General features: G+C 34.7%; 3 protein-coding genes and 1 long non-coding RNA gene across 17 annotated transcripts in view; 1 reads left to right on the forward strand and 3 right to left on the reverse strand.

Moving 5' to 3' along the window:
* Positions 1-782: 782 nt before the first annotated feature.
* LOC128156356 (uncharacterized) lies at positions 783-2,934 on the reverse strand. The gene is made up of 5 exons (XM_052818461.1): positions 2,845-2,934; positions 2,560-2,749; positions 2,124-2,215; positions 1,881-1,982; positions 783-1,385 (listed from the first exon to the last, which is right to left on the reverse strand). Exons 1-5 carry the CDS (start codon positions 2,909-2,911, stop codon positions 961-963), a joined length of 876 nt encoding a protein of 291 aa, XP_052674421.1. The 5' UTR covers positions 2,912-2,934; the 3' UTR covers positions 783-960.
* A 578-nt stretch (positions 2,935-3,512) lies between these two features.
* On the forward strand, positions 3,513-39,128 carry LOC128192282 (protein ITPRID2-like). Of its 2 annotated transcripts, XM_052864859.1 has the most exons (18): positions 3,513-5,576; positions 9,386-10,162; positions 11,608-11,790; positions 12,459-12,549; positions 13,046-13,113; positions 15,944-15,965; positions 20,132-20,236; positions 24,141-24,394; positions 29,380-30,377; positions 31,217-31,265; positions 32,102-32,199; positions 32,564-33,373; positions 34,227-34,295; positions 34,836-34,963; positions 35,333-35,480; positions 35,968-36,135; positions 37,335-37,409; positions 37,953-39,128. In XM_052864859.1, exons 1-18 carry the CDS (start codon positions 5,531-5,533, stop codon positions 38,052-38,054), a joined length of 4,191 nt encoding a protein of 1,396 aa, XP_052720819.1. In that variant the 5' UTR covers positions 3,513-5,530; the 3' UTR covers positions 38,055-39,128. The 2 variants fall into 2 exon arrangements, with proteins under 2 accessions (XP_052720819.1, XP_052720820.1); XM_052864860.1 differs by lacking the exons at positions 3,513-5,576; positions 9,386-10,162; positions 11,608-11,790; positions 12,459-12,549; positions 13,046-13,113 and adding an exon at positions 13,174-13,820.
* Positions 39,129-41,425: 2,297 nt separating this feature from the next.
* Positions 41,426-120,468, reverse strand: LOC128191479 (roundabout homolog 1-like). 12 transcript variants are annotated; one of them, XM_052863568.1, is made up of 27 exons: positions 120,207-120,468; positions 104,318-104,394; positions 94,420-94,643; positions 81,330-81,440; positions 61,360-61,683; positions 59,251-59,529; positions 58,795-59,061; positions 57,570-57,709; positions 55,179-55,338; positions 54,853-55,071; positions 54,543-54,635; positions 54,259-54,446; positions 53,932-54,103; positions 53,692-53,816; positions 53,348-53,499; positions 52,278-52,497; positions 51,788-51,953; positions 48,862-49,020; positions 48,375-48,473; positions 47,924-48,247; positions 46,272-47,106; positions 45,965-46,143; positions 44,678-44,872; positions 44,184-44,312; positions 43,976-44,050; positions 43,671-43,838; positions 41,426-43,471 (listed from the first exon to the last, which is right to left on the reverse strand). In XM_052863568.1, exons 4-27 carry the CDS (start codon positions 81,385-81,387, stop codon positions 43,452-43,454), a joined length of 4,746 nt encoding a protein of 1,581 aa, XP_052719528.1. In that variant the 5' UTR covers positions 81,388-81,440; positions 94,420-94,643; positions 104,318-104,394; positions 120,207-120,468; the 3' UTR covers positions 41,426-43,451. The 12 variants fall into 12 exon arrangements, with proteins under 12 accessions (XP_052719528.1, XP_052719527.1, XP_052719532.1 ...); XM_052863567.1 differs by lacking the exon at positions 104,318-104,394; XM_052863572.1 differs by lacking the exons at positions 104,318-104,394; positions 120,207-120,468 and adding an exon at positions 95,007-95,413 and having other exon boundaries at positions 46,055-46,143.
* A 22,101-nt stretch (positions 120,469-142,569) lies between these two features.
* LOC128191481 (uncharacterized) overlaps positions 142,570-144,179 on the reverse strand; it is a 4,533-nt gene continuing 2,923 nt past the window's right edge. For both annotated transcript variants that reach the window (XR_008244432.1, XR_008244433.1), the window contains exon 3: positions 142,570-142,692. This is a non-coding gene — a long non-coding RNA (uncharacterized LOC128191481). The remainder of the gene's footprint in view (positions 142,693-144,179) is intronic.

Genomic DNA, 144,179 nt, shown 5'->3' on the forward strand with positions numbered 1-144,179 from the left:
AAAATTTGTAGGCATGAGAGCGCTTACAAAAAAGTGTGACGGACGGACAGACGGACACACGGACGCACGGACGGACGCACGGCATTTCTATGTCCCCACACCGCGTTGCGGCGGGGGACAAAAAACAAACCATATCTGAAAATGATTAAATCGTCTATAAACTATGAAATTGAAAAAAAAGATACCCGGATGCCAATATAACATACTATATATATACATTTGTTTGACGTCCTGTGGAAATGGCCATAGATCACGCTGTCTCATAGCATGCAGCCATGCTTCCAAACAAAACTTGATTATTAGTAATTAAACAATATGCCGTGCTTGGTCGTGCTCTACATCTTGGACTTCAAAATACGAACTTCACTGTGGCACAATACATTCGAGAAAGGTTCTGATTGTGACAAAGTTGTCTTTCCTTATCTATGTATGCATTTTAAAACAAAAATGACCATATTATAGGATAGGGCAGACGGAAAGGTTTGGTTTAAATCAGTTTTTATCTCGTGTTTCCCATATAATGACACAAATATGAAAATAAAATGATTACTAGTACTTTAGAAACTATTTAATTTGTTGTGAACAAAAAAAAAATTTCATTATAAAAGGATGCGTGTAACCCAGCACCCCCCCCCCCCCCCAATTTTTGTAAAGATTACTGGCCCATATTTCCTTCTCCTCCAAAAAATGTATCAATTGCTTTATCAAGATGCTTTATTACCATTTCAAGGAATTCAACCCACTTTATAACCCACTATAGATCTTTTTAAAAAAAAAAAGAGATACCATCGAGGTATTTATAAAACTTGTACTATATTTTTTTCACGTGAAAATACATGTGTAGTTCATAATGATTGAAAACTATTGTGCAGTTAATTATTTCACCAATTAATCAAACACAACGTTATGCTGTTGTAATTTTCGTTTATTATACATGCCATCTACGTATTTTCACAATTATTAATACATCTTCTTAGTTACTTCTCGAGGGTTGGCTTCTTCAACGCAGATGACATTGACCCTATTTTTCATCAATCGCCTTCTTTCACACGATTTTTGTAATAAACGACACCCACGGCATAACCACGTCACAGAGACGACAGCAAACAAAAGTCCGGACAAGCCATATCCGATATAGAGCCCGGACCGATGTACCAAAATTCCGAAAGGATCGATCGTTGTCTTTTCATATTCTTGACCAGTGGTAAATGCCACTGGGTTGGACGTCGTTTGGTGCCGAGACCACCCGGATGAATTAGAGACAGTGGAGATTGATGGGGTTGCTGTGCTGGATTCACATTGAATAGGGGTTTCAAGGAGACGGGTGCATGCATTTTCAAACAAAGCCACCCCGCAGTCTGGAATGCATCCACAGGTTAAGTTTTCTAGAATGAAATTGATTTTAATAAATTAGATAATCATGTACTTTCAATGGCACTGCCTTCTGTTTTATTACAGGTGAAGAAATATGTTTTATATTGACGATTCCAATTTAAACAACAACAAAAAAAACCCACACATACGAGTCATGGCGATCATGGAGCTTGCAGCTCATTTTGGACAAATGAAGGCAATAAGATGCATATGTAGCAAATGTTTCCAAATGAGGAATATAGAATACATGCTAGTTCAACAAAATTTATAGTTTACATATAAGTTTCGACCATGCACGAAACATTTTAATAGTGTCGATTATCCTTTCCGAGACTTGTTATTTTTTAAAGTAAAGTCTTCAATGACAAGCTCCAGCTTCAAACTGTACATACCGCAATTTCGACCACGGTATATATATAAAGAAAGAAAAGATAATATCATGTATAGTAATTTTGTGTAAGACTGCATGCACGCAATAATGAAATTCAACCAAACGGAGAAAATACCTTTCACGTATAAGATATACAATTCGGCTTCAGTCCCATTACAAATTTCGCAAACCATGGGGTTGTAGGTTTCAGGGAACGAAACATCTCGGCTTCCATTAACTGAAATTGGAGTGATTTTCGTTTTCTTTTAAGGCCAATTCAACGATTCCTTGAACTAGTTCAGAGGGAAAAGTGTATCGCTCAAACGAATAATACATGTACTGCAGTTAAAATAAATAAATGCATGCATGTTAAGTTTACCTTGTGTTGCGTGAAGATAGATAAGAGATGCGTTGATAGTTTTGTGCAGCAGACAATGAAATGTTATATTGCCGTCGTCACTAATGGCTGTGCTGAAAGAGGAGCATAAAAACCCCAAGAAATATAAATGTTTTTAAAGTACATTCATCTATTTGAATAAAAAGCACTATATAAGCAAGAGTCCACCGCGTGGCAGAATTCTACGTATATGTATTTGATTATATATGCAACCGCTGATAAGGGTCCGATGAATATTTGAGTTCATCGGGGGTGGGTGGGTGGGTGGGTGTACGAGGCGTATTTTTGGTAATTTTACAATGTGAATTTTGAAGAAATGAATCGATCTGGATTCCCGACCCCCTCTATACTATTTATATATATAGTTATATAGTTATATAGTTATTTTTTATAGATCCGCACATGCATATAGTCATACCTCTTTAGCACGATGGAGCTATTGTCAACATAATGACATCTCCATGAGCTGAAACTATCAGGTTCTTCCCAAATGACAGTGGACACTCCAAAAGAAATGCTCTTGTTGAAACTTGCACTTGAATTGCCATTCAAAGTTGAAGTAATCGAGAACATTTTATTTTGCCAAGCATAAGGAATCGTGCATTCCTCTGAAATCAAAGATGGTATAATATTTAAGTGACCAAACAGATTCGCCCTGTTTAATAGAGAGTTCAATTCGAACGCCCCTCTACATTCTACATACCTGATTTACCTGGCAAAAGACATAAAAACACGCACAGAATTGTGTTAACGGCATGGTTTTCAGCCATTGTGAAGACATGACGTCATTTTGTTCTGAAAGCTGCGTCATAAATACGATTTTAGCGTAAACTTTAAAATTCCAAGAATTTGAGGTCCATGATGGCGCAGTCGGTTAAGTATTCGACGCCAGTTTAAGGGTTATCCAAAATTATGTGTTCAAATCCTAAGTGTGCCAAGATATTTTTTTAAATATAATGATGTGAAATATTTGATTTTATTCGGAAAAATTAAAATAAAGGGTCCAATATAAAAACATAATTTTTAATCTCATGTAACGTTTTCAGTAGTCAGTAAAGTACCGCACTATGACAATGTATACAAACATACACTTTTTAAAAGCAGTAGGTAATGGATAACACTTAATCATTGATTTGATTAATAATTCTGATTAAAAAAATCAATTATCATGATGAATCCATGTGTGTAATATGATATTTTCGCGGACTTGTTAATCAAAATTTCCCGCGATAGCGCTCTCTTGTGAAAAGAGGTAAAAAACAGTGAACAGGAAATTCAACAGGTGGTAAATCACGATCAAGGCACAACTTTGTAAACATCGGGTGGAGCACAAAATGTTGTGGTAAGTGGACATTTGTAACTTATGTGAACAGAAAAAGTTCTTCGTATATTTTAGCCATCGATCGAAGCAGTTTTCAAGACACGAAGGGAGTCCTATCAGAAAATTTTCGACTACCGACTTGCCTATGGTGTCACCACTGCACTCTATCAGTTTACCGTTTGATACTATGTTATATAAACTTATCTGTATTTTTTTGTTAGGAGTTTATAAGTCAGACGTGTTAAATTAACCGAATTTAATTAGTCTAAAACTAGGAACTTTTGTTTTATCTATGTTGGTTTGGGTTGTGTTTTCCTCGTTGCTCGCAACCAGCTGTTTGTAAACATTGGTCTATGTTTATTATAGCAAGAATGAATATCTCGTTATAGAAACTGATGTATGAGATTGATTTAAAACGCTCATAATCTGCTTTATTGTAATGTATGCATGGAATGTTTCATAATGTAAACTTCTCCAACAAAAGGAAATGGGATTGTTTGAAATACTTATAATAGAGTGTAAACTACATTAAACATACACAGTTGATGAAATTAAAAGGACTCGTAATTGATCTAAGGAATTCTCTTTCTGTACTTTTCGGCTTTATAAGAATTATGTAGAAAATGAAACAATTTCTTGTCATTCTATATTTAATAATGGAAAAAGTAGTCCTGATACCTATATTCAATTTTACATAATTTCAAAGAGGAGGCCAAGAGCATGTTTAATACGGTTTTTGGAGAGACTGTAGGCATTCTAGATATTTTCATTTGTCAACAATGGACAAAACTCTGAGATTTGTAGCTTATTTCCTTTATATTTCATAGAAAACAGCAGTTTTAAAACATGATTTTTTCATTGTGTTTACCAAAAAAACTTAAGCCTCAGTAAACCCTATCAAACAAAGCTGTTGTTGAATCATCATTGAAAGAATTAGCTTACATCTATAATTTCATAAACCTGTAGGCACCTTCTATATGTTAGATCTTTACCTTAAGAAGCAGTTTTCTTTTTATTCTTAATACATGCAATTAATAGCATCGCTATGAAAGGACTTGCTTTTTTAGTTACATGTATTTAAATGAGAAGAAAATGCTATCCTATGCAGGTATTTATGAAAATCCTGAAGACTGCAGACTCTCTGCTTCACAGTTGTCCAACTTTACACATAGTAAAGTTTGTACCGGTACTTGAGGTTACACATATTGACATGCAGTGATTTATTAATACAAGTAAAACAGAGGTTACAAACTTCAAATGAATAACAAGCTTAAAATGTAATGGTACATGTATATATTAAGATTGCTTGTTTCAAATAAGTCATACTTGGTATGTTTGGCAAGCCACTTGTCTATAATACATGTTCATTGTACATGCAATTTATCATGGTACATGTAATACCTTTAGAATATCATCTTTTTTTTTATATAAGTTTTTGTTAAAGTACTCTTAGAAACAGTTCTCATAGTTTACCTGTAAAATAATACCCTGTTCTTGTTTAATTTGTACGAAAATACTGATGGTCTTATTCATCTATACAAATCCTCTAATTTCCAAAGTTTCTCAGCGTGGGTTTTGAATGCAGTTGTCATGTTCAGTAGCTGTAATTTGCTATAAATGCTACGGTACTTCTGAGGAGTCAAATAACATTTGACACCCACCTTTGATTTTTCTGGTTTGTGCATATTAAAGAACACCTGCTATTGTTTGTAAGTCTCTTTATGTGTGGGCGCAAAATCTTGCAATTGGATATAGACTGTATTTTTCTATTGGATGACAAGATTTTGACCTTTTTCAATTATTTTCGTATAGGGAAGCGCTACTATCAGAATCTCATGAAAGTGACAGTTCTCATAGGGAGAAAATCAATTTTTTTCCCTGCCGAGACGCTATATAATGTGGAAATAATTTCGGTGTGTTTGAATTATTGGGGGACGAATTGCTTTTACTCTTTCGTTACCCCAACAAAAAGAATTAGTGTTGATGGTTCGTCTCCCTGATAAATCTTTTGAAGAGAATAAGCATTTCATTGCATCCGAATGATCTTCCTCTGCATGTTTTGAGATACATGGCTGCAAAAAATGGGGAATTCTTGATGGTCAACGAACTGACAGGTAAGACACTGTGTATGAATTGTCAGAGCTTTGATGATCAAGGTTAACGATTCTCATTTTTTTGACTGCATAGACAACGAATGAATTATAATGTATTGCTTCATAAATCTTGGGAGGTGGTGGGGGTGGGAGGTAGAAAAGGAAGAGACAGGGTGTATGTTGCTACATGTATGTATTAACATTTGGTTTTTGCAATTCAATGAATAAAGGTAAATTGTTTATTTTAAATCCTTTTTGAATGTTATACATGTAATTTATCAATTTTCAAAAAAGCTTTGAAAGCAAAAAAAACTCGTTCAAGTACCCAATGTTCCTCTGACTTAACCAGTATATCATTAATACTCATGCAACCCAAAAGGTATCGATCTGCATGTAAAAAACATGAAGAGTAGAAAATGTCCTGGTTGTTTACAATGATTCAATGCATGGTCATTGAGTCAATGTATTTTAATAGGATGTGTACAATAAGCATCTAGACTATCACTTGTTTTAAACTGTCTTATTTGTCAGATATTGTATATTTTGGAGGATGTAATTGTCATTGAGAGGAGGACTGTCTGGATGTCTCAGTTTGACACTTTGGTGGGAATTATTTTTCAATCTGATCAGACTCAGTTTATGTTTTATTCTACTACAGTTATTGCATAATCATGAGAAATTCTGTAAAAGTGATTTTTTAAAATAGAAAACATACTATAATTATTCCCCCTGCAAACTAAGTTTGCATTGACACCATGTCCATCTGTTTGTCTGATGGTGACCTTTTGTCCAAACAAATTCATAATAGCTAGTCCATGGGGTTTTCTGAAAATTTGTATAGTTACTCTTTATTCAAGATATATTTAAGATGTGCAGTGCACCTAATTTTTTCATAATGACCAAACAATTTTATCTCATTTTACAGGCATTTTTCAATTTCATAGACTTTAATTCATTTTTGCTGCAGATTTTTCAGTGATATGATGTCTTTCTATCTCTATAGAGTAATGTTTAAGTTGAGAAAGAGGTAAAGAAAAATCATCCATAGGATGGCCTTAACATTGGCCTTTTTATGCTTTCAGTCTGTTCATTCATCTTTCCATTAGTTCATCTGACTTTCACAGATATGGTCTATAACTTAAATAAGAAAAATAATCGTGATTGTTTCATACTTGGTACAAAAGTTGCCTGTGACCTGGAGATATATGTCATTAGCTTGATCTGAGGTCATTGACCAAGGGCAAGGTCACATCATGATCAGTATGGGGGTATTAGTCATTCTTGGATAATTTTAATTTGGCCAGCCACCCAATCCCAAAATCGATCTATTGAAAAATACTTCCAGTTACAATAATACTGCTCATATTGAATGCCTGGAAAATTCAGTCATGCTGTATTTATACCCTAGCTCTGATAAGATTTTCTTAAACTTAACATCTTTATTGTGTTTGTGTGATTATTCAAACAACATTCTTTACACCACATCCATGTTGAAGTAGCTTGGCTGTTCTTAATTGGGGACATTCCTCCGACATTCTACACAACATGGAGAAAGAAAGAAAAAGTGATATAAAAAATTCTCTGTGTAAGAGAAATAATTACCGGATAATTTTTGTAGCCAATCAAATAGCCAATATAAGGCATGTTACAAACTGAAACTGAATTATAAATATATAGCAGCGATAATCTGACAAATTGCTGATCAGAAAAATTAAATGCATAGTCCAGAAAATAGAATTTCAAAAAGCATACACTGGTATGTTGGGCTAGGCCATTCAGATTTTAGATGGCTCAATTATCATCAATGACTCTGATCACGTAGGCAGTTTTTTGGTGGGTATTTACGGAGCAATGTTTCACCTCAAGTGAAGCCTGACAGGTTCTTTCTCCAATACGGAACTTGTACGTGAGGTTGATGAATAACACCCCCTGCCTGCAAGATCTTGTTAGCTTTCTATCAAAGTTTGGTTTTCTATCTACATGTTGCCAAATCTACATGTATATCCAACTAGGTGTATTATTACTATACAGGTGAGATGATGGGTAGAGGCATGAAAATTGATGAAATTAAATCGGTAGGAGAGGTTGAAAGGCAGAAGAGAGAGAGAGAGAGAGAGAGAGAGAGAGAGAGAGAGAGAGAGAGAGAGATCATAGGAGATGGAGAAAGTGAGGTGAGAGAGCTGTCAGATAGAATGAGAGAAGGATGTCTCAGAGAGAGAGAGAGAGAGAGAGAGAGAGAGAGAGAGAGAGAGAGAGATTATAAATTTATATACAGTTGCAGGATGAATAATGAAATATTGTGATATGCACAGACTTTATACTTTAACCATATCACCTTTCCATAGTAAACATTCGTTTCAACCTAAAATAGTTGTTTGTTGATAATAGTTCAAGTGTGGGTCACTTACAGAGACTAAATTTGATTGATGTTGATATGCATGGGTATTGGGTATATATCAATATCAATCTGGACATAAAAAGTAAAATATTAATGCTTTATTTGTATAACTATGTACTTTAACATGTACTGATATTCCAAAGTTTGTTATTTTCACTGTAAAAAATGAGAAGTATTAGGCCTTCTGATGTAAATAATGATTTTTTAATGAGCTATATCTGATGTAATTTATTATTAAATTTTGACATGTTTAACGGTAAATGATATTGCGTTTGTTATGGATAGTAAAGTATGTACCAATACATGAGAATATTGTGTATCTGTATATAGTTGTAAGTTAATATGCAATTATTAAAGCTTACATATACATCCTATAGTCACTTTGATTTCAGTGTCCGTGTCAAGATCTAGGACTCCAAAGGACTGTTCAAAACTTAGTCGTAATTCTGACCAGGACTGTTTACTCTGCCATACAGGCGCGTACTGCTCCCATCACATTTGATAAATATATATGGCCTTAAATGTAAATATTTCACCTCACCGCCAGAGAGAGAGCTGTTAAGGACTAGCATTGGACCCAGACAATATTATTAATGACCCCCTCAGACTGGTCAAGTGTTGGGAAATATGGGTGAAACATTTGAATATTTATGAGTGATGCAGGTAGACATTGCAGGAAAGGCAAAGTTAGATGAAAATTGCCGCAAAGTGTCAATTTAAGGCCGGAGAAGAAAGCCTCAGGTGATAATAAGATGTTTAACCATGTGTACTGTAGAAAACTTTAAAAATCACCCTGGACTCCACAGGGTCAGAGTTTGTCATTGATCTGCTGTGGATGTTTTTTGCAGTTGGTTTTTATGAGAGGGGGCTCGTGCTAGACACAAGTCAGGTACACGTTGTCTCTGATTATCTATCTCTATTTATTGCATTGCTGTTTTGAATTTTAAGACCTTTATTTTTTCCGTGAAGAAGGTGTGAATTGAGCAATTTGCTGATTGTATGTAGAATTTACAGGTGTTTTCAAGTCTCTAGGTACCAGGTATCTTGATATATGTCAATCAACCCAGAGGTTTAACAGCGTGGTGTGCCAATATCCCCTTATCTGTAGTCTAATCCACAATCTTGACAAAAGCATGGCTTTCTTTTGGGTTGAACCAAAGCAGTATTTATATACAAAAAAATTTCACCAGCTCAGAAATATTCATTACAGAGTCTCCAGGCCTCTCTTTCTTATTTTTTTTTCACTCTCTCTCTCTATATTTAAATGTCTTGGCCTAACATAGCCCTATCTGTTGCACTTTCCATTAGGTGGTCGTGAATTGCATGAATGACGGTATTATGTGATTGCATGTTAGCAAGGTTTTTAGGTTTTAGGTCTGTTTTGCAATTTCATAGCATGTATTTTTTAAATGCTTTTTTTCTTCTTTTTCAGAAGAAAACCGAAAAGGATGGTGTAACGACCCAAGAGTATTGAATTTAGAATCTTTATCTACTTCTTCAGGAGAAGAAAATCTTTTAAAGGAAAGTGAACATAGAAAGTCTGTAAGTGATTCAGTAAAAAACAAAAACCCAAGTCACCACCAAAATGTGCCTTATCAAGGGACTCCATCAAAGAACCACCACGAGCATGTAGAATGGGATGACGGTAGTCTAGGGGAATGGCATAAACAACTTGATTGCCATGGAAACCAACAGTGCAAAAGTCAGTGTCACAGCAAACTAGTTTCGAAATGGTCGGAATATTTCCCACCGACTCCCAGTAGATGTATCAAAGTTGAGGAGAGGCAGAAGGAGTCAACGATTAGCCCGAATTGTCCCCAGAAGAACAGTTTCAGTCAGTCGGCAGGGCATCGCGATCACAACAACACTGTTGAATCAGGGACTGATCTCGCGGAACTTTGGGATGATAAGTATGATTTTGAATTGTTCAAAGAAAGCCCTAGGAAACTGATAGGTGATATTTCTGTCGAGCATGGTAACATTATAGAAGACAAGGTTCATGTGCTTTATTCAGGGGAGGAGATTGAAAAATCACATCAAAGTTCTTATGCGAGTTTTGCCAGAAATAAACACAGGAGTTTGAAGGACATCTTCTGCAGAGGGAAGCAGTTTTTAAAGTCGAAGGTTTCAAATTACAAGAACAAACTGTTGAACAAAGACATTATTTCTTCGGGAGCAGAATTAAGGGCTGCTGCTCAAGAAATATCTGGTAAGATCATCATACTTGTAAAAATTGGCAAAGTTTTTCCTCATCTCATTAATTTTTTCCCAAGTTATGAAATTTTTGAGGCAATATATCTTCTGTTCTTGCTAATAGGATGCTGGGAATTCAAGATGCTTCAATCTGTTTTTTGGTTATTTTTTGGTCCTGATGTGTTCTTATTGCTGTTACCTGATATCTTTTAACAACTCTCTATTTCAAATTCCTTCAGTGAAATTTCAATCATTGATTTTTTTTTCTTCAAGTATTTAGGTCGCAAATCATTATTTTTTCCCCCAGGAAATTGCTTGTTGTGCCAAATGATATCTCTCTTTAATATTATTCCATTTATCTGCAGATGTCTCTATCTTAGTTTAAACCAAAGATAAAAAATGATGTACATGTAATTATCTGTACATGTAGTAATATTTTCGTTGAATTAAAACATAGAATAATGAAGTTCCAGTATATTTGTTCTTTATGATGGTAAACAGATTTGAAGCAATTTTTATACCCCTGCTCTGAAGGGGGGGGGGGGGGTATACTGTTTTACCCTTGTGTCTGGTGTCAGTCTGTATCAAATTTCTGTCGCATTTTTCTCAGCAACTATTAATCACACATGCTTTAAATTTTAACACACTCTTTGATTAGGTATGCTAATAGTAGGATCCATTTTTGTACCAATCAGATGTCAACTTCCTGTTAAATGACGCCTTTGTTTATTTTAAGCCAAAATTTTTGAACAAATTTTCGTCAAAGATTTCTCAGCAGCTTTTAATCTCAGATGCTTAAAATTTTTACACACTCTTTGTTAAGGCATGTCATTAGGCATATGGTGGGATTCATTTTTGTAAAAATCGAATATCAACTTCCTGTTAAACGTCGACTTTGTTTATACTGTATAATCACATCAGAGAGGGGGTATCACTAGTGAGCAAATCCCGTTTTTCTTTTCAAGTAGAAGAAATGAAAAATTGTACAGATTGCTTTTAGCTGAATAAGAATTTATAATGCACTAATTAGATTTATTTATTTTTAATTAAAACAAACTGCGTAATATATTTCTGATTTGTTATGTTAAACTTATATGAACCATTGTAAGAGTACAAATATGCATGAAGGTTTTGTCACATATATATGAAGTAGCCTATGGTCACATGATAATTAATGTCTATTCTAATTTAAATTATTGATAAAAGGCTCGTAGTCATAGAATTGATTATAGAGATCAGGTGGCTGTAACTTTGATTTCCAAAGCCAATGATTAAATAGGTTATGTCAGTAAAATTACCCAATCATTTCAAACAATGAAAAATTTTGTTAGTTTATGTTCTCATTAAAGTGAAGATCTTGTGTGTGTGTTTAAAGATCAAGTGTGAACACTAATGGATGTTTTCCTCTCTCTCTCTCTTTCTCCTTTTTTTTCATTTCCTTTGCTGCTTCAATCAAACTAGAGACATCTACAGCTGCTGTTGTTGAAGACAGAAGAAGGTATCTGATGTCTGCGAAAGAAAATCAATGCAATGAAATTCACTGTGATAAACCCAGAATCAATGGATTCGCATCTACTGCTGAAGAAATCAATGGACATCCAGAGGACCAGGTGAAAGGTCATGAGGTCGTGGGGTCAAGTGCCAGTAAGTCACCGAAGTTTTGACTGCTTATTAGTAAGTTTTGTAATGAACTTAATTGGTAATTGTTTGAGATGTTAGACAAATAAGAATTTCTTTTTAACCAGTTGATTTCTATTCTATAACTTGACTCTTCTATATTGGGAAATATAAGACAGCACATGCATAGCTGTGGTTACACAAGATTGTTGATATGGTACATAGTTTCAAAATTACTACTGCATGCTATTAAGCTGGTATGGGACGTACACCTCCGTATTGTGATATACTTTTTATCAAAATAAAGAATAAAATGAAGTATGATTTAATTATTTTTTTCTTTCCCAAATTAAAATCTAACATCGTAGCACAATGGTTTTGATCGTTGACTACAAATCTGCAGATTTGAAACCTGCCACTGGGGCTTTTACAGTTTTTACCTTTTTGAAAATATTAAAATCACATTTGTAAAATTTGAAAAATTCTAAACCTGTGAATGTATTTTAATAATAATGTATTTTATCCACATTAATATCGACCAGTGTTTCATACCACCTTAAAAGATGAGAAAAATAAACTTACTTACAAGTCTGTTTTCTTTTGTGTCAGGAAATAAATTTCATGACAGTAATTAATAAAACTCCGATGAAATGTAGAAATATATTTATATTCATTTATTTGCTTTCTTTCCCTAGAAAGGAGATCTAGAGACTTGATCTGTGATGAGGAGGTCATCTCAAGCCAAATTAACCCTCAGGAAGAAAGAGAAGAAACACCCATAGCAAGGTAGAAATTCACAAATCTGTCGATTTATATAGATAATTACATGTTACAGAACAGAAATGTAATGGGTACTTAGATATCATTATACCATTCTATAAATAACTCTTACATGGAATATGTATGTGTAGCCTTGAGAAATTACACCAAGTTAAGACAATGGTAAAATTAAAGTTACCATAAAGTCTCGTGTATATGTATGTAATCTTTCCTAAAAATACCCTATATTAATGATTAAATGTGTCAATTATTGATACCCAACTAGAAGCACCCCTGAGGCCTCAAAGATTTTGATATCTTGCTTAAATTTGTTTTGACAGTTGTGAACTAATGTATATGACAATATAACAAAAAGTTTGGTGCTCTCGATTTTATATTCATGCGATTTAATTCAAAACAGTGGATTTATGGTAAGTATTTCATTTTAAATAAGGAATATACAGTAAAACAAAAAAAAATCATAATTGTGATTTTAACATTTCTTAATCAACTGTATTTATAGGCTGGAAGATGATGCTGCTGAAGAAGAGCAGGTGGAAGAGGAAGAAGAAATTCCTCTGGGATCTGAAGGTATGAGGTCATCATCATAAAAATAGTTCAAAAATCACAGAATCAAAAAAAAACCCCAAAACGTGGGTTGTACAGAAAAATACCATACATGGAAATCCCATACATGCAGCAAATGGTTACGTATGATTTTGCACTTCCTTGCTTTATTTCTTGTATTTATAGAAAAAGGAACAAGTTCTGGGTTCTGAAGTGTTTTGAATACTATGTTCAAGTCCTGCGGGTTGTATTGCGTATTTGTGTAGGGAAAATCCCTCTTTCTGCTATAGACATGTAGGCTCCTTTCCACAATAAATTTCTGTTTTAGGAAGAAATCCCCGTTTGTTTTAAGTTATGCCGTGATATAGAAGTTGTTTTGGGTTTAGCTGAGATACAAAAGTGTCATTATTTTCTTTGTAAGAGAAGTGGCTTCTTCCTTGTGAACTATATGCTTTCCATAGTCGAGAATAGCCAGCCACATTTTATTAAACTGGCAGATGTGTTACTATAAATGTGTGTCATATATAATTCGTCATTAATAATATAAGTGGCTGTTACTGGAAGGGAACAAATTCAGACCCACTTTCACTATCGTGCAAGTATGAACTTTTCCAACACTCGTCTGCACGAGAAATTTATCAGTGATTTGGATGTATATACCACCGTTCAGTTCTTGCTTTACAAGACGTTGGGAGACTTATATATCAGTTTAACCAGTGAGAACTCAAATGGTGAGAGCTTCTTTCATTTTGATATCAATTCAGGCCCATTTTTTTTTTTTGCTAGACATTTCCCAATGATTAGATAATCTGCATTTCAAACTTGATTTAATCTTTGATATACTACTTGACAAAGAAGAAAAGGAAGCTAAACTAATTATTTCTGAGACAAGGCTAGAGAATTGTGTACTTTATGTATTTCATTTCACTAAAGAAAGTACCAGTAACAATTTTTTTTAACAATTCTATTATCCTTGTTGCTCTTTTTTTTCATTTTACCATGGAGCATGTTTGATTAAATATCAGAAGTTATTTTTGGTCCATGAATTGCTTTTCCTAGAAACCAACAGGATATTCATTAAGGTTATCCTATCCATTTGTCCCACACAAGTTTCCTCATATACCGGTAAATAAAAATGGATATGAATAAGAATCTCATGAAGAAACCCTGCTCTTTGTAATTTTGTAAAAAAAAATTTTTAAGTGGGAATGCTTTTGAATTGAAAAAAATTAACAGTACATACTGGTAATCATGTTCTTTAGGATCAGAGTATGACACAAACCAAGAGAAATATTTATCAAGTCATACTGGTGCTTTAAGCCTTAGTTTAGGGTTAGAAAATGCATAATTAAGAAAACTTCCTCAATTTGACCTAAAAATGTCAATACTTTTTCCAGTCTTTAATTTTTGAAGAGACCTGGGCCCTCTACCAAAAATACATCTGGAAGGCATACTTGGTATACTGTTTGGATGAATAATGATACCTCTACCAGAATTTTGAAATTCAAGGTCCCAGGGTCATAGGGTTTGAGCTTAAGACAAGATATATTTATCATAAGTAAACATTAGTTATTTAAAGCTCTTCTCCTCTACAACCGAGTACTCGTGATCCACTTGCAGACAAACTTAGTACATGGTTAGGGTGCCTCTTCCAGAATCTGGTGAATTATGGACCCAGGATGAGGTTTTGGTGTAAGAGCTGGGCTACACTGCACACAGTTATGGCTTCGTAAGAATTAGATAAAGAGAAATGATTTCTTTCCGTATAAAGATTATTTCTATTTTTAATCATAATAAAGATTATTTCTATTGAAATCATGAACCTAATAGCTAGACTATGGCAACAATAGGAGTTTATCTTGTACTGATGACAGACAGGAATGCAAAAATTGTTAATGAAATGCAGGCTATCAGGTTAGCGATAGTGTCCACAGGCCTCCTGTTTTTCTGATTCATAATTTGGCCCCTCTCCCCACATTATAAAATGCCTATTACAATTGAATAAAACATGCTATGACATAATTTTATAGTCATATAAATGTACTTGGTAAACAAATGAAGTCTTGTTGCATTAAAGCATGCATGGCAATGCATAAGACCTGCAGCCATATACGTTGTACTGGTAAATTGTTTTTAAACTTAAAAACTTGACAATGGTGATTGATAACTGGATTTCAATTGATCCATCAATATAATGCCATTGTGTAACATTGATTGCTTCGTGAAGTGTGCAACATAATAATTTTTATTTTATTTGTGAGTTTTGGTATATCATTTAAAAGGATTTCTCTAATAGAAAACTTTAAAATCCATGAAATGTAGTACCAATTTTGGTTATATTTTTTGTTATTCTAGACATAATTTTAAGGATTTTGCTGTTAAATAACACTAAATTTCAAGAAAAACAAATAAAGTACCCACTAGATTTTGGTGTTGTAATCTGGTTTTAAGAAGATAAAACCTATTAAATTGACTCCCTGATTATTGCTGTGGACCTTTTGATTTTACGATGATAAATTTTCAATCACTGAGATTATAGTTAAACCTTGACAATTGTGTCTATTTTACTCTTAATTTATGCAGCCATACTGAAACCTTTTCAGTTTATTGCAGTTAGCCTTAGACACTCGCACAGTTCTTCACAATCAATCACATTTGTCTTAAATGTATACTTTTTGAGGACGATTCATGATTGTGATAAATATCTCAGTCTTCTATCTCTCTCACTTTAATAGATAGCTATGAAGGAATGCGTGGCTGAAAGTTTGATACGTTACGCATCCTTGTCTTTTAAGTGTGAGCGAGCATCAGCAGTTATTTGTTTCAGTCTAATTGTTGGGATTTTATTTTGCAGCTCTTTCCTTGAAAGCAGATAGGTAAGTTTTTGACTTTTTCTTTCTCTCTAAATTTTAGATTGCATGCATATGAATGATGAAGGAACATGTAGAATTGAATTAGACAATGCAGGTAGATACTGCGTATAGATGTGGTTGGATTTTTGTCGCAATACATTAATGCAATACGAAAGTCAGCTCTGTTATACATGCAGATAGAAGATTTTGTAATGAAATATTCATGCTACTCTCATGTACAGTAAGATCAACAATATATCCCAAGACTTATTTATAAATGGCAAGCGGAAGTTAATAAAGATAAAGCCATTATCAAAGAACCAGAAAGTCTCATGGCTTCAAAGTTTTTCAGGATGTAAACAATGTCAAGTCTGAGCTGTTTGATTGTACACTGTCATATGTCAACTTTATGGCTTATGACTCCTCAGATTTCAAAGTTTGAAGGGGTCTGGGAGGGATTTTACAGGTAATTAGTCATTGGATTGGATTAATAAATGTCAAAACTTTAACATCGCATGGCATTTCTTTGGTTTGGATTTGAGTTTTTTTTGCATTAATGCTGCAACAATATATTTTAACATTTCCTTGTGTGCAGACAATTTTTATCAAAAATTAAGATGAAAAGAAAGAATTCTAATGACAATAAGTTTTATTTAATGGGTGATGGTATAATTGGTTGTTGCAACAAGAAACAAAGTGTCTAGATCATTACTTACTCATGAATCACTTATCTGCAAAATGAATGGACAAGTTTGCATTTTTCGGACCAATATTACCCTACCTTTAATGTCTGGAGAGGACCACCATTCCCCCCACCCTTCATGGATTTAAATCACTTGAAAGAAGAAAATTTTGTGAAAAATGATTTTGATTATGTAACACAAGTTTGTTATGCAACACCTCTTAGATTTTTGGAATACCAGATGTGTTCACTCTAATGATTCCCCAGTTATTCTGACCAATTTCCTTTTCAAAATACACCTTAAGTTTAAGTTACAGATGAATATGCAAAATCATGCCACCAAATAAATATACTTTGAGTTCATTAGATGAAGGACAGACCCCTAAATGTTTTTGGGTCCATACTAGTGACCCTCTAGGTATTCTCTTCATCTGTCTTTCTGTCTGTTAGTCTGCCCCATTTGTTTTCCTGCATTTTTTCTTTGTTATTTCTAATATTAATTTAAAACTTTTTGGATAGCTTCATAGTAATGGATTACAGGTTATTATGCTCCAATGCCCTAAAATAGAGGAGGATATTTTTTTGGAGGGTTGGGTTGCCAAAAGGAGATATAAATTGCTTATGAAATTAATGCTGAAAAATATATTTTTTTCATTACACATTTAAAATGGAAAATGATATGAGTGCTTTCCTCAAGTCATATTATTCAGCCTCAAGTCTGAGTTTTGACCTCAAATTTATGCACTAGTAGCTATTCCATTAAAATATTGGTGATGGCAGCCTGGCCTGGTAATTTTTTTTTTTTACACTAAACCAAGTTTTACTAAAAATGCTGCAAAAGAGAGTAAACACATCTGGAACACATGGAAAATGAGAAGAGTCATGTGTCGATACAGTAGACTCATTGCAGAGCCCACAGGGCTTTCAATAACTGCTCTTTTAATCGTGTCATCAATTTGTTTGTCTGCAGATCAAAAATGGATTGATTATTTTAAGCGTTTTTTTTTTTTTAACAAAAGTGTTAATTTTTGTTGCATTTGGCTACTAATGTCGTTATCATGATTTTTAACATTACAATTCTTTGATACAATGATCGTTAAGGCACACATCCCCCATGGGGATCCTGTAATAGAAAAAAAAAATATTTAAAAGCTGTACAAATTGCAGTGATAGTGGAAATACTCTATGTCATCAGGGAAGAAAAAATCTTTTTATGTGTCTTAATTGTGATGTGATCCTTTCATCTACACAATGTAAATTTGTATGTAACCCGATCGTTAAAAAAAAAAATTCAAGTGATATCTGTAAATCATTTTATATTATTTATGAGGCTCAGCACTTGCTTTAGGAATCAGAGTTCAAACGAGTTCATCTTTCATTGATCGTGTTAACTGTATATATGCATACATATATAGAAGAGTGGACTGTTCGATAATCTGTGGTGATATTTAAAGAGGCGATTTTAGTCGATGATGACTTCCTGATAATAATTAACTTATTGTGCTCAGTAAAGTGGCAGTCATAGATGGTGTATTAAAAGTGTGAATAGAGATAATGTGTGTGTGGAGAGAGAGAGAGAGAGAGAGAGAGAGAGATTTATTTGTATTTTTTATATCAAGCAAAGTATTTTGGACAATACATTTTCAAAAACAATTTATTCATAAGCCACAGAAAGACAAACTTAAGGATTTTCTTTTAATGTTACCGCTGATAAAAATGAGTGATGATTAGATTGAAAATACATACGAACTACATTTTTACATATTTTTGCTGAAATTATATAGAGATGCATTAGTCTATGAAACGCAAATGAGTGAAACAAAATTACGTTGATAGAATTAAAAAATGCAACATCATTGCCATAATATTTTTATTGTAGATATTGGGAGCAACAGCTGTCATGAGACATAAGAATGCTTTCAATATAGTTAATGACCTAACTCACTTTCTAAATAAAGAAAATTCTTGGAATATTTAAAACATCAACAAACATATACTTTCTTAAATGGAATTAATTATTCTATTGAAAATACATGACATACCTGTAGCTGTTCTAAATCAAGCTTTTGGCAAAAATGCTCTTATGTTCAGGGTAGATGTGGGCAGGCCGGCCAATAAAGTAGGTGCGTAATTTTTAATATCAGGCGTCTATAAATTTAATGTTTATGGATGACACTATTAGTTGATAGTAGATCAGGAGAAATATTTTAAATGTTTATTAAGGCTAATAAATCACCTTTGACTTGAACCCACCCAGTAATATAATAGAGCTAAGTTTCTCACAGGAGGAAACGTTTTATGTTAAAGGCCTGCCGATTTTCGGACTTTTTCGTAGTGTACATTATACATGAATTTGTTTGATTTCTTAAATTCATCATGATGTAAGTATTGTAAGGTTGTTGTTGATTTCCTGAAGTCCAGACACATTTTTATGGAATTGAAAATTTTGACACATTTTTCTAAATATTTCTATTTAAGTATATGATGTTTTATTACTGGTATTATAAGCTTTTTTTTCCTTTGATTTACCGTGAAGAGCAGACAATATTATTATGTAAAATTTTAATATAAATTACTGTGGTTTCATCAATATTCGTTGAATACCAATTTTTGTGGATTTCGTTGTTTAGTTTATCCACAAAATCAAATGTTCATTGAAGTGCAATTTCTATTAACATTTAGTATTAATAGGGTCATTGGCCACAAATTTACCTATCATTGAAACTGTGATTGCTACTTCATCCACGAAAATTGATACCCTTGAATATTAATGAAACCACAGTAACAAGTACGAGCTATTTTAAAATTGTTTGATTACCAATACATGTATATGATAAAATTATAATTTATGATAATGTCAATGTGAATCTATCATTTTGTCAAATATGCTGACAAGGTGTTTGTATTATCCATTTAAAAAAAATTTGCTAATTGTCAAAGCTTTGCAGAATCTTGGTCTGGTTACCTGCAGAAACACTCGTTAAAGTTGCATAATTAAGACATACCTACCTGGTGTAAATGGTTTGTTAAGTTTTACCACAGTACATTAGCTGATTCATTTTTATGCTCACGGAGGGGCTGCCATTGGCCGCGGCTTAGGGCCACAGATTAATGGTGGCCGTCAGACCTAAAAAATAAAAAAAAAAATAAAAGATTGGAGAAAAAACATCTCCGCAGACCAAAATTAGAATAAGATTTCCTCCCTGGCTGAATTAATGCACCGTTGACATTGTCTTAAAATTTATGGCTATCAAAGCATGACAGTTTCATTCAGATTGGTAGAAGTTTTTTCTCCTGTTTTACCAAGTAAACAAGGGCCAGTGTGTACTACTAACGAGTTCACCAATTCGATAAACCAATGTTGTTTTGGGGTCTTTTTTCGTGGCAGTAGGTCCCAAAGCCAAAACTCATACTAGGAAACTATGTATAACATGCAATGGACTACTTCATGTATAGATGTCCTGAACGAGGCCTTATTTGGACAGTTTCTGCCGTTTGATTTTTACAGATCCACCCCTAGTAAACAGCCGGTGGACAAGCGGCTGGGATGGCTTCTAAGTGATTCGGCCAACACCAGCATTGGGTCGGACTTCTCACATAACAGTGATATCAGGTCAGTATTACAAGGTTTTGTTTTTAAGCATAATTGTAAAGAGACAAATTTTTGTTGTTTAATTGTTCCAGTTTTCTAAAATTCCAAATGAATTGTACCTTACTCGGAAGTGTTCTGATTGTGTGAAAGTGAAAGATGCAGGTGTTGTAAACTTTTATGTGTAGAGAATGTATCTTCAAATATGGTATGATCAGGATGAATTTTGTCAGCTAAAAACATGTTGCAAGCGGCCCTCAGTACATATTATGTTGCTTCAACAAGTCAATGTACCGAGATAAACTTTGTCTGGTGGGCATGCATCAGTCTCTGGTATGCACACTGATAGTGGTATTCTACTAGTGTCGTCAGAATTTTCAGACACCAGTTGGCCTGCTTTAAAATTCCTTTGCAATTATGTAATGCATTGATTAATTTTTTTTCTTCTTGATCTTTTTACAAGTGTTCTATTTGAAATGAAATTTGGAATGAGGACCACTGCAGATGAAAGACTTGTCACAGTTAGTGTAAGACGTCTGTTGAACTTTGAGGAGTGCTTAGAATTTGTCAGGCTTTTTTGAAATGGTCTAATTGCAAGTGAAGCATTGCAGGCTTCAAAACCCTTCTGACAATCTTAAGAGGCAGTATCAAATTTCAAAACAGGAAAAGTTTCAGACTAGTTGGCAAAACAACTGTTTTTATTGATATAAACACGTGAAGAGGAACGTGAAGTAGATTATGTTCAAAATCATGATAAAATGTTTACCATATACAATTCTTGCTCAGTTTGCATTTAACATAAAAGCAAGGATTTACTTATCGTAATCCTAATGATGTTTAAAAGTTGTTTTTTTTTTTTCAAAGTAAAGAGTTCAGTAAAACTGATATTATATGCATTTAATGAATACATGTTTCGGAAAAAGCAAGATATCTCAATCTGCTTGCAGATTTAAACCTACAGTCGTTTTTTCTGAATGTAGATGGAAAATAGGGCAATGATGTCTGCATGCCTGCAGAAATTAATCTTTGCTAATTACATATAGTTATATAAACTATCTCTTCCTGATTTGAAAAAAGGGGCATGTATGATTCATTGTTTATAGTATACATATATGAAAATTAAAGGATATGGTTTTATCGATAAATGAAAATCAAGCTCATTGAAGTTGTAAACTTAATCAAAGCCTTTGGTCACAAATGTTTTGGTCAAGTCAACATCAGTGAATAGTTCTTAGAAATTTATTAAAGTCATAATTTGAAAAAAAAACAACATTTAAATCATATTAGAATTTTGAAAACGTTGAACTATACACTTGCACTACACTTTTAATGCAATTTTCTAAAAGGAAAAAATATGCCATAGGCCTTACAAGGTCAGTTTTGATAACCATACTATGTATACTTGGAATTGCTATGATAAAATATGTTAGTGATCATTTAATATATCAGTTAAGTAATGTGAACTGAGGTACAATTTCCAAATGGATATAACTTAACCTTTAGAGATTATGATGAATTTTGATACTTTGGGCTGACATGATCAGAAAATTGATAGATAGATATTGGAGATATTCTTTCCTGATAACTGATAACCCTGTCATCAGTTGAAATGAGGTCTAATGATTCAACATGACTAGCTTCTTCACTGTATATAGATACCGCAGAGACTTGTGTGCTGTGAATTAAGTACGCAATCAGTCTTTGTCATTCTTGACTTGGGTCACATCAGAGATTTTCTTGTTCGTGCAGTTTTTCATGATATAATTGACACAAGAGTAGATCTTAGTAGATTTCAAATGAAATGAAAGGAAGAAAAAAGAGAATAGGGTATACAGGAATTTTTTCAAAGTGATTGGATGAAGGAAACACAGCTCAAAGGTAATCAAACAGTTTATGCACAGTGGGCTCTGATTCGTGTTAGTAGATTTGCTTTGCGTTTTCTGTGAGAAGAATTATACTGTCATTATACTGTCGGCTCTAAAGATCGTTGATTTTGAGAACCTTAACGACAGCCCGGCAGGATGCTAAGACGTGGCATCATAGATAAAAGCTCTGATCAATACAGAACCAGGCGGCGAAATTTTACTTTGATGGCCGAGGAAAATAGCTGTCTCTCTAATAGTTGTGTGTGATCCTGCTAGATTGAATTCATTGTGATTGTCGAAAGAAGTAGTGTACATAGAAGGCTCAAAGCTGCCTTAAAGGATGTAGGCATGCAATCTGCAATGTGACACTGGCTTCCAATTTGACAAATGGTGTATTGTCTTTTATGTTTCGTGTCCCTATTAATGCTGAAGATTACCAGTGGCTGACAATATTCCATTTATGTTAAGGTAATTGCTTGTCTTAGAAGATGGACTATAGTAATAAAGGAATATCAATACACATCTTTGGCATCAATTACTTTCAACACTATTTGTGTACAGTACAATTAGATTGGACATAGTTTGTATGAGTCTACCAATACTTTATAATGCTGAGGAGAATCGTTGTTGTTGTTTGTTAGACTGGTTGCTAAGAAACTGTGGCTGAAGTTTGAAGAGGCTTGTCCTTGAATTTTTTTTAGTTAAAGCCAGTTCTTTTCTAGTGTTCATTCATTTAGCTGTTAATTTGATAGAAGTGAATATTTTGTTGTAATGAGGGCAAAAAAATTAAGGCAAAAGGAAAAAATTGCACGATTAATTGTTTTAGATACGTACAGATAAGATTTTGTTAGGAGTGCAATGTTTGTTTAGGTGCATATACATGGTGCCCTGCCCCAGGATTATTATGCTTTGCAAAAGAAGATATCATGGCCAGTCATTGAAACCAAACTTGGTTTTGTTTATAATCAATTTGTCTATTTAAGTTTCTATTTGTTTCTTTAATTCAAAAGTTGAAGTATATAGTTTTCAATACGTCAAATTAAAAATATGTAATTTATGTCAATAATGCAAACATAAATGGTAAAAAAAAAACTCCCATAGAATTTAGATTGTTACCTGTATGTAAACTTGAAAATATATTGAAGGTTTCAATTCATGCATTTTCCTTTTCAGTTGGTGGGGGGGGGGGGGGGGGGGGGGGGAAGAGGAAGCTAGGCAGGATGTATATCTCACATATATGATTTAGATTTGACAATGACAAATTGTGTTGTTTGGGTCGACTAAAATATAGTTTATCTAGAAGAGAGTTTTGGTGGGTTTGAAGGTCACTGGGCTATCGCATGCTTACACTGCAAATTTGATAACAGGTGAACAGCAGAAAATTTCACCAATAGCTGCGCACGAATTTTTAAAACAAATTCAGGTATTACATTCTGTGGAAATCTCGCACGTGTTTATTTCATGAAATGCACGAAATAATAAGGAAGTAGGTATAAAGGCATGGATTATCGGATATCTGTCCGTGCTGCAGGAGGTGTAATTATTCTGTTGGTAAGTAAAGAAACTGGAACAATGGCAGGTGATTTGTCAGAGATACCTGTTCAATATGGCCGTTTGATGTGCCAATAAAGACGAATTTAATTCCAGTGTTAACTTCCGTCTTCGAAATTTAAATCTGACTGGTTCCTGGTAGATTGTTAGATTTACTTTGTCAATGCAACTGTTATTGGTTGTGCTTCTAGAACAATTCTGTAAAGACTAGGTAACAAAATATGCAGTGAAATATTTACGAGTTTTTCCAATCTACATGTATGTATATAGCGGTACATTGTATATATATTTGTATCTTTAAAACAATTTTTAATGCATTATCATGAATTGTTTGCTGGTACAACTTAGAAAAATTCAACAAGTGCATTTGTAAATGAAACACTTTTGAAAAAAACAACACCTTTTCAAATGTTTAAACTTTAAATTTTTGAAAGATTGTTTTCTCCTAAAATTTGGCACCTGTGCATGCTGATATAGACTGCAGTAACAGAATTTATTTTTTTTTTTCTCAGTCTGGATATGCTGCTATCTGAACGCACCAGAGATCCAGAGGAAATTCTTACAAACTTAGGATTTGTTGGATCTGAGGACACAGAAGCAGACGATCTTCAGCGGCTTCCTGAGAGATTCCTTGAGCAGCAGTCCAGTGCCAATGGAATCGATGTCAAAACAATTGACTTGAATCGCCTGCTCAGCTTGTCGGAGCACGAGGAAATGCTAGAGCGCATCAATACTTCCAAAATGAACGCTGAATTCGCTGGTCAGGGTAAGTTAATTCGCCATTCTTCACTGTCTTTCTTAGAGTTCTTGCCCAGACATTTCATAAACGTGGAGCGGCTCAAGCAGCTAGGTGTTCAAATTTCAAGTGAGGAAATAACTTGGATCGAACAAGAGTATGGGTTAGGGATTGCTAATAATCTCCCTTTACCGTCGCTCAGCAGACAACAGTCACTAGATTGTGTTGATATGAAAGTGGAACAAATTACAACAAAATGTGAGGTGTTTGTAAACATTCACATCAACGAGATGTCGGTTGAAAAATCTGGTTCCATTAAAAGCTTGTCTTCTTGTTCTACTGTTACTTCAAACTGCAGCAATATATTTAATGTTGAACTTGCTCCTAATGAAAGTCTTGTTTGAATCTATAAAATGTATATATTGATACTTTTGTTGTGACCTGTAAACTTGTGTTATCTTTCTGTAGTACCACTAGATTTCATTTTGATGAAAGTTTAACAGTGAAGAACGTTTATAAATCACCAAATTGGATGAATACCTATGGAAATATTGTAAACCAACTTTTGTGTGTGAGCAAATTTAGCAAGGTTTGCAAGAACGTCCTCTTTGTGGATATTTCTTGCTGCTTTCTAGTAACTATTTGTCTCTCGACATGTATTAAAATTATCTTCATTATCTCGTCCAATAGCAAAATGGCGATTAACCAAACAAATTGAGAATGAAAGTTGTGCGAATGAAACTTGGTTATAACAGTACATGTGTACTGATAAATTATGAAGTTCATACGCTGTGCTTATAAAAAAGATGAAGGAATTGTTCTTTTGTATTTCACAATCATGCCAAGTTTCAAGCCCTTGCAAACTTTGAAATTTTTTGGATGTAATAGCAAAACATGAATATTTTTAATTGCCAGAAAGTCTTTTGGAGTCAGAGTTGTGTAAATTTTTGGGTTGAAAGTTTATATTAAAAAATGAAATATATATTTACTGTAAAAGAGAGCAGCATTTTAAAAAAAATTGGCTAACTCTATAGGTCATGGAGTTGTTTACTCAGCTTGTAGCCTTGTACATCCATGATTCCACTTCAACTTTCATATGCAAATATTTACCAAAGTTGAGTTGGTCCAAAATATGTAAATCAGCATGCATTAATTTGATATTTTGTTGACAAAATACATACAGTTATGAATATTGAATGGAATGAAAGTTGACAGGAACTTAAATGGCATAAAATTCTGAAAGAACTTTACATGACATATTTTTTTTGCTTTGTTTATATATCTATATGAAAATGGCTCAATTTATAATAAAATGAATGAAGTTTTAAAATTGGCTTGAAAACTTGAAGTTCTATGTATAGTTGTATATATACAGGTATATTGAAAAATTTGATTTTAAAGTGAAAAAGTAATCAATTCTTTGCTAACATATCGAATGACAACAACAAAAACCAACAAATCTCAAAATTAGCTGATTATTTTTCACTCGCAAGTGAAATGCGACTTTGGAATTTGAAACAAGTAAAGAATTATTTTTCTTTTACCCGATATTATCTAGTTACAAGTTCACTTTCTGTCAGGTTCACCCACCCACACAAATATTTGCTTTATCTTTCCATCCACCTGTAATATATGTTTCAGTTAGTGCATACATATTTGATCATGCAATGTGTATGTATTCAAGCTTGGCCTAGTGTCTCATAAGTTTCAATGTTTCCACCCTCAAATCAAACTTAACCTGAGGGCTTCTGCATGTGTCGATGTCTGGTCCTGTCCTCCCACTCGCAAAATTCGCTTTTTGAAGTTTATTGTCAACGGCGTTCCCTTGAGGAGGCGAAAGAGAAAATCTGATTTTGTTTTAAAGAGTGGTCATTGCTCTCGGTGCCGCTAGAGTTATAGGTGGAGTCATTTTGTTCTACTGGTATCTCTCTAGAGTCCAGATTTATTGAACTCTTCAAAGTAAGTGCCTTCAAATTAATTAGAATTCTTCTCTTGTTTATTTGTGATTTTGAGAAAGGAATACACTGGTGATGAGCATATGTTTGATCTTTGTAAACATGGTATGAGAGGACGTTGATTTCAGGTAAATTATTAGGGTGGGGGGTATAAAGGGGGCAATGATTTAGAGCTTATATTTGGGTAATTTGATCAAAATTCTCCTTACGATCTTTGTAAGCTTATGAGATAGCAGGAATTTAAGGTAATTCATACGATCATCAGGATGAGGGCTCTATAGAATGTTATGTAATTTTTTGTACAATTTGATGTTATTTTGAAAAACATCCTGTTACATTAAGGAAGAGTTACTTCTCGATATTTAGATGTTTAATGATCAAATTCCAACTGCTAAGTGAGTTTTGAATATTTCAGTGATCTTTGGTGTTTTAAACTAATTAAGTAATATGAAATTAATTTAAAACGTAAATTTTTTTTTTTAATTGCTCATTTATTTCAGCAGAAATTGAAAATTATTTAAACACCTCCCCTCTCCCCAGTGAAATTTTAAAAAGTATTTTATGAGGGTGTTAGTAACATGTCACTGAGATTGCACAATGTTTGACTTTAGTAAAACATGCTGGCAGTGTTGTATGAACTGAATTGCACAGTCCGTTCTCGATTACATCTGGATTTTTTTATGGCTTTATTGTTCTATAATGGCTGACAATCATGTTTGGGGTTTTACCTTATTTGCATAAGTGCACTTTACTTGAAATACAAATTAGATCGAGAGACGTACATTACACTGTTGCCGTGTCGTAGCTAAATGGCAGAAAAATCGGAAGCGGCTAGTCTCAATGGAGTAGCGTGCGATTATAAAAATGTCGAAGTCATTTTAATGTGTCAACAAAATATTTTATTATTTCACGATTAATTTTTAATAATATCTGAGTAACTGACTGATAAGTGAGTTAACCATTGTTGTATTAAGTGATTCAATATGGACAGGGATCTTCATTTTTTAGCCCAGCTTCAAGGTAACAAGTTCTTTCATCATGTGTTTCTTATTTTGAAATGTTTTTTCATATTGGAAAGTGCATATCTTTTGAGTTTAATATAGTTGAACTTTTTGCTGATAAATTCCATAGGAGAAATTATTGCTGGAAAATAATGTGTTTTGATAATTGAATGATAAAAATTTTTGAATTAAGGGGCCGGGGGATTTCTGTTGTTGTTGTACGTTGTAGCTAGTTCAGCAAAATATATTCCTCATTAACGACTTCATGTTTTGTCAATCAGCATGCTTGTATATTATTTTTCTTCCCTTTTGATTTCAATATGAATATATCACACCTCTTTCTGAGCAGGTCATATAAGGCTAATTTAATCATCAATTTGCTGTGTTAATGAAAGTTTAATAAACAATATCTGCATACCTAATTATAATCGGCCATTATTGTGATAGTTAAGCAAAATTTATTCCTCTGATCGTTTGACAAATATGGGCTCCCTTCCTCGTATTAAAGGCATGTAGGTACAGAAATATGTCAAGTATTAAATAAGTCTCAACTCCCATGGCTCCAGGAAGTTAGAGTAATACAATACTTCATGTCTCGAGACATGTTTGGTTAACCAATTTTTTCTTGCATAAGCCTGAGTATATCAAGAAATAAGTGGCTAAATAATGATTTGTAAATAACTTTTTGATCTATTTGCTGGTAGGAAATGCTTTAATCAATGTATTATTTGAAATGTATTTTTATCATGGTGATCATCATACAAATATTGCCTGATTAAGAACCACTTTAATATACCTACTGTACCAGGTAAATGATGAGGTTTAATTTTATATAAACAATTACCAGGATATGATTTAATCATGAAGATAAATAATCATAAATCAGATTATTTTAGTTCATACAAAAATTCAGAAAGATTAGAAGAAATGAAATAAATTAAATATTGCAAATACATGTATAAAAGATTGAAGTAAGTATCTGAAAATGTGAAATTTTTTGGGGGGGTTGGGGGGTTGGGGGAGGGGTAGGAGGGGCGACAGTTTTCAATTTTAATGATTATTGATGAAACAATTGTTTCTCACATAGTGCAGTTTATTTTGCAATACCATAATGTCCCAAGTTTGTAAGGAAACAGTTTTTGTTTTTTATCAAGTTCTTTACAATAATGATGTCCATGCAAATCTTTTTATGAAGACACCTGCAGTCAAGTTGTAGACCAGGGGATAAAAACTGCACTCTCAGGAAGTGATAAGAGCCAGCTAGGTCATATGGAGAACTAGTTTGAAGGCCGTTGTTTAAACATTTTGCCTCCATTAACAGTGCATTCTTGTGTTTATATAGTGTTTCTCAACAACGTCACCACAGTTTTAAGTTTTAAGCTGAAATTTTCTGTGAACTTTTTAATTAATTAAACAAGCTGGGCTAATTAACAGAAATATTAAGCCATACACCACAAAACATGCAGCGTTTTAATATTTACGAAAATGTACTCTAGCTTCAGCCATTAATTGGTCCGTAAGGTAAAACTTTTTAAAAGAAAGGTGGAAATGTGGTAAATATAATTAATTGTTCTATAAATATCCCCATGTCCTTAGGAGACAGCTGAGATGGGACTATTAAGCCGACCTGATTAATTGTGCAGCGCCCCCCTCTATCTGCTAACAGGGAGAAAATGTAGCAGGTCATAAAATGGAAAAGTTCACTGCATGCAGGCGCGAATGTTTTTATAAGCTCTCTGTGTGCCACCAGTGTGCAGTTGTTAAATAATGGACGAAATTATGCTTATGAAATATGGTAATCCTGTATTAATTAATTAGTATTATGAAATATACATGTTTGCTGGATGTATATAGTTATTCAATAAATTTTTTGTTTTATTTTTTATATTTTTTTTTAATAGCTGTTGTAATTAATTTTGCATGTTTTAAAAAAAAAAACATCGTATATAATTGTTTCATTTATCTATTTATATTCCTAGTTTTTGTAGTGTATTTTGTTGAAATTAGTGTAGTTGTTTTTTGTTTCATTTAGAATTTTTGTCTGTTTTGTTCATTGTAGGTCACCCTCAACTAGGTAATGTGCTTGCTTCTGTTATGAATGGCATGAAATTTCTGAATGCAATTAACCAAAGTCAAAATCCGTCCCGAAATTCCAGTTTTGATTCGCGACAAAGTGATGATAGTGTGCTTCAGAATCCGAAAAATCGTGAATTCTTGGACAAACAAGGATTTTACAAACGTCATGACAAAAAGACGACGAAAAATGAAAACACAGCGTCGCCATCCCAAAGCAGAATCAACAGGTCACAGTCTCTGGATGCATCAGAGAGACGGAAAAAGTTTCATCAAATGCGGTCAAGGAATTTTTCTACGCAAATCCTGGAATCGGATGAGAGCAACTTATCAGAGGAGAAATCGCCATGCAGGGATAGTCGAGATAGTTCTTTGTTCCGCAGCGTCACAAGCATGGAATACTCAGACTCTTTCGAAAGCACGGAAGGCCGCGAGGATTCCATGGACAAGAGGCTCGAGATGGGAAGGTTGGCCGTTCAGAACAACGACGACTGGGATATGGTGCGACCAGCTGTAAGTCTGGGGGACATTTCAACGACCTTAAAGAGCCCTAAAAAGGATGAATTAATAGACAAGCAAGTGTCAAGGCAAGTGAGTGACGAAATTAAACCCACGCAAGTGATGAACAGTGAGTCAGTTCCAACCACCGGATTTAGATCTGCTGCTTATTCGGCTGGCCTGCAGAAACTGCAGGAAATGAGGAAAAGTCTGGTGCAGAAATCGATGGCATCGCATGACTTGGACGATGATTACGAAGTGACCTCACCTCCCCTTTCAAAACAGTCAAGTTTAGAAAGCACCCTCACAGCGAAGGAATTCCGAACGAAAACGTCCTCTTCATGTACCCTGAAGGCCGAGAGTTTAGATGCTCATGACGACCAGGTGGATTCAGTGTTTCCGGCAGAAGAAGGAGAGAAGTCTGCGCTGTCTAAAGCATTAGGGCCAAGAAGTCATGTATCATTTAGTGATCTGAAAATACCCGAGGTAAGCATGAAAAATATCACCAATTGCAATTCAAACTTAAAGATCAAACTTGTAAAGGTAAAAGTCACCAAAGGTCATTCATAATATAGATATTTATATTTATGCATGTTTATGAAATAGTTTAGGATTTGTTTTTAGGGAAATTTGTTTTCTGAAAAATGTTTAGCAAGGAACATTATCATAGGAAAAATTGGATGTAAAATTGAAAATCAGGTTCGAATCAATTCATGGTTACTCAGCATTCAATATGAAGATGTTGCATCTTATTCATTTTGTTGGTTAATGTATTAGACTATCAGTAGTTTATAATTCACTGCCTTCTTCAAAAAGTGTTTTATGTATGTAGACCTTATTTTCCCCTCCAATAAATCTGATGCTATCAGCAGCCATTACTCCTTTGGTCCCATCTTTTAGAGGACATGTCGACCTGCTGTTTTCGATCGTGTAGTCATAGTGTTTTTCTTCTAATTTGATCACAAGCAAAATCAGTGCATTAAGTTGTAAACTTCTCATTTGATCAGCCATTTGACCTAGTTGTAAAGACAAGGTTTTTGACCTGATATTGAAAGGGAACAAAAAAAAAGCTGACTATCAGCATTTTTGATGAGAAGTGCACATTTATTACAAACCCTCACATTAAAATGAGAGAAATCGTTCACTTTAATTTTGAAAGATTGACGAATGTGATACCTGAAATCTGAAAGATAAAAAGGATGAAACTTAAATGAATTATGTGTATATAGATAAAAATAATTTTTTTTTTTAGATGTAGTCACATGATAAAAAAAAAATGAATTACATTTTTTAACTAATAAGTTTTTCACCTGTTCTGTTTGTAGCTGATGTTGAATGCTGGTTCATTCCCGATCAGCGACAAAGAAACCTTAGGTAAGAAAACCAAGGTTGGCTGCGGCAGGTTGAAAACTTTATACAGTCAATGAATTATGCATTTGCTACAGGCTCTTGTTCTAAAATAAGCCTGATTTGCTTGGAAAAGCAATTTTGGAAGAAATCTAGGATAAATTTAGCCCCCCAAATCATAAATTAACTGTGTAACTGTGGGGGAGGGATGCTGATGGCCAATAGTTACTTGTACATGGTGCAGCTTGAAGGGCCTAAGGGGGCCAGATTTTTCTCATCAGAGAGATGAAAGCTAGAACATCCAGACTGCTTTTTTCAGCACTTTTATGTAAATGGTGATAAAAATGAGTATTTAAGGTTGAAGGTTTCATAAAAGTACAACTGTTTTTCCATTTGAGTATTAAAATGAATATTGTCTGAGGGAGGTTTCTATAAGTCTGGATGTAATTAGAATTGATAACCTTTTTAGTATTGTTAATTAATGTTAAAATAAGGAAACAAATAAAACATTACAAACATATATCCTTACCCACCTAATATTTTCAGAATACATACACTTGTAAATGAACATTGTCCAGTATATAGCCCTATAGGGACACTTAACAGGTGACCCTTAACCCCCCTTACAAAGGTAAATATGTGAACTCCAGTTCACAGCTCAGGTGAAATCCAAGATCAGCACGTGTACCTGAGTAATGAGGAAAAATTCATTTTCCATTTAGCAGCAATAAATCTGAAAGATTGAACCTACTTTTATGATAGAGGTGTGTTTACGGTAGATTGTCATTCTTAATATCTGCAAAGGGTCTGTGTAGTGTTGACTTCTAGGGTGAGATTTAATAAGTTGGACTATGTTGTAACAGGTGGCATGGGTCGAATGGAGAGTATCCAATCGGACAGCAGCGGCTTTGCTGAGGGGGACACAATCACCGACCACCAGGCGAGGGATGCTGAAGACAGGGTGGGTAGAGATTTAGCTTACCTGAGCAAGTCTATTCTTATACCCATTTAACAAACCCCTCATATATGTAATACACTGTATCAATCTCTGAGTAACAGTGTAGATATTCATCTTTTAAAATTGGACAAATTGTACAAGGGGAACACTTGCCACTTTGCTGTAAGTTTTGAAATTATTTCACATCTTTAACATTTATGATACATATAGGTTATAGCCCCACCCAAAGTGTCTTGCTAGTATTTCATGTTAACATAAAATGATTTAAAAAAAAAAATCTTTTCATCTGTTCAGATACTAAGCTTGTAGAATGTGTCGAACTGACATCATAGATAGTCTGTATAATATTGTATGACGACTTTTGTAGGTGTCCAGTTTGGGGAGTAGTGCAGAGAGTGACCAGACCTCCAGGAGTAACGTTACAGTCATAGACAGCCACAATCAACAATCTAGTCAACGGAAAACTTCCATCTCAAAGGATAAGACCAAAACCAAAGTGGAAAAAGTGGACATAGCTGTGGAAACGGAACCCATCCATCAATCAGTGGATTCTGGCATTGAGCCAATGGCTCCATCAATTACTTATCATCTGCATCAGAGAGAGGACACAGCGTTGTCTGCTGAGGAAGGAGGCAATGAAAAATCTGTTGTGTTGACGATTGAGCTACCGAAGGACTGGTTGAACAATCAAGGGAGTTCCACTTCAAGTGTTGTGTCGCATTTATATAAAAACATTGGAATCTCTAGTCAAGCAGTGTCGTCTGCTTCCCACACCGATGTTCGAACTGCAGGCTCCTCAAATTCTCAGATTCTGCCAGAGAAAATTCAGGCTGATCCCACCAGAGCGAAACCCATCCGATCCCACCTGAATCCCAAGTGGGCATCTACTCCCAGCATAGTGTCCCCCCATAAACAAACTAGCAGACATAGCGATTCCACAGGGCATAGGTATTCCAAGAGAAAACTTTATAACCGGGGCCCACTGAGGGAGAATGGTCATAACGGAAGCTTCAGTGAGCACTCAGTGGACAAAACGGACAGTGAAATGAGTAGTTCCTTTGATCATGAGAGTGAGTGTTCATTCGTTTCAAATACGGACAGTAATTCCAGTCTGAAAGATGAACATGTTGAATATGTCAAGCTGCTGAGGCTTGTAAACAAACCAATGTCTTTCAAGGTGAGAATTGTGAAATTGAATTTTATTATCCTCAATGCAACTGGTCAGCTACTTCTTTGTGTGAATTACCGTTAGTATGTTACAACACATTGGAAAAAAAACAATTCCTGCCCAGAGGGGATTCTCCACAAGTCTATTCAATGAAATGTATCACATTCTAAAAAAAAAAAAATAGAAAATTTAAAATTGTTTGTGAGTGAGAATACTTTGATAACCTTGCACATACCTTAGACAAGTACTGGTGTTACAAATCTAATCTATCATGTTCCATTGATAACCTATGACTTATAGATATATGATACTTGGAAGTAAGGGCATGCTGAAATGTGAGTTAACATGCACAATCATTTCCTCATCGTTGCAAACCACGACCGATATGTATGATCTTCTCCAATCTAATGCCCAGGGTGGGTGAGGGCTATGTGGACTCTGGGCAGTGGTTCGTGATGATGTCCTTTTCTTTGACCCATACTAAAATAAAAAATATGTATTTATAAAAGTAAATACCCTGGTATCTTACGAGTCTTGAGATTTTAAAGGAATAAAGGGAACGGGGGTGGAAGATAGAATGGGGAAAGAATATCAATTCATTAATGTGCACACACAAGGAAAATTCACTTTCTTTTAATGAGTTTCAGCTGTGACTTTAACTTAATGTTGATACATCAACTCTTGAACCTAACCAAAAACACACTTGATTTCTTTGTGTTCAAGATTTTAGACCACTGGCATTGCATTTAAATTTTCAGATAGCGGTACACTCTGTAGTTGTAAATTGATTCTACACTCAGTTATGTGAAATATTATTAAAACCTTTAATGTGTGCCTGACCTGTGTTCATCCTCTCTTCCAGGTCACAGGATACACTCCTAGCAAATACAGACCGAACCTTAAATCCTTACCTCATATGGACAGGCAACAGGTGAGAACGGGTAACAATGGACATCATCCATTGTCCTCAGGTGCACATCACCATAGTCTGTAGTGGTTCTACACAGAATCACTTTGTTTGGTTGTTATGATTAATTTTTATTGCATATCTATAAAGTATAGGTTTGTATAGATCTTTGAATTCATGGACACATATTGTAATCCCAAATTTCCTATTCTGAGACTCTGTCCTCTGATTCTAATGCACATTTTTGAATAAATGGGAGAGTGCACATCATATTGAAAAACTGAGTGCAGTTTCAGAATAGCTAGAATAATACAGATTCTGAATCCCAGATAGTATCCCCATTTAGAATTTGCTGACTCTGCAGTCAGCAATGAAACTGTGTTGTTTTAATTACAGTAAAATGTGCTATAAGTGTATTGTAGGAAATATGGAGCACAAAAAAAAATACAACTGTAATTGAATATAATAGCAATTCAAGAGTTTTAAATGGTTGTTACCTTCTCATGGAGTGAGGGCAATGTCTAATGTGTTTTTAAAACATGTATTTGAATTTTGGTATTTCAGTATTTAGAAGAAGAATCCAAGTTGCTGCAGTACGCTCTACAAAAGTACAAACGAGAACTTCAAGCCATGGAGACAACCTTCCAGGTCAACAGTGAGCTGGCCGACAAAGAGTTAACAGAGGAGGAGAGGTCAGTAGTAACCATGGTAATCATACACAAAAGACACACAAAAGACAGGGAATTCTGAGGTTATATTGTGGGGTTTGTTGTTGTTGAGAAAATTGATTTTAAATCAAGGACTTTTTGAAAATTTATGCTGTTATAGCAATAAAAAATGGGAATTTGCTTTACAAACTTCAGATAAAAGTTGAATCATCTATGAAATTTTTTTATGTATGTAAGACAATTACTGAACAACCTGTGGAATATTCTCACATCTTTTGCTTGACATTTCTGTTTAAAAAACTTTTCTTGTAATTGGGAGTTTCATTTGATAATGCATATTGGTTACCATTCTTTAATATCCTTCAATTATGCATGTATAAATCTATCGCACAGGGAGGAATTGGAGGAGTTTCAGTCCCTTTGGAAGGAGGTCCGGCGCGAGATAAACGAGATGGAACAGCTGATTGCCAATCGTCTCGGGGGACTGGTGATGGGCAACGACAACTTTAACCCCCTACTGGCCCTGGAAATCATCCACAAGGTAAACAAAGTCTCTAGTCACATTGTTTAATGGCCAGTTTATAATATGCTTATATATGTAACATGGGAGACAATTTTATCATCTCTTACCACCCCCCCCTTAAAAAAATTTATACATACATGACTAATTGTGGTTTCCTTGAGAAGTAGCTGGTACATTGATATACTTGTATGTGTTTATGGGTTTATTGGATGCATTTTGGCAATATGCTCTGTGAATAGAAACAGTGTAATAGCTATGGACAAGGAAGATGATAAATACAACATAGTTTTGAGCTACTTTAAAACAGCTGATCAAAACACATTATGTAATAATAATTTTGTACGGATCAGCAAATTTTTTAAATTGATTTTTGAAGTCCTTCTGAAACAACTCCTGCTGGAAAATTAAACTTTGCATAATTTTTTTTTTCAAATAAAAAATCCAGTTAAAAAGTTTATTTCATGGAGTAGGATTGACAAATCTGAGTTTTGTTTTGTTTCCATAGATGACAGAGTTGATCAAGGAACAGTTCTTCCAGCACCAGATGTCCCAGAACAAGGACGACGAGATCGCGGCCATGGAAACGACCTCTGGGCACTGGCCCTCCGAGGGGTCAATATCCGGGCTCCAGTCGCTGTATGGGGACGAGTCTATTCAGGAGAGCCTCTCAGACGTAAGTGTTTGTGGCCGGCTTTGTGCTTTTGATTCAGTACATGCACATTTCTGTATTCATGGAAGGAGATGTTTTTATTTTTGAGTGATTGAAAAACAATCATTCAAAGAATAATTGAACTTCTTTTTCAGTTAGATATTAAACATTTGTAATTTTTATTCAGCTAAATGATATTTTTAGGGAGAAATTTTTTTTTTTGTTCATGAAAGTTGTTTTTGATACATTGTATTTAAATTCACCAGGAGTAGATTTTATAAGATCTTTTAGATACTTTTCAATCACTGATCTGCAGAATGTCTTCAACAATGAAAATTATGAAAAAAAACATGGAAACTGTTAAAAATGTTTATATTTTTTCTGCATCTTCTCAGATTACAAAATATGATGGTAAATGATTTTGTTCTTTACAATTTATTCAGTAATGTAATATATGTATATGCATCGTAAAAGTAATTTAATCTTTTATATACATGTATATACCATGTATTTTCGATAGTGTTTAAAACGTATTAAGAATTACATAGAGGAAAACTTAGTCCTTCCAATATTTGTAGATAACATATTAATGGTGATCCCAATGAAATAACATGTTGATGAACAGGTACCACTTCACCAGTATAATATTTCATCTACAATTCCTTCAAATAAGTGTGTATTAATTAACATGAACAGATATATTTTTGTAATCATATTCATAAACCCAATTTAAAATCTATGCGTTCCCTCTTTGAAAAAAAATCAAACTGTAATCAGTTTATCAGTAATCAGTTTATCACATTAATTAATGTACATGTATAAGACTGTACAACTAATATCATTACCATGACTTTGTGAGTTTTGTCTGCTGCTCACTGTCTGTCATTTTGTAATTTACATAACATTACACTGTATATAGTGAAATACTATCAGGATATGTCTGTATATGTGCACTTTTAGACTATATATCGATGTTGGCTGCGTCATATACTTCTGGACAATTACACAATGTTTTTGCCTTTGTGATCATCATTAAAGATCTAAATTTTAATATATGTACATGTATTATCAACAAAACTAGCAGGCAAAGATTTTACAGCTGGGACTTGCTGATTAACTGGATATAGTTTAATTTAATTCTACACTGTGAGAATTATCTCTCTTATCAAAGGGAATTTCTGCTTTAATCGCCAGATCTTTGAGTGAGTTGTTCTTATTTGCAGCTGAAGGAGTCAATTTTACAAGAAGTACGACAAGAATTACAGGAGAGCACCCAGTGGCTCCAAAAGGAGATGAGGGTAAGTTACAGATTGTTATTACATTATTACAATGTACTGGTAAGTTACATACAATAGTAACATTATTACACTATACAGGTATGTTACAGACTGTTTTTACAATATTACAGTGTGCAAGTAAGTTACAGGCTATTGTTACAATATTACATTTTACAGGATAGTGATGACTTCTTGATAGTTACATTATGGGCTTTTAGTCACAATCTTGCATCCAATAGTTATGATGCTACATCATCATATACCTGTTTTTCATAGATTAATTAGTTCTAAACTTATCTTTTATTTTGTATGGGTATCATATGTACAATATTTAAAGCACCCATCACAGAAAATGAATCTTTAATTGATTTTTTTTGTCTGTGCTATTGTAACAGACAATCAAATAGATGACCTATTACTCAAACTTGCATATGATTGGAAATGGGTACTACATGTAATTGGGTACCATCTCTACACATGTAACTTTAAAATGTATTATGTATGAACTAAAATTCTTGAAATGTATGTTATTACCCAGTAATAAAAAACTTATACTTTTTTCAGAACAAAGAGAGAGAACTGAACAAACTAAGGATGGAGGTCATGTCCCAGAGCATAAAGAAAGGAAGCACCCGACAGAAGCATTACTATGAGACGGATGTCTAACCAAACTGAAAGTAAAAGTAGAAGTAAAAGTGACTGCCAAGGGATTGATGAAACAAACATTATCTACAGACACCTAATGTGACAGGAAGTCAATAACAATTAACAAATTGATCTGATTTATGAATATGAAATGAATGTATTGATAGAGAAGCAAAAATATTTACAATTTTTGAAGTAGTACAGAGAAATTGATGAATTAATGATGAAAAGATGGACAAGTGGTGCGTGTACAAGAAAGTTGCTGTTTGGTAGCCAGTATTCTGGTTACAATGTTCAAATGAAATATGTTGATTTTTAATTTTTTTTTTTACAAATAAAGGCATCAGGTACATGTATACTTAAATATTTTTAAACTACAATAATATCTTTATCTTTTTGAAAGTTAAAATGTGTTTTGCAATGATTGTTGAAATTATTTGATATGAAGCTTTCAGTTTGCTTTCTTTTCTCTTTCAGTACATGTACTATGAAAATTGATTTTGAACTTAATATATGTTTCATTTGACGTATAAAATATGTGATTGCTCTGATTGATAAAATGTAATGTGCATGTTGATAAAATATTTTTTACTGAAATGAAATATAGGATTTTATTGATTTTATTTTAGTATTTACTTAATATTGGACGATATCTTTTATAGCTACTGTAGAAAGTCTTTCCATTGTTGTGTGACTGTTGGCATTTTTACATTCCTGGGGTGTTTTTTTTATCTATAATATATTTATTTTCATGACAAATGTTAAATGTTCTCTATATTTTTATAACCAATGTTCAACCAGCAATATTGATAAGTCAATGTGCATTTCCATGTAAACAACTTTGTTCTTTGATGCTAATTTAAAATGCCATTTTATATACAGTGCATTTGAACCAATATTTTCTGTTCATATATAAAATTTCTTCCTTTTTTTTTAATTGGTCCCATGCATGTTCAGAATTACACATACTGTAGTGGTTTATTGAACCGTAAACAATGACACTCTAAAGATGCTGAAATGTGAAAGCCAAAATCTGAATATGTGCAATTATTTGTTGATCTACATTGTAGGAAGTCAATTTTTTTAATTTTGTACACAAAGAACTATATATGATAAGAGTTAAATTTGGCCCCCATAATTCACCATTTTTTAAAGTGTTTCGGTTACAATAAAATGTTATGTTATAATTTAGAAGAGTTCATATAAAATATATTTTTCACATATTTGTTTGATTTATTTGCACTGACTTGCAGTATATGACGTCAGAAGTGATGCTATTTCAAAAATTCAATCAAAATCAGTCGAAATTGATATTTTTCTCATCTTTTTACGAATGGGAAATATAGAGCGCATGCTTGAACCAGGACAAATTTTTTGTCACTTATTAGTCTTGGCTAGATACATCTCTGATTAAAATATTTTGTTGGTTCAGCATGCGTTCTATGTTTCCTGAAAGAAAAACTTCTTGAAAACAAGCTTTTTTATGCTAAAATGCAAAAATGGCGGGAAAAGGCTGTTTTTACAATGCCGTATTTCTAAATTGTGGGCACTTGAATCAAAATGAACATTAAGTTAAAGCATCACATATATATCTGTACAAAGAAAACAAAGAATTACAGTAAAATAATGATATTGCTTTTAGGGGGCCATTTTAGGCCCATACCATATATTGTCCTTTGTCAGTTTTAAATTTGATGATCAATCAAATGATTTTATGTGCCTTACATCATGAAAATTTTAATAATTTCCTTTTCTGGCATATGTATATTATATCTAATAACAAAATGGCCATGCACATGATTGTTCGGGTGGTAAAGGCGTTGTATTTAACTCTGGCAACAATTATTACCTTCAGGCCTTTTAATTATTTAATATATATATGCCTTGTTCATTAATTGTTCTCCTGATTTTCTTCCAGAACAGAGTGCCTCTTAAGATTTTACACTCATACAGACACTGTTCAAATAATATTGCTCAATGATATATATCTGTCTTTTTAATGGATTCAGTTGAATAGGTGATGACATTGCATTTTAAGGTCTTTTAAGAAGGCTCGATGGTTGCAGCCATTTTTTTTTACTGTTTTGATTTCTTTTAAAAGAAGAGCTCTGTAGGAAAATTTTTAAAAATAAAATAAATGTTTTTTCTTTACTTAATAATAGTTTATAGCTTAATTAACAAATCATATCTTTAGATTTTAGGTAGATGAACTGGTTAATTTCTTCACCATCCAGCCTCCTTGAAAACAAGTGAATTTTTTTTTTCACATTCTACATGCATGTGTTCTATACAATTTGTTATATATATAGACCAATATAAAATTGTTTCAAACATGTTGTTCTAGAACATGTTTTTGTTACTTGTTAATCAAGATGGTTTTTAATGATAATTTTCTTTTTTTAAAATGAAAATAATAAATTGTTGAGGTTTTTATACAGAAGATGTCGAGACAGTAGTGATTTACAGTCAATTTTTGTACAGGTTCCATTGTTTTGGTGCTATATACATAATGTAATTTCTTGTCAAGGGACTGGTTCATGATTATTAAAGTCTTTCTTTGAAGTATGGATGCATGTTGTATCAAAGCGAGAATATTAATTATAGGTCTTCCCTCTTCTGTTCAGTCAATTTTGTCTTCTCTATGATTTTATTTAGAATGTGTAGTTTATAATCTGACATGTATATTTCACATTTTCCATTTTATAAACTACTGCAGTTTTATGCTTTTGTTCATTGTGTTAAAGTTAATACTTATATTTGCTTAATACTGTCTTATCTAAATGATTATTTGTACGATTTCTCAACTATAAATTTAATTTTATGTGCAGGCAACCATTTATATGATTATGGGCAAGTTATTTCTAAAACCTATATATATGTTCATTGTTTTGTTGTTATACAATTGTGATTACTCTGTTCATTCCAAGATTGTTTTCAGTAGTTTATTAGTAGAAAAACGACACCTTATGAAATACACCATTTCATTTGAACTGTTTGTTAATTACATCAATAAAATATTTATGTAATAAACTGATCTTTTTTTTTCATTTTAAAGCCCTAATCAGAAATAAAATTATGCAAATGCACTTAAAATATTACAATATTTTTACAGTTTTTATAAAATATTGATGCAAGCCATTAAAGAGAAAAATTCACAAAGCTGTTGAACACTGAGAGAAATCCTCAAGTTTGACAAAATCTGATGACATCTTACATATAAATCACACTTATATGGTGAAACATGCTCTATTATCTACACTCTCAATTATTTTGATTTTGGGTCAGAAAAGTACTCAAAGTCTTCAGAGTGCATATATATATATATATGTATGCATTTCTTTACCCTTTACTCAGTCAAAGGGAAATAACTCAGACAATTGAACGGAACACCATTTCAGTATTTCATGATTTATTGCATGATGAAAACATTCATGATTGAAGGTATTTACATACTGATAGGATTTCACAAAATATCACATGACACTGCTTTCCTGTGCTTAATGTGTGTACATCCCCAACGGTGCAGCAAATATATTTGTAAATATATTAAACAAAATTGATAATTCAACAATGTGATCATAAGGATGCAGTTTAAATAACACATACTGGATATTTCAGAAAATGACAAGTTTTTTAATAATACAACTTTTGATAAAATGTTAATCTAATGTTAATTTAGCACACTGGAGTAGCCCCCAACCACCCCCTCCCCCACCCCATCCCACCATTCTTTCTTTCAATGTGTTAACTCAACAAGCGCTGTTATTGCACAGGCAAGGAAAGACAACTCTCACAAATTCTCTCTACAAAATAGCAATGACACAGACAACATATAAAACATTATGCTGATGCACACACATAGACTAGAATATCAAGATCAGGAAGGTATCTGGATTTCCTATCCAATCCCTGTATACTTTTACAGGATTTATAACTATTTACAGTCAAAACTTCTCCACAGTTACACCCGAAACAACTGACCAAGATATAACAAAATTTTATTGCAATCGGTTAACCAAAAACATTAATTAAATGAGGGTGTTTAAACTTCCTATATATGGAATATTCTGTGATTGATATACAGGTATAAGCATCTTAAGAAAATAAAGAAAATTCGGTTAAAGAAATAAACAAAAGAGAATATCACAAGAACAGAAAATTATGCATATAAAGGATGTGGGTTCTTCTCTCTCTCTCTCTCTCTCTCTCTCTCTCTCTCTCTCTCTCTCTCTCTCTCTCTCTCTCTCTCTCTCAAATATGCACACTTTCTTACAAAGCCTACATACTAATCACAGCTTTTAATTATAATTCTCTCAATCCCATTTCATTCACTCATCATAACATATAATATAAATACATGCATGTACATATTCTGGACAGTCAGTCGAGAGTGAATCATACAGATTTTCACATCCATCAGCATTTATCTGACTGCTACATGAATTAAATAATTAAAAGAAAACCAAAAACATGCAATGAAGTATCATTGGTTTTTAAGCAATAAAAATACAAAGCAATTTGTGTAAAATATCAATTCATGTACATAGCAGATATTTTTGGTTTACCATTGGTGGTTTTGTATGCAATACAGTATATATCTTGTACTATATATTGAATATTCTACATCAGTTTTGTTCATGTTTTAGCAATATGGAGGAAGATGCCTTTGGGTTTCAGTTTTTTTCTAGCAGATGAGAGATGTTCATCAAAGACAAGCACATCGTCCTTTGGAGGCAGACGTACGACACCTTTAGAAATATACAGCTCACTTGTCACATGACTTCAGTTACCAACAGCAACAGACATATGTCAGATAAAAGTTTGAACACATTGGCAATAATGGTGGAAGAAAACACACATATATATTATATACACATCTAAATATTGCCAGTTTATGATCATGGATTTCCTAAAGAACAGAACACCATCACAATGTTTTGGATATAAGTCTGCTTCAGCAGCAGTTCTGACGAAAAACATATTGCTTTTTCATACAAGCACCGAGTTGATTAAGATCTGTGCAGTCATCTTCAGTAAAAACATCCATTAATGTTCCATAGTCCAAATTATCCACAAAAACAGCACAGGATATTTGATTGTCATCCAATTTCTACACCAGACCACAAGTCATAAAAGCAATGTCTACTGGAATCTTTCCATAGTAGATAAAGTCAATCTACTAAGTCACTTCAGCATCACTATCTTTGCTCCTGATGTCCATTACGCCAGCCAGAAAGAAGTCACAAGGGTTGGCAAATAATGCACAATTAAGCTATGTTTCAGCAGATTATGGCACTAAAAGCACTCCTTTATGTAACAACAGCCAACACACGGGACTACAGAATGGATGAGCAGGCTTCTCTTTGGAATTATGGGTAAGTACAATGGCACAGGCAGAGATTTAAGGGCTGGCTATTCTCAAACTTTCAGTGTTCCTGCTACAAGGAAAAAAAAACGGCTTGTGTCATCACAAAAATTCAGAAGTTTGATTGTTATTGACAATTTCAGCACGCAATGTTCGAGCCTAGAATAGTTAGTACATAATAATTTAAAGTATAGAGAAAATAGGAGTGATAGACTTAAAAGAGTGCAGTTTCTTTAGTGTATAGAGGTGAGGACAGTGTAAGAGAAACTTACGCAGTCCCTCTTTAGAAGTGGGCTCTACGTTTATTCCACTATCTTGCCCCTCGTCTTTAGAATCCTCTGATTTTAAGACAGAGGGCGGAGGTTGGAATTTGGGTCGGCATGCTTTTTGTGGGACAGCATTTGGGAAATTAGGTTTGTTGTATGAGGGTACATGACTATCTATAAGTGAAGAGCATTTCTACATTAAAAAGTGTGCTGATTTTGCTGTTTTTTAAGAACCCAAAGAGACCTTCAGAGAGAGTTTTGCTGAATATGTTAATGTTCCTCGACCACTTTGAACTTCAAATCGTACTCACCGTGTTGAGAATATTTTGACTGGTTCTGTTGGATGGTCGATCCCGTGGGAGAATCTTTCCTATTGGGCCACTTTCCTGAAAAGAATTAACAAATTAAAGCACAATTAATTAAATGCAGATCAATTAACTAACAAGGCTTCTTCTTTTATCTGTCATCAACTGTTCTTATAAATGTTGCAATCTGTTATCAACATGGTGCTATATGTACCTTGGTCCATAAGTTGCTTCTTTCGTTGTGACTTTGGATATGGTTTGCGCACAACCTCGCTGAAGTTGCTGTCGGTGCTGTAAGGACTGGTGGGGCGAGCACGGTGGTGTCGCCGCTGTTTCCTCACCACTGTAAGCAACACAGCGAAATCATTATAAAGCCCATCAACAGAGCAACAACAAGCTAACAACAAAAAATTGCATTATATGATAAAACAATTAAATGCTTGGGTAATGTACTCTTTTACTTGCTGCTGTTCAAATAACAAAATAAATGGGCAAATGTTTATACTGCTGCACAACACTATGCTCAGATATCACTGCACTAATTAACTTGGTGTGTAATCTAATAAAATATTAACCACTTTTCTACTGGAGTCTTAATCTACAGAACCTGCAGCTATTTTCTAAATACCTAATGAGTGTACACATGCTCATAATGAATCAACATCAGTGACACCGCAAGTTTTACGTTTCTTGATTATTTTTTCACACCTTGCTTGTCGGCATTGGGATCGGAGACAGTTGATCCGACCACCGTTAGCCCAGACATCTCTGCTGCCTTGGCAACAGTGCTGGCAAAGTCGGCTTCGTTAAGGAATGCTTCATCACTGTCGCTATGAAAACTGGAATGCTCGCTACTGTCCTCCGTGTTGCACTGGTCAGTGTAACTAGGCCATGTCTCCACGCCTACAGGGGAAAAATGTGTCATGTTGTAACCCAACTTTCACTTTCAGTGTTAAAGCAACTTTCACGTCAGAAAAATCCAAAATCTCTTCACAATGCATCAAACACTGCAAAACTTTTTTTGACTTTAGAAGGCTAGCATTTTATTTAGGCATTTGAATAGTAGTTGTATTAGGAAGCATTAAGGCCTGAAAGCTGACTTGGAAATATATTTTCATGAGAGAAAGTAAGATGCCTAGAAAGATGCAGAAATACTAGAGAATCATGTACAGCAGTGGTTTTGATTACTATTTTTGCTAGGAGATTGATATTCAGAGTGAGGCAGCAGTAAAGAGTACCCATCTACCCAGCCAATCAAACTTCTCTACATATTGCATACATTGCCTTAAAATTCTATCAAGTTTTAAACTATGCATCAAAGTACTAAATGCATCTGATAATTCACTTGAACATGCACAATTTTCTCAATATCAGTGAAAGCAAGCAACAATTTTCATGTCTAACATGCTTGCTAATCAATTCAAAGCAGCGCAATAACATGTCTGGCTCTGTATGGGCAGAAATCAAAGCTTTCACAACGTCAGACTCTCAAAGCTGGCTACAGCTAAATCTACCATGTGTAAGACCGCTAGGAAATATGCCAAGCTAAGCATGCAGTATTCATGTGCTCATTGACTAGCAGGAACTCGAAAAATGTTCAATTCTTACTTCAATAGAAATTTTTACAGCAATAGAACTTATAATATAATAAGATCAAAAATCTTTAAAGGAAAGTTTCATCAAACAAATTACTGTTTCCTGTAGTGTTCCTGCCATTTCAAAAGCTAAGCATATATTCTAGCAAACATGATAATTTCTGCTCTAGCAATTAAAGAACTCTTTTTCACATACACACTTTTCTGCTTGCATCAGTCACCCTTGCCAATTTCAGCATTACAAACTAGCTTGCTTATACTATTAATGTTTTGAAAGTGAAATATGTATTTGAGAATACAATTCCGTTTATGGGGTTTCAAATCTGTTTTTATATCATGCTGTAGCAGCTGATGATGCAAGCAGAAAATAATCATCACTCCACAGAAATCTGCCCAATACCTGACATGTTACCGCCATCATCATGCTCTTCATTTTCTCCCTCCTTTTTCGGAGAGTTCTCATCCTCTGTCTCCAACTCAGTGGACTCACCAGCGTAATCTGGACCATTGTCGGAGACGGGTGAGTCTGCGTTTCTATGGTAACCATCCACTCCTATGTTCATTGGGTGAACATCCATCCTACAGAGAAATATTTTTTGTACTTTTATGAACAATATTTCACATACTGAGTAATAATTCTCTATATTGGATATGTGAATACATATGTATTAAAGAAACTTTTGTAATGATCTTGCGAGTCCACTTACTTGTTATTATGATAGACGGGGGAGCAGGGCTCATTCATGTCGGACTGACAGGTATGATCCCCACACGGTCCCCCATCCCCGCCATGCACATTACAGTGTCCAGGAAAATTGGGGGGCATGTTGTAGGCCCCAGGGGGTCCTTGCTCCGATTCATGTAAGAATTGATAGTCATTTTCACAATGGGGAGGAACGATCTTATAATTCTGGAGTTGGGGCATGGGACCGCCCTGTTCCTGATCACTGTGACATGTTCGACACTTAAACTCTGTGGGCGTGCCCCGGGTAGGGTTCATGCATGCGATTGTCCTCTGACCCCAGGTGTCATGTCCTCGAGGACAGTTATTCCATTCTGGTCCTCGCGGAGACTGAGTCCTTTGAACCACATTATACTGATTAGGTGGGTAGTGCACATTTTCAAAGTACTTTGGGGAACAACACCTTACACAGCCAGTATCAGAGTATGCTGGCATGTTCCACCCCGACACTGGGGTGGCATTGTGGGGGACAGGACAGGAACAGGAGGAAATCTTTGACATGGGGGACATGGGGCTCCGGGCCCCCATTTCGCGGTTCAGGCAGTTGATCTCGGCATACTGCTGAGATGTGGAGGAGTTTCCAGATGAATGTTGAGACATGTTCATTTCGCTGGGTGGGGGAGGGTGTTCGGGTGGGGGAGGAAGGAACTCGGCCCAATTGACCATGGCCTGTTTAGGCTGGGTAATTTGTTTCAGGGGCTTCTTTCCTTTCTTCAACAAAAAACCGTTTTCATCTGTGGTATGGCTTCCACTATCACTGGTTGGACTTTGCATGGCATCAGCATGATCCACTGGCACTCCTTAAAAACAAAAGTACAAAAAACTTTAACAGAACAGCATCACATAGAAAACACTTAAATTTTTCCCTCCAAAAATAAAAGATTTTCTCTATCCCAATAAGATCTGTCTAGATAATGGATGATTCTGATTGACACTGATATTTACAAGATTCAAACATCAAGTTTCATGTATCAGACCAATCAGGACAGCTGTTACATAATGGGTACGATTCTTTTCATCAAAGGAAACAGTCTTGGATATGTTGATAACATTTAACACCAGCTCTGACAGTGAGAAACACATTTTTGTGAAACAAAACACTGGGACCTGTAATTAATGGGACCAGACAGCACAAATCTATTTAGCTGCTCAACCTAATTACCAAAGCAAATCATCACTTCTGCTACACTTGGTGCATAGAAAGCCAATTTTTTGGCAGAATTGCATCACAGTGAAAATTCATTGTCAGTGATGCCTTTTCCTAAGGATCGGATATGAATTGGCCCCCCACATTTTTTTTGAGACAATAACACATTGATAAAAGCCAAAATCTGCATGAATGCCTAAGGTATTGTCAAAATTCTCTCTTCAAGATGTAGAAACAAATAGCTTTAAAAAAAACTCGCAATCTTTCTTTTCTTTTTTTCCCTTCAGAACCACTGCCAAAAGTTCTAAAAACTAGCAAGATTACAAAACAACAAAACATACTGATGAAATGTGCAGACAAACATTAAAACAAGCATGCAACTTTGTAACAATTAAGCCCACAGATAAAGATGGAGCTATTGTCAGAGTAAGTGTGTGGGGAATAAAATTTTCTTGGCTATTAATTCTCACCAGTGTTTGAGTGGCTTGTGTTGGAGTCGCCGCTACACTCATGTTTACAGCACCCCGAGTCCCCCGACCCGCTCTGCTGACTGTGCTGGGTGATGGGACGAAACATGTGGTCCTGGAGGGAGTGTCCCCCACCGCCCACCGCGTTACCGCTGGTGTTGATCAGAGTGGTGGTTGCGTAGGGAGCCACTGGGTCCTTCTTTTGGTAGAATGTCTTCATCTGGGGGACATTGTACACACTGGGGCCCTGACCATGTTGTTGTTGTTGCATCTCCATGTCCTTGGTCTCTAAAAGCTGGGCAAACTCGGGTGCCATCTGGGTCATACCTGGGTCAAATTGAAAATCACAAACATGAGTGGTGAAAATCAGAGAAAATTTCTCTCTCTGTCTTTCGCAAAGAAAAACTGTGTGGCAGAATTTCAGGAATATAAACAAATTTGACTTTTTGTTTACCTCCTGCGCGATTCTGCACATCTTTTTGGCTGTATCCATATTTAGCATAATAATTAAAGCTGTTTCGATTGCTGTCATCAGATTTTGAATAGTTGGGTACTAGAAATAAAACAAATTTCTTTTTATACAACATGCAAAGTTCCAAAATTAATGGGGAAGAATGGAGAGGAAATGAAAACTTCATTATTTTATATCTTAGTTAAGAGCTATGATCATATGTATTCCAATAAACATATTAAAACAGTATCAAAATTCATTGAAGTTTTGACAGAAAACAAAAACACACAATAAACTTTGTATATATTGCTCCAATGGCAGGTGAAAAACTTAATGCATGTACACTTTAAAAACAATACTCTGCTTCTGGATACATTTAAATTTGATAGTAATATGTTATGTGAAAAGATGTTAGATAAAGGTATATCAAAGTTATTAAATGGAAAAAATTAGGAAAAAACTTTATATCTTTCCTTTTGTGGAGACTTACCACTATACATTTCCTGCATCTTCTGCTTTTTCATGGCTTTCCTCTTCTTACAGAGCCACACCACAAAGATACAGAGCGCGAACCACAGGGTGACACCGATAATGCTGATCAGAAGTCCTATAAACCAGGGCTGCTTCATCAAGTTCTCTTTCTCTGGCCCTGTAAATAGTAAATGCCCTGTAAGTTTATTTTAGAAGAAATATCCCATTGTCATAAAAATCTGCCTTTGCTGGATCTTGTTTTTCTTGGGGAAGATCATGTCAATAAAATTATGAAATATATGTATTAGAAAAACGAGCTTGAGATTAGGACGAAAGGGGAAAGAAGCCTTTATAGACCCCCCCCACCCCCAACTCGGTATCATTTTTTAAAAGAACATATGTTGGAAGCTTTTGGACTATGGAGTGTGTCCCTCTTTGCATATTCTCAGGAATCAGAGGAAACACAGAGCTACAAGATTGGACATGTTTGACAAGTGTAGCTGACAGCACTGTGTGCTCTATTACTCACCAGCCAAATGAAATGTTAGTCATGAGCTTACATCTTGATACAATTAAGCTTGGTGAGGGAGAGAGAAAAATAAACAGATTAATTAGTAAATACAAAGACAGACCATTATCAGTCCCCCAAATCAACTATTGTTTCATTGCAGGGCCGAAAAGAAACAAGGCCTGCCTTTACTTTGATTAATGTCACACTTTCTTTCTAATTAGAGAGATCAAATCTCCAAAAAAGGAGAATTACCATAGCATATTTATCTTTCTGTAATCAAAATACTGGGATATTAGGAGAGATTCTGCTAATCAGCCAACAGATCCCCCCAAGACCCAGTGTTTGTCACAAGCACATGATGGGCTGGCTATGAGCAACTGAAGATACAATCGTTTCTGCTGAATTCAATGGCCCCCATGTGTCCCATGCAACTGCTCTTGCCTCTTGCAGATGACTTGCCCCTAACAAAGGACTAGTTAAATTTTCGTTTTTGAAAGCTCACCAAAGCAAATAAAATCTCCCACATTTGGACCAGTGATTGGAGTTGTTTGTGGTTATGAAACAAGGAGATGGCTCTTGGGCAGACGACCTCATTCTTTGCTTTAATGCAACGATAAATTGCTTATCAATGAATGTTCCATTCATTGGATGGGGGAAAAAAAAAATAAAATAAATTCATTTAAGTTGTTTGTGACAGATCGTATTGAAAATGTATTAGCTCTTTAGTTCAAGAAGGTGAAAATGCTATCATCCTTATCATCATATCTTTTGTCTTTCCACCATTTAACTAATAGCAAGCTAGGCCAATGAAAAAATACGCAATATATAAATTTTCATTAAAAAGCGAGATAGAGTAGCTCATGTAATCAATCCATTGTAGAGAAAAACTCATTAATTTGAGCAAAGCATCAGGGGAAATAAAATGCTTCATTTCATCTTCAACGACGGCAAAAAAACTTCAAAAGCCATTTCATGTGACAATATTTCAGTTAAATGTTCTAGCCGTTACAATTTAAGCTTTGATTGGATTTTATTTTTTATTCAAGGACTCAAGAAAAATGTAACTGATGTGTTCAGACCATTTTTCCCCTGCACATTGTTGAAAACCTCGCAACCATGTGGGAATTTACTTAACGATGCAATTTAGTGACAAAAATGCATTTTATTTCTACACATAACACTGATGAAAGGGTCTGAAAATAAATATTTCTCTTAAAAAAAAAAGTTACAGCTTAATCACAAATGAAATTACGGCCATGAAAAGCTAATTTCCGCGATTAAAAAATTGGGTTTAATACGGTCTAACTGCTTGAACTTGCAGGATTACGAGCTACTAAAACGCAATTTCACCAGTCCCCATGAGTCACTTGAGCCAAAAGCCCGAGTGTCTTTATTCTCGTAAAACATGGAGAAGTCCACAAGTGACACATAACCCCTTGTCCAATTATTGCAAAATACCCTCCAAAAGCGTGTTAAAATTTTCTGTCATTTGGAAAATTTAGAATTTTTTTTCCACCTCACCCTTCGGCTTGGCTCGTAAAAAATACTCTTTATATCCTACGATTCTTGAAAAGAAAGTGCTCTGCATTGGTGTCATGCTGAGAAGGTTCATGGATCATATGATGGTCTCCCTTAGGCCCCATGGATTAAGACTCAATTTGCAATAGTTATCTAATTCTAGCCATCAATCACATCCTCAAGCCATTTGGTGCTCATATTTCAAAAGAACAATGGTAATGCACTTGTCAGTCTCAATTGATGCCTCTGATGCCTTCCAATTCCTTTTTTGTCTTTCCTTCCATTTTTTTTTTTTTTGGCTGATCAGAGGAAATATGCAGCATGACATTAATAAAAGCAGTGCATTTAATTTTCTTTTGCAATTGGAAATATTCTCGAAGTGAGGCGCATTTTAATGAGTGATTGCATCACATCAGTAGTAGAAATTGTCATTTGAGACATTAGTTGAAGTGTTTTATGCAATCCATTACATTAAAAGAAGACGTCCCAAGTCTACTGCAGGCAACATTTGGCATAAAATAACTCTTTTGTGCGTTACTGGCCACATGCAAACTTGAGAAAAAATTGCCATCTCAGGTTTTTTTTCACGCAATTAATACTTTAAAAATTCTAATGACTTTTGACCTTTAGCAACATATAAAAGTTTAATTTGACTTCATAAAATTTTGACGGAAAAAAAAATGCAAATTGAGTTCTAAAGTATCGTACACTGCCTCAAAGAATATGCACTTTTAATAATATTGAATTCAAACATGCAAATATTTGAATTACACCATGAAATTCAATTCAATGGCCAAATTTAATATGTGTTAAAAGACCAGGACAAAAGCAGTTGCTTGAACATACTCCCTCCACCCCCCAACTTCCATTACCCTGAATGATAAAAATGGTGTCAACTTTATGGAGAGACATTTACCGATGACATATTCCTTGCTCCAGAATCCCAGCCCAGAATTGGTTCTGGCAGCTATCTTCACAGTGTATGTCTGATCCTCTTTCAGATTCTCCAGCATGTAGCTGGTGCGATTGGCAGGTAGACTTCTGCTGCAGTTGTGCTTGTTGTCATTACTCAAGCAGAATATCTAGACAGAAATAAATAGAAAACTTCTGATGAAAAGAATTTCCAAATCTTGTTTTTATAATTTTTTTATGAAGCGTTTTTTGGTTTTTTTTCATCTTTCCTATGAATGTCATTTCCTATGAATGTCATGTTGATTTTGTAAAACTCTTCCGTACGGATCCTAAAAATATACATAACTAACTGTATTCTTAGAATCTTATCTGCTCTTAAAACATGCTAGCAAAATTCTTTTCCACAAAAGTTCATTCCTTTCAATCATAGAATTTGAACTAACATATCTTTACATTGGTCGATAGAGTGCATACTTTACATGCAATGCATTTACCTCATAAGACTTGATTCCACTGCGTGCGGCGTCATCAGGTGGTAGCCACTGCACGGAGATGCTGGTGTCTGTGGTTTTGTGGATGACCACATGGGAGGGGGCACTGAGATGCTGGGAGGGGAATTTGACTTGTCTGGTTAATTCTGTGGGCTGGACTTTCATGGGCTGACTACACTGTGTTGGTATATCTTGGCTATATGCCTTGATACATATGCTGTACCTACAAACAAACAGAAAACGAAACATCATTAGGTGATTCTCTATACTGTTAAAAAATATGATCATTTAAACATTACTCCTCTGAGAGAGCTGACTCAAACCTTTTCAAATCAGATTTTTAATCACAGATATTTCTGCACATGGGCATTAAAGGTAAAGCCTTTCTTCCAAGAGAGATAACTCTTGACTTAAACACCCCCCCTCCCAAATATGAAAATACATGTAATAAATTCTCTGTAAAATTTCATTGATATCTCTTCACTTCAAATCAGACTTTCCTACAGTGATGTTTTTAAAAAAAAAATGATTAACCAAAAAAAGTTGAAAATTTCAAATTGATCCTGAAAAGAGTATCACCTTGTACTTTAAATAAATCATGTTCAGTATTATGTACCTACTTTGTAAAATATGCCATCAACAACAGGTATATAATGCCCCATAGAGTAAACTGGCTTTCCAATCATCATAAAAACCTTTTACTGGAATCACCTAGCAGTAATTTGAGAGCTTTAATTGATAAACTGTTATGTATATATAAAGTCAATAACTGCCCACTTACTTTATCCACAGTATATTCTACTTTTCTGTCTCCCCAGAGATTTTATCAATTAGCTATAGAAACCACTTACTCCTGCGTAATTTTTATTGTGATGACTATCGTTAACAGTTACCATATGTAATCCCCCCACCCAATTTATTTGTTTGTAATATTCATGAGATATAAACAGTTTATTACAACAACACTGCTTGTAATTAAGTCATTTTTTTTTTAACTTTAATTTATATATTGATCCGAGGTTGTGTTGTAAGATCATTTCATTGGATGAATAAATAAATGCATTGATCCCTACCATTGGTCACTCTTGAGATTCTGTATGGTGAAGGATAGGGCAGTGCGACTGACGGTCACTGAGTGCATGCGTCCTGTCTGACCCGTTTTGAGGTCCCAGATCTCTCTGTACTCGATCACAAATTTGTCAATAATTTCCATCATTTTGTGAACCTACAATTCATTGAAATATTTAGCTTACATTTCTTTCAATAAAAAGATTTAATTATCATTGTAAAATATCTTCTTCATTCTTTTTTTAAAATACTGGTACTTTGTAATATAAGGGTTACTTTTCTTCATCTATAAATTAAGTTAGATTCATGTATTCACAATAATCTACATTTTCCACACTGATGACCTTACCTTCCACCTGACCTCCACAGCGGCAGGCTGTGGCTCTACTGCGGTAAGTTCCACCACGATTCCCTGCAGACTCTGCTGAATCTGTTCCCTTGTCAGCTTGGTTTGATGAGAACTGTCTGTGTTAACTGCAAAATAAACATACATATAAAATTTAATTCTTTAAAAATTACCTACCAACAATGAATATTTTGTAGCAAATTGTTAAATTCTATTTATATGCTTTCCTCCTTGGATACTTACATCTAGTGTTTATGGGATCAGATAGTTCGCTGGGTACCCCGATCCCGTGGGAATTTCTGGCTCGCACCTGGAACACATAGGTGGTGTCTGGTTTCAGGTTGGTCACCGTGTAAGTTGTAGGCTGACCGGGGGTGTTGGTGGGAGGAACAGAGTCCGAGGCAACGACCCAGCCCTGAAAAAAGTCACAGTGGTCAAAGATTCAATAAAGGCTAGTTTATATAGAATTCATTCATAACCTAAAGCAACCTAAAAAGAGCAGTTGTTAAAGATCGAGATTCAGAACATTTTCATCATACTTCAAGAAACCTGCTTTTATTTTTATATTACCTCTGATGTTGCATGACTGAAATATTCTACAATGTAAGCAAAAACGGGCGAGTCTCCATGGTTGTTGTTTGGTTGCCATGACAACTTGATGGAATGGGTCAGGACCTCTACTACAGTGGGCTTAGAAGGAGGCCCAGGAAATGTCTTAACATCCTGTGTCCGGTGGAAAGTCACATTTTTGTTGGACTCTGAAATTTTTATTTTTTGAAATTGTTACTACAACCATGATTTACTGAATTCTTAAAAATGACATATTAAAGGTAAGTTTCGTTGTTTGGTCTTACTTATAAAAACCAGTAATGTCGCTGACTGTGATGTTTCTCCAGTTTCACTTGATGCCTTACAAGTGTAGTTCCCAGAGTCTGATTCATGAAGATCTGTAAATAAGCAATGACCAGCAATATAATACAACACCACTCATAACTTGCATAAAAAAGTCTCTTTTTCATCTTTCATGAACGGAATTAAAAACTTTTTCATAATATTCAAAATATGATAAGGCTTACTGAACATCATGAAACTTCATGGTTTTTTATTCATATAGTTTTATAATTCAATAATACTTATCAATTTTTCCTTTTTTGACAGATGTACCTGATATTTGCAGGGTTCCAGAGCTCAGAGAAATGATTCTAGAATTTTCCGTAATCGGTCGGTTGTCCTTCAGCCACCAAATCTGGGGTTTGGGATCTCCATATGCCTCACAATGGAGGAACCCTACCTCTCCCGTGGGCAGGTTCTGGCTCTGTGGGCCAATTCTGATAATTGGGGGTGGGCGAGTATCATTTACTGAAAACAGAAGGGGGTGAGTGTCTGAAAACAGAAGTTCATGAGAGAGATACATTTCAAAAGTTACATTACCAAATTAAATGTTTCCCTAACCCAAGACTATGCTACTGTTTTTAGGGAATGACCTTTACCTTTAACATCTAGCCTTGACAGAGCCTTGGCTGACCCCAGTCCGTTGATAGCCTCACACTCGTATTGACCAGCATCACCAAGCTGAACTCGCTCAATTCTCAACGTCCCATCCGAGCCCACAGAAAATCTCCCTGAGGCAGTGTTTTGAAATAACAGGGTCTTAAATAAAAAAAATATATATACTTAATATTATGAAAAACACAACAACCCATTAGGAACATGTAAATGATTCATTTTTCTCGATTTCTTAAACTGAAGATGGAGTCTAGTCACAATATTCTCAGAGGCATCATTAGTTTAATTATTGAATCATGGTTTTCGGATAATGAAAAGCCTATTAAACCTTTCATTAAATGCTAAAACATGCAATAAACAGGCAAATTGCATAAAAAATTAATTGCAAAATAGCTTAGGTGCGAGAATTCTCAATTTCAATCCCGCAGACTCAGTTTCATGGCTTCAAACGAGTAACAAAAGCCTAGGAAGAGTGAGTCACTAATATGGCCATCTCAGAAAAAAGGGAGAGAGAGAGCACAAAATCAATTTTGCAGGGAAGAGTCTTTATTCCGATATTGGAAGTGATCCCTTTCTGCCACAACGAGAAAACAACACTGTTGGTCTTGACCCCTAATCAGGCCCGGCCATTGCTTTTATTGCTGGGGCGAAGCTGACCTCAGAAAACAGTGGTCAACTTATCTAAACCTGCTGAACAGAGCTTGGAGTCAGAACGAGGTGCCATTAATCACATTTTACATGGTATTTCTGACCGATTCCTTTGAGAGCAATAACGGATTCTTCATTTTCCCTGACATTTTGCAAACAAGCATGTTTATTAAAAGGAGACGCATTGACTTAATCATTGTGCGATATGCATACAATAATCACACTTTAATTATACATGTATAATATGATTTGGTCCACAATGGAGAAAAAAGATCGTTAAGTAAAATCATCACAAAGGCGCATTATCTCCCGAAATTAAAACAGGTATTTGAGCTAGATATGCATTCATGAATGATTAAACAGAATTTTCGCTTGGAAATCAACTTATGCAATGCTTCTATTCACATCGTCTGCAAAATGGGCCCGATCAGCATTCAAACAACAATTAAACCTGACAAAGTTAATGACAAAATTATGAACTATGGGAGGTATACCATTCTTTTCATATGAAATATTAAATCTCCTTTTACAAACTGGGGGCTCGGATTGCCGGAGCTTATAGAATTGCTGCCTAATGGAATTGATTGCTTTGCAGTCTAAGAGGGCACGGATTCCAGTACACAGAACAATATCATAATCTCTTGTCTTCAGAAAGTGCCGGATTAGGAAGAAAAGCACGAATCTAATGCAATTTGTCAATCATGACACTGCACCTAATGATTTCTGGCTAGAAATATGAATTTTTTATTGCTCGGGTCAAAAAGACGGGACTAAACACAGGGGAGGCCATTAATGGTATGACTTCAACCAGAAATACACGGCCAAAAAAAAAAATCAGGACATGACTTTTGTCTGCCGAAAAAAGATAAAGAACTCTATTCATGTACAACATACGCAGTATGAACAAAATGCATCTAGAGAAAATATCTGTTCAAACCCGGGAGATTTCCCAACATCAATTTAGTAATATGGAGACCGCATTTTTAACAAATGTTCTCTATATTGCCGAGGACATTGTAAATGGTACGGTAATGATTGTAAGAGAATGCCGATCACGTTAACGGCAAAGCCACTTGATGCACGAGCCTGATTGAAGAAAATCCTCCATGATGTAGCTTTTGCATTGATCCGCTCAGTTGATGGAGGACTATTTGGAGTCTCTTGAGCCATTGACTGAAGGTTAAATCCCAAACTGTCAAGGCTCCGCAAATTAAACTACTGGTCTAGAATTGCAATTGTACTCAGAGAAAGAAATAGAAGAGAGGAGAAAAAAAATTTACTCTGAAATACTTGAGCTTGAATTACTTTGAATGCATATGAGAGCCTGCAACCTTGCTGAATCATATATCAATGTCAAGTTTGATAACAGCGGTCTTAAAATGGTTTTATTTTATTATTGGCATCCTTAATGTTGTTTTTCCATCTTCTCATAACCATCATTAAATTTATATATCTATTTATTGCATTAACATGAAGAATACCTCCCAAAGTTCTATGCCCTGAAAAGGTCTCCCTAAGCAAACAAATAACAAAGTCGTTATCATTTCAGACTTCATGATGTATTTAAAACCCCTTGGAATAAATGCAGATCGGATTCTTCAATAAAACAGCCAGACACAAGAATATGATATATGCATTCCCAGAGATCGAAGCACTTAACGATCATTGAATTATTTCACCTATAATTCAACTATCTTCCGCAGCCATATTTGAAAGGTTATAGTCACCTTTTCCCCTGAGGGCTTGCTGGAAGTTTTGCTCCAAATGATGGTGGGTTGTGGGATACCGATGACGGAGCAGTGCATGGTCACAGTACGACGAACTCCCACCACTTGGTCGTGAGGTTTGACGTTAAAAGCCGGCTTAACTGGAAAATTGAACATAGAACACATTTTATGCACTTGGAAAAAAAAGGTCTTCTCGTAAAACAACGAAATATCATAATCATGTATGGACATATGAATAATGCTTTTTATAAAATACGATTTACTGACGGAAATGAATTATAAAATAATAGATAATTTGCAGACGGAAATGTTAGACTGAGGAATCAATTCTTACATTACAACTAATATTAGACTGGAATGCAATTTAATCTGAATAAAAATAAATGTGAGACGATAATAAAACAAGTGATTTATGCATTTAAATAAGCCTTCTGATTACAAAGGCGTTTTGAGAATAGTTAGAATATGATATTTAAATGTAGACTTGAAATAAGATACAGCAGATTTCATATATATATACACGGAACACATAACAATTTTTTTCGTCTGTGAATGTCATTTAATCTGGGTTCAGAAAAATTTTCACAGGAAAAATATGTCTCGTGTCTGTTAAAAACTGATTAAAACTGATTTGAAAGCTAATAATGTCCAACACATATCATTTTCGAATTTCCACGGAGTTCCTTATCATTTTCTTCATTCATCATCAGCGTAACACAAGCTTCTATCAGTTTTCCCTTCATAACACGAATCCCTTTGATAATCTTTTACACCTACAGTAAAGTGCTGATGTTGTAATATTTTTTCACATGAGACAATCACTCAGAGTAGATAAAAACCTTCAAATTTGTGAAGACATATTACAACATCATAACACTCAATTTCTCATATCCACCACAGGATATCGCTAAAAATATAATAAAAAACTCCTTTCTTGTAGCAGTTGCTAAGCACACTGTGCACACATCATTTTTCATTTCATCCTTATTTACAAAGCATTTCCTAACACCCATTTCCTCATTGTATGACATATTTAATGAAACTTAAATATTTCAAATAACATGCCACAAACTTTGGTAATGGTATTAATTTACATATTTTCCCATATTTAATGTACCACTGCATATAAAAAAGATTGCAGCCAAGGGGAATAACTCTAATAAATAATTTATAATAAAAAGTTGTCCTTTTACTGTGCACCTTAAGTAAATGATTATTTACTTACATTGAACAGTTAGTCTGGCCACGGCCTCTGCTGTCCCCACAGAATTACGTGCCATGCAGATATATAACCCTGCATCCTCTGCCTCAACCTTTTCTATCCTCAGTGTATTGTCCTTCAGCACCCTGATTCTCCCATACTGCAGATTCACATTCTCTTTCCTCCACTCCACAGAAATGGGCGTGTCCCCTACCACCTCACACGGAAAATGGACTGCTTTTCCTTCCATGGTGATTTGGTCAATTGGGGCTTTACGGAAACTGGGTTTTTCTGGTAAAAAAAAAATATCAAAATAAGTATACCAATTTTTCATTTCAATCAACATGTTTTTATTTTTCATATAAATTTCATAAATTCCACTGCATAATCATGTGAACTCAATTAAACAGAGAATTTTGTAATACATGTAGCTTATAAATATTAAAAATTGAGTCTAGACATGGGAGTAGGGAAAAGTACCCAGAACTGTCAGTGTTGCAGGAGCACTCTCTCTTTCGCCTGCGGTGTTTGTGGCGACACATTTGTATTTGTCTGCATCGTTCAGCGTGACCTGAGAAATGATCAGGTCGCCATTGTCAGATATCTGAATTCGGTTGCTCTGCGTCAGAAACTTTCGGCCCTTCATCCACAGGACCTTGGGTGTTGGTTCGCCCCTAGGAGGCCTACAGCTGAACTTGGCCTTGCCGCCGATGGAAGCATTCGTGTTGGATGGAGAATGTAGGAAATCGTCTCTCAAAACTGGAAGAAAAGAATTGATGTGGGTCTTTTTGACATATACATGTATAATGATAACTGACAATGAAATAACTTCTCAGAAGTGGAAGAAACAATGCGGGTGTTTATGATATGTATACAATGGGTATGTGACGGTTGCAGAAGTTCATATGCCATGCCATTGTATTACTGTCTTTGACATAATTGTGTATCAAATTCAATTTGTTGTGTATGAGATCTATCATATTCATTTCTACTTGAAACCCTCTCCAACATGCTTTTTTTAAATCAGAAAATATTAACTATATCAGTATTGTGGAATTTCATGTAAAAAAATGATTTGAATTTGTAATATATATCTCCTATCTAAAAGGTTCAATTATCAAAGATTTCAGCTAAAAAATAAAATCTACCGAGATGCTGAGAACCTGTGTGAAACAATGAAAGGAAACAATCTCTATATGCATCCACAGCTGTTGTGTCAAGGGTAGATATTAAACTATTCGAGAGCAGCTGGGAAAATATTATCTACCGTAATCGTAAAAATTGTTCCACAACTCTGTGCAGTCATAAAACTGCATATCATCACTCTAGGGTAGAAACCCTGCACTGCACACAGCTTTTTAAATTCATTGAGCATTTCATTATCACCATCTTTTGTTAAAAGGCAACTACAAAACATTTTGACACGTCTTCAGAATTGCAGCCTTTTCCCATCAAATGCGTATAAAACTTCATACTCCAGTCTCAATTTCCATAACAAGCGGCAAAACTTAACAATTCTTCCCACCACCATAAAGGTATAATTTGGATAAATTGGACAATGGACCGATATCGTTATGCAACTCTGGGGTACACGAGACAACTTCAACGTTATCTATACCCTTATCTGTGTAAGTGACTGCCAGTTTCCTCCACGATCCCTTTCATCCACAGAGACCTACGCTTCACGAAATTTATTCGATTTTTTATAGAAAATACCATTTAATTGCTTATTTTAGTCACCATTGAAATTCCTTTAAGTGACAAGTGGTGGGATCAGCAATAAAACGATGGATAAAGACTGCAAAGTCTGGGTGAATGAGATATAATGTATCTATATCGTCAACATCAGAAACACTATTCCACGTCTCATTAGGCTGGTTTTTTCTTTTAAAACCTTGGTTCAATACACAAAAGCGAAAAAAATTATCAATTCCAAAATACACCTCCCCTGCGTTAACAAATAGAACAATGATAAAGTAATTTCTTTTTATTTCTTTTTCTGCATTTGTGGCCAGGAGATTAAAGTCTACACCATCTGTATGTATATCAGCATAAGAGAGACTTGGTCCTTTGAAGCCTTTACAAAAACAGTTTTTTATCACTGGAAAGCCGGTAGCCATGTATTTTTAACTGGATAAGTGGGTCATGAATCTCTATCATGCATTTAGAAAATGTCAATTTTAACAGCTAATTCACAAATTTGGTACGCATGAATTCTTAAGATTTTCGTTTTGAAGAAAAAAAAAATGGACAACTCCCTATGCAACTACAATGCAGATAATTTGCTACCATTAACGACTTTCGGAAAAACTTGAACCAGAGGAAGCTGTGTAAACGTAAATGAAAGGACTAAGATAGAAATGGCAGGAAGTCAGGGCACTTTTCTCTATGGCATTGGCCTCACCAGTCATTCCTTTTTCGACCCTTTTATATGCAAAAAAAAACCCTGGTTATAAAACAAGCACAGTTGCCTGCCACCAGATATAGAATATAGAAAACAGTTTTGATTTTTTTCTTCCCTTTTGTTATGATAAATCATTATATGAATTTTTATTTAGCTCCTTCAAATTTTCTCTTTCTCCAAATTACCTGCTATTTTTAATGTTGCATTTCTGGAGATGGCACTTCCTAGTATGTTGGTGGCATTGCAGTAGTAGACCCCAGCATCTGACTTGTCCTTCTGGTGAATCACCCTCAGGAAGAAAAGTTTCCCTCCCTCAATCAGCATCTTCTGGGAGTAAGGGTCCTCGTCCATGGTCTTCACCTTTCTTCCATTGTGGTACCATGTTATGGTGGGCTTGGGATTGCCATCTGCTTGGCAACTCAGGGTTGCAGGGTTGTCTCTAGCTAGATAACCATTTTGTGGGTGTTCCAGAATTTGCGGATAGGCATCTTGGTCAGTTGGTGAGGCACCTAAAAAGAGAAAATTCATTGATATTGTAGGCAACTGATCTTAGTATTTTCAATCTAAAAAGCTAAAAATAAAATTCTTTTTATTTTCTTCTACAATCTCTTACAATTCTTAATGATATCAAATGAAATATGTATCTGAAATGCTTCATTATAACTCTGATCCCGGCACAGACAAAAAAATATATGTGCTAGAGCAGAAATAATCTGTAGTATTTAGTACTGTATGAGTTAAATCAATATGAAAGCCTGGTGATATTGCTATACTTAAGCCCAGAGATTTATACAATTTGGCTTGGCACCTCCAGCAACTTTCACCCAGTGCACATCAAACTTTTGCATTAAGCCACATAATGAAGATCTAGACACAATCAGAATCAATTCTGTGCATTAGCAATCTTGTCAAAATGACTGGGATTAGAACCTTGTCAATATGGCACCTACCAGTCTCCTCACTAGTGATAAAATGCCTTAGAGGAGAGAGCAAAAATTTACATGCACTCAGCTTCAAATGAATGGCCATCATTTTTATCCCAGCTCCCCAAATTGATATGTCCACAAGCCAAGACCTAATCTTCCTCCGAAAACAAAATCTATGGAATCCATTTGTAAGGATTCTCGAAAACTGGAGGCAAGAGGGCATCCATATTTTGTAGCCGTGTAAAATTAGATGGTGGGGAAACAGTAATAGGAATATATGGTCTTTATTACAAGCCCTGTGGTCATTTTTCCTCAACCTTAAACTCGATTTCGCTACCTTCCATGACCACAGTGTACAACCCCATCCTGACCCACCATAACACAAGCTCGTCCATCTTGATAAAAATTCATTGACAAGGAGACAAATTCAGTTTGTAAGGGCCAGACAGAGGATCTAAAAGCTACCGCAATATTTACTATCTCTGACACAACTGTAACATCTGGTACAATTTGGGCCATCAAAAGGGAATAAAAATTTACGATCAATTAAAATCATAAACTCGTTACTGCAAAGATAGTGTGTCATTTCAGGGTGCTTATTACGGTGTTAATAAATTAACCCGTTGAAGAAATGGCCGGCTCTGTTTCATGTCTTATTCGGAGAAAGCTGACACATGGTGCTTCTTAACCAACTTGCAAATCTAGAATCAAATATTTTCTTCCTGATTTTTACTACTGGTGATTGCAATATGAAAATGTCAGTATGCTCTCTCATTGATATTGTATTACTTTGAGAGAGAGACATTTATTGTGAAATATTGGCAATAAACCGTAATGAGAGAGAGACGTCCCAAGATTTTCCTGTCCCCTTTGATGAGGGACTTTGCTCCTCCTTCATGTAAATATCCAAAAGCAAAATCCAATACTGTCATATGAAAATTTTGCCTTTTGCGACCTCTCTCTTACCCTTTTCTGATTAATTATTGATCGAATTCAAAGTCATCTGCATTACAAAGCCGTGACCGTTTGTGTAAAATGTGAATCACCTGTCAGCTCTGAGGACCAATCTAAAGCTGAAAACCTGCATGACATAACGGACAAGACCCATTAGGCTCTTAACACTGGGACCGAAATTCCTTTGAAAATAGCCGCTGCTAGCCCACTTGGGACCGCCACAACATCTGATGACCTCTTGTTCTGTCATTTGGTCACTTTGACTGTTCTAACAAGGGACACTCAAGGACCAATGCAAATCCCCCACACATCTTCACCAAACAAATCAATACCTATTGAAAATATTCCTATGATTTCCCCATCACTACATGTAGCTAACAGACCCATGATCAATAGAAACAAACTATTGATACAACATAGTCTTCTTCTTTTTTTTTCTTCGGAAAAACCACCGATTCACAATCAGATTGACTTTTTTTTTGTTTTTAAGTCTTACACCCTAAAAGGTTTCTCTAGAAGACAAGGAAAGATGGCCATCAGTTTGCGTACACATAACAGACCAGAAAATGTTTATTTATGGCATTGCTGAGTGGCAAAGATAAGAGAATCAGGGAGTTTGTTTTATGGATTCTGCTTCCGTACACACACATCAGATGGACCCCGAGATAGGGACCAGGACTTGCGAGAATGCTGTCTCACTTGGAAGAACAGAGACAGATGCAATAATGGCGGAAGCCTAATAAGATTCTCCTGACAATTTGCATATTCCTTTCAAATTATCCCCATTTCTTTGTGAGGGTCAATACAACCTTCTTTTGAAGACTGGGCTGGTGTCGTCTTTATCTTAATCATGTCTCCTTTGTCATCTGTCATTGCAAACATATTTTCTATTGCCCAGTACAATTGCAAATCAGCCCATTAACTGAAATTTAAAACTAATGGCACATTCAAAGCTACCATAACACTTAAATCGAAGATATTAAGAAAATATATTCCAACAACAGAAGAAAACCACCCACTGTTCAAATTGCTGATGACCACAGCAGAATATATAAGATTTGCTTGCAGACAGTTTGGCTGCTACGTAAAATTTATGCACATGCTCCATTGACACCGAGCCTTTTTTCTGCTGGAGCTTGACCAATGTTTATAATTATGCCTATGTACATGGATTGATTGTTTATGTTGGAGGTCTGCAGGTTATTTGGTCAGAGCAAACCTCTGTCCTGTATCAATATTTATTTTTATAGACCTGGCCTGGAAATTTATCACACTGTACCCTCGATATATTTTGATTGCTATCTGCTCCAGCGAATTTAGAGGTAATTCAAACTAAAGGGAAGGGGAAATGGTATAGTATTCTTAAAAGGATATTACAGATTTCCTCAATTTGTGGCTCAGTTGAGCAGCTAAACCAGGTACAATAGGGTATCACCATTCAAACAATGGGACGATTGCTATCAGCCAAAGGTTATCACCTTGGCACAGGCTTTATCTCCCATTACAGCGCAATTAGCCGGACAATACAGATACCCTTTCCACCTCCGATTTTTATGACATCTAAACAAGAATATTAAAAGAGCATAAACATCCCAATTATATACCGCAGGAAAACACTTGTGAAAGCAGAAGGCATCAGCCAAAAGCACTCACTCAGCCAGCTCTGGTATCCATCACCAAAAGGGTCACCTAGGTCTTGACTCACAAATTCCTAGCTTGTTGGCGGTCACCTTAGGTGATGAGGATCAGGCATAAACAAACAATTAGAAGCCATCCCATCAAGTTTTTAATGATATGCATGCAAAGAAAAGGTGGCCAACAGACAGGTTTTCTGACTCCCCTGTGGGTCATCCGCTCTGCCATGGGCTTTGGTCTCCAGCTGGGGTGAGGCGGCCTGTCTGCTGCCAGTATCCTACCAGGGGGCAGTGACAAAAGACCTCTCTTCGACAGATTATCTTGTCTCCTCTGGAGAGTGTATATTGGTTTACATCTAAATATTTATGAGATGGTTATCATTCCAGTAGTGGCTGGATATGAGAGATATGAATTGTTTGTAAATGCTGTTTAGTCAACACACCGCATGGAATATTCAACAAGGAGCCCTTGATGGGACTGCTGTGAAAATGGAACAGAAATCTAGGAAAGAAAAATAACACTCATCAACGCTGATACCTTAGTTGCTATGCTCTTTGTTCAGATCAAAAACCACATCTTTATCTCATAAACAAATAAAGAATTATGAGAAGGGATCTTTTGCCCGCTAATACCCAAAGTTCACCTCCTTTGGTTTTGGTTTGATACAGAAAAAATCAGAAATTGTATTGTGTAATAAATCAAAAAATTTTTGGGGGGTACCAATTCCCCTGGCAGCTAATTTGTGTAGTGGTCAGGTTTTTTTTCGGGCAGGATAGTTGACAGCCTGTCTGCGGTTATCATTGGACCCCCAGTCTGTAGTTCTACAGACCCTAATGAATCATATATCTGACAGGATGTCCTCCATTCCTTGGAGGTGTATTGTCCATATCAAATTTTGACAAATTCGAGTGTGAAGAAAATTATCTCTGGACATAGAATCCAATTAGTCCTGACAAGCTGTATGCTGAGCTGGCCCCCTATATCAATCACCAATGGGTCATTAGGCCCTGTTGGTTCCAATTAACCATGCAGTGTCCAATTTTTCATGCATGTAAATTATCATTCATGTCATCAGGCCAAGACACTAAAGATGCTAAAGAACCACTGTTTTAGCAGATTTTTCAATTAAATGTAAAAACTGGCCCAATATTAAACCAAGCTCTCCAAAAACTATAATTTCATATAACATACCAGTCACTTAACTTCTTAGAGGATTAAAATGGAAGATATTGTACGTGATATAATTCCGTGTCTTTTAGACCTCTCCCATTTTAATTGCAAAGATCTTTTTCCTTGAATTAAGCAGTAATCAAATTACAAATCCTTTTAACCACAAAACTTTTCACACATTAACATGTTGGCAAACTGATTTGCCCTTCTTTCTGTTTTTTTTTTTTTTTTTTGATTCAGATGCACGATGTTGAAGGAAATTGAACACAGGAGCCACCAAGGTTTGGCAACAATCTAGGCGTTATCTGACTAGAAATGTGGTAATTGCTCCCCAGAATGATATATTGAGTATTGATGGTTCTCAATACTGATGATGGAGTAGTGAGATTACAGGCCCAATATAGAGATGTAACAATCCACTGGGCTTCCAACCAAGATGTCTGATGCAAGAAGACAAGTATTAATGAGCCATCCTGGTGTGCCCTGCATCTCCAAGTCTCAACCTCTTCATGGGTAGAAATTGTTGTTTTTCAAAACAAACCATGATCGACTATAGACTCTATGCATTACTGTAAGCTTATATATATTTTAAAAAAAAGAGAGAAAGAGATAACAGCTATATTTACTTTACTCTATTTCAGCTGTAAATTGTCATACTGAGAAAAACTATTATTTAGGTTTTTTTCACTTTATGGCTTCATTTGTATGCTATGAAGCATTGCAGCGAAAAATTCTAGTGCCCCGATGAAACCATATAAAGCTATTGCCTTTCCTTCTAATATGGCCACAAGATTGACGAGAAGATTACTTGGGATTCCAATCAGTACATGCCAATACCCAGAAAACATTGTTGACCATATAAGTACAGAGTTTTGCCTCACAAGATAATTATCCTGTCATTTCATCACACATCTGTATTTGTTCAAGTCTTGTATTGGTCTTCTTAATCAGACTGTTGTGCCTAATAAAGGCAATTACAGCCAAGTATTATACCCACACGAAGAGGGGTGTTTGGGGCTCATGGCCACTACACCGAATGTAAAAGCTAATGTCCGGTAATGATGCAAAAATCTCAATCATTTTTCACTGCTGTGTCATCGTACCAAATTTTCTAGTTCAGGAGTCAATATAGCAACGCAGATATGGGGTAAACTCTTTGTACCTTTCCAATGCAACAGAAGGAATTTGGAGCAAATATGTGCTATCTTTATCTGACCTGGTGTGCAAGTCTTTATAATACTGTTTATACAATGGGCAAAAAAATCTTGTTCTGGATTATCAACAGTATTACGATCACCTAGTAGAGTGCAGCTTTTTTGTCAGCAAATACTTCTGTAGCAAAGGTGTGTTATTTCTGATGAAGCAAATCTCTTATTATTTTTTCCTCTTCAAAGGAAGACAGTTCAGTAGAAAGACAACATTGTTGTGAGGAGCGAAAACTATCTCTGGCATTTTCACAACTAGATCATTTGCGCTTGTGTTTCAAGAGAGGGAGAGGACTCGAAATTAAGCTAATTCAAAGATGCCATTATGTAACTGATAATGTCGGAAATCCATTTACGAGTAAATTAAATGATGGCTTTTTCACAGGTTCCATCTTTGTGAATAATAAGTCATAACTAGGAGAGAGGCAAAAGACAAATTAACAAAGCAACCAAACTCTTGAGGACTCATTTGCAATCACATTTTTTTTTCACCCAAAACAAAACGCTCTCACTCTGATGTACTTATGCCCCACAATAGTTGAACCACAATGTTTCATTCCCAGATGCTGAAGGAAAAAAAAAACAACAATTAAATGGCAAGAGCTATTAGCAAGCAATTTTTAAAGCTTTTAAATTGTTTCATGTTGAAGTTTTCATGCTAGAACAATTAAAGAATCACACCTCAGCATCAAATAATCTTCCTTTGATTAATTCTCCACATCTTTTTACACTTTCCAGTTAACAAATAACAAATTGGAACAGCATTTAAATAAGGAAGATCTTCCAAGCCGATTATTTATTCAATACGAGTTTTACAAGTGGCTTTTGGCTCTCTGTCTTGTTTTAAGCCACGTTCAACAGAGGCAAATTGCCCTGTTTCGAATTAAAATCAATCGGCTTGAAAACATCAAGCGATTCGCACGGATTAAAAGCAGACACAAGGGAAGGAGGTTGTAACTTTATGTTTTACTACGTATCACTTGAACAAAACAACACCTCGACTTTGGGGGCAAGCAACGCGCAGCAAGAGCATGTGAACAGTATAAATATCATAGGGAAAAAACATGAAAAATACAGAAGACATCAATTAATTCACCAAAATTTCAAATAAATTTGAAAGATAAAAAAAAGGGAGTTATAGAGAAGAACTGTTACCTTCTGGTAAGCAAGGAAAAATTCTGCTTGAACCAATGTGTGAGATTATTGAACCAATGTGTGAAAAATGGGCACTTAATTCCAACTTAATGGCAAAGGTGGGGTTTCTCCCATCTGTATAGAATATAGGATTGCATGGAATGAGCTAAAATTTCTAACCAAATCAATAGAGGTCTACTAGAGCAACTCTAATGCAAAACAAAATTATCGTGGCAATAGTTCAACTCAGTTGCAATTCATTTTTGCAACTCTTCTGATGAACTTCACAATAAAAATCTTTTTTATCATCATTCACACATTGGCGACACATTAGAATGCGCTTTTGAAAATGCATTGCACCTGCTTCCAGATCGGAACTGCATTAAAGAGCATTTGGCAAAATTCACCAATTTCTGCACAACATGCGGAAATGTTTGGAACAGTTCGAAAAACACTAAGCAAAACTCAAAGAAACAGATGTTTCAGTCAGAGAAACTTTTATTTTCTGTTCTCAGACATTTAGCACTTTTCCATGAATACCATCTGAAACGGTTTCAGATTTACAGCTTATGCACAAGATTTCACAAGTACAAAAAACTGTAAGGATATCAGAGGGGAAAAAATCCTCCTGATGATGCTATAAAAACATTAGAAAATGATTTTATCAATGGTCGGTGTCAATGGCTTCTTCAAATAATCTATCTTGATTCATTCTGTCAGAGGCTTTTGAAGGAAGCACAGAGAAGGCAGCACGTAGTACAAGAATAGAAACCTGGGTTTATACAGTATAGATACTGATAGGTTTGTGAACTTGCCAGCAGAAAGACAAGTGTCTCTCATCCCATGACTTAATTACATCAGAGAATAAAAAAAAAAACAACTGCAATATTTTAACTTCCATTGCCAAACAATTCTTCAAATATGGTTGACAAGCAGAAGATAGAATGCTCCATCAACAAATTGAGCACTGGGTTCTTTATGGCGGTCCTGGATGGCTTTCCATTTCCCCCACACCATACTGTCCTTGCAATAAAGTCTCTAGTTTTAATTCCTAGTTAATCAATGAAACATTTAGCTTGTCATGGCTGATGTGATCTACGATTTTGATGGTGCTGGAAAAAATTGGCCATTTTCAAACCCAAACTACCCTTCAATTTGTGCACTTTATGGTTCTTTTTTATGATATAACCCATATCGTTTATAATTAAACCAATTCTTGATATGACAAAAAGACCCATTAGCATTGGCAGTTTTTTCTCTTGATGGACATAATTAATCAAACCTTTCCTTCTATCTGTATGAGGATCATTTGAATAATGTATTAAACCTCTCAAATGTGTTTTTGTCGCGTTCAGTGTTGTTGTGAACTTAATGTTGATGAAACAGAACACTGTCTCCTCCAAATTTCAAATCTACTTTCAAATCTTTATTCTATAAACTTTGTTTTTTTCAATGTCTTTATGAATATTTCATGACTTTTTGACATTTAATGTTCGAATACTTCATCATATCAGATGACCAACAAATCCGAAATGAGGCTAAAAGTTTACCACAGTTTCACAAAGATAAAATTTCATTTTCATTTAGGTTTAAAAGCAATGTCATTCAAGTCAAAATGTTTAATAAAAACACACACTACTGTAACGATTTGTAACCTAGCCCTCCCTTTGGAATCAGACAGAATGAACTTCACACTGACCTGCTAAAACTCTCTAAGATTGACTATTTTCAGTTTAAAATATTTCAAATTTCTAAGTGCTTACAAATCTTTTTAAAAATATTTACAAAATCGGGCCGGCACATCAAATGAAACCTTTCTTTTCTAAGCACAAATCCCTTTTTCAGCAATCTTCAATGCACCGCACCCATAAGTACAATATACTGGTACACAAAACCTTCTGATCTATTGCTTCAGAAGTATTCCAAAAGGTCAGCCAGTTCAACTGGACAAAAGCAAATGGTCCATTCAAATGATCCTCTTATATAGCATTTGATCTACCATAGGGAACAACAGGATAATTTGTTTCCCTTACACCCTGACACATTCAGAGAGAAAATGGACTCATTGTGATCGGTCTACACCACGGCACCTCCCACAGCTAGCCTGTTGAGTTGCCTAATGGCCTGATCCAGAACACCAGCAATGTACCAATTGATTTTTAATTGAAACAAAATTGATGAAGATACTCCATGAACTAATGGCACCTTACTCTCATTACCATATGGATCATTTCCTAGCACTGTCTCATCTGTCTCTACAATTTTTGCAACAGTGCAAGAGCCTTCGGACTGAAGACTTTCTCTGTTCTAGATATAGTTCTGACAGATTCTTCTTCCTCAGAAAAATATGCAGAACGTGTAAAAGAAATATAATATATGATCTTTGCAGCTGTTAATATGCCCGGTAAAATCACCCCCCTTTAACATGTAGAGCCCCTTTGTTCTTGCAAGGAGTAAATTAGCTGCTGTTTGATCAGCCATTCTTGTACTTGTAGAGCTACAGAAGATGGTACTCCAAATCTTAGATCTCCCCGCAGAAAGAGAAGTGAAGCACAAGCAATTTGTGCACAAGATGACTTTGATTTTCAGCAAAACCCAATTATGATATTTTTCTTGTTGAAGAGTGAAGAGTCATTAAAGCAGATACTGTTTCAGTTTCCTTCCAGCACTGCACCCATCATTTTATATCGTACAGTGTTGTTGGCAGAACTGCACATGCTCTCACTGGAAAAACGCCGTCTGCTGACAAGGACAGCTGCAATGGAGGCCAAGAAGATGGAAGACAAGAAGCATTCTACAAAACCATTTATTTTGTCATTTCTCTGGCACTTTTCTGGAGGCTGCAAATTCTTTTCTTCACCTTTTTGAATGCAGATATTCTCTCTGGCAGAAAAGAAAGCTATCAAGTTCTGAAGAGGCCATTCTTGTTGCGCAGCATAAGCATGAAGCCTTTGAATTCTAGGAAAAATTGTTATGCAATAAACATTTGATGAGTTCTTTCTCCACGTCATGGTAGACCATATAAAAACTTCCCAAAGTGATTGAGAAATAATTCATTTATCTCATTTATATAAATCGGTTACTTACTGCATTAGGAACAGAGGCACACATTGCGCTACTAGTAGACTCTAACGATGATATATCTCCCTTTTTATTAAATTAAAAGTCAATTACACAATATCATATTACGATCAAGAAACCAAGCATGCAACATATCCCATCACGATGACCTTTGATGTAAGGCAGTGGTTTACTCAGAGGTGAAAAACATGAAAGCCATAGAAAATATGAAAAATACCTACCACATGCCCAATCCCTTCATTAAGGCAGCACTAACCAACATTTGCATGCTCAAACATCATTAAGTCCATGACAATTTCCTAATGATGGCTCATAACAAAATCTTTGTGCCATCATTGCTTGAGTAACTTTAATTTCTCTCTCCAACAAAATATGCTTCCTGTTTTCTTAGCAGAACTAATCCCTCCCTTTAAAAGTCTGTGAGGTGCAAAATCATATATCATCTACCATGATTACAATATAACCTTAATTACAACGCATTCTGAAGTTAGTAGAGTAACATTCCAGCAATATCTTTTTTTTTCTTACCCCATTTTTATAAGAATATTTCAATATCATATCATATCAGAACATTTCCCCCAACATATATGGACATAACTTTCCATATCTCCATCCTGTATTGGAGTTTTTGACAGATTTACACCAGCAATGACTTTTGTTGCAGTAGATTTATGAACAACATGATCACTTCATAAAGCAACATAGGGGGACAAAACCTTTACCCATCTCTGTTTCACATTTCTCTCTGAAACCAATTTCGATTTCATGCTCAGAAAAAAAACTCATGAATTTTGCATTACTTTAAGGCGGAGGGCAAAGCAAGCCACTGGGGAGAATTCTTTGGTTCATGGCTGCATACTCTGGGTGTCGTATGTCGTGGTTGGGAAACCGACCTACGCTTTGATCAGACACTTTATGGACACCTAATAACATGAAATTTAAGCACTGTAGCTGAAGTATTAAAACTCATTCACGGAGATTATGTCTTATTAAAGCAGAGCTTAAATCACCTTATACAAACATCCCCTCTTTTGCTCTCAATCTGCAAGAACATGGAGGCAGCCATAGTATTAAAATAAGAAAGCAAGGGGTGGGGGGGGGGGGGGTTTAACACAGTGTTCTAAAAATTACATCTGGGTGGCCTTACAAAAAAATAGACTAGACACTGTTAAGCCTGCAATACCTGAAAGACAATTACAGGTGTGCTTTGTGATTATCTCACTTAGTTTAACCGCCATTATATAAACCATCTGAGCATGTAGTAGTTACATTATAATCCCCGCTCAGTTACGGTTTTGTTTGCCTACACGATCATCTTAGAGGTGGTACTATGACGATCTTACTCCATGTTTGGTCTAAACTGTTTGTGTTTCTACCTTGAAATAAAGATATAGTACTGTATATCAAATAAAAAAAACACAATCCACTTTGTTCTCTGTGACATATACCTGCATGTTTGCACATCCATTAAGAAAACTGCACAGACTTTCGCCTGTGTGAAGGGAGACGAGATTTAAGAGGCTGACCCGTATTTAAATTATGTGGCATGCAAGATGAAAGACTCTTCAATAACAAATGCCCTCTTCATACTTCAAAAGCCCTGTGTGGCCAAAGCTGATAGAAATATGTCGCCTCTTCCATCATGAATCATGCTGATTGCATGATACACAAACCTCCATATCGGGGCAAAAGAAATAGAAAACTCGTGTATTCATTCTTTTCTTTTTTCTTTCATTTCAAGTGATGACATTATTTTTCCATGACAATGGAAAATATTTCTTGTTGAGAAATCAAAAGTATCTATATATCAAAAACATGAATGCTCTAATGTATCAGCTAGGTAAAATTCTTTTCCTCTTGAATGTCTTGCGTTTAAAGGAATTCATTCATCTATGAGCAGAATTATTTTCATTGCGATCCTTATCATATATCATCTTTTTTAATTTAAAAGGACAAGGTCTTAACTCTTGTTTCGCTATCCAGTCTAAAAAAAATGGCTATTTCCCTTTCTTTCTTTATTTTTACAACTGGATATTAGATTTATTATCACTTTCCATTTAACGGATAACAGTTGGAAACCATACAGGGGCTAGAATTCAAAATTGAACTGAATGGCCCATATTACATCATGATTACCATGCCCCTGTAATATAATACCTCCGCCTGTTTCATCTGGTCAGCGGGGCAAGTCTGCTTGACTACCCATAACAATAAAGATAGCCATCATTTATCACCTCTGTGGTCATCTAATGCAAGGTAATGATGGGTAAACGTCAGGTGTACAATCTAAAATTTGGTGGTTGGAGAGCGCTGGAAGACAATTTCACAGTGGAAATGTCTTAAAGCTTCCAATCTAAACTAATCCTTTAATGTCTCTATTATCAGAGTCAGACAGTTTAAAGAAAGCCCTACTTCAACCAACTGATATGTTTCAATCCTATCCTCTGTCTCCTTCTTTCAATATTTTATACTTTTTGGGCCTTTCCTTTTTCTCTTATATATGCAGTTGTAATAAACAACCCCCCTCCCCCCACACAAACTTAGCAATAAGTGTTGTGAGATAATATTCACATGAAAACATGAAACAAAAATCTCAAAACTATAACTAACAAACAACATATGAAATTCAATTTTTACTCAATTAATCATGCATTAGTAAACACACCTGCAATCTTTTACAATGGTATTCAAATCACTACCTCAAAAATAAAATTAATAGGAAAACAAAAGTTCCTATTTCAAATTTACCATAACCAAGCTGAACAGGAAAGGGTGGGACTGAAAGTCATTAAAACACAACAAGCATTTGTTTTAAATGCCGTAAAGTTCCTGTACATTTCATTTTAATTGATTTGTCTGCTGCAAGGCAAAAGATTTTTGATTCGAAAGCTAGCTCCTATATCGTATTGCCTAAACTCGATAATTTCCGTTTTCACCTGTACAAGATGTTAAGCATCTCTCGCACTCCCATTTGATCCTCATTTATCTGCCTGCAAGCTCTAACAGCTAGAATTTTTTTTCTACCTGTGAAATGTTGATGCATCCCAATTACAGCTTTTTATGTCTCGACTGGTGCCAGCGACATCACTTTTGCTGCTAGGCAAACAAGGGAATTAATGGAGTGTACTAATTATGATGCATTTTTTCTCTCTCTCCAGTGGAGGATTCTTTAGAGAGTATATTGAGCATATCTTTCTGTTCAATTTCCTCTTTTGTCCAGTAAAAAACTAGGGTAAAATAGCATCAAGCATTAGCAGAAATAATTATTCAATTGAATTTCTCTCGGCACTACAATCAAAGAATTCCAGAACTGAATGCAGCATTTGAGGTTGACAGATTTTTTTGATGACTGCACTTTTACAACAGACCAAAAAGCTACATCTAAGGCCCCAAAAATGCCTTCTTAAAGACCATAACAAGTTTATTTTCATATTTTCTCACCACAAAACTGCACATTAAACACGTACAATCCTATCAGTCTGGATCTAACATTTCCAATGAACAAAATGGGAAAAAAATCATTCTCAACTGAACAATGCTCAAAAACATAAACATGTTGCGATAATGGAGGCTTGCTGGAAACATGTAGGTCTTTAGGTATATTGAGAAGGAATTTCGGCACCAAAGATCAATCAAGTTGTTTGCTCTCATAATCTGTTGAGCACTGGGAGTAGAGAAAGTCGGAAATGTTCTGGTGACAAATGACTTCCCCCTGGTGAGATTTGGGGGGTTAGACCTTTGTGTCTGCTGTCTGTGAGGGGAAACCCTCACCACACCAGAGATTTGAGATAAATAAGGGTTTATAAAGAACTTTTTCTGCTCGGTACAAAATTGAGATCATATTTACTCTTAGAGTGTACATGTATTACGGAAAATATCTTAAAATTTCTTTCGTAGTGTGACATAAATTTAAACAAATACCAGTATTTTAAAATTATACATATTTTGACATCAGTGGCTTCTACAATGTACCGGTACAAGAGAAACTTCTGACTCCAAATAAATTACCTTCTGTTTTTTACTGCATGGAAATTACCTGATTTCAGAGGTCCGATACCCATAAACCTTATTGATTGCAGTTAAACAATTACTAAATCAAGAGCAGACAAAAGTCGCATAAAATCTGATTCTGTAACATCAAAGGAAAGCTTGGAGGGGCATTCTACAACCTTTATTTAACAATTCCTCATCAAGTAACACTAATATTTACAATAATCAGTATACTGTAGGCCTGATTTGTCTAAAAGAAAACCATCTGTTGCTCAATGGGAGTTTGCCCGCCACTGTCTTTGCTGACAAGGTTCACAAAAGGGGGGAAAGCAAAAATGGCTTTGGTCATTGTAACAGTTTGTAGGATATTTCAGTTTTAATTGTTCAAGCTGTGTCATGCCATTTATTTAAGTCTGTATTTGTGCAGTAGGAGCCAAATCTCTCGATTTTCTTTAATCTTCCTGTTGTTGTTTTCTGTCTTCAGTTCTAACACGACTTGGTAACCCCCTTTGGTGCAATGGTCATTCCAGACACATTAGTGGGTGTTAGTAATTAGCCATTATCACAAACTATCACACATTTAACCCAGAAATTCTTTCCCTCCTTTTGATCACCCTCCAGTTATAGGATATGCTCCTGCTGCTTTATAATTTGGTGCTATTAATTAAACAAAAAAATCCCCAAAGACCTTGTTTTTTTTATAATGCTGCCCCTAATAATTTAAGCTACTTGATGGCTTTAGAAACTGGATGCTATAGTACTCTTAACTGACAAGGGGACATTTCCACTATATCAATGAGATGGAGAAGCTCGAGACACAGCCAGTGTAGTATTTCTGACTGTTCTTCGGGGACTGCAATCCAAGACCTCTCATTCACAAGGATACTCTTGAAATCTGACATTTTTTCGCTCTATCTTTGATCAGATCTTGAAAGTCTTCTGCACTCTGACTGCACTAAACCATATAATTTCACAAAATCAGAAATCTCTTCTTCTTCATGATTCAACACAAGAAAAATTATTTTAGTTATTTGAGAGCCTCACAGCAAAAAAAAAAAAATTGTTTTGATCGAGTCTTTAATTGGGAACTTCAGTTTTCCTGACAAGGAGAAGTGCAGTGCATGATTCATAACTAAAATCAGAATTTGAACCAATCTATAGACTTCATGGGATGGTTTAAAGATTGACTGTATAGAATAGAGGAAATCCTCAAAGTAGGAGTTACAAAAAATTACATAGATCGACCTATCGCATTGACAAGACTTGTGTATTAGCCTTCATATTACACCTGCACCTTGTCATTTAAAAAAAAAAAACTGTCCCAAGATGAATGCTATCTTTTACTTCCATCAAAAAATCAAGATCACAAACAACTACATAGGCCGCGCTAAACCCTGACACGGAATTCAACAGCAGAAGTGATCATGCCAACAAATCGTCACAGTTCAAATACACGTTGGAGTGAACCAACTTGGAGAGATGGATATCAATTGCTCGCAAAGTCTTTATAAAAGAAGACACAAACGCTATATACCTGTGTACCATCCAAAACCAATTTTTAATTCAAAAACGTTGTGTACATTTTGATAAGCACACTCGAAATATTCTCGAGATCACAAAATCTTGTTCAATTTTTTCCAATCCGCAGACTTCCAGTTGAAAGGTGTTTGTATTTATCCACTAATCTCAACTTGGGGACTTTTTGTTGGTCTGAAGTGACTATAAACCTCCATTTTTGTTTGTTAATTGAAGAGTCACCTTCTTCGAATTCGTGTGAAAAACTTGTTCAAACATCTAGTAAATGTGACCCTTTGTCACAATTATTGGACCAATTCCTCTCAAAAACTTTTTATGTGGGGATTACTGGCATTTCAAACAAATATTTTCATATCTGGATATCCCAGAAACAAAACAATTTAACCGATGGTCCCCACATCTAATTGCAGGTAATCAAGGCCATTGGAGGGTCAATACGACACCCCTAGCTGAATTAAAATGTGAAACACCATAATCCATAAATCTTTTGTTGAACCCTCGACAAGGTGCTTCATATAACAACTTGTCGGCAGAGAATTCCACTCCACATTCTAGAATATAAAAGAATGATATCTGTCTCATAATCTGAACCTTTCATCAAGATAATCTGATGGTTGTAATGCACAATCCAGTTTATCGGAGCATAATCTCATTCTGGACTGTGCCTTGCCTCACTTTGACAAACAAGCAAAAGGTCTCAATTTCTATTACCTTAACGGCCCAGCAATTATTCATGGTTTTCTTTTCATTTCATGAAATCAAATGGCTGGTGTGATATAAAAATTTGTTTAACTTGTTTTTATAAATTTGGTACCTTACACAGCATATACTAGTACCCGTAAGTTAATTGCCGTTTTATTTATTTCAAAGAACTTCATAGAACCAGTATCTCGTTTTTTCACATAAATACTAGGCACATCATGAGAGAAGGTCTTTGAGAAACCAAAGAAAGCAAACAGATTGTTTACAAAGTTTCAAAGTGACAGAGGGTATTTCAGTCTTGATTTAAGACCCTTACGTGTGAAATTATTTTATTTTTGATGTACAAAAAGCAAATCCCCGGCTATCACTTTACCTACATATATTGGCCCTGATGACAGCCAGATTAAGTTTATGAGGAAGTCTAACAATTACGCGAGATTAATCTACCCAAATATTTTCCTGTAACCGATAGTCACTCTATACTGTCTCAAACATAACAAAAAAAGTTCCAGGCAAGAAAAATTCATGGCGAATAAACGTTCTAAACCAAAACAAAATGGCTCAGCCAAATCTCTTTGAATAAACAGGACACAGATCTTCACATTTCTTGTAACCCTGCCCTTCCTATCTGTCAAATACACCCTATCCCACGAAGAAAAGCTTTCTGGATTTAATTGAAATTATCTATTGTGCAAACACAAAATATATTATCAATCACTTTTAAAAAAAAAAAGATTTTTGAAAGAGAGCTAGTTTAGCTGGATGGGCCCTATTAAGGTACTGCGTGTCATTGTGTGTCTCTCAAGACCTGTGGGTACTAAATTATTGGATGTGAATAGTCGCAAATGCCAGATTGGGGAAAATTATGGTTTTTAATTGACATATCCCATTGCCGTAAAATGGGGACCACACCAGAAACATTTGGTTACGTATAATTTTCCAATTAAAAAAGGCATTCTCAGATATAAAAATTTATCGCAGCTATAGGAACTGGTTTTTTCTTTTGTAAAGAACATGGAAATTTTCTGCTTTTTTGATGGATTAGTCTTCTTGCACCTGTTCATAACAGCGTGAACATAAAAACAAGTCACCCATGTTTTTAAACAATGAAATACGATCTTTCCTTTATAAAATGAATCACTCATTCCTATAAATTGTTCCCCTGAAAAGGAATCCAAAATTTTGACTATTGTGTAATGAAAAATTAATTTGGGGCCATCTGGAACTCTAGCCTCCAACGTTGCCCTCTTACGGTGGGTCTCCTGATCTGGGCCTTTTGTAAATGTGACAGAAAATTTTATGGCTGTTCATTCGATGTATACTTATCGGCAATTAACTTCGAAACCTAGCTTCTGATTAGGAACGTCTAATTGCCAGTTATGATAACCCCTACATAGGAATCAATTTTCAACTTGAAAGGAATTCTCGGGGCTGTGAAAAAGCTTGCAACGTTATGTGTCACTGCAAACATTATACAAAAGCTAGGGTTAGGTCATGTTCGTAGTTTGCAGATATACAATTCTGAAAATGCATTCTAAATGGCTTTTGATGGCCAAGGAAGTGATCTACCATTGTTTTATGGGGGTTACCTCAATTACGAGGGCACATGTGCATGACACATTTATTACGCAAACATTTGAAGAAAAATTTCTTTACTCTTTCAAACTTAACATTTTTTATGAAAAAGTTTCCAGATATATATGATATCCAAATTGAATTAGAACAAAGCAAAGTGGGTCAAAATGAAATGCTTAGATAGATACTGCCTACTTTTTCCAGATTGAAAAAATTCCTCTTCTTTTTTCCCCTCTAACAGATACCAAACTTATCTGATGCAGCATCAGCATAAAAAACAACAAAATTGAGATTCTGCATGTAAGATTTAACGAATCTTAGTTAAAGAAATGCATCTTCCTGAAAAAAAAAACACCCAAAGGAAACCAGAGACTTTCCTTGACAACTAATGATAAAGTAAAGAATTTAAATTTTTTTTTCTTTGATAGTTAGTTCCTGTACTTTCTGATCCCTATGCACTGGAAGTAGATCTTTCAGTAACGTATCTTTCACAGAGAAAATAAAGTTATACCATGACAGCAAATCTTGGTAAAGAAATGTCCCATGAGAAATTAGTAGATAGTATATATATGGAATAGAAAGTTAGAAAATGCTCTCAGCGATATCTAACCATGTCAGCAAAACAAAATCTGCAATGATAAAAGCAAACCTGTCCAGAGAACTCAATTCTCTATCTTATTTTTGAAAGTCTTTACAAATCAGATCTTTGAAAAATAAGTGGACGTTAATTGCCCTACCAAAACCATCACAGGCAGACATTTAGCTGACATTTAAACAGCATTTAAAAGTTTAGCATGTTCGTAATTTCCCTTCATTAGTACTGTACTTTTCCCATGGTTTGATACAGCTTTCAACAGATTCCCATGCAATAACAGATATCTTCTTCTTCTTGCATGTGATTTCTTATCGCCTAATCTTGGACCCTTTAATTTCCACAGATCAACATGGTCATGTTTTAATGTGATAATACACCTGAATTGCTATCGCAAATTGAGAGTTTGAAAGTCCGATTAAACCATCTAAATTTATACTCAAGTGCAGTGTTCATTCTTTTTTTTCTTCACAAATTGTTCAATTAATTGCTTAGTATTAAAAATAATTCTAAGCCATTTTAAAGTCAATCCCATCTTGTCTTGATTTGCCGATAATAACAGGCGATTATCATCATTTATCTATGAATTCAGTTTTTCAAATTAAAAATAATTTTCTCATTCTAACAGAAACCACAAATATTGAAATGAGGACTTCTCCCCTGTGCGTTGAGGAAAACTAGATCCAGTATGAATGAACATTTAATTCTAGCGTTATCTGAGATTCAACCCCGACTTCCGCGAAGGATACTTCAAATCGCTTTTGAACTTCGGAATAACACTGCTTTTTCATTCTAACTATCTAGCAATAATTAAGTGACACAGATCTTTCACTGAAATCTCTTCTACACAGAATTGACTAACTTCGTACACTCATGAAGTAAAGAAAAAAAACACCCATCTACATTCCTTATCTTTTTGTTAAATCTTAGCACCATTTTGTTTCATTCGAATATTGGAAGTTTTAACCCCCCTTCCCCTCCTAAAAATAAAAATATATCAAAAATGAAAACAAACCACCAGTATCTTGTCAGTTTAACACCTCACACTATTCAAAATATCTCAAACAATGGATCGCTGGCTAAAGTTTCTAGTAATAACATTGTATCGGTTTCAATTGATAATGACGAGTCTTTGTTAACATTGTATAAAAAGGAAATTAGAGAGGTCTGAAATCTTCTTGCTCATCAATATAACCTGTCAACTCAACTGAAGCCTACCCTCAGCCATCCCAAAGTCCCCTGCGCCATGAACACATCATATTATATTTTAAACCAAAAGCAAAAAAGAAAAAAAATTATTCATGATCAATGCACACTTAATATCCCTTCAACATGGAAATGCGGGATTAGGACAAATTTCATCACCGTTACAAAGGAAATTGACATTCAAAGTCGATTTTGAAGAGCTCTTTGAAATCTTCTATGAACAGAAGAACAAAGCCACATGGTATTTAAGTCCAGTCAAATTTCAAAGTCTTCAGAGCCATATTGCACTTGATATTTTTCGTTCCCCCATTGCCGTCCGAGTTGAAAAAGTCTACTACCATTGCATAATGAATTCAATTTGATCAAAGAAGTACTCAGTAACTGCGATTGAAAAAAAGGGGAATGGTTATATATTTAGTGGGTTGGGACAGAGAGAGAATAAATCTTACCTTCACAAATGAACTGGACAGCAAGGAATAAGAACAGGAGAATGGTAAATTCCGCCATAGTCAGTGATCAGCTTCTGTCATATTGTCGCCAGTTTCGACTTTCTACACGACCTGATGATAAAAGAAAAGGAGAATATAAAGCATCTCTCAAATAAACAAAAAAAAAAAAAATAACCCCGATAATGCTATTCCGCCAATTACGTTTTTTTTCAAGGTTGATATGCAAATTAGGATGAAGAAAGCTTTATCATTGTAGGAGATACAGTTTCCTTCTCAATATACCTTTTGTTGGCGGGATTAAACATTCACGATTTGTATGCAAAAATTGAGAACGTTTTTCCTATCATGCCGCCCAGACAGAAAACAGTAATACCCGAGATATATAATATGCATACACCTGAATTACTAATCGATACAGAAATGATCTCGACTCTTTGAATATGAATGTAATCTTAATTGTTCCTCCATCCTTAATAGAATTTTAATGTTCTGTAAAATCTCAACTTACAGCATAAAATCACAAATAAAAAACACATCATCATTCAGTGAAAATTCATCAGGACCATAAAGTGAAAGCGACAACATTGTACACCTTATGTTAATTTAAAAAGCATTTATGCAATGGAGTGAAGTGGTCTTTTTATCTGATGGGAGCACGACCATATACCTCTTGGTAAAATGAACGAAATGAACTGGAAAACTTTCCGCAAAAGCTTGCAGATTATAACAAGTAAAGGAGATAGTATACAAGCTTTATCATAGGCGACCATCAGTGATTTTTGTCTTAAAGTTCAAAAGTGTGATGAAATTCTATTAAAATTTGTTTAGAACTGTCATAAAACTATGAATAACAGAGAAAAACATTCCCACTATGCATATTTTTCCTGCTCGGTGAATTACACATCGATTTGGCAAAGAGGTAAGGTAGACACCAAAGTGACGCCATGATACCATTTCCACTATATAAATAGAACATCTCCACGAAAGCAATATGTATACAGCTCGCACTTCTTGACACCTTATGGTTAACAATCTTTGCAAAAATGAATTACGCCATGTATATATACATCAGATGAAGATCTACATAGATAATATAAACCTACATAAAGTTTATCTTTCAAAACGCCATCTATTATTTCAATATAGGTGTCACGGAAACTGAAATTTCAAATTTACTTCAAAGCAAACACAGTGGATGCTGGAGTAATATTCTTGAAAAGGAAGCGAGACCATGTGTTTTGGGTGGTCGTAGAGTTGTTTTCCAAGATGAACATCTAAGAAAAGTGCTCTGCTATCAAGTGGGAAAATATTTTCTAACCCAAAAGATTTATTGTCATAGGTTTTACTGTTGTTGCAGTATCATTCTCCCACCTTCGAAAAAAGGTTCCAGTCGAACTGTGATAGGCATCAATGTCTGCTCCTTCGGTAAATGTATATTCCTAGGAAAACTGTCTTATTTGGCAGGTGCAGGATACAGATTTCATTGAAATATTCTCAAAACTGCATATAGCACAGCTGCACTGATTAATTTCAACTGTTTTCTTGTACATTTGAAAAATTAAGAATATTGTTATTTAAGCAATCACAGGTTGCAATAATTAAGGATGGGTGGAAAAGTTTGTAGACATAAGAACAATACCATTGAAAAACTAAACTTTTAATTATCTTTCAATCGGAATTGTGATATATAGGCTGTTGAATATATGCATGTTGAATGAATTTATATATAAACAAAACAGGGCTATATTTTAATGCTCCGAAAAAACACACTTCTATGAAAGTCACGCTCCACATCAATCGTTGGGTGGAGCCGTCACTTCATCGGAAACTAGCTCTCTCAAGATTTTTTTCCTCGTGGCTCCATTGAGGAAGACAAAGAGAAGGGCTGATCTTATGAAGGTCTACAGGGGGACAAGAGGGAGAGCAATGATGATTGAAGACCCTCAAGAATTACCATACAGCATAACATGCACATCCAGGCCTAACATTTTTCTATACACCTTTTCTATGAGCCTCTGCCGTTGTAATCAGGCAGTGTATATGACCACATTAATCTTGTCAGAAGTAATTATTGCCAACGAAGGAAAAAAAAATATCTTTGTTATCCTGTAGGTCAAATCAGTTTTCCTGATATAATACAGTTGATTCACGTAGGATCTTGGTCTAAATGATAGCAACAATTCTTTTCACCTAGCTCCTATTTTTATGGAGTGATTTAGAACTCAATATTTTCTCGAGCCCTGGTTAATAATTTTCTGTTCACGATATGCAATAATGATTATTTACCTAATATTTATCCTAGATATGACAAATTCATTCTGCAAGTGTCAAATTTTATTGGTTTCTGGGATGATCCACTGCTAATATTTAGATTTACATTATTGAACCAATGCCAATCAATGGGCTGACAAGTCTTTGCTACTGCAAACATCAGAATCAACAAACCTTGTGTCTTTTCCAGGACCTTAGGACAATACATGCCAAAGACTTTGACATCCGAGTTCCAATTCCGCATTCACAATTTTTAAGGAGAAAGACTATTCTAAATCAAAAGTCAGCTGGTGTACTGGTAACTGGTACTCTTTACACAATCAAGAGAGGGACTATAAAATAATTCCATCCATCATCCATCACTGCACATGATAAATCAATGAAGGCTTGTAGCATCTTTCCATTTGCCACATGACTTCAATGTCCATCTAGAGTAATAACTACCGTCCTAAAATCAGGTTAACAAATCCATATTCCTATCAGAATCAATCACCAGGCTCTTTACATCCAATAATTGCCAAGACCAAAAATTGAAGCTCATCACATCATTCAACAATCCAATCGAGTTTTAAATGTTATGGGATGATTTAAAAAAAAAACCAAAAAACGTAATGGCCCAATTTCAATTTCTTTTTTTTTTTTTTTACAAATTAGCTTGAAAAATAATTCAAATCACTTACATTTGTTCAACATTCCATGATAAATCACTTTCTAGTACAAAGGTGTCCCCTGACAAATATACTTCAGTCACACACTGAAATAAATTTTTTTCAAAATTCCAGCAATGGCTAGCTTGCTTGCTCCTTGCCAGTTGTACAACAAATTACAGGATTTAGACTCTCTCCAGCAAGAAAATGGTTTTTTTCTCCAATTAAATGACTAGTATAATGGTTTCATTTTGGAGGAAGTGATTTTATTTATCATGTGCGTGTCTGATATAGAGGCTTTGGTGATTAGCGACCTTAATGTTCTTCAGATAATTGCAGGCTATCCTAGCCAGAGGTATTCCGGGCTGAAAAATGACTTCATTTAATCCAATTGTAGTTGCAGGCTATATCATAGAACCTGTATACCAGAAGTTAAAGAAAAGGGAAACAAACAACAAAGTTATACTTTTCCTGAATGCTTGCAGATATACATAAGAATTGCTAAAAAACTTTTTTTTTCAACATCTTGCTTGTATTCATACAACCGTGAACATGTACTTGTAATTAAAGGATCAAAGCATGCTTGGTATTAGACAAATGCAAACTTAACCTGAATAGTCATTCATTCATTGATATATATCAATCTATTGTTATTGAAATTACAGGGTCATAGTTATTTTGGTAGAGTAAAATTCAACAACAACAAAAATCATTCAATTAGAAGAATAATGGTAATTGCAAATCTTAACACCATATCTGAGAAGTTATCCTAGCTTAACTTAGTGCTTGCATGCAGTAACTCATACTGATAACAGAACACAACACATTTCTGATAAAAATGAACTAGGACCTCAAATTACATACTGAGGAGACCCAACTTCTATTGTCATTTGGACAGAAAGAGATCATTGGACTGTGGAATATGGTCATAAACAGTTTTTCTTTCCCAGACAAAGCCAGTTAGCTGTAGTGTCAAATATGATAGACAGTGGAAACAAAGCATTGTAGGGAACATCTATTGTATCTGGCAGCTGTCTCAAGACTCGCTCTGTTGTTATCCCATTTCGAAGGTTGAGATCAGTGTATAAATCATAACTAATCAAGCTGACAACCCCAAGGACAGTGCGCTTCTCAAAGAGTCTCCAAAACCCAGAGGAGAACCCTCCTTTATACACATGCAGTCACAACAACATCCGCAAAGTTGCATGATGGCAAATTACCATCATCTTTGGGTCTTTTTTTTTTTTTTTTGCACATGCATTTCAGAATTCCAGTCCAATCAAATTTAAAGACAACTCATTTGTCAATTAGGTGGTAGACACCTATTTGTGTCACGCAAATTTTTGGTTAAAAGTTTTTATCAGGTTTGAAATCAGCTAGATGCTTACCAAACACGATCTGAACAATGCTCTGTGACAAAGCTGCATTTTAAATGGTATGCACAATCTCCATGCTTGGGTACTTCAATGTGAATGATGGTGTCTTAACACTAAATAGGTGCCAATCAGGAAAAGAAAATCATTCTTATCTGGTGTTCTATCATTTCACACTTTAAATCATTCCTATGACTAAAGCTCGAGGTTCCAGAGTTATATTTCATTTTTAATAATTTGTGTTGAAGCATTGTGTTGAAAATGCTCTTCCACTTATAATCCCTCGCTGACAAACATGGCCACTCGAATTTCAAAGCCCCCATCCTTCCTACATTAAATTTTTGGACAATGACTCTCTCTAACTCCCTGGTACAGTTCAATAACCCTTTGCAAACACTGTACCCTTCAAATACAGTAATGTCAACAAGGCAACAGAAGAATTTTACGTACATCTACATTACATGGGGCCATGGTGCCGTTTACTTCCTCATAAAATTTTATCTTGACTCTGATTTTATGTGTTGCAACCCCCACTAGAGATGTTTATGGTGGGGAGTCAAACTCATTCCAAAACTGACAGTAACTATATAAAGATCCATAAAAAGAGGGGAGTGAATGACCACATTTTCCGTGCTTGACATCCAAAATGTACTTACCTAATGGTTCAGTTCTGACAGTAATGACTCTGATTATCCCAAATTATTCCTCAAAACACAAGAGATACAACCAAACTCTCTACTTTCCAACATTTCCGCTCCGTGACCCAGATACTGTGAATACCTCTCTGGTGCCTCCACACCAATTCTTCTGCATCAAAATGTGATTGTGATTAACCCTTCTACAAGTCCAATACTTCTGACTCCCATGAGATCCCCCCTTCTCAACAATAGCTAGCACACAATGTATAGAATATGTCATCGACTGAGATAACCATGCATTTGCAGACTGTCTGCTGTATCCAGCTATCTGATACAAAAGGGAGCTTCTGTCAACTGGAATCTTGGCAAAGCTCTGCACCCATTTTCGACAAAAAACAAAACCTCTTTGGATGAAATAAAGGTGAGCCCCCTCTTCAGATAAATTATTCATGCTCTCTCAACAACACATTTCTCATCCTTCAGGTTTAGATTACAACTCGCCCCCCTCTCAAAATTCTCCCCCCCTCCCAATCCTTCTCTGTACACTAGCTGGGAAAAAGAAGAAAGCATGTGTTAAAACACTGATTACGGGTGTAAAAAACACCAGTTTGAATTCTCCATAATTAGCAAGCAGTTACCTGCACATTCTTTGGTACAGAAGATACTCGCAACTTCTGCTAATGGAGGCTTGTACAGGATTTCTGTTTACACACATGGCCAGTACGCTTCCTGGGCCAACTGTTGCTTTCCTTGCATTGAGCACCCGCAGAATAAAAGATTTTCTCCAATTCTCACAATAAAACACATAAATACATGACTTGAGAGGGATTGTTTGTAATTCTCGCTCTACAGTTTCGGTCCTTCTAAAGATTTTGGACTTGTTGCGTGAAAATGAATCGATGCACTGTATACATTGGAGAGCCCAAAGAAATCTTTGGTTAATTAGCACTCAAGAAGAATCAATACTACTTGTTTATCACAGATTGTTCGATCATCAGTATTATCACAGATTTGCACAAAAGCATGTAATTTGGATTTTTTTCTTCTGTCTGGTTGTGAGCTCCAGCTCTGCCCAGTTGGGCACCAAAGATAAGAACAGTATGTGGGATAACACAGAGAGACCTGGTCACCAGCATTTATCTCCTCTGGGTGTCTTACTTTTGCATAGTTTCACTGACCAATCTCTGCCAGCTAATGTGATGCTTTGATATAAGAAATTGGCCAAAAAAAACAAGATTACAGGCTAAATGTCACCTTTCATCTGAGCACCACAGGAAGGGAGGAAGAGGTTGCAAAATTGGATTACAAATTTTGGGCCATGAATATTTACACTCCTAACCTGCCTTTCATCTGCCATTCTTTATCAGCTGAATGACTGTTTCAAACTTTTGCCTGTCAGTTAATCAACATATAACACCGCTATACCATCATCCTAAGCAGTGTAGGCAGGCAGTTGCAATTGTTACATCCTTTACAGTTTTATTTTTATTAGGTACAACCCATTACTTGACAGGGGCAAGAGATTCTAGAACACCAGACTGAATTATGTCCATTCTTCCTCCCAGGGAAAGATTAAAAAAAAAGAATTACCTCAATTCCCCCCATAAAACTAATCAATAAAGAAGGAGACCCCTGAAAAGAACATTAACTTTGGAACCACCTTCCCTGGCAAATTTTTTTATTACATCTTGAATAAATTCAATTAAAACTTGCTTCTTTCTCACTTTCCTTAATGGGCAGACATGAAATAGACAGCTGTGATGTCACTCAAAAAGATACCATGATGCCGACCTTAGGAAGCTCCGCAGTTTTATTGTTACCGGGCGGAATAATTTCCCAGACATGCTTTATAAAATTAAAAGAAAAAGAGTTTCAAAGCCTGAATTCACAGAGAGAGTTGAATCAATTCAACTCAAAAAAGAATTAAAAACTTAGAGAATAAGTGTGATTTGATAAGATTCAGAAGTGATCAAGATAGCGAAATATTGTCAGGTTGATGGTTTGGTGTCGTGTACAAAAATGTTTGAATAAAATGTTGAACGATGACCAAAAACATCTATATTGACCATTGGTAAACACACGTACATGCGATTTAATTTTTTTTTTTCTTAAAAGAATAAATTTCAATTAGCTGTGGCCGATTTTTTAAAGCCCCAGACAGGGACAACACTTCGAGTGTCATACACTTCAAATTAAATTTGCCAGCAGGGGAGTCTCTAATATTGGAATTGACATGTATTTAAAAAGCCGATGAAATGGAAAACCTTTATCTTTCAAATATTTTCTGTATGTCTGAATTAATCTATTTAATACGATATGAAAAGATTTATGATACTAAAAGGGGCACTTGTGTAATGGAAAAGGGACTGATTGAAAAGTCCTTTACTGGATGTCTAATAGCCACTCGACATGGGAAATCCAAGAGGAAGAAAGAAGTTAAGAAATGTATACCAGGATTATGTAAATTAAAGATTTAGCAGCAAGGTGTGCATTATAATTAGTCGACCAAAAAATAATTCTCCCTTATGTGACATATTCCTTTATAAAAGTAAAAAATTTCTGTCCCAACAAATTAATACCGGTACTTCACAGCAAACAATTCCGAATGGTACCTCCTTCATTGTCCTTTCCACATTTTTTTTTGCTGTGCTGTTCATAATAATTTTAGTTGGTGACATTTCAAAAACCAATTAAACAACAGCCTACCACAATATCCGAAAGAACTTGCTCACTCTTCAATATTACTCATTCAAAATTGTGATGAAAAAAAAAATGTCAAGGCAAAAAAAATAAGCGTAAAAATTCGTTGCCATATTCCACACCTTTTTTTAAATTGGCTGTGCCTCAACCAGGTTTTTAAATATCTCGTCACTGAATAAACCCTGGACTCTTTAACCTGGTAATTTAGCTTAAACTGTTACTTTCCTAGAAGGCTTCACAACAGGATGCCACAGAGTATGTAAACAAGGTCATTGTTATTTCAAAGAGACATATCACAATGCAAAATCAACTTCTCAAATTCTTTGTTCAATCACTGCTTGTTGTCATTCCACAGGTTAGATAATGAAAGCAATTCTGTCTCTGTTTGATGTTTTTATTGAAGCCTTTTACTACTACTACCTGATTTTTAAAAAAAAAAACCCTGCTAGGATAGGTGGTTTAGGCTTCACTCAATGAGTAAGATACCTACGTACCCTAAATACTTAAACCCACAAAACACAATGAAAGCATTAAATTTCTCGCCGTCATTCTTACACAACGTATGTCTAGTAAAAGTTAGAATTTCAATTAAGAAAGCTAGGGTATTAATATAGTTACAATTCTTGGGGGGAAAAAAATAGTTAACACTTTTGGTGCACAGAAAAAAGATGGTCTTAGCTTATCAACTTCATTCTTAGCACACAGAAGAAGAAAAAACCCCAGTGAATTCAACACTCTTATCACATTGGGTTTCCTTGCACTTTTTTCTAATTCCCTCACCCAACATTCAGTGTGTGAAATGGTCTAATTGAAAATCGACAATGGCTGACCCCCATCAAGTTTCCTTGCACATCTCAGCACCCCTCACTGATCTCGCTTGGAGATCAGGTCTGCAAAACGACTTGATTCCTGTTCCGCTCTGTTCCAGTTCCAATGAGCTAAGTGCCGTGGTAGCCATATCACATGTCCACGATGGGCAATCAATAGGCTTTTACTATACTCTGATCTACCACAAGTCATGGATGAGGGAGGGGGGGGAGGGTTATCCATTCAAAAACCATGCATCCACAATGTATAAACAGGAAATCTGTGTGCTTACAACTGTTTTCATGAATGTTCCTACATCTTGGACATTACTTCATGCAGGCAAGAAAAACAAACACGAGTGAATCAAACCATGAGACCAGCAATAAGAAAATGGCACAGTGCAATACATTTAAAATAGGTGTCAGATGAACAAAACCATTTCCAATCCCCCCCCCATGTGATGGCTTTCTTCCTTCTCTTTCTTTTTCCAGGAAATTTTTCAATCCCATGGTCACTGTTTAGCATGTTGAACAATGTCCAGACAAAGAGGACTTGAACTTTCATTGAAACGATGAACAAAGCAATATTAATTCTTTCAAAGATTCAATCAAATGCAATATCTTAGTGGAAAATTGAATCAACTACAGGCATTTCCAATTGTCTTCCCCCGCCATTACGTTAACTAGGCAAATTTGGTGTGAATCACATTCAATCTAGCATTAATAATTCATGCAAATGTCCCCCAAAATACACTATTTAGGAAGATGAGACCCCAGCTGAATTTGTTTTTTTGTTCCTCAGTCTGCCTGCTTTATGAAAATTTACGGCCGCTTTGTAATTACAGGTCCTTATTTAATTAACAATAACAGTTCTTTAGAAGTGGGTAGAGGCGTTTTTTTCTTCCGCGCAGAATTTAACCAAGATGACACTTAACCCCATAATTTTTGCACTAATTGTCAATTTTTCAGTATGTCGATCAATACCAATGACGTTGCTTTACTGCTTTAGTTAATAATGACTTACTGCCAAGATCTGTTTCTCAGTATTCCAAATATTACAAAAGAGAGAGAGAGAGAGAGTCAGTCTAACCATAGAAATAATTTATCAATATAACGCTATAAAAGGAAATGACAATCAGAAACTGGTCCCTTTACCCTCACACGTTACATCAAAAACATTTCCCAAGTTAATAATAAATTAGATGTACATCATGAAAAATAACATCCAGCCTGCAATATGGTGACTGCTTGTTCCTGGGTCTGACATAAGGTCATCCATGTTAACCTGCCAAAAGGGAGAAGCATGTCATATCAAACTCATCCTTTTTTTCCTTTTCTTTTTTTCTCTCAACAAAAAACAGCTTATTGTCACTGTTCCCTATGTAACACAGCAATGTACAAAAACAACCATAAAAAAAAACTTTGCCTGATAGACTGCTTAATGCTAATGGCCATTAGACATGTTTTTTTGACCAGCCCCCCATGTTACATTGAGCACCAGGCACCAGGTTTTCATTCTGACCATAATTCATATATCATACAGCAGACTACAAGAATGGGTCTGGTTTAATTAAATAGGTGGAGGGCCTGAATCGCTACTGCATTGAGAGCCATTGTAAATGGTAAAAGAATAAATACTACCAGAAATTGAATGATCAATTGGAACCTAGGCAATGTTTTTCCCCTGATAAAATCCCTTGATTTACGATCAAGTGACCCCGGTGTAAACTTCTGACAAATTTTTAATATTAAGTTACCTTCAAGGCGAGTAAATTCCAACAAGTAAGCTCTTTCCAAACACACTTATTCTGAAAAATATCAGTATATTTTCATCCATATCCCAAAGCAAACGGCATCCTTATGTGGATGGAAAATGGTGAATTGCGCTCAATATTTCGGGCACATCAAAGAAGGACTCACATAAATCGTCCCAGCTTTGTTGCTAATAATCCTGACCCTTTAGCAGCCATCTGACCAAACATTTCTCCGTGCTCATACTTCCTGTGTCCGTTTGTCCTATGGATTATGAACATGGCCCATTGTGAAAAAAATGAGGGTAAAAATAGAAAAGTGTGCCAGCTTCATCATTGAAATTGTCCATTTTTTGTTACTCTCCGAGAGAGCTACTTGCCGTTTCTATTGATTTTGTGGTGCTAGCTGCTGAGTGGCCCTGCAGGGAGTTTTTTTTTCTCATGCAGATTTTATTTTTTAATGATTGAATTGGTTATGTCCCTTTCTCTGCAGGCTATTGTGACACCATTTTTTTTTCTTTCAAGGTCCGCTTTAAGAAAACTTCTCCAAGCCCTATCTACCAAGCCCTATCTATTTTTTCAATGTTCTTCCTTTAAAATTCTTATGTAATCCCATTTTGAAAATAAATATATCAACTGAATAGAAAAACCTCATATACTCCATCGAGACAATTAATAAACTTTACGATCCATACCGAGGGAAATACATAAACAGCAAAAAAGCACGCAATGTTGTCATTTACAAATTCTTATCAGGGAATTGGATGTGTTACATAGACTGCATATAGAAATATTTAATAATTTCGGAGTACAGGTATGCAAACATTGGTGTAAAAATTCCTTGAGCAACCTGTTCTGGCAGCACAAATACAGTTAAAGGTTGCGGCAGCACAAATACAGTTAAAGGTTGCATTTGCACTAAGAAATTGATTTTTCTTCACGAGCGAGAGGAAGAATCTCTGCATTTCTTTTGCTGCGGAAATCTGTGTGATTTACTGGAATGAGAGTATTACAGGGCTTCTGAGTATAAATAATTAAAGCATTAGCCTTATAATGTATATGTAATCTTTGCTATGAGTTCTTCATTATCCATACCTTGACAAAAGGATGCTTTGCTATAATTAAAAATTTAAAAAAGATGGCTGCAGACATGCTACTTAAGTACTTCTCTTATTTAAAGGTCTTTTCATCCTTGGGTAAAAACGGGAAAATAAAAAAAAGGAGAAGAGTTAAAGAGACTTTTAAGTTGGGTTCTGACTTTTAATTAGGAGCAACCCTTAAAAAACTCTCCTCTTCGTTTGGGAAGTCGTTCAGCTACTGAGTCTTGATCTTTAAATTGTATATGAGCAACAATTTAATTAAAAAATGCAAAGCTTTGGAAAAAGAATTTTTTTTTAACATGTCACACTCTTTAAGTACAAAACGATGAGAGACTCGTTTTCAATGCTAGATCCTCTTTAACAGCAGGCAGGCAATCAAATTGGATTGTCCTGATATAGATCTTCATCAGAAGTTTGACTGGTACATTTCAGTATATATAAATATGAAGAAGTGGTGCAAAATTTATCACAGTTTTACATCAAGTGCGAACGCTTGACAACATGGAGGCAATCTCTTCAATTTTTTTTCTTTTAATTCCTGGCAGTTTGTTTTGTTAGAAATTGTTCGCCAAGGCTGGGGATTTGTCAGAGAAAACTCACTGCACTGCATGCAGGAATAGATAAACAGAGAAACATCCACGATCTTAGCTGATAACCTCAATATACGGCTGACAATTCATCGACATAAAGTTTTATACATTTCACTGACCAAAACAGATTTTGATGCTTTGCCGAGAACATCCACACATCTTCCCAGTACAACTGAAGCACCTATAAAAAATGCTAATTTGTGAGGGCATGCTCTCTCTCTCTCTCTCTCTCTCTCTCTCTCTCTCTCTCTGAAAAGGATAAGTAATTCTGTTGATATATAATCTTTCATAAACCAGATTAATAAGTAAATTAAGAGATTTCTACGGTTTCATTTTCCCCTCCTAAACAAGAAAACCTCTCAATGAAGTAGAGTGAGGTCCTGTGGTTTTTATGAGATTATAGGACTTTCATACAAGCAGATGGGCACACATAGCGAACCCATGCAACTCAAGTAAGACGGGAACAAAATATCAGCAAATTTCTGGGTGAATCGGGAACAACAAACACATACCAGGCAACAAATTTCTTATCTTCCACAAGTCAGAAACATGAATAATACACGGAGTCTTACTGACCACAGAGACCTCTGATCACTGAATGCTGAGAAATGGAAGCACTTCCCTCCCAAAGATAAATATCGACCCACAGAAGGGGGCCCACAAAACTACAAGGCTGCATTGCAGTACTCCCCAAGCTTTTTGCATATGTGGTCAACTAGCCATGTAAACACGAGAGCCAAGATTAATGCTTTTACACCCAAAGTCCCCTAATTAGCCTTTAAAAATCTATCTGTTCTCCCATGATACCAAGTTGATTGACACCCCCATTTTTTTAGCTTCTGTATTGTTTGCAAAATTCTTTAAGATTTACGAAAAGTACAAAATGGGACACCATTGGTGGTCTGACTGTTAATGTAATATTCATATATAAGTAAGTAAAGTCTTAAAGGTCCAAGTTAAGGATCTCTAATTTTGTGTTCTGGAAGAACACAGATATTGACTATATAGGTCTGCAGAATTAAGTCCCTGCACTTCTCGTGTCAACACCTCATATCATGTTCTAATTACAGTTTAACATGTAAATGCATTTTGTTCCAAACCAGGGCTCAACAAACAAGAATATCTTTTATCCATGCTCTGAGGGAAATTTGTCGGCCTGGTTCAAATTACATGTACAGCTTTTCAAGAATATAATTTCCCTAACATTAACTTACCTCTTCCAAAATCAGATGGTGTAATATATCCCAGAATATATTCAGTAAAATCCCATTTAAAAAAAAATCACTTCTTCTAACTGGCGGTCTTAGTATGCATGCACACAAAATCACTTAAAGGTTTCTGCAGAAAAAAAAGATATTTTTTTTCTCTCTCTCCCCAGAAGGAAAAATCTGTCAGGACTTAGAAATGTGTGTCAAAGTCCCAAATCCGGTGTTTAGATCTGGAATAAAAAAGAAATAAATTTTCAGCAAAACTTGGCAGATAAGGTAAAAGCAATCTATAAACAAGCCCAAGATAAAATACTTAAATAAAAAAACACCCTTGCACAATCAGAGAAAAATACCATCTTTTTTTTGTAGGCAACAATAAAATTATTACCACCACCGCAGAAGTTATGGGGTAGTTTATTGAGGGGAAAAATCATTTGAATGCTATACAATTGTAACTCCTTTTGGCCTGCCTGCATGCACATAACAAAATAATTCTTTTGCAACATCTGAATCCCTCTTTTTCTTTCTTTTTCTTTTTTTTTTTTGGACATACACAAACTGGGAGGAGAAAACTCCGCAATAAAAGCACTCACATTTTTTATTTTAATAACCACCACTGTAAACTCTCGCTGAACCTTCTCTAGCTCCTTGTTCCCAATCAACAACTCTTTGTAATATTTCCAATCAAAATATGTCATAAAAGAAATTTTTTTCCACCTGATCAATCCCAAAGAAATAATCCTTTGCAGCACATGTTCACATCATATAATGGTCAGCAAATCAATGTCTAACCAAAGAGCAAAAAAAAAAAAGAAGTTTTTTTCTACTACCCTCTTCTTTTGCTTGCCAACTCTGGGCATAAATACCTATGTATATCCTTTGTAACAATATGTACACTTTACAATTGGGCACATGCTACCACACTACCAGGCGGAGATCCATGAATGACAAGAGGCAATGTGATAGTAAAGGGGCTGGGCCTAGTATGAGAGAGACACACGCTCTCAGCAGATAACTGACAGCTCATCGGCCAATCGGAACGCAGCACTGGGATAGAGGATTACGGACTGGAAATAGGGAATAATATTATGAATAATTAATTCCTTTATAACAATTCACTAAGAGTATTGCTATTGTTTAACAAATTTTAAAGTAATTTTATTGTATCAATGAAATATTTATCAATATATAAAATTGACTTTTCAACCAAATAAAAATCAGATAAAAATAAAGTTTCCACATTAAGTATGAAACATTAATTTTTAAAGAGTTGCTCTTTTTTATCAAGAAACAGAAAAAAGGTGTTTTATCTAGTCTGATTTAATCAAAATAAATTTTATGGTACATTAAATATATATGCTGATCTTGTTAGCAGAAGCTGTACCCTAAAGGCAAGACGGACATCGTCAAGTTTTATCCTGTGCTGTAGTACGCACAATAAAGATGTCCTGGAAAAGTCTAAATATTGACAGTGATGTAACAATATGGTAAACCGATACCTGCTCCAACACCAATGAAAATTTACAGTCTCAATCTAAGTAAACATTCTTTCTATGTGAGAGTTAGCCTGAGCCACATCCTACATTGTATCAGTCGAGATATGGACTGTGTAACTTGGGACAGGTTATCACAGTATACAAACAAATATGGACAGGCCAAGAATAACACCAAAACCACTGCTGGTCTAAAGACCCTAACTGCAATTTCTAGTTCTTGGTTTGTTGATAAATCAGGCTTGTAAAAGATTATAATCATCCATGATCTATGCCCCCCTCCCTCCTTCCGCCAATATCAGTGTGTAAGATTACCACACCATAGTTTGGTTAAATTCACACCTATACCCCTGTGTCAATGCGATAATCTGCGAAAACAATACAACAATTGGATTAATTATTCCACTCCATCTCATCAGGGCTTTGACAAGTTTGTACATGAATTGGAAACTAATGAATTAAAGCAAACACCTTGTTTGAACAGAAATAGTTTGTATTCTCAGTTATAGAAATTATATAAACTCCATTGATGCAGCAGTTTTGCAGATTGCATGGAGATAATATCACCTTCACTGATACTGCATCAATCTAGGGTTTTTTTTGCCTTCTTTTTTTTTTTTGTAGTGTACTTATAAAAAATAAAATAGGCCACACAATAATTTATTTTACATAAAAAAAAAGAGATGAAAGATTACGATTATGATGATGATATCGTTTTCAAGTTATCAATAGACCCATAAATTTTCATTTGCATCAGCAGCCTTTACCAGTTGTTAACACTGTTTACAAAATCAGGGATGCATAAAACATATGTCACATTGATAAACGGAGCTACTGTCCCTACCTGACGACCTATATAGATCAAAACTCTGCCTATTTCCTAGATAGGTGAGTATTCCCCACTTTCAGTGGGAAAAGTAACCTTAAATTTCCAAGCACCTGTTAATCAAACATTGGTTCTTCTCGCTCTCCTCATTGTATTACAATGTTAGGGTGTTAGAAATCTAACTAATGTTGATAGGAGGAAGAAGCTTATAGCACGGATTAATCCTTATGTAATTTACAAACAAGAACTAATCTAATCTTTTTTTGCTAGCTGCTACTTTGTGTTAGAAGATTAAGAGGGAAATGGCTTCTTTCCTGAGCAAAAGAAATTATTAGCTTCAGATAATCATCGAAAAAAGGAAAAAAGAAAAGGAGAATTAAAAGAGCTAGGAAATAAAGCATGTCTGGATGATATCCTATTTAACTTGAAGACAGAAGTGGAATAGGACATTGTTCCTAGAAAATTATTATGTAATTATATATGCACAGAGATTAAGAAAGAAAGGCTCAAGAGAATAAAAGGGAATAACTCAGTTTAATCAATGTAAAGGCTACAAGTAGAATGAAAGTGACTGATTTTTGACAGATATCTTAATCCATGTCATTAGTATTTGCTAGTCTCCCTTTCTCGCTCTCTCTCCAAGGGGCATAACTGCAGATCAATAAAAGCAGATACCTTTAGCCAAAACAATATTAATTCCAATTTCATTTCCGCCATCAAATAAAAAAGGGCTGTTTGTCTCACTTTGAAGTGGCGCATACCTGTGATTATTACATGATAAGTGTAATTATGATGAATTAATGCGAGGCTATCTTTTCTCTGCTCTGTCATTGCCTAGTAGCCTATGGCTAGCCAAGATGGACCATGTTGGCAAATCTTCCAATCTTGTTGTCAGCATGTGTCAGACAATAAAAATCCAATGGAGAAAGCTCTTCTTTTTTATCTCCCTGCCAGGTGGAAGATGCATGAATGAAGTTCAAAGAGTCAATTTTAGACAAGCACTTTTCAATGAATGGAAACATTAATTTGGCTCCCCTGAATATTGACCATTTGATCTTTTTTTAGCCATTGTTTATGGGTTTTGCAGCGAAAAATTTAGTCTGAGAAAGTGACTAGCAATCAATTCTGGAATTTAATGGTGACAGAGATGTGTTGGACTTGGGAGGGAAGGGTATAGGGTGGTTGGGGGAAAAACGGGTATTCATCTTTATCTACCGGTACATGGCTCTCAGTACAGAGGTGCTGAGTTGCAAGAATTCTTTAAATAAATTCCAAATCTGCAGCACCAGATATCACTATTTGGCTTAATACTGCCAACCCGTCAAATAATAAAGAAATTTGGGTTAGATATTGAACATTAACCATATTGCCAAGATAGGATATATAAAAGATATTAATGGCAAAGAAACTAAATAACCGCCAAATGGAATTCTTGAAGGAACATAAAAGTCAATATGCAATCCAAGACAAATTTATATTGATGTAAAAATCAACTTCCATTGATATATTTCTTTTTTATTTTTGAACTATAGGAACATGCTTCCAGAATTTTTTTCCTTTTTTTGAAAAATGAGTACATGTGGCATCCCTAGAAGTTAAAGCTGATAATAATGATCAGATCTTTACTTGAGGGTCCAAAGCTGGCAAAGAAAAATGAACTAGAGAAGGCCTGAAGCCAGTTCTATGCAATGAAAAATTAGACTAATGGTTGTTAAAAATCAGATACCCATTCAAGTGTCAAATCTACTAATGTTTCCACTTAGTTAATAACAGTACACATTATGCAGTATGATTTATATTGAAATTTATGGATTTTTAAAAAAAGGGATATGTAATTTTGTTAACATTACAATTTTTAAGACATGTTTTAACTGAAATTCCCTTGACATTTACACAACAGGATATGTCATCCTTTATGGCATATACAGTTTTTTAGATTAATGTAAATATTGATTTATTTGTTACTTATATAATCTTAATCTGAAAATTATTTCTGATTGTATAATTTTAATCCGAATAACATTTACATTTACGAGACTCTCAACACCTTTTTAAAACTATTATGGGCTGTCACACCTGTAGAACGATTTGAGGGGGAGGGTGGGGAGGGGGGTTGAGGGGGTATGAAGTTTAACATTATATTAAGCATATTATTGTTAAGAATATTTTTAGAAATTTTATTAATTCAAATTACTTTGAAGTCTTTTAATCTATCTTTTAAAAAGACTAATAAACATTTGAGTGACTATTTTTGCTTTTCAAGGTCAAAAATAATTAAAATTTGATTGTTAATTCACATTAACATTTTTGAAAATTGAATGGTTCATATATCTAATTTAAAATATTAAAGCAATGTTCACAAGAGAAAGTAAAATTTTATAATACACACTGAGAGAGAGAGAGAGAGAGAGAGAGAGAGAATCCTATAAGAATTCATTTAACAAATTCATTTGATTTCTACAATGATAAAAACATAGATACATGTATATCAGCAAGGAAGGAAAAATGTCAAACTGAGGCATTTCCTTTTTAAATATAAATACATGTACATAATTTGGCATGAAAAACAAACAAACTTTCATATCATTCCAGTGACAAGCATTAAATTAACAGTTTCTACTTTCTCGCCTTTTTCATGACACACACACATTACATAATATACATGCATACATAGTGATTATACTCACAAAGCCTTAAGAATCTCTTGGCACCCTGTAAAGCATCAGTGGGAGGTAGCAGCATGCTCAGAGAGATGTGATGCTGTTACTAACTGGGGAGCATTCGCGCTTACATAATGACCTGGCATGTCATCAAATCAAACTCGGGAGTAACACCTCCAGTATAAATAAATCTGCAGCCATTATCACTGATGACTGACTTTCCTTACCCCTTCACTGTGTTCACCACATGTAGCTGTTGTTTTGGAAAGTAGGCATATTAGAGATAGCTGACTAAATTGTAACAGAACTCTCAAACACCCCCCCCCCCCAACTGAAAAAAAAATAACATGAAAGAAGATGGAACCTCAGAAACTGTTAAAGATGTTTCTAAACCTAATTAAAATATAATTAATCAGTTTTTAAAAGATTTAAATGGTATCCAAAAAATAAACATTGGATTCTTTTCACTGTGTTCTTTTTCTTGAAAAGCACCCCCCTTTTCTTCTCTGTACATCTCTCTCATTTGGTATACAGTTTATGAAGAGAGCTTATAATACATCAATTTTATATACAATTTACTTTATTGATCTGAGAGTCTAGCCAGTATCTACAAATTATATCAACAATTATTGAGAGGTCTCCATGATATTATTTGGCATAAATCACCTTTTACCATTTCCTTCATGTAATTACTTCTGCTAAGAAGGTTTCCTAACTTTTCATATTTTCTGCCAAAACAATTAGACATGGAGAACTATTTGTAAACTTCTTACACTCTAAACATACTTCAAATGCCCATTTTCCCTAATCTATCATCATATTATACTCATGGTCAACTTTTACAAGTTTCACGTTTTCCATCATGCAATCGCAATGAAATTAGGTGTCTATTATCAGTAAGAAATCAAAAATCATGTTCATAATTGAGAGTGAAAAATAATAGCTATGAACACATGTATAGTTTACATGTATGTATATAAGCACATCATGGTGGGTCTTCACAGATTGCTAAGGTTACTTGGGTATAATCCGAGTTTTCCCTACAGATACACACTTTTCCTAAAATATCAACAGCTGCCTAGAGATGTTTTCAATAGGGATAAGCCCGAGTTAGCCGTGACTGTTTCTTATTGAACGACTACAACCTGTGATAAATACAACCTTACCTTGAAATCCCTACCTCACATGATTTCAATTTTTTTTTTTTTAAAGATTCCAAATCCTTAAAAAGATTTCAAATGAATTTTATGGGGGATATTAAACAATGTATTTCTGCCAGAAGATCAATACAAGCTGAAAAAATGAAGATATCAAATTAAAACCATGAAGTTTGATATTCATGGTTCATAGATTTTTCTTGGTTTTTTTTTTTTATCACTGAGAAAAATTGAAGACAATTAAATCAATAAAACAATGATTATATCACTACAGTCAATTTAACACTAACAAAATATGCTCGGTGCCAGTGAAACTAACAAAATTTCAAATTTCCATCCCCCTCCCTCGAACATGCAAGCTAAAAAAAAAAGCAACCTTGTTGCAAATATTTTGAAACAATGAACACGCTGACTGATTAACAGATTATTTATGTTGGGCAGACATACAAATATTTACATGAAACACCGAAGATTAACTTCTTTTTAGCTCTTCTATCTAAAAAAAAAGAAGAAGAAAATTTTACTTTTTTTTGCAGCTGAGTAGGACAGCTAGCTATAGCTCTTTAAAGCAATAGCTCATCAGAATTCTTGGGAGACACAAGCATCTCAGCTTCACCCCTCATCCGGCTGGAGGGGGATGACACAAGTCTCCCAGATGTCTGGCAGGAATACCACAAATGTCAAGCCAGTCTGTAATCATGCACCTTTGACTTGCACAGGTCAGGTCAAGGTTCAAGGACAACTAGATGCTGCTGATGCTATTTATTTTAACTCCCTCCCCCTCCCCCCTCTTTCCCTTCTTTCTCACCACACACACTTTTCAATTTTTTTTTTAATCCTCGAATAACATTGTCAGATCAAAGAGCATTTGATTAACAATAAAACCAACTGTGTTAGACACAGCTGGCATTGTTAGTTTGTGTATGTATATGTTAATCTGGATTTGTTATTCATGAAAAATGCTGCAGGGTTACTATAGCTATAAAAAAGCATAAAGTACATTGTAAAATGCAAGCATCTACCGGTAGAAATTTTACAAAAAATTCAAAAAAACAAATCACAAAATTATTTTTTTTAACCAGGAGAGCTATAAGCTTCCAAGTCAAAGCAATATCTCTAGAAATATATATATATACCCACCAAGTAGATTTTTTTCAATAAACAGAAAATAAATGGCATAAAAACTTATGGAAACCCAAAGGTAAAATAAAAACTTGCATAAATCAAAGTAAACATGACATTATGATTGAGTTTAATGCTAAAAAGATAAGCTTGTCATGGAATTAAACTATAATCCATTTAACATAAGTGTGTTTAGAAATGATGGATCTGTCTAGTTTTTACAAAAATCTCTACCACTTAAAAAAGAAAACAGCTATGATTAACATGCATCTTTGGCAACATTTCATTTCTCAGATCACTTCCAATCCCTGATGTCATTTTTCAAAATGAAATTTACACCACTTCCGCTGGAGTTGCCTTTAATTAATTAATTAGCTAATCTTACTGAACAGTATAAAACATAGATTTCCTGTCTAATATGTTCGGAGAGAAAAGAAAAACCAACCCACTAAACCTTAACCTGATATATAAAGATACTATCAATCATAAATATGGATGCTGAGTGTATACAGCCCAATATGTCTCCCTAGTGCCATAAATATTGCCAGTTAGCAGATTCCCATCCCAGATTAAAGCCATAAATCTCCAATTGAAATTCATAAACAAAATGGAGGTAGCACGTGTGTGTGTGTGTGCGGAGAGGAGAGGATTGCTTTTGCAGGAGATACTCTCAGTATTGAATTGATAAGTACACCGGTGGTGATTTATAGACAAATCTACCACAAAACCTAATCAGACTCCCCAATCAGTTGTCATCTGGATTGCTCCATATCACTTTTTGATGTAATTTTGAGTCCATCCTAGTGCAACCTCTCAAGTTTATACTGGAGCATGTAATCATTGGAAATATCAGTACAGCTTCTTTCAGAGAAAAATTAAAGACAAAAAGTTTTGACTATTAAAAAACAGTCTTCAGTCTTTTTTAACACATACCAAACATAACAGTTTCATTTTTATAAGAATTATTGCCAACTTCTGCTTTGGTTGTAGCTTGCTTAAATTCTAATATGATTAATTTATTTTTTGCATATACATTGTAACTTCATGTACTGATTTTCAAAGTCATAGAATTCCATCCCTTTTTTGGCAACTCTCTGAGCAAGCAAACCACAACATTTTATACTATGGTATATCATAATACTTTTAAGGGAGTTCATGGAGTTACACTGATATATATTTGAATTCAAATCTCTATGAATAGTAAAACAGTATGTATGAATAGTGTTTACTCAAGGAAGTCTTATGTATACTGGTACTCTTTGTGGCAAAATAAATTCATTCTCCTTACAAAACCAAAAAGTAAAGAAAATTGGAATCCAGGTTAACAACTCCAATGTTTTGGAAAAACTGTGAGAGGTTCTTCCTATTGCCTCCCTGGTCAAAAACCTACATAGTATAAAAGGTCAACGTGCATGGGTCACACACACTGTTGGTATTAGACAATGAATGATGACTCCAAAAGCAAATTCCCATAACATTAACATATGTGGAAAATGAAAGTATTTCATCAATAACACTGTAATTGACCTTCTCCAGTCTGGCTGGCATGGTTTTGCTGCCGCAGACATTCAGGGGTCAACTGTGGCATTTTGGTACAGATCCTGGTCAACTAATAAACCATGCCATTCAGGCGGCTGCCTCTTGTATTCATCCTGCCGTAATGAATCTTGACTCAGCTTAAACTTGCACGACAGCTGACTGTCTGCTACTAGGGGTGAACAAGAAAATGTGTATTGAACATGACTGTAAAGACCTATTGCTACTGCATGCTTGGAAGTAAGAGCCATAACGATCTGGTCCATGACACTAAATTCCCAGAAATTAGATTAAGGATCATCTTGTAGTAAGCATTAACCTTATATAACCAACCCACCATACTGTGGCTCAATACCCAAGGCTGTATTGGAGTCTGAAAACTTTAGAATGAAGTTCACTCCTATTATAAGTACATGTATAATAAACCAGATATAAATATCTTTATTATATAAATACGAAGTGATAAGGGGGAGTTATGGGATTGGCTTATGATACGTCTATATCCCTTAGGTAATGACACCTTACTCATAAACTTTTAAAAGATTTCTTTGAAACACGAGCAGAACTGTTTTGATATCTGCTGATAGTTATCTTGTTTATTGTATCGCAAATAATCGGAAGCATCTGTCACCGGAGTACATAGCTATTTATCGTGATGCATAAAACATACTCACTGCCTCATCGAGACCTCATTTTCCTCTTACATAAACTTTAATTTTGTACCCCATAACCACTTTTAAAAAAATGTGAACCCTGAATGAACTTCTTGTTCCTGACTCAATATTGCAAAAAGTGACTCAATATCGTAAAACGGTGAATTAATTAAAAAGAGCGAGAGTTACGACAGTTTGATAATATCCTCTACTTGTTGTTCTCAACGCCGGCATCACTCCGTGCCATGAATTTCTCCATTCAGTCCCCCTCGTTAACAATTATTAACAGGTAACAGTAAATAGGCTTCAAAAAGAAAAGCCTGGTCATTTGAAAAAAAGCCGAGATCATAAAAATCACCCACCTGAAAAAAAAAAAATCTTCAATGCAGAAGTGGCATTGTGCTCAGATGCTTTTATTAAACGCAATAATCAAACTATTGACCATGGATCGTATTACCTCAAAAGTGACGAACAAATTCATAACTTCAATGTCCACATCCTGTCTCGCACTTTTTTCTCCAGCGCCCATTCAGGCTACAATAGGGTAAAAACCGATTAAGTAAACTATTAGTCCTTAAGCTACCTGCGATAATGGGGGAAGTCGACTTTAATTTACAACTTAAAATGAAATCATTTTTCATTCATGTGTTAATATTCCATTAAGGGGATACTTGGATGAACTTGAATTCTGGAGAGGTTAAATGAATTTTACCCATGCAATATGCCAGCTATGTGGTACAACATGTAGGACTAAAATGGAAAATGGGCAGGGACCTCGACATACCATACAATAACATCCACATAAACTATTTCTGATGATGTAGGTCATAGAAATGAATAGATTGAAGAATAAATATTTTCAAACTTGCAGATTAAGGCAAAACTATATCTGTAAAAGCTACTATAAAGCTACTTTAAACCTACACTGCAACATCTTAATCAACTAATTTGTAAGAAAGATGACTTTTAAATAAATATATGAGAGCAATTTATATGTACATGTATAACAATTAATTAACAAAAACATATAGAGGAACTCAAGTTTTACCTGAGGATTCTTGCATGCATAATAATGCAAAAGATATAGAAACCACCAAAGGTATGGTAATACAATTTTTTTTTTTTAATAAAGTTAGCAATTTGGAAATTATAAGTGTAAGTATTCATTCAAGCAGCTGTAACACTTAGTCTTAGATGTTACATACCATATCAAAAAGTTTTCATATTTACAAAAAGAAATGAGAATATTTTACTAATACAATATTGTAATGACCCATATGTTCTTACTATAAAGACAATTTTCAGAGATTCTAGTTTAATGGCAAATGCCTTGAAAATAATATTAATTGAACAGAGACATGATTTGACTTTTTCACCTATGCAACAAAGAATGAAAAAAAAAACTCAACAACTGTAATGTAATATGGTGGGCATTTACCTTTTTTTCTTCTGGCATTCACATATACCTAGAGGTTTGGCATATACAATGTTAATAGAAGACTTGCTACATGTCATGTGTATCAGGATACAATACAATTCTTAGAGTAACTAATTCAGAATTCATTAGACCGTACAAATAATTAACCGATAAAGAAATACCAAGTACCCATAGTTACTACTTATTCCTCAGTATTTTTCAGCTCATTGAATTTGGCTGCTTTCTATTATCTGTAATGTAATGTGTTCATTTTACCACCTAAATTCGCCTGATGCTTCCAAAAGCAAACAAATTCATAATGCAGTCCCTCATTAATTATAACTACTGTACCAGCTTCAATGAAAATGCATTTGTGCACAACCCAGATGGAGTAATTTCACAATATTAACTTGACTGTCACCATGCAACCATTTGTACATTTCCCTGAATTCTCCAGAGACCCTAGCGATACATGTCAATTTTTTTTCTCTCTCAAAATGTCAAAAAACCACATAAGTAAAAATGTCAATTCCACCAATATAATTGAGGACAAACATGCAAGGATAGAAAAATGAGCCTTCCTTTGGCAAGACTCTTTATAGTTTTTACACCTGAACCATGCAGTGACCAAACAATTAAAGCATTTCATTCCACTTTAAATGGCTTGAGGGGTTGTTTTTTCTAATTATTTCAGGACTATTAGGGGTTTTGTGAAACGCAGTTCTCAAATTTACAAGTCTCTGTTTCCTGCTCAACTTTAAGCAGATGTGAAAGAGATTTACAGTGATAATGAGATTATCGAGATATTACAAGATAATTATGAAGAAAAATATTTACAATAGGTATCATATCCCAATGTTTAAGATCTGAAATGGTTATAAGAAGCAGCAAATGAAGAACAGCAGATTTCATTTGAATCCCTCCATGTTACCTAAATTTGTCATAAAAAATATCGTAAAAATATTTATCATTTGCCACCTTTCACTCCAAATCTCTTAGCTTTTTTGCTGCAAAAAAGGTATAAGAATGTCATGTTTGATCTAAATATAAAGTTTTCCTAAAAATCTTACCTAAACTCACTCACAAGCAGTAAATAGCCACAGGTGCAACTCAAAAAGCCATTTAGCCAAAAAGTTTACTTAGTGCACTTGGAAGAAATTGGAAAATGTTACATACAGCATATAGGAACGAACAGTTTCCGTCATCCATGCATGCATCAATACAGGGAAAGCCTTCAGCAGTTTCCCATGACCCTGTGTCAGATGTTACCACCCTTGTACAAAATTCGCGCTTGCACAAAAGAGCCCGAAATAGGCCAAAAATTTACCATAAAAAGCTGCAACACTGCTTACAAATTCAGCCATAAACACAACAGCTTTCCAAAGTAACAGTTCAATCAGAAAATCTATTTAATCAGGCTAATAGAAATTTCTCGCCTCATCAAAGTTGTAAGCTGGGTCAGAGTTTTTAAGTGCGGAGGGTGGACAAGGGCAATGGTCAGTTTGAAATGGAGTTGTATTATTTTCTTCCCTCTTTAGTGTAACACTTGACGAGTTTTATCGTTTTCATTGTTGGTCCTTTATAAAGGACCTCCTTTCACTGAAAAGGGAAAATCAGCTGTTTTGTAAAACTAGATTGCTGCATTAACCCAGACCTTAGCTCATGGTATCATCTACATATTAGGTTTGTTTTGCGATTCACTATATATTGGTGCACATTGAATTCTTCAGATCTTTTATTAAAATACCTGAAGACTTCATACACAAAATGTTGGTGAGAAAACCTGCACCTTTTATAACTGAAAAAACCCACTAGAGATTTTTAATGCTGTAGTATCATATATGTCATCTTTAATACATTCCTTTATCAAAGGTTTTGCTGTTTAAAAACATGACCAACAAACCTTGTGTACAATATTAACCATTGTAAGATAACCCTGAAAAACCTCCCAAAACTTGGGAGATCTTCCCAGAAGTTTTTAAGACTTGGATAATAAGCAGTATAGATAATGAGATAAGAGATGACACACAGTGATGTGAAGTTTATATTCTACAACAATGTATATACTGTTAGTGTTTTGCACAAACTTTACACTGTACCAACACAATTTTCTCACACACTTTCCCAACAGTCATCCCTATGGTCTTTGTCTCCATCTTCCTTCCCTCCTTTCCTTCCATTCCGACTTAAAACCCCTTAAGCCCCACTCTGTTTGGGACATAAATGTTAATTGTTAAAATATCAAAAGAATTTTCGTTTGCATCAGCCTAGACTCCAAATAGCATCTTAGAAATTTGGGAAACTAGCGTTCACGGGACATAACACAAAGACGAGAAGCTTGGCTTGGCAGACACGCCGTCACCTATGCACTGCGCAAAACAGTACTCTGTACCCATCATACCCATTCCTCTGAAATAGTTGCCGATTTACTTTTCGTGTCCCATGCATTTCATCAATTATTCATCAATTACACGATACCATTTTGTCACCACTTGTAATATTGGGAATTTTTGTGGGTTTTTATTTTTGCACTTTCGGATTATCTACAATAATGAATGCACTTAAAAAGGCCAAGCTTATACAAAAAACAACAGGGGAAACGTTGATCTCATCATTTCAGAGACTGTAAGCCCTCGTGTTTTCTGCCATGCTACCGAACAATCTGATATTACATACCTAGAACCATATGGCAAATGTGTAACTCTGTTAAAAAACTATAGAGTGGTTTCATTCGCTTTGTCAAACACAATATCGGTTAATACTGGCCCCAAGGGTTAATGCTTTTATCTTGCAAAAGAACTATTTGAATAATTGAAAAAACCTCAAATTTTCGATAAAAATGTCAAAAGTTCGTATCACCATCTAGGCAGGGGGGTATTGCAATGGCTTTTAGACATTGGCTTTTCCTCCCTCTTTTTTGATGCCTGTACATCAATACTACAATGTCTAAGATCTCAACCCTTAAAAAATGCATCTTGTCCTGCATTTTTTTAATTTACAGCTCAGCTATGAATAATACACATAAAATGTTTAGAACAAAAGAATTTATTGGTCCAATTATAGCCTGGTTTTGTTGAAAAAATGTTTGAGATGACTGATATGACTTTTCCTTGGATATATATATCTGTAAAATCTATATCCTATGACCTTATTAATAAACTCCTATTACAAATTAAAGCAAATCGTTAGGCTTTGAATTCAATATAGGATGAGACCAACTTTGCTGTTTACTCATTTCAAGCTGCTGACTGCATGTTAATTATCTAATGCAGTGCTGATACCACCATTTTCTCTCACTGCAAATGATAATCAAGAATTTGCGGTTGAGACGTTAAACGACAACAATCAATCAAACAAGAAATACTTGTGTCAGACCAAAGATAACTCCTGTTTGTCTCTCAGGAAAAAACAAGTCTGTCTCCAACATCATTACAAGGGATCTATTTGCCAACTTTGTCCATATAAGGAATTCATTAGTCTTCAATGGCTTTCTTGCATGCTGAAAATAAAAGAGCGGCAACGTCTACTATTCGTTCTTAATGATATATGCAGCAGGTGTCCTCGGGATATTTTTTTTTCTGCTCGATTTGTTTAAAATTTCATCACAATTCTGCCATAATTAGGAGCTTTAATTAGAGATTTCTTGCTCTCTTATTTCACTTTGCTTCGATGGTAATTTTCTTTATCTCGTCATACAATCAATAGAATGTACAGACATGGGGCTAGCTTTGAAACAGGAAGTTTCAACTTTCTTTAACTGCCACACACCGGATTTTTTTTCCATCTCTCATGATTAAATAAATCATAGCTTTAATTATCAAATGTTATTTCACGAAAATCACTTTTTCTAATCAATAGCCACAAACTTTCTTCTCCAATTTCTTTGAATTAAAATACTCAGAATTCCTTCTTCACATGCCAAGGCCCTATATTTCATCTGATAATGGCTGCACATCATTAATATCCTACTAAAAAATCTCTAATTTCTTCTATTAATAACAACAGATAAAGCATACATGCAACCACTTGAGATATATTTACATAAAATTCAAAAATAAATTTATACTGCTTTTTATTGTATTCATTTTTATTCAAACTGATTTTTTTTTTTTGGTCATATCCAAAATCAAATTTAAATCAAGAATCTACATAAAAAGTAAAGAGCATAAAATATATACGTCAATTATGTGGTTTCTCTGAACAAATACTGACATAATAGTTTGACTGCCTATACACAACACTTAGCTGCCAATACAAGTATTCGATATACATGTAAATATCCCTTCCAACTCAAGTTCCTTCCTTTTTCAAAAGAACAAAACTGGTTTGTAAATGCTCATCATTAAGAGATATTTCTTCATTTGAATGAATTAAGGAGCAATCATTGAAAATTCAAGCCTCACCTGACCATTAATGCTCAATTGAGCATGAACACGAAATGTGATGGATACCGATCGCAAATCTGATTTATTTTCTAGTATTGTACCTCTATGTCCTTTGAAAACAGCCATCAAAACAAGATGTCTTCATTCATGTTTATTCACTGGACAAAGACAACGGTTGAAGCTTTAATAATCGAAATTGTCAACTTAAATTTTTTTTTTTATAGATATGATTTTTTTTGACATTTTCTGCACACAACCAATAAAGGTGGTGGCATTGTCTATTAATACTTACATGTTTTGAATGTCAATTTGAATTTGTTTAATGACAATTATTAATACACACCCCACGGGAGGGGAATGTGTTTTAATATCCCCCATCCATGACAAAAAGTGATCACTCTTGCCAAACTCCATAATGTTAGAAACAGGTACTTAATGAGGCATAGGTCTTTTTACAAGGCTCTGTACCAGATGCTTGGAGGTTTACCGAGTGCAAAAATTGAAAATGGCATGTCATATTTCATGTAAGCGGCACATTTTTAAATTATCAGGAGAGAATATCAGCTTCCCCTCTCCTCTTTTATAACATTGGCGGAGCCCTTAATTTCACCAATAGTTGATATGTCACTCAAAATTATATCACAGAAAATATGATTGGATCACCTTGTGAGTGAAAAAACTTTATCTATCAACTTGATTTCTATAAAGAAAAAAAAATCTGACGTTTCTACAATCGAATTTCAATTTTTTTTTCTGTCTTGAAAGCTTGTCCTAGCTAACAACAATTTAACATGATTTTTACAATACACATTTTCTTATTGGGTCATTTTTATCATGTCTGCCAATCACAACAGTGTGGGAAAATACCCCTCTAAATCACCTTGTTAAAAACTCGGTGTTTGCAGGATTTTGACAGATTGTTTCACAAGACAGCTTGACAGTCAAGAAAGAACATATAAAAACCATGTTAAACAATTTGTTCTTTGGGGTATAATTTTACAGCAATTATTCTAAACATGTTTCAACCTTTGAGAGTTTCTTGTACTGCACAGCGTTAAATCTGTGATGGACAGATGTTTTTTGTAAAGTGATCTTCAATTGGGCAAGCTCATTGGCTTTTTTTTTGACAGGATCTTCTATGAAAAAAGGCCAGATGATATTTTCTGGACTTAATAAAAAGCAAGATTTAAGTTCAATGCATTACTCATGTACCTCAGATCTAGCAACCATTTGATAAACAATTTATGTACCGTTAATATGGTGGAACTGGGGAGAGGGAGAAATCTGTATACAACTTTTTCATTGATTGCTGTTGAGAGAGAGATTCAGTTACAGGGTTTCTTTTTTTCTCAAAAACACTTCAACATTAATTTAACAGTCACTACCAAGAAAACTTGTGGTTAATGACCATTAAACACTATAAAGCTAATTAACCACTAGTATCAAATTTGTACACAGTCTCAAACTGAATTGTGTGCATTAGAAAAAACAAAGCACTTTAAATCAATAGGTATGTAATGCCTGAAATTTATGGTTTCAAATTTCTGAGAAACATTAAACCATACAGTATTTACAATTAAAATTCCTGCTGTTTTAATAAATATCTCAAATTGCTCTTTTAACCTCTTCCTACTTTAGTATAATTCGCATGGACTAAAAAAATATGTTTCAGATATTTTTTTTTTAGCAATAATCAAAGTTGAGAAATTTTTAACTGCATGTGTCCATTTTTATGACACCTTTCATGGATTTACAAGATTCATGCTATAGATCGGAGATAGCAATAAAAAAGAAGAGTAAACACTCTTATAATGCAAAACTTCAAACTCTTAAAAAAAATGATGAAAGAACATTGATTTTTTTTACTGCATCTTCAAAAGATTTGACACCAGTAACAATTTCAGGTTGACCTACACTTGTAATCATTGTGACAGCATTTTACCTTTACTGCCATCAACTGAATTGACAAAATAAAAACCCAGAGATTGATTTGAAATTGATCGAAGCTAGGTGCCCTTGATCCTGAATTTTTCGACCCCAATAATCCATTATTGGCGTAAAGATGAGGAGGAATATAAAACTGTCTTGATATTTTCTTTCTTATACCCAAACCGCCTACAGGACAATAAAATGGAACATTAACAAGAAGGTCTTAACGAGAAAGATTCAAGAGGCCAATGGTAACTGTCCTCATTTCCTGATTTTTATAGGCCCCGTTACATAATATCAATCACTGCCAGTTTTGTGGGTGAATTGAATTTGGGTGGAGAAAATTTTCTGCTGATATTGGAGGACAAATTGTTCTGTTGATCAAATACACAACCTTTTACTGTGTAATTGAGGAACCAGGGACTCTACTGAAATAATTAGCCCATACAAATGTAGTAATATACTGGCATATGTAATCCTAACAATATCATGCCTAATAAACTCTTCAAATCATTAGAAGCTATTTTTCTGTTGCAATCTTAGGATACAAATTTGTGTAGGTGAATAAGAGAAATAGTATACATATATAACCAGTTATTGTTAACTGCATGTTTATGGGGGTTTTTTTTGCTCTATATTTCTTTGCACTTCACAATTGCATACAGTTCTACGATTGAATTAAGGAATAAGGAATCATTATTTGAGTATTATGAGGTGATAATTTTGGTCGGGGCGTGATCAAATCCAATAAAGCCCAAAGGGCTTATAATTTTAAGCCATCGTATGATTAAATATTCAAATATAAATAAGCAAACCCCGCTAGCGCCTCAATTTGGCATCATTTGTAGTTATGGGTTATATAGATAGTGTTATTACAGGCAAAGACACTGAAAAATGCAAATATTAGCTAGTATATTATATATTAAAAAATCAATTAAAACATAGTTCACATACAAAATCAGACAAAACCAATATTCCTACAATTGTACCATACTTTTAATGACTGCTTTTAGTGTGTAATGAAATTATGAGCTAGCTTGTAAGTTATTCATCAGGAGTTATCACATTTGACCGAACTGTACTAATTTTTGCTTCTGCTCCAGGTAAATCTATTACAGACTGATGAACTCAAAAGAAGTGTGAAATTTCTCCATCAACCAATCTATTGGAAGTTAATCAGGCTTTTCTTCTCCCCCTTCTTGGTGAGAAATAAAATCCACATGAAGCAATAGGGGTGTGGCCTGGTGGTTTCCGAGTACACTCATCCAAGAGCTTATAGTGTCATGTGAATAAGGGCTAGCTATCACCCTGCAAGGTAACCATAATACTCTTTGCTTTCACAGATGTGAGAACCGGCTATTTTCTTTCTCCGTAACCCAAACACACTCCAGTGGTGGCAGCTATGTTTTCCTGTGTTTTTTTTCCTGCCGGCAGGACAGAGGGTTTAAAATAGATAAAATTTTCACAACTAGATGTTGTCTTAGTTTGGCTTGAGTGACATAATCTTTACTTCAAGCAATGTAAACAACAGTTCCTACAATCTATCAATTTCTAAATCTTTCTGCACCTCTCAACTCCTTGAACAGTTTTTGTTAAGTTTTTTAATTTTGTTTGTTTTCTTTATTGTATAAAAAGATATTGGAATGACCTTAAGGTTAGCCACCAAGCATTGCTCATTCAAACAAAAAATATTCAAAATCAAAACAATTTTTCACCATACAAATTTTTCTAAATAAACAGTTTATCTTTTTCAGAGAGAGAGAGAGAGAGAGAGAGAGAGAGAGAGAGAGAGAGAGAGAGAGAGAGAGAGAAAGAGAGAGAGAGATTTACATATTTTACAAGAGGTGGCAGGACTTGCATGGCAATGAAAAAGGCAACAACAAATGTGTAACAAAAGACAATAATCATTTTAATATTATTGCTGACAAAAATGAAACGTGACAACATAAAAGGAAAAAATAAGGAAAGAAAAAGTCTCTGTTTCTATATGTCATCTATTAAGACCCGACCCATCCAGACAAAAAAAAAACCGACAGATTATATTGCTGCCAAATTTGACAACAATTGGTCATAATATCTGTCACAGGCATCACAAGCCAATAACACCAAGGTACTTAGCTGCCTATAAAACCATCAAAATGTTTACATCTCAGCCAGTGGTCATCCGAGACTTTGGGACAACTTTCATGGACCCCCAAAGACTCCAGAATTGCTTTTCCAATACCAGCACAATGAAGCCTAAGAAAACCCTTAAATGGACACGTGAAATGAAATGGCTCATGAATATTAAAAGTGGGCAAATGGGATTACGAACAGCATGATGATATTGGTGAAAGATCACCTCTAAATCTTGGGATATACTGTCATTAAAATGTCACAAGCAGAGGCTATGAACTCTCATTTTTAAGTGCTTAAAAATCTGAAGATTATTTTTTTTATGTACATAAAAATTTGATATGCCATTCTTAATATAGGACAAAACCGTAACTGGAAAATTGTGTTTGCGTAGTTATGAAAAGAGGATAAAATTGAAAATTTTGCTTTTCTAAGATCCAACTGATGAAAAATCTGGAAAGTATCTTCAAATTCCATATTGCAGCTTTAGATTGAAAATTCTTATCTTGAAGATATTTATAATAAACAAAAAAACTTTATTCAAAGATATTTAAAAAGAGCAAATTAAACACAAATAATATCTATAGTGAAAATCTAAGCATCCACGTACTAATTGACAAAATATTGATCAGAGTTAAAATCGTTAAAGATCACAAATCTTCTTTTCACCTGTAGCATTGGACGGACGTTCACTTGATCGGAAGAGAAGTCGCTTACGCAAAGTGAAGTGTCTGATTTTAATCTTCTATCTTATAAAGGACATACCATCCCCTATCAAAGACCTTCTTCAAACATCCCAAATCCAGTCAATAAGAGCTTATAAATCAGATGTATGCCCCATTAATCAATAAGATAAACAGTTCAATCATCTTCAGAATCGAGAATTAATTTCAAGCAGTATCATCTTTCAGTTTTCTTTAAAGACAATTTTGTCGATCTTCAATGGAAATGCCATTTACTCCCGTCGGGCAGAAGGGGATATTTTCTTCCCCCCGTTTACAGGTACGATACACTACCTGAAGGTGCCCCTAAAATCTTGTTTTTAGCCCTGACATTGACGGGAGCGAAAAAGTTCAACGGCTGCAGGAGGTCTGAACGGAACAGGGGATCGTTTGACCAAGAACAAACACCTTGGTTATAATGCTAAAACACCCTCAAAGTCAGTCTTTGTAAACCTGTTTACCCTCATAATGGATTAGAATTATGAGTCAATCGTGTTCCGCTACAGTCTTTGTGTGTTAAATTTAACCCCCGCACACGATTCATAGATTATCTCCCTTTAATAAAAAGTCATGCCCATAATTTATGGCCACGGTAAATTGAACATTTTCTCACTGCAGGGAAATCAAATTCAAAGAGGAGGAATAAAGTTTTCCATTTTACCTAAAGAGATTTGCTAGGACCCTCTGTCAACTTTTCAAAAACTTTTCATTATTTATATGAAATTTTATATCTTCCATAAAAGGCGCCTCTCTCCACTTCGAATTAAGTTGGATGAAGATGGTAAACAATATACATATCCCAAAAGATTTATGTAAGAAAGCCGATTTTTGGTAGATTAATATTTACGATAAGGTTTTATGGTCATTAGTTTCAATTTGCTGGTTGAACCGGTGCGCAGCTATCCTTTCATGGCGGCCATTGGTAATTCACACTACTCAGCAGGAGTCTGGGCTCTTCCATTATAACTCGGCTGGAGAAGAGACATTAATATTTGTCAAATAATATTACATCTGAATGGATTTATGAATCTTGTCCTCTTAATATGTATGAATAGAATTTAAAAAAAAAAATAAATATCTTCCAAAAAATTTGATTCATTCATAAAACCTTTTAATTACAATATATTAACAAAATGGGCATAATGAAAGATGATGGAATTTTCTTCAGGTCTGCGTATATAGATCAGGAGCCAGTTCAATTTTTACATGATTCATTTTGTTCATTGAAAATTCTTTTAAATGATTCAGAAGTGTGTGCTTTGCCAACAGAAAACCCTAAAAATTTCTTCCCTACATAATGTACCAGTAGTAAGCCAAAAATTTCAGAAACATAGGTTAATCTTTTTCCTAATTTAGGTTAATGAAAGCTTCTTCATTATGGCAGAATACTCCTCACAGTCATCCGAGCAAATATTAATATAACAAAAGAATCTCAGTGACAACCCTTTGGTCCCGCTTTGATCCACCCCTCCTTTCTTAACACCACACCAAATCACGCTGTAAGACGGCATGACAGATCAGTCCCATCTCTGTCAACCCAGACTGTTTATTGCTCACAAACTGCCTCAGATCGCAAAACAACAAACAAATATTATTTACTACCATACGGAACAATTAAGCATTGCAAGTGCATGCAGAGTCATTTTTTCGACATTTTTCTACCTTTACCTACAAAATACCTTCATTCTTGAGGAACGACTATTTTTAATTTTTTTCTCATAAGAACCCTTTGTTTTTCGCTGTAGCAAATGCTATAACATTTTTTCTCTCCAAAGTGTGAAGTATTGACATCATCAAAGAAAATAAAACACACCAGAAGAATACTCCTTATTGTTCCATCTTGACATCAAACGGCAACCACATTAAGGACAGCTGAGGATGCTAGGTTTGTCTGCTGTGTCAGTTCTGGGTAATCGTCTGTTCAAGTTACCTCTTCAGATTCCCGGAGGTGTGAGAAACAGCAAAAAATGAACCCCAAAAAACCAAAGTACCGCACAGGTGGAATCAATATCCCTTACAATTTATCACCTCCATTATTTGGGGTGTGCATATTTCACAAATTGTTTTTTTGGGACATCAAGCACAATTTGCAGTTTTTGTCAACATAAAAGTAACATTTCCTTTCAGACATTTTATTCAAAGTGGTTAAACTTTCAAATCAAATTTTATAAAACTTCAACAACTATAGTTTATAAAATTTATGTATTCTTCACCTCCTATCAAACCCCGAGTTACCACTCACAATTGTACACTTAAAATTGTACATCGCTTTCTCCAAATAATTAAAAACACAAGAAAAAGAAAGAACAAACTGGTTTAAAAAAAAGACTAAATTTGAATATGTCTGTGAATTTTGCATTGAAGTTTCAGTCATTCCAAGTGATCACATGGATCCATTGCAATGCATTGATGTGTGCATCAGATTCAATCAACTCATTGACTATTCATGAATCACAGGATGACCACTGCAATTGTTTAATAGGGTTTCTAATTTCAATGGTGTGCTTGGATATAACTTCTTCTCATTAATCACAACTATTCACTAAAACTTAAGACACCCCAAAAACAATGGGTCCACATAACCGTGAACACAATTTTTCTTTTCTTATAAAATTTCTAAAGACAAACTCCACCGCCTTTAATTAATGAATCCCAAAACCTCCTTCAGAAGTTCATCAACCAAAAGAGAAATCTAAAAGAGGAAGAAAAACTTTCTAATGAAGCTACTTGACCAGAACATTAACATTTATACAGCCTATTATCGGGAGAAAATTAAGCCGATTTTTGTTAATGAACTGTCAAAATGACTCTTCAAGTGACGGAGACGGGGTCCAAGAGTTTCCTGTCCCAACATGCACCCTGGAAAATGACCACTGGTCACCCGGTGGGTCCTAGGGGTCAGGATACTGACCATCTGCACACCAATCTTAGACACCTAAATCAACAAAAATCTGTCCAGATTCTCGGCAAATCTGTATTCCATTGTCCAGTAACTGCAGATTATTGGTGCATAAAGTTACTGCAACACGTCATTGTCTTTGTATTCAGACACCCTGTTCTCCCGAATAAACAATTCCTTGGACACAAATTAAGCCCCAAAAATTTTCTATGTCCACTTCCTTTTTTCTTGATATCAAAGTTCAACATTGGGGTAAAATAACTGAAAACACAATCAACAAAGACTGTATCACTTTTTATCTTAGACTGATAAACCCTGTAGACCCATTGATAAAGAACTTAATTGATTAAGAACTGTCGTTTACTGTGTGGTCTAAGCATGGAGACAGTGTGCCAGGCACACTCCCCAATAATCAAGTCCATTATTTCTCAATAATTTTATAAACATTGGATCTTATTTTTTTTTGGCCTTTTTATTATCCTGATCGACAACTAAATAATTAAATCTTGTTACAAAAAAAAATTGAATAAAGAGGTTCCCATCAAGGCCAAAAATCCTTTTTTATTTTCAGGTGCCAGATGCATGCACAATTTGATTCCCTCTAAATACTGGTAAAAACCCATCCCCCCCCTTTTTTTTTTTTTAAATTTAGAGCAGCTTCCGAACTAGCAAAAAAAAATTTCAATTGAAAACAGGAAACCTTGCCAGCGTTTGTTATGCTGGAACTACTTTCTGATGCGAGTTTAATTCAAAACATGTTAAAAAGGTGACATTGTAAATGTGGCAATCGAGGAGGGTACACACTTAGAGTGATGAAACATGCCAGAGGGCCAGTGCACCAAGAGAGGAAATCTACTTAATTCTCAAATTATAATGTAAAACAGCGGCAGACATTGTGTTGCCCATCATTTGAAAAACAATTTAATCAAATAATATACTATTGCATCTGGGTGTTATAATGGAGACAGCCAAGTAAAACATGTTTTCTGTTTCGCATTTTCGCTTCTTGCATGACTTGAAATTCAACATTTGATTTAGCACTTTACCCATTTTTTGAAGATATATTTTTTTTGCGTAATCTTCATCCCCCTTCATCAGTACGTACATTAGCTAGTCTTTTAAAAACATCGTATTGCTACATTATCGTTTGGGTGGACATGCCACATTAGAGAGCTGATGAATGTCACCATCAATTTTGATTATTATCCCCGAGTATAAACAGTAACCAATTTACATTGTATTCATACAATCATGAACTCTCATACATAATGACCGCCAGAGCCTGATTACTTACAGATACCTTTGTATTCAAATATTATAACACATCCTTAAAATAATGCAAAACAGCCCTGTAGTTTACCTACACTGCAAACGATATTAATCAGAGGTTTTTATTTCATTTTAGCAAAGGTCTATAGGCTTGGTGAGTATCCCTCATCCCTGAGGTATAATTATAACAAATTCATTTAATTAAATCTGTGTCATTGATAACATCCAATCTATCACATCCTAATGAATTTCTTGAAATTTAAGAAGAAATTTAAAATTAGGTAAGTTTTAATTTCGTCCCAAAGTTAAAACTAAATCTTATCAAAAAATCTGCTTAAAGAGCTTAGTTATACCCTTTTCACACTCACAGAACTTACATAAGACTATATATATATATATATAAAACTCTTCTATTCAAATCTTTGATTTCCTTGGCAATTTGACACTTATCTAAATAACTGGCTTTTTATGAAAATGCACCGGATCAAGGGCCCATAACTGTTCGATACTGAAATCCTCACCCAGTTCCTATTATCACTGCAGCTGTCTCGCAATGACAAAATTATGATGAAACACAAAGATTTCCTGCCGCGAAGGGCTTTAAAAACACTGGCTTATCTCCCCTTCATCTTCCCTAAAAGACCCCGAAATTTACGGTAATAAAATCTATGTGCCATAATCACCAAAGAAAGGAAGATGCTTAAGATTTCTCTAAATGAAAAAAAAAAAACAAGTGGCTCCTGTTACATCATTTACATACCTTATCAGAAATGCCATCATACTAAAACAGAAGGGGAAACGTGTCGTAATCATCCGCTACGCGATACCCTCTAAAAACAAGATGCACAATATATTCGACGAAACCCAATTCCCATTCACTTTGGTTTTTATCACTCTGTTTATGACAATATAAATCCAATAAATTTAATTCAATACTGTAATTTAATGAAAATATCAATTGGAAACAGGGCCCTGGGTTAATGTAGACTTTTATCACTTTTGCATCTGAAGACCTCCGAAAAAATTTAATAAAAATCTACATATAACTCGTTATTTGAGAACGGCTGGAGGGATTATTACTTGCATGCAGTGACAGACTGAATAAAAGTTGTAAGGTGTGGGTCAGAAAGTATCGCAGTTCATTGGAATATATGCATTCCTGCAGTCAAATAAATCATGTTGAAAAATAAATTGGAAAATTATCCTTTATCTACCATGTTATGTGAAAAATTAAACATTTCATTTTACTGTTTTTACAAACACTGCAGTGGAGTATATTGATTTATTCTGATACATGAGCATGCATTAGTGTATATGATGAATTCTAAGTTAATAAAAAAAAAAAAAATTACGCCTATAGGTTGATCCATGTAAAATGTTTTTTTTTAAATAATTCTTTCTCTAATTCAATTTCAAAATCGATAACATGTTAATTCTTTACTCATGGATTATATGTATCCATCCCAATTATGCCTCATACACTGCTGCATGCTCAGCTTGAACCAATCACACCTATCTTAATCAAGTATATCATCAAATGCATCCAACTGGTTCAATTAATCAAACATTTCTTGATATTTCACGATCAGCCATTTCTGTTTGAGCCTTACCTTATCTCCAGTTATCTCCCCTTGATTTTCTATCTCGCCTGCATACAGGTAGGTATTGGCCCCTTACATTCTTTCGAGGCAGTCTTGATTATCTCCGACAAGATAAAATGGAACCAATTTTGGTTTTTTTGGTTGCTTTTCTTCTGTTTATTCTCTTAATCACGTTCACGATTAGCAGTACAAGTTCACACCTCAACCATCAAAGAAAGGGGAGAATCTTCACTCCACTTCATCAAAACAATTTGCATCCTTCCTCAGATACCTACAAAGATAAACATTTACATGAATAAGACAATATATATTCTGTATTTATAATTCAAGTCTAACCAATTCAAAGAGCTAAAGAGTATACACACTTCCTGTATATTAACTAATATTAACAGATTTGCTGGCACTTTATTCACTTCTACTCTTTTCTATTTCTCTTCCACATATGAATAGAAAATTAATTTGTACTATCTATCAGCTTAGTAGCTTTTATATAAATGAATCAAAACCTGGTGTTTCAGCATAAATTAACTCATATATTACACTTTGTGCTTTTTCTTTTCCAAGGCTTTTTGATGAAGGAAATGAAAAAGAGAGTGCAGGGGTGGTGCTAAAAAAGACCTATTTTTGAAGCTAAGAAAGATTTAAAAAAAAAAAAAAAAGGGATTGAGGGTCTTCGGGCACATATTTATAAACACAATCAAACTTAACCCACTTTGATCTAGTGCAGAAAAATTAGCTTTACTAACAATGTAATCACGTCCCCTTGCACCACAGGTGTTAGAACTTGTCCGTGAAGACAGACGGAACAAGTATTTGCCGAATCCCATTCCCTGCACTAGCTATTCCCCCAATCACTCTCGTTATTTGTTTTCAATCAATTTACCTATCTTGTTCATTAATCAAACTGTTGAGAGAAACTATCAGATACCCAGTCTGTTTGACGGAAATTTTTCGAGTGGTCTCTTCACAATTAGCGATCCTATCGCTGTTATTTACATATTGGGCAATCAGAATTTCAAAAATGTACTTTTCTGAGGTTTCCTAATCTTCCACTTGGACCAACTTCTGTAATCTCTTCACAATATCAAGGTGACTTGTTTTTCTTCATTTTTTTCTAACCTTTAGCAAATTAAATGCAAGTTTGAATTACGATTGATAATGCAATCAAGTCCCTAAGCAGACACTGGGGCTAGCTCATTATCAGATTTAATACATGTACTAATAAAAATAATTTTAATTCTGAATTTTTGTCAACAATAATATTGAATATTTTAATTTTTTACTAATGATCAGCAGGGGAAAATAAAAAAAAAGTCTTTCAAAATTAATTAAATATAATTTAATCTAAAATTTTAAACTATCGTATTATATTCCTGTATAATATATCCTTAGTTTTTCTTTGAATGTATTAAAGCAGACCTGATTACAATCTTATAAATCATGAATTATAGAAAACCTCAGAAATCTGTTGTTGAAGCCAGCATGTACTTTGTTGTATATATAGATTTCCACTTTGCTGAATTTGTTAATTAAGTGATCTGACAACTTGAGGTTTTCCACACTTCCTCACAGAGAAACTGTCAAGACCCCTGTTCCCAGTCTTGCATGTTTACACTAAATTTAGAAACACTTCCCATTGCTACGTAGTCTACCAACATTCTTGGCCGAAATTTTTGCATCCATTTGGATGGAAAAAAAAGTTTATAGTGGAAATTAAAACAAGACTAATACATTATAATTGTAAATAGTCTTTTGGTTCTATTTTGCTGTGAACTTCTTCAAATTTGTCAACAAAACAGTCTTTCAATCAAAATAGCTAGGACAAAAAACCTGTACATTAATGCATGTCCCACAATGCAGAAGATATTAGTTTGTACATGCAAAAACAGATAAAAGTATGCACAAAATTTCAAAACTCTCTTTATCATTTTAAAACAATCTCTCTGTTATCAAACAAATTTTCTGCTTCAAAGACCAAAAAAGTTACAATTTGCTAAAAAAAAAAATTTGAAACATAAAAAACAGTATAGCTGCTGGGTCTAATCAAGTAAAATTCTTTAACTAAATAAGTTACAAAACATAAAACCAACATAAAATCAAACAAAACAGTCATCCTCATTGATACAACAAGGTTCGATACATGAAGGTGTGCAAAGCTTTTAATCAGACCCCCTCACCCATCATGTTTTCTCTATAAATGCTCCAATGCTGTTTGATCTTCATTGCAAACAACACCATATTAGAAATAGGAGGTGCAAACATTAGCTGTCTGGCATGCGAACAATTTCTTTTATTTTCTGCCATTTCTTAATTCAAGTCATACAAGAATTAATTCATGACATACTATATTCATCAGGCCTAACATATTTTGCTTCAAAAAATGATCTCCCAGGCAATAAAAAATCTGGGTGGTTTATGATTTTTGTTGAAACAAGAGCAAAATTATTTGAACCATATTTCATAAAGAAATGCACTAATTGGTGCATCAGCAGATTTTTACACTTTTGCACATTAGAGGCACATATTTTAATCTTAAATCGATTTGCCATGTTTAAGCTTACAAGTCAAATTTTTAACTTCTTAACTCTATCATTCCAAACCTCCCTGCATGCCTCCAGATGAAATGAAGAATTAAGTTGCATTGTCAATGTAAAAAGGAAATAAGGCAATCAATGGTTAAAAATGATTAGGCAGCCTATAAAAATAGTTTTGGCTGGCATTATTGATTACTGATGATTACTGTTTTGCATCCTTTCCAGAATCTATTATGCTTCTATTGCTGATGTCATGTGCATTAAACTGAGAGACTAGACTGTATGGATATGAGTCAGTATCTGAGATATAGGAGATATTTACAGGAGATATCTTCTTTTTAATTAACACTAGTCTTGCATTTTGGACAACAGTTAGGACCATCGTACGGAGGCTATCCAGCCAGTAGCTAAATTTCAGAACATTAATTGATACCTTCTTAAAGGTGTTGTCTGTTATTTAAACATATATAAATTTCTTGATTCCACTGTTTTACATCAAAACACTTGAATATAAAATCAAGAAAGCCTAATTTTTATTAAAAAAACTTTCAATTAGTCAAAAAAATAAAAGAGAGATTTTAAAATCCCAGAAATCTGCTTCTCGCAATTTCATGTGGATTCTAATTCCTCGTTTAATTAGGAATCTACAGTATAAACAAATAGTTTCTCGAACTTTCAAGAGGGATCAAGATACCTTGTAATTTTTTTTACATATAATATAAAAATATTCTGCTTTTTTGTTTAATTATTCCATACCAGACAGTTTGGACAAAGAGGTATACTGCAGCAGTCTGAGCAGTTAGTACTGGATTAATGACCTGGATAAGTTGTTCAACAACAAACCAACGACAAGTTACAGCCTATATCATACAATTCTTGGCCGTATCTCAATAGTGATGATATATGTCATCAGAGGCATCATCAATTAGCTACATTATCAATGAATACCTTAATGAAATAAATGAATTGTGAGGCATACCAATATATAATTGTGTCTGTGTGGATCTAATCACAACTGCACTGCAAATACACCAAAGATGCTGTTGGAGCTTCAGTTTCTCTTGTATGAAAAAGACTATCCATAGAATGTCCCCCAGACCAAATTAAGTATTTGTGATGCGAATTGGTGTCTGCAATGGAGTTTAATAACTTCTCTCATTGAATTTACGCCATTACTGATTTTTCAATAAGAGAGCATCAATCTCTTACCACGCCCGAGGGACTAAACAAAATATAAGATTATCAGGGCCCATGATAAGGACACAACAAGGGACAATGGGAAATTCCGTCGTCTTTGTTCAAACATCTTTGAACATCAAGATGAAGCAGTTCATTCAATTAAATCCATGTAAAAAAAATGAAGAAAAAACTCACAAAAAACCCACATTATAAACAACATTGGCTAATTGAGTCGGACGTCACTGCAGAGGGTGATGGGAAAATCAAGAGAAATATTTCAGTACGTGATAATTATATTTTCTTACTTTTGTAGTGAAGAAAACTAGCTAATTCAAAAATATGGAGAAGCTAATTAAGTGGGGTTGAACTTGCTTTGCTCTCCCAAAAAGATTCTGCAAAGGGACAAAACAGCACCGAAAAATTCCATGGGAAAAAAGGATGGCAATGGGCAGAGCAAGTAAATGAAGGAAACATCAGAATTATAAAGTAATTAATCTATTTGTGTAAATGAATGTATTCAAGTACTTCTTTTTTTATCTTCATAGTCCCTTTTTCTCTAAAATCTCTCGCTCTCTTTTTCCTAGAACCAACAATTGGTTATCAAATCAGAGAAGAAAATTTGCACAAATTAATCATTTAAAAGTGCATTAATATAATTTCCAGCAATATGCCCTATCCTGAGCTAGGAGTTGACATAGACAAGAACCAATAGTTAACCAAAACACCTTACAAACCAAGTATACAAAGATGACAACTTGTGAATGAAAGGAGATGGCAATTTGTGAACACTGCCATAAATCTGTAGCCTATAGGGTGATTACAGCCATTACCTGTGTCACATGGAGACCAAACATGGCCGTTTGTCAGGTCATGATGGATTGCCTTACAGCAGTGCACCGAGACAATACACAGCCAACAAAACACGTGTTGACAACAAGTAGAAACAACAACTTGAAGACCAAAAAAAAAAATATTGACAACAAAAACACAAGAAATATCTTGTCTATTTTTGAGATTTTGATTGATACAAGGCATGAGAGCTGTGCTTGTTTTCAGTTTTATGGCTTTTCTCCCCTCATCTTTTGCTTTAGATGATTAATCATTCCCCAAAATAATCGAACATGTTGCTAATATTTTCTTTTGGAAACTAAAAATCAGCAGATAACAGAAAATTCCTATCTTGTTTTAATCAATCAAAAAACCTTGTATTTAATTTACCAGTTATTACTTCAAGTAGGTGTAATAAGCTGTGAGGGTGATTTTTTTATCACCAGCATGCGCATGTTAATAAGAAATCTGCATGCAGATGATACACCACTCAAACATGAATTACATGTATACATTCTTCCATTAAATTCCCTTAATTAAGGTCTTCCGTTTCCAACGGAAGACCTTATTGTTTTCGTACTGTTTCTTATTATTATTTTTTTCCACAAATTTTGTGCACGCGATTTCTCAGAAACTATTCAGCCGATTTGGACCATTTTTTCACAGATGATTGCCAGAGGTCATAATTCTAGACGATTTTTAAATTTTGAAATCGTCACTTCCGGTACCGAGTTACGGCGGATTTTCTATCTTTTTACGACCTATTTTGTGCAGAGCTGATCTCAGAAACTATTAAAGATATGAATACGAAATTTTCAGGATAGGTAGTCTATAGTTTGAAGTTGTGCACTATTATATTGTTTTACGCCAGTGGCGCCATTTCATGGAGCTCGCCTAGGCACAAAAATTGGGTACGAATTTTCATTCAAAATTGTCATACGTTTTGATCTGTATCTTTTTATCAGTTGACATTTTGTTAAATAATATATAACAAAAGTGGTAGATAATCAAAAGTTCTTTCCAATAAAATCAAGAAAAAGGGGCTGGCCCCTTTAATTAGGGACCAAGAGACTCGTAAAGTCTATTACGAATAACTTAAAAACGATAAATATTTTGTTATGCATTATAGAATCAAAATTGTTGAACACTACATTATCGGTTTGAAAAAAAATCATCGTCAGGCCCATGTTTGACGTAATTAGAGATTTTTATCCAATATTTTAATTAATTTTTTTTTTGGTGGGGCGGGGGGGGGTGTTAAATATGAAATTGTATCAATATTTCATGGTATCATTTAAAATAACAAAAAAAAAATCGGACGGAAGACCTACTCGTTACTCGTAACGAGGTCGTATCTAGTTAATCGACTTATACCAAATACAAAAGACAGCAATTTGAGGTCCTATGTATTTTGATTGCTACATCTTCTTTACCAAAGGTATATGCCTTTACCTTAGTGTAAAGTAAATACATAATCTTTCAATTAAGAGATGTACAAGCCAGCCGAGTTTATTATTGGACAAACTTATTACATTCGTGCAGACATTCTCATCTAGCAAATGTCGTTTTCCTGTAAGTTTTTCTCCCAACATGGGTTTAGCCTAATGGCCGACTCAATTTCATTTACTGTTTACAAACATCACATTTTCGCAATGAACTAATTTCTCCATTCCTCCTATTAATGATTATCCATCATTTGAAAGACCTATTTCACCCAACTTGCTTGCATCTAATGGAATTTTCATTATGTTGGAATTCCTGTTTATGCTTTTAAAAGCTTCCAGCGTCAGCAATTGCAGTTTTACAGTTGACAGGCTTGCTGCTGTGTGCTTTCACAACACGGCAATCGTAATTCACTTTCCTATCATTATGAAGAAAACAAAAAAGTCTACATAAAAAAAAACCCCGAATCAGCAACAAATAACGCTCTTACAAAAATAATCACTGTAATAACTCAAAAACCTTGTTGAAAAATGAAAGTTTGAGTCTTTTCTTTTAACGCCCATTATTTTCCACAGCTAGGTTTATGCCAGATTTAAAATGAGGTAGATTTTTATCTTAATTTCTAGCAACCAATATTCATTGAATAATCAAACGCTATGGTGGCTTTAAAAACCATATGGTAACTGACAACAACTTCATAAATATGATAGATGACTTTAGCTTTTTACACAATCCTGGGGCATGCAGATGTCGGGGGACCGTAAAGCACCCACATGCCCAACGGCAGTAACTGTGGACCCCCAACAAAGATACCTGATGGTTGAACATTCTTAGAGGGGTGTTTTCAAGAAAAAATTATCACTGAACCATAGGCTTTGTGGTACAGAGGAAATACGAAACATGTATATTTGAATTTCAAACCAATGTTTACACCCCTGACCACATGTGCAACTTCATTTTGAAGCCATCAAAAACCCATTTCAATAATTCGACAAGAAACCTGATTTCAGTTTTATCTCTGAGTATAACATAAGATATTTATATCAGAAGTAGGTTGCAATTCAAACTGGTATACTAATTTTTTTTTTCCTCAAAGACCTATCATATATATACTTGTTAATTTTTCTTCTTGCAGGTGTTAATTTACACTATAACATTTTCCGTTATCTTTAAACAAATTGAAATTACAGTAATTGCACTTTTATCATTTAGCCCAATTAAAAATATTATGAATTTGACCATTTCTAATCAAGCTAATACATATTTTAATTTATCGAATCCTTCAAAGTTGATTGTGGATGTTACATACATTTATGTGTGTTTCAATTAAAAGAATGACTCTCAACAAAACAAACAAAAAGTTAAAGAGAGATGTGTACTTTGAATTTCAATTCATCTGTTTCATAAAGCCCACGCCAATACACAATCATAATTTTGAAACAAATTTTCACCACTAAGACATATCATTTTATTTTTTTTTTTGAATTATCAAGATAAAAGAGATGATACTAAACATAATTCACTCTGAACCTAAAAACTTCCTTCTAGAACTGTCAGTCCAGGCAATTAACTGTGCATTGCTCTATACAGTGTGTATATGGCGAAATACTTTATGAATTACATCAGAAGATGAAATATTGGAACAATTCAATTGATCTGGCTGACTTTTTAACTTCAAAAGCATCATGGGAATTGATTCAGAGCCCCATGGGATATCAACTGTTTTGCCCCCTAGGTGTTTGAGTTTAACACATCGTAGAGATGTCGCCAAGATAGGGACCAAAACATACTAGAAATTATCTCTGAAACTCTCATCCTCTCACACTTCAAACTTGAGATTTTTTTTTTATTCTCCTATACATTCAGTAATCAAAATTTAATTAAGTGCGGAATTTTCTGACTCTTCTGCAGATCAATTTGATTAAATCTTCTGAAGGCATGCAACATAGTCCCTCCGAGTGTAGTAGACTGTGTGACTAAACAAAATATATGGATATAACGCCAATTGAAAATCGTCCAATTATAATTGTGGGGGAAACAATCAGTCTTACATCTAATCTTTAATTTTGGTTGTTGAATTTGAAGAGAAAAACTGTAAAGAAATGGGGAGAATTTTAAACTGTATCGAAAAACACATTCTCCCACTGTGTGCTATTTCTTTCAAGAACGGAAAATCATGTCATTTGGGATTTCTGAAACTCATTTTTTGGGCTAAATGATTAAGTCATGGAGGTATGAGAAAATTCAATGCAAAGTGTCCAAGGCTGAAAGCTTTTAATCATCTGCAAATTATTAAAATTACATCCAAATATCATATTGACAAGTCAGCTCGTTATTTCTTACCAACATGACTCCGATGACAAAACCCCTACAGACTTGGTTGGTAGCACTTAGCCTAGTGGACTGCCATAACAAGATTGCTTCAACCCGCTGAGAAACTTTTTTAAACGTCAGAGCTACTCTAGAGGTTTCTTCGGCATAAAAGACAACAAAAGAGACTATTAACAGGGGAAATGAAATCGTAACCAACCAAAAAAAAAAAAGTTGTGTTAATCAGACACACGCACAAAAAAAAAAAAAAATATTGAACATTCCCCATTGAAGTCTTTTTTGCATAAAACAAAATCTGAGCACTTTAATAACCTAAGCCATTTGTCGCACATGTTGCCGATTCGGAATCAACAATGCGAAAGCAAGCTGAAGTCCGAACTACACTGTTGACTCATTTTTCTTGCTTTATTACATTTGAAATCTCTTTGACAGGTGAAATACAAGGTTGATTAATGGAACTGTCAATACATAATCTAACTTATTGCAATATATTTGTTATAAGCTGAAAACCAGAGATCCATTTCCCAAGCCAGATATGAATATTTTATAGTCTATCCTGAGGATTATTTAGAAACTGTCACTTAGTAAAGCTAACACAAACTATTAGCTCTATGGGAATTTGTTAACTCTGAAATGCAAGCCAATACACAAATGGAACTGGATCCAGATTTTATTGTCACTTTTTCAATTTCATGCCTTTACAGCCATTTCCTTTTAAAATTATTTTGCATACTGACTGGTAACTTCGAATTTTTAATCAATTAATTTTAAATTTTTTTATTGCATTGCATCAGATTATTAACTATGTAAAGAGAGCCATCTTGTGCTCTAGTGAATACTTTATGACTCGATCTTTCATATCAGTACGTTGAGGGATGGTCAGATACACAGAAAAGACAAATAAGACTCGGTGGTGATAAACACTGCACATGCCACCCAAAAAACTTGTACAAACAGAGATTAGGACAAATTACCTTTCAGTCTAGATTAATTTGACTCAAAATACAAGTAATTTGACTGGACGTAGGCCTAGAGGCCTGAACGCTAGCCTGGCCATTACTAATGTTATAGGCACAAGAATGGAATAGCTAGCCGATATCTTGATTTATATATATGATATCAAATTGGCCATAACTTTGCTTTCCAATATTGCTAATTATTTCAAAATGTGTCATGTCCACTTTTACAATGTCATTCGGTGATTGGTAATCTGTAGTTCAATTTAGGTTCACTTTTTTTTTTTCAGAATAAAACTAAACCCAGTTCATTTACATGTACCCTTAGTATGAATTTTTTCAACATTTCCTGAAAAAAATCAACTATCATATGTTTATTAGAGACAATTTTGCCTAACCACAAGGAAACACCATTTTGATGGAAATCAAGGTACCTACATATTCAATAACTGCACCTTCGAACAAATTATCACTTCTTTACATAAAACATTGCCCCGCTGTTAAAATTTGTCTGCAGTTACAGCTATCTTCTTGGACCCAGCAGAGAGATACGGTAGAGTTTATATCTACAGAAATTCCTTTATTACCCTGCTATCAATGACACAGCTTAGCACCATCAAGATAATTATCATCTGCGATCTTAATTGTGATAACCTCTTTAAAAAACGGCAACAGAATTCTAAGTATTTCTGCAAAATACATGACTGCTTGCATGCAAACCACCGATGATTCAAATATTTGTTAGAATCAAACAAAATTTTTCCTCTTTTTTATTATTCAGTCAAGTGCCCCTCAATAAAACATAAGGAATTCTCTTTTGAACTTGTGCTGTCACAATTGATCCATTACTTGATAAAAGTATCATTACAAATTTTACAGATATTATAAAGGTACATTGTACAGTGTATATTCAACCATTTAATATTGAAAACTAGATGTATTTAATATTATCACTGGAAGAAAACACTCCATAGCTTGAAATATATGTTATATATCTATTTTGAAGAAGTCCATGTATTACAAAAAATTGAAAAAAAGAGTTGATCTTTTAATTTTAGTTCTAATTTTTAAATCATTGGGTGTGTACCTATTATGTAAAGTGGTATTGATTTATTGATGATGACAGCAACAATTCCAAACCAAGATTACACACCCTTAAATGACTTTTTAATTCTTTGGTTTAAAGACCTATCTCTGACAGTTAAAAAGTTTTGAATTGATAAGCATCTGCAATTAAAGGGATGGGAAACTTCTCTCTGGTTACTTCTAAAATTCCAAAATAAACTGGGAAAAGGGTCAATTCAGGTCAAAGAATCCACAAATAAAAGACAAAAGAACAATGAAAATCATTGAAAGTTTCAACAAAGACTGAGGGTTTATCTAATACTGGGGGGAGGGGAAGATAAGCTAGACTGTTTCTTGCTTGCTTAGGCTCTAAAGTTTCTGGCTGTAATACAACTTCTGACAAATGACTTCAAACATACCAGACTAGAGGTATGACCATCTCAAAACTTTCACCCAAAAGAAAGTGATTTTTCCAGTTCTAGATATGCGGTCTCCTTTGACAAAAATTAATGGGATTCCATACCCAGAGAGCCTGACAGAAACAGAAGAATTTTAATTACTATACACCAAGGTTCAGCCCTGATAATAAACTATCTCTAGATTCAAAGTTGCAGCTGTTGTCAACAGCCTGGTGCAGAAAAGGAGTGTCAAGCTTGCGCTGCAGACAAATTAGAAGCAATTAATTTTCAAAGACCTTTTCAAAGCATCTGAAACTCTATGCCAATACATTAGAATTTTTTTTCTGGAAATAAATGGATGTACCCACATACTGGCAGAGTTTGCAAGCAACTGATGGGTGTTCCGAAGCACCATATACATGTGTCAACATGTCTTCTGCTCGGCAAAGCCTGTTGATATAAATTAGCCATATTTCAAGATTAAATTTTCTGGAAATCTGAAAAAATCATTAGTGACTTGTTTTCTTCACCATTGCTGCACATTATATTTCGAGCATGAAATTGCAGCTCATTTTGTAAATTGCAATATAACTTTCACCGGAACCATTTGGTACATCATCACAACCCCCCTCTCCATTTTCTCCATAGTACTTTTGAATGGTGTGTGACAAACCATTAGCTTGGCAGGAAGATTTAGATATATATTAAGCTTGGACTGTTTTGTCATTACTAGGAGCCGAACATATTTATTGGTTGAGCTCACATGAGTTGCCACGGGACTGATGGAAAAGGAATTATATCATTATCACTGTACAGACTTACAAACACCATTAAAAATCCCCATTTTGCAGTCTTCTACCCAAATCAATTTTCTATCTTTATTGATCCAGCAGCTGTCCACTCTAAGCTTGGTATCAATCTGTAAGAGGGGGAAAAAAGTCTCATCACAGGCATGCAGTAGCAATTAGAAGCCATCAGGCACTATGGGTCATCTTCAGACAGCTAAGTCCAAAATTTCATCAAATATGCAATTAAAACAACTAGGTGCTATTATATTCTCGAATGAGCTTTAGTTCTCAAATAAGGATTCCTCACTGTACCATATGGCAATCTCCTGGAGCTCAAGGGGTTCTAAATCAGGGGTGGAGAAAAAATCCATGGGTTTCATGGTGTGAGAGGGGGATCATAAGGAAGAATTTAGTTCCTATAAAGAAGACAAGATAGGAAAAGATTTAAATGAAAATTAATCTCAGTAGAAACTCAGGTAGCATCGATACATTAACAGAATGTGGAGGATAGATAGTGGATAGAGAGGGAGGGTGGAGTAGGAGTGGATGGAGGGTCAATGTAATAAATGAAGGAACTTAGAGCTACCCACATATGGATTGGGAGGAGGTAGAAATTATATATTTGATATCATTGCTTGAATGCAACTATGTTATAATTGAGTAACGAGGCTTTAAAACTTCTATCCAAAAGGTAGAAGAGGAGTAAAGTTTGATATTGATTTCGAAGGATAGTGACAGGGTTGGCAAGGGGGTGAGGGAGAGGGGGATAGAGGGTAAATTTAAAATAAAAATGGTGGTTAAGAAAAGTAAAGGAATTCAATTATTTGCCCCCTCCTCACCCCTACCTCCACCCAACCCTTACTCCCCAAAATATTCAATTTGGCTGAACCAAGTTTTCATATCTCATCCAAGACATTTTAAAATGAGTTCATAGACTACAATTCGTTTCCCTGAACAGATGGTTGTTTTCAAACCCACAATGTATAATCAAGTTTTGTATTAAGATATTATAAACAAAATATCTCTTTTCATCAACCCAAATTTCAACACAATATCCATAAATTTTTTATTTAATTACTCCTGAAATGATTCATGTGCCAGCTAGTTTGATTTCACCCCTCCAAAAAACATCATTTCCTAATATAACCCAATCTGCTCTCAAAGTCATGAGCACACATCACGTACATAAAACATGTCCCACCACAAAACTACTGCAATTTCTTTTCAACTTCAATGAAAAATTACTTAATTTTCTCAAATTAACACCTCATGGAGAGACACAACAGTTGCTCTCTGTATTCAGAATGAAAAAAACCCATAGACCTACATCATCTTTTCCTCTCCCCCTCCCCTTGCGGTGCATGTTATCAAGTGGCAAGTCCCATGCCCCGGGTCAGATCCTTGCGAGTGATTGATAAGAACTTTATGGTAATGCTGAGAGGGTGCGATAGCGGTGATTTTACGGTCATACTGCATGTTTCCGATTGCACACCTCACAGGGTTTTCAATTCCATGTCCCCATAAAAGTCTGGACAATTAGCATTCTCCATCACACCCTTTGACAGGTGGCACACTAATAAAGCATTTTCACCAGACACAATCTCATTTACATACAAATCAACTCTCTCTAATCACCCCTGAATTCAGCATCTCTTTACATGGAACTCAGCTGAAATAAAGATAGCAATTAACATTATATCAACTGATAAACTTTTTTAAACTGAGATTTATTTTAACCAGTTCCCACTGCATGTTCAAATTAAAACCTCTGGTTTCATTTTTCAATTTTATCCATGCAAAGATGTTGTTTTGCATGATAAATTACATGAACGTTTGATGATTAATTTCAACATGAGATTAAGGTTCTTATCTCTTTAAGGTGCACCTCTCATATCTCCATGTACATATGGCATCTAAAACTCAGTGTAGCTTATTACATAGAGAGTAATTAACACAATTACAGATTCTGGATTACAGCTCAAATAAATAAACCAAAACTATCAATGATATTTATTACCTATATATATTTCTACCAATTATTGGTGGTAATTACATGAAAATCTTTACTGTACGCAATATAAGTATGGACTCTAATAAAGTATTGAGTCGGCAAAAAAAACCCCAAAAATGAGAGCCAAGTACTTGTGACTCAGCGCAATTTCCCTCACTGTCTGCGTGACCAAGATCAATATGATGCAACATTTTGACAGCGGACACACGCTGAAAGACAGATAGACAGACAGACAGACTGCTACTCGGCAACGATTCTGAAAGATACACAAGTAAATGCAAGACGGTAACTCAATAAAACTCACAAAGATAATGGTCTGTGTTTCTCCCACTTATATCCAACATGCAATCTTACATACAGATTCCGAAACTTCACAGCTAGCAGATCTATGTATCGGGGCTTTCATAATGAAGAAAAATAATACCCTATACAATTTTTTTTGTAAGCATGAGAAAATATTTCAAGTTTGAAAAAAAAAAATTTTCCCCCAAGCAGGAGACAGAAAAGAATGACTCGTGGAGGGAAAACTGAGTGTTTCAGATAAGAGGAGTACTTGAGGTTTTTGGCCCCCTCATCAGTCTTAGATAAACTTGTTGTCTGCAATGATGATAATCAACATTGTCAGGCAGAGAGCATGCATGCAACAATTGAATTTATATCAGAAGATACCACCCAAAAAAGCAAGAACCAATCTAATAGCAATAATTCTGCCAAGAGAAAAACAAACTTTTTTTTTTTTACTCCTTCATGAAATAGTTTTGTTATCTTTTCATTCTTCTTTGGTGGAATTTGCAAAAAAAATACTGTACTTTGGAATTTGTGAATATGTATTTCATGACAATTTATTGGCAATTTTTGTAACAAATTTGATAAATTTCTTACTGCATATTTTACATTTTATAACACTTAAGAACACTTTCTACAATATATAGCATCAACTCAAATTACTACTTTCTCTTTACCTTTGATTTCATCAAGATTTCTTCATCAGCGAGATTATTTTTTTTTTAAAACAACTAGTTTTCAACACCATCACCAATTCGAAAAATACAATAACATCCCTATTGGTTGCCACTCTCCCGATACAATCTGTGTTTAATTTTCTGATGCAATGTAGAAAACAATACCCTTGTTGGCAGATATTAGATCTTTTTGATCAAAATACCATAATTCACACGTATAAACACTCTGGCTCCGAGATTCTGCTTTGTCAAGATATCCTTTTCTTCTGCAGACTTCAGAAGACGAAGGTTGTTAAATGCTCTCAACAACTTGGTACAAACTCTTCGTTTCGAAATTCTCCGAACTAATAAAAGAGGTGTAAATTGAGCTAGACAGGGTGTACCAGTAAATATTACGAGAAAGAGAAAAAGAAAAGAAAAGAAAAAAAGAAAACCTTCCCATGCGTACATATATATAACTGTGTATCACCGCATACATTGCCTTCAATAAGACGAGTAAATTAACTCCCATAGACTCCTAATGATATAAATAAATGATACCCAGCCTTTTTATTATGGCAATTACAAATCCATTCAAGCTACAAGATTTGGTTTCCAAAAAAGTTTATACAAATAGATAAGCTTTCATCCGACATCTAAATGTCAATCATAAATTTCTCAAAAAAAAAAAAAAAGTTGTACGTACTTTCATTTCCAGGAAAAAATGGAATTCAAATATCTTTGAAGATAAACTTCATAAGATTATTCAGTCCTCAATAACCTAAACAGATGATGGGTCTGTTGGACTTCAGTGGAAATCTTGATCATTTTCATAATGAACAAATTATGTTTCAGAGGAGATGTAACTAAGCACAAAGGTCCACAACCCTATATAAGCTGTTGGTCAAAAGGTCATTCTAACCAAATACCTCACCTCATAATGGGGATTAATTTAAAGCTGTTTATTTTGAAATTGAGTGATAATGATCAACAAATGGTGCATCTTACTGATCTACAGAAGATGGACAAGGCCTATCAAAGCCTAGCATCACCTCAAGTCAACAAACAAATTTCATGTCCCATCTGCATTAACCATCAAAATGGTGGAAGGGAAAACTCTTTCCTATTTACTACAGGGACCCTGGATAAACAAGCCTCTCTTGACGAGGGAAATTTAGAAAAACAAATCAAGTGCAAGCTTCAAACCTTTGGTATAGATCACAGGACCTTTTATTTCAAGAGGACCAGCTAATATGAAAATTTGTTGATCTAATTAAAATGGGTTTCTCTTTCATCTCGAAATCCCATTTGGACAGTTTCTGCATATTTTCTTCTATGGCTGGCGTTTCATATGGGGTCATGAACAGAATCATTGCAAGGTTTAATTACATTCAGCAAATTTTTAGAACTCTAATTAGCAGGACTGTAATTCCACGTTTTATTTGTTTTTACTACAAGTTCTGGTATCAATATCAGACAACTGGATTCCTTTCCCTCGACAGTTTCAGATGATAACAATCATTTATGTCCAACAAGGGTTTAATCAAGATTTCAGGAAATGACATTACTCAGACATATTCAGATAAATACCCAGTAAAAAGGTAGATATAATTCATATTAAATGCAAAATGATTCAAACACAAATGATAATTTTTCAAGAAAACCTGAAGCATCTCTGATGTCATCAATGAATTTAGAAATTAATTAAGGTTCCTAATGTTGTTATTGCATGGTAAAAGCAGGCAGAAAGAAATGAATATTGAAAATACATTTTCAGAACTTAAAAAAAAAAAAAAAAACATTATTTTATTATCAACACCTAGCTGTCAGTCTTTTTCTGATTATCTTCTGATGACCATGCAATGACTAAGACTTTTTTGTGAAACAGCTGGAACCTTGAATATATATATTTCATATGAACACTTGACATTTTGTTCATGCAATACAAGTAAAAAAAATTGCGCGCAAGTTTTTTGTTCTTAAAATTGATGACCACAAACTATGCCCACCTTCTGGCAAAACTCAATTTAAAAGACAACTTATCAAACAAACTTCAAATGCAGTGTGTGTCGACAGATCTGAGGATTGTTTGAAAAAGGAGGCATCAAACGCATCTCCCCTTGATTATAGCGTTCTATCATTTATGGATCATATTTCTGCACATTCATCAAAACTGTAGGCTTACATCACTTCAAATCGGTTTAAATCCTTTGATGGAATTTGCCGATTAACCTTTCGCAGGCTTTTGCATAAGGACGTGGAAAAACTAACAAGAAATCCTGTTGATAAGACGGCGTTTTTAAATCCCCCTAGTCTTAATTTTTCAAAATATAATGAAGAAAAAAGTAGTCAAAAATCGATGAAATCCCATCCCTACGCTACTTTAGTAGACACAGATACACCGATTTTGTTTGCTCTGTTCAAGATTGATTAAAAAACTTGACGATATCGTCCTTGCTAAATCCGGTGCCCTGGTGTCGAATATCTGTGTTGTCCGATTTCCTATCATAACATATTGTTTTAAGGATGCCTGTAATTATTTGACAAGTGCTTTAGATGTCGGAACGAGTGTAATTCCTCGCACCTGACTACATGATGTGACGCTGACAAAGATCAAAACCATTTTGTCGTTACTGATATGAGTCAAGGTGTCATATAAATACAAGGTATCTGTATTTATATGGAGGAGCATTCAAGTGCTTGAAAAAAAATTCTTCAGACAAATTTTGTCTTTGATGCATCCAATCTGCACCGACCCTTAGCTTTCCAAATTTCATACATCTTTGAATTTTTCTTAGTTACTTATGCAATGTCTGAAATTCAGAACAAACTAATATCATGCACAAAAATAATACATACCTTGAGATTTCATTTCAGAAGAGAATTTTTGTACTTGTTTTTAGAGGGGTGTAATACATGAAGCCTATAGCTAGAAAAATATATGATCCAAGTCAGCACACTCTTGAAAAAAAAATGGAATTCATGGCATCTATAATCTTTATATTTTTTAGCATAAAATGCAAGAAGTTAGATGTGTATCAACAAAATGTGTTTTTCCATCAAACAAACACCAGATCCAAAACTGATGATTTTTTTTTTCATCCTGCATCTAAACTGTTTCGGATCATCTCATTCTTCATTCATTACATCTGAGTGATTCTAATAAGCAATAACCCTTCTCTCTCAATTCATTTTACGACGGCTTTTCAACGTCCTTATTTTAATTTCACTGGCCAAACCTACTTATAACACTCCAGTGAACTTGTCAACAATTTTCCCCCATGGTCTCCATCTCTTTATCCGTAGGAAACATTACATTTTATCGGATTTGTTCTGCTAAAAAGCCTCATTCTCCTGTCCGTGCTATATTACAAGTAAATAACCAAAACCTGCCAATATTGGAATGATTTCTCTCAAAGCACTGGACTAGAATTCCTCCAGCCTTAATGCACTGTGATTTTCTGTACAAATATAAAAACTTTTTTTTTTCCAGGAAGATAGTTCCGGCAGTTTCAAGCATTGATCTTGCAATTAGCTAAACTATAAAAGTAAATTTATAGCATGTTATGTCTTTGGGAGATTTTTACGAATGCTAAGAACAAGGGCTAAATCATCAAATTCCATTGTGATGCAGAAGCTGGGAAGTTAACTTGATATCAAGGGGAATAACTCTTACTCTAATTTTCTTTCTCCCAAAAAAATCCTTGACATCCTATTATACTGTTGCTTTCATTCTGAATTTGGTTTTTTTTTCATTCATTACACTATTATGTAATTTTTCTGAGAAATCTCACATTTTTTAGCTAATTAGTTTGGAGAATAATTGCAATATATCTTTTGTGCTTGCAAAAAATAAAAGAATTTCAATTTCTTTGAATACAACATGAAATCAATATTTCTCTCTGGTTTTATGATTACAAAATTATGTAATTCTACATAACTTTAATTGGAAAATAATTTCATGTTCAAAAGCTTGAAGATGTACCTCGATCAAGATGGAATAATGCCATTTCAGTTATGGCAAGTTTCATAGACTTTGTTCATATAGGGCATTGCATGAATTCTGAGTAAAGGGTTTTCATTTTGAATGGTTTCTTTGATGCACACACCTGAACTTCTAGCAATTAGCCATTTTATGGGACATCAATAAAAACTCTAAAGATTCTAGGAATCAATTATAAACAAAAACTTTCAAATAATTAATTCAATGCTTTAAAACTATTTTCGGTAATTGCCAGGTATACTGAAATTATTGCCACGGGATTTTAATACGTAAGCGCAGATCAGCATATCAAAACCAAATCAGCATATAACTAAGATTTAAAGCCGTCATCCGTATGACCCTTGACTCCAGAATCTTATTTTCTAAGGCTGTTGAGGAATTGTTTGGAGTTAATTACACTGTGATAAACTCGAAAAAGCTGCAATTTTTTTTTTTTTACACATTTGCATCAAAGTAAAACATCTTTACATATATCATACGCAGAAAAAGCAGACAAAATTCACACAACAAACACGGAAGGAAATTAATCAACTTGACTCAACTTCTGCTCCAATCTAAATCTTAGAGAATCACCGTACCAGAAGTGAAGACTTGCACGTTTTTTTCATGCACACACACAAAAAAAAATTTAGGCATCAAAAATATATCAAGCGAAAGTCTGTCTGAACTTTAAGAGTGCACAGCTATGAAAGAGAAGGAAATATCTGAATTCAATCTGAGTCTGAATCCGCTGTCACAGAAGATTAAGCCATTTGTCAAACAGATAGCAACATTTTGGCAAATTTTTACAAGGAAAACATTGTAACATCAGAGGCAGCCATCACAAGAATCAACTTCTCTGTTTCGAAGCCCACCAAACCACTGAATTTAATCACATACCACTTTTCAGATACTTTGCAGCAAAAATATAAATTATACAGTACGTTCCTTTCAGATTATGGGAGTTTATACAAAAGAAATGGAATTTATCAAAGAAAACTTATCTTTTTGATAAAAAAACAACTCTTATCTGGGAATACATAAAAACTTATTCACTTTCTTTTAATTATTCTTTTGGGGTGGGGTGGGTAGTGGGTATAAATTAAAGTAAGTTTCTAATTAAAAGATATTTAGAAGCACCAAGGGAATAAATCAATAAATAATGATTGTTTATTCATGGTTCCTATGAGTATGAATACTGTAAATACCTTATGTTACGCGAGTACTTAACTCCACGAATCAACCGTTTTGCATCAAATCGCAAGAATATAAAATCACGATCACCGAATTTTTATCATAGTTCCATTCAGTTCATATGTGTCCAAAAAATAAAAGCGAGATTTAAAAATCCGCGATATGTGCTACTCGCGATTTTACGTGGCTATTAATTCCTCACGTTTGATTAGGAATCTACAGTACATGAACTATCAATAATCACAAAATGCATTATAACATGGATTAGCTTTCATAATCCCCGCCTGACAAATATCATCAAGCCTAACCTTTGAGTTACCATATTCCATCTTAGTCCAATTTTGGTAGATAACAAAAGTACCTTTCTCTTGCCCTCTGACCTTTGTACCCATAAATCTCTGCATCCAATCAGATTCCGGGCATCATTGGACAACACTGATAAGTCCCCACTATCTATGATAAAATGTCGGGCCAGTTTGGGACCATTACCATACGGAATCAATAGGACATGTTTCTTCCACACCATTGATTTCTGTAGCTAGTGCTAATACAGATAAGAATGTAATGACCAATATTTCAATTTGTCTTCTGCATCAAATTCTGTTCTTTAACAATTAAGGCTCCATTATTTTGTGCACTGCAGACCATTAGGTTTCATTATGTCTCAATAGTGTGATGCCTGTCTGTAGTTTATTGTCTTATAAATACACATTTGGGAAGTCAAGGAGAAACACTGGATTCTTTGAGGGTTTTTTAATAGATCTTTATGTCTTGATCAAAGAATTTTTTTTTTTAATTCCTATCATATTGGATTTTCTCTTGAAACAAACACTACATACATACCATTTCAAGTCTAAGGGAATTTTGTCTAAAATGTGACACATATAATTTCAAGGGAAAATTTGAAGGAAAACAAAAATCATATTTATTTTAATTTTACTTAATCACACATGCATGCATATGATAAATATTAATTTCTTAATGTAAAGGAAAAACAATTCAGCAAGTTTTCAAATGAAAGGGGGGATTGGAGGCCGGTAGAGGAAAGGAGGAGGAAAAGTATTTAAGAAGAGTCCAAGAAAGGGAGACAATTATAAACTCTGAGAGAGAGAGAGAGAGAGAGAGAGAGAGAGAGAGAGAGAGAGAGAGGGGGGGAGTGTCACAAAGAGAGATGTGAGATCCATGAGAGTTCAAGGGAGCATGCATATGAAACAAAGAATGTGTCAAAAGAGTAATTTTGACTCCTTCATTAACATTATTCTCATAATCATTGCATCAAAATGTGCAATAAATCAATTTAAAATATGCCATATTGCATGGTTGCATGGCAGAAATCAGAATTCGGTCTATTTCATGATGGTGTGCTTGGAAATATCAGGCATTTCTTCTAGTTGTAAAGTCACCCAACATAAAGCAATTAAGTAGATTAAAAGCATGCTATGTGGGTAGCAAGGCATGTAAAAATGGGGTAAAATTAGATTAACATATGTACATTATCCGCTTACTACATATAATTAGATTAGCTCATTACCTACAGCAAAAATTGCGGAGATTTTTTGTGGACTTTTGACAAAATTAGCAAGATCCAGATTGTCTTAATTTCTCAAATTTTTCCAGAGAGAATCAATGTTTATCAATTCCAGAGTCTTAAAAAAGATTGAGACTAATTTTCGTTATAAGTATACACTTAACTTTCTATTTTTTTTTTTTTTGAAAATAGTTTTCCTACATAGCTTCAGGCCAAATTCTGTCAAGTCATTAATTAGTGTTAACACTCCTAATCAACTAAAACAGTCTCGAGTCTGCTGTTAACAAGATAAAATCTGTTGGTCAAGTGGGCAACAAAAATCTCAATATACTTTACAACCTATGGATAACATTGAACAAGGAATAAAGCCTCAAGACAAACATTGACAAGAGAGGTGCCAAACATGCCCCATAACTCTTGCTCTTATCTCCTCTTTATCCGGGCTTATCTCCCTTGGTGTCTGAATGAACAGTTAATTCCCTGATTGTGCAATCGCCTGGTGTTTATTAGTCAACACCGACTGTGTGTTTATTGGCTATTAATGACCTTGTCTGTCCCTCCTCCTGGCATCCTTATCCCAAGTTTAAACAAAATCGGTGTAGGTCTGCCCACAACATCATTAATATATGGAACACTTTCGAGTCATTCATCGCTGCATGCATAAAGGTATTACGAAACTTAGAAAAGGATATTACGTAATTATTTACCTTAGACATGCAAGCAAGCTAGACAATGAAGCAAAAACACTCAGAAATCATACATGTCAGCTGGATCTTATTAATGAAAAGTACATAATTTTGATGGATTATATACTGTTACAGGTACATACATTTATATATATTAAAATTCTATTGTGGTTGGATTACATGTGCACGAGGTGGGGGAGACGGATCAAGTGACATTGGTTTAGGGAGATAGGTAGAAATTCCATGACAGAAGAAAAACAAAATATGAACATACAAATTATTAGGTACAATTATCACTGGTAAAAAAAAAAAAATCATAAAATTCCTTAATTGAAAAACAAAAATTCAATCTATGCTTAACAGCTTTTGAATAAGGTCTTTCCTTTATCTAAAATAGCATATACTGCTGTAAAAATTTAATTTTTAGTAGTGTTAACGTCTTATAAAATAAGCTACGTTCACTAAAATCAAACTTAGTCGTGTTCATAAAACAAGTCACTTGCCTTGAATATTTGTAGAAACTCTGGGAATAATTTTTTTCATTTTTGACCAATCTCTTTCTGGTGTTTTCTACAGTTTCTATGGAGAAGACGATCAAATTCTTCAAATTCCTGATATATCTCATAGCTGGCTGAAATTTATAGGTTATATATTTCATTCAAATGATGATATGCTGGTTTCAAGAAAGCTGTATCTTGTCCAGTGATTAACATAAATCAAAAAAAAATAACAATTACACAATGCAGGACTATGAAATGATAAAGAAAAACTTAAAGGGTACCTGCAGCCCAGCCGATGTGAAACATATGTTAAAGAGTTTATTTACCAAAATTTAATGCAAAAAACCGCATCAAAATCGGTGCAAAAATAACGGAGTTACGCCTCTTCAAAGTGGCTATTTTTACCTGCTTTGAGAAATTTAATCAAGAAAAAACAGAATTAGGCGATAACGAGGCTTCAGCGGAAGTGACGTCACGAGGTCAACGGGAGGGAAATTTCCTTACAAAGCTATACAAATTAAATTCGATTTTTCAGCCAAAATGATCGATATAGGTCTAATGTTTTGACGTATCTTGTTATTTTAAGTATTGTAGATCTAGAAATTTGTATCCGTTATTATTTTATTTCAATCAGATTTCTTTTTAAAGGATTTTAAAATTTGTTATTCTCGTCGCCTTTTTACCGATGAATACGATATCTTGAAACGCTTACATGGGCTGATTGATGTTCATTATTCATTTTTTGATTACATAATATCTTTCACACACGAGTGATCCAAGACAATGACACAGGTAAACTAACGAAGCCACTGCTCCAGACACACGTGTATCTGGGGTATGTATACACAATGTACACGAGTCTGGTGAACAAAGAGAGTTTCACACCTCTAGACTGGTAAATTGATTTGTGTATAATTAGCTACTCAATTGTTAAAAGATAAAACAGAAAAATAAATTAGACTGTGTAAAATCAAGCATTCGTCAGCTAAAACATGTGTATAGTCCGTCAATCAGTGATTAAAGAATCATGCATGACACTATTAAATAGTAAAACTAATGTTCGAAGTAAATGCCTTTATTGTTACTTATCTAATCACTTAAATAATGACCAAAGTTACAATTCAGCAATTGAAACCTTTTTTATGTGATCAAGTAATTATTCGGAAGTATATAATTACGGTGGTCTTTATAATTTCTTATTTTATAAAGTGCAACTTTCTTTCGAGCGCTATGGTCAGCAATTAACCGCTTTAAATACCTGTAACTCCGTATAGCTTAAATTGTAATACTGACAACGAATCATTATGAAATCTGAATAAACTGTAACATTTTGACAAAGGATGTAAATAAATGTAAAATTAAAATTTCATTATCGTATTTTTAAAAGAATATTGGTCCGATATCAATATTATTGAATAATCGGGCGACATCATTTGTAATTTTATGCCTTATACGAGGAATAGACCCTGAGTTACCTTTTACGAAATATCATTATGTATTATCAATATTATTAATCAGTTAATAATGTCACTGAGAAATCATTCGAAAGAATGGCAATATTAACAAAATATGTTTCTTATAACAATAATGCTTTGATTAGTTGTCATTTCGCTCCATA

The sequence above is a fragment of the Crassostrea angulata genome, chromosome 7, assembly GCF_025612915.1.
Source record: "Crassostrea angulata isolate pt1a10 chromosome 7, ASM2561291v2, whole genome shotgun sequence".
Lineage (NCBI taxonomy): Eukaryota > Metazoa > Mollusca > Bivalvia > Ostreida > Ostreidae > Magallana > Magallana angulata.

Coding starts and splice junctions, on each gene's coding strand:
- LOC128156356 (XM_052818461.1), bottom strand. CDS start 2,911: ATGGCTGAAAACCATGCCGTTAACACAATTCTGTGCGTGTTTTTATGT. Junction 2,750..2,844: donor TCTTTTGCCAGGTAAATCAG/GTATGTAGAATG, acceptor CTTTGATTTCAG/AGGAATGCACGATTCCTTAT. Junction 1,386..1,880: donor GTATATCTTATACGTGAAAG/GTATTTTCTCCG, acceptor ATTTCATTCTAG/AAAACTTAACCTGTGGATGC.
- LOC128192282 (XM_052864859.1), top strand. CDS start 5,531: ATGGCTGCAAAAAATGGGGAATTCTTGATGGTCAACGAACTGACAG. Junction 32,200..32,563: donor CGAGGGATGCTGAAGACAGG/GTGGGTAGAGAT, acceptor CGACTTTTGTAG/GTGTCCAGTTTGGGGAGTAG. Junction 34,964..35,332: donor GAGTTAACAGAGGAGGAGAG/GTCAGTAGTAAC, acceptor TCTATCGCACAG/GGAGGAATTGGAGGAGTTTC.
- LOC128191479 (XM_052863567.1), bottom strand. CDS start 81,387: ATGGCGGAATTTACCATTCTCCTGTTCTTATTCCTTGCTGTCCAGTTC. Junction 57,710..58,794: donor GGCCAGACTAACTGTTCAAT/GTAAGTAAATAA, acceptor TCAATTTTCCAG/TTAAGCCGGCTTTTAACGTC. Junction 55,339..57,569: donor GCAAGCCCTCAGGGGAAAAG/GTGACTATAACC, acceptor TTTTTATTTAAG/ACCCTGTTATTTCAAAACAC.